Consider the following 144,179-nt stretch of genomic DNA (forward strand, 5'->3'; position numbering starts at 1 on the left):
CTGGAGGAGACCAAAATGTCTTAATTTGTATTAGACAAACGCAAATGAAATACATTATGATTTTTATTTAAGCAAATCTATTTAGAATTTATTTATTATGAATTTATTTAAAAAAAAATTATATAGATTATAGATATAGATTATATAGATAAAAAAGTAAATACTTTATCGCACAATTGTTTTTAAAATGTAAAAAATATATAAAATAAATTCAAGATTCAAATTAACGCTTAAAAAAAAAATTAATAAATAAATAAAAGAATGCCAGACTTGATATAAAAACACGAATAAAACAAAAAAAATCTGGTTTAAAAAGCCAAATCAGGACGAGGCTCACGGGGGAAAAACATCAGAGATCTTGGATGCGATCAAAAACTCTTTTGAGCCAAGTTTCTCTAAAATACAGCAGGACGGCCTCCGCTGCACGGCTGACACGTCAGGATGGATTGCGAAGGAAGTGCAGAAGTACAAACGGAGCTTTCAAAATTATAATGCAGTCTACAGCTGGACAGGAAATAAAACTATACACTGCATATAAAAGCGGCTTAACGCGAAGGAATGTTAATGCAAAAACACTTAATAGGATAATGTCATACGAATATAAGTTTAGTTAGTTATTAAATGCTATCGTGTTTTGGGTAGCCATATTAACCTCCTAAGACCTGAGCTTTGGTTTGGCTTGCATTTTAGATTTCTTCCAGTTATTTGGGGTTAGGAAGAACCAATAATTATAATAACCTATATTTTCTTTGAACATGAAGCTCTTCTAGGAAAAACAATGATGTCACTTATGTGGACACTCGGTCTGTATCTACAGACAACAATAAAGACACCATTGTGCACAATGTCCACGTATGTGGACACCCAGGTCGTAGGAGGTTCAACTGCACATTTTGGCAAACAAAATGCTTCACGGCGCAAAATCGGTCACTGGTGCGGCCAGGATCTGCTGTAAATTGTGAATCCGTGATGAGTGTTTTGATATGTCACATGTGTACGTTCCAGCTCCAGCTAGAAAAGCTACCAAGTGGAAACATTAACATGTTACACGGTAAAACAATGCAATATCAATTATTCTAGACTGTATGGACAAAAGTCTCAGGACACCAGACATTTCCAGCCATATGTGGCTCTACCCCAAACTGCTACCACAAAGTAGTAGGCGCACAATTGTACAGGACGTCTCCAGATGTGGTTGCATGAAATTTTCCTTTCAAGACCCGAACCTGTTCCAGCATGACGATGCCCAAAGCCAGCTCCATGAAGATATGCTTTACGTGGGTTGGAGTGAAAGATCTTCTGCTATCGAACACACAAATGTGAATGCTGACTGCACCCCAGGCCTCCTCACCTCACCTACATCAGTACCTGACTCTACTAACACCTGTATGGCTAAATGAATCTCACACACACCTCCACAAAATCTAGTGGAACATCTTCCCAGAAGAGTGGAGCTTATTAGAACAGCAAATGAGGCCTACATGTGGAATGGGATGCTCAAGAAGGAGCACATGCAGATCTTATGATCAGGTTCCCACAAACTTCTATCCATATAGTGCACATCGTTTAGAAGATGGCAAATATCGCTATGCATATTACTGCATAGTATGTGTGTGTGTGTGTGTGTGTGTGTGTGTGTGTGTGGAGGTCGGAGAGCGAGATATGCTGTTGTGGCACAAGTCCTTGCCAAACAACATTAAATGGCAAATCAATCCACACATTTTTGATCAGGTTTAGAAAAACAGCAATTTCCCTTCACTTTTACATGCTATTAAAACCAGCGTATGCCAACGCTAACGCTACCTCGCTGACCCCCTACAGTCCTACAATTCAACTTCTCCCATCTTGATTTCTCAGGCTTAGACAAATAAAAGCTGAGGCACAAAAACAATCTGGGATTTACCTGAGTCAGCTAATGAATATTAATAAGCAGCAATGGACTGGTCATGAATATTCATGACTGGGGTGCAAGCGAAAACCCAGGAACACTTGGGATTGTTTTATTTGGACTGAAAAATAAAATAAAAATGCTTGTAGGTACTTTAGTTCTACTTTAGTAACTTTTCACTCATTACATTCTTTTTTGTACACAAACATCTGTACTTTCTAACATTTTTAAACCATACTCGTTACTTGAGTTTTAATCTATTTTTTGACATAATATATTATAATATAATATATCAATATATTTTCTTCTCATTGCACCATTTTCAGTACATCAACCTATTTGTCATTGTGCGGCTTTGACAAGTGACCGCTGGTGTATCATTTCCTGTCTGTCACACCACAGACGTAGACTAGTTTAGGAAGCTCACAATGAGCAGTCAGAAGGCAGTAAGAAGTCTGGGGTTAACGTGAATGAGACAGAGGAAGTCAGCGATGTAAACATTCCTCATCACATGATCATCATCATTGTGTTCTATGTGGTGGATGTTCAGCCTGGATATATTCTTTAGGTAACAACATTCGAAATTCTGTATTAATATATTATTATGAGGTGAGGTTCCGTCACCAGCGTGACACTAAAACGGGTCATGATAATCACTACTTTTTACTGAAGTGCATATCAGAGCCCAAAATTATTTACTTTAACTTGGGTGAAAAAGTGCAGTCAGAACTTCACCTCTTACCAGAGTCTTTTAAAACATCAGTATCTTCTTCAACTTCTAGTTGAGTGAAGGATGTAGGATACAAAAGTTTAGGAACTTTTCTACTTGTGGTTCTTAGCCAAAAAAAAATCACCACACAGTTGGAGGCACGCATTTGTATGAAAGGCCTCTGGTAGCTTTTTTCCTTCACTTCAACTAGGAGACCCAAACCTGTGCACAAAGCCAGCTCCATGGAGATCTGGTATCCATAGATTGGCGGGGAAGATCTAAAGTGGCCTGCTATAGAGCTCCGACCTCAACCTTATTAAACATAATGAATTGGAACACTGACTTCCTCCCATTTCTCATCACCTTAACTACATCAGGACCTGAATTTTACTAATGCCCTTGTGGTTAAATGAATTTCGCACAAAGCTTCACAAAATCTAGTGGAACATCTACACTACTTTGTCCATATAATGTACATCATGAACAGGTCGTTCAGCACATCGTCCGTTGTATGACTGCGTACTGATATCTGTGTCACCGAGTTGAGATGAACGTTTGAACTTGAGCAATCTTAAGCAGGTGCATTACACTGCTAATAAATCACCTTGACTCAATAAACTGTGGGGCACGGTGACGGACACCTCAGTCGTGTCTGATGGTGTAATATCGCTCGGGGCCTGGGCTCCGTTCCAGCGCTTTCTGAAGAAAAACGACAGCGCGTTGGACTTTAGCCATGAGAAACTTTGGTCACTGGCACGTCTCATGTGAATTCTAACCTCAGCACAAAGCAGGAAGGAGATGTCGCAGGGGCAATGAGTCATTTCGCGACAGGTTTTGATAGCTTGTGTGTTTAGTATTATTGAGAAATAAAAAGCAGGGAAGCGTTTAGTCGGAATTTGATAAATGGTGGGTGTTGCTGCTTTAGCAGAATTTGGGCTGTTTCTATGCAGCAAACAAGGTAACGGTTAGGAAACATTTAGGTTACATTTATGTTAGGACATATTTTAGGTGTATGCCAGGGGACAGGTTAGATTACAGTTAGGTTATGTTAAGGTTACGGTTACATTTAGGGTTACAGTTACAGTTCCGTTTAAATTGTTACACTTTACATTTGGGTTAGTTACAGTTACATTTGAATTACATTCAGGTAATGTTTGGGTTAGGGTATGTGTAGGTATTGATTTGTTTGGGTTAGGTTTTAGTTAAATTTGAGTTACATTTACATTTGAGTTGTAGCTGCATTTAAGTTTAATTACAGTACCATTTAAACTAAATTACAGTTACATTTGAATTACATTTAGGTTGTGTTACATTTATGTTATGTTACATTTGGATTATGTTACATTTAGGTATTAGTTTGTTTAGGTTAGGTTTTAGTTACATTTGAGTTGTAGCTGCATTTAAGTTTAATTACAGTACCATTTGAACTAAGTTAAGATACATTTGAATTACATTTAGGTTATGTTATATATAGTCTACTTAAATTTAGATTACAGTTACATTTGGGTTACATTCAGATAATTGAACTCAAATATATCTTGACCCAAAGATTATGTTTAGGTTTCAGTTACAACACTTGGTTTAGGTTGTCTTTAGTTTGGGCTATAATAAGGTCAAGGTTACATTAAAGTTGAGTTAGGCTGAATTTAGGACACATTTGGTTGACGTTCAGGTTACATTAGGGTGAGATTGTGTTTGGTTTAGGGTACATTAAGGTTAAGGCGAAACTCGCTGTCTAAAGTGTCACTTAAATGCAGGAGTCATGGGGTCCATACATCAGCTGAGATAAAATTGAAGAGAAAGAAAAGTCAAAACAACTACAGAATTACAGAAAAAGAATCAACATGTGGTGACAAGGCAAAGACATTCAGCAAGTCAGCACACCTCGTCATGCTAATATATGCTCCACCCAGAAGTCTTTCCTGTGGTGGAAAAGCACTGATTGAAACGAAAGGTGATAAATGGTCTGAAGGTGAGCATATCAAACAATCGGAAAGCTGAGATCCAATCTAAAACTACAAACAAGAGATTTTGTCTGTCACGACAGTGTAACCAAAACATGAAGCCGTTCCCCTGCTGTACTTGACAGACTGCAATGATCTCAGTGAAGGCAGTGTGCTTAATGGAGAATGCGAAACCTGTCTATTCTCAGCGTGGCTACATTTAGAGGCTGAACAAATTCTAAATCAGACTACAAGCTCCACTTGGCCCAACTTACTCTGTTCTGAAGGACCTCCTGATCAACACACTAATTGAGCACCTGCAGGTGTACGAGGAGGGGTTCCTACTGGCAAAAAGAAAAGTAGTTAAAAAATTTCCTCATTTCATTCGTTCCTTTGTTTTATAAATAAATATTAAAAACCAAGAGATCACGTGCTCATATTTCTAAACGTCGCCGGGACTCGTTCAGACAAGCCGTATTTAAATAAACGAGGTGCATGCTGCTCTGATCCTTTAATTATCCTTAATACAGTTCAGCAACAAAAACCTCCATCAAGAAAAGAATCTTATGTGGCATTTACATCTGCCCATAATATTCATATGCGATTTGAACGTTATATTAGTCCCCATTTGCTGTTTAATAACCTTGGAAGAAGTTACTCTCGGGTTTATGGAGATTGGTGTGAGATCCATTCAGCCACAAGGGTGTTAGTAAAGTCAGGTACTGATGTAGGTGAGAAGGTGAGGAGGCCTGGGGTGCAGCTTTAACATTCTTCATGTTCAATAGGGTGAGTTCTGAATGCTACAGCAGGAGATCTAGGGTAAGTTGTAAAGCATTCTAAAGCATATCTTCATAGAGCTGGGCTTGTGCACCATGCTGGAACAGGTTTGGGTCTCCTGGCTCAAATGAAGGTAAAAGTTCATGCTACAGCATCCACAGATGTCTTACACAATGTCTTAAACAGTTTTGGGACGAGCCACATATAGTTGGAAAAGTTCCAAACATGGGTAGGACTGCAAACCAGATAAATTATTCCCTGCAGCACCTATTTGGATCCTTTGTTCAAAAAGTTTTGCAACTCAATTTCCTTAAAAACAACTTTCTACAAAGCGTTTATAAAGGAGCACATACCATTGTCAAGTTGTTGGGGCTCTGTGCCGACTTGACCGAGCTTGTCGGCTCGGCAGCCCCAGAGCAAGCACAAGCACACGATCCACAACGCTGGTGCTTCGCTGAAATCCATAGCGAGACTTCTGACTCGATCTGCAGAGAAGAAATATATGACTATATTATCACTACGTTCTGAGAGAAGGAATTAAACACTCATGTCATGTGGTTGTAGGAAAACTATTAATGCTTTAATACTTCATTCCTCTTATACCTCTGCATTCAATTCCATATTTATGAATATATTAACTTAAGGGAGGGACAAAAGGGGGCGTGGCCAGACACTACTGCGAAAACTAAACCCATTTAGTGCATTTACTTGCCATATAGTAGATAAAAAAAAAAAAAGTGAATGTACTTTTTGGTGTTTTCTTTATGTTTTAGTTTGAAATGATCCACTAAAAAAAAAAAATAAATAAATAAATAAATAAATAAATAAAAAAAAACTTTGCCCGAGTGGCTGAAGAAAAAAAAAAAAATAAATAAAATCTGAGTTGCGATAAAATTAACGCGTAATTGCACGATAAAAAAATCTGAAATAGGCAAACTTCTTTTTTAAAGCGGCAGAAACATGCTTCCATATGAATCTTCTCTTCACCCCACGTTGTATTCTCCCTTTTTCTCACCTGTCCAAAGCTTTCCAGACTTTAACAGGTGGTGCGTCATTAATTATGGTCCGTGTGGAAACACAGTGCTCCGTGAGTAGTTAAATGAACTAAACAAGGCGATTAGCCTCGATGGATTGTTTTTTTATTAAAATTACTCAAGGAATCACTTCAGGGAGGAATTTAGTTTTAAATTGCAGTGTGTTTTTATTATACAGTGGTCTTTTTATGGTTTTTGAGAGACACATGCATGTTCCTTTTGTTTTTATGCGACAAACGTATTAATGTAACAATTGAAAGTTTCGATTTGACCAAATTTGCCGTGCCTCCCTTAAAACTTACCAGACGTTCTTCACTAGTTGGAGATTTCTTAGGATTTAGATGTGGTGACTGAGCAGGTCATTCCTTCATAGATACACTCCAGACAACTGTTTGCTCTCTAAATAACGTTTACCAAGCATGGCTCTACGCTTCCAGACGGAATTGCATGGTGTACAGAATTGCAAGTATGGAATGGTAGCCATGTTGGTTCACTTTCCTGAATAAGTCTCCAGCTTTCCCTGCTCCAAAACAACCCCAAATCATTAGGCTTCCACCTCCATGTTTGACTGTAGGGGTGAGGCAGACTGCTAAAAGCTTCTTTCCTGTTCTCTGTCTTACACAAGTTCTTCACTTAGAGCCAAAAATGTCAGGACTCATCTGCCAACAGAATCTTCCTATTCTCAGACTTATTCACTGGCCAATTCTTCTTGCCTTTTACTCAGATTGTTGCATAAAAAAAAAAGGAACATCGACATGTCTCAGACACAATAAGAGACTTCGCGTTTCCACTATTCAGCACATCCAAACCATGGGGTGTATTTATTTTTGGGGTAAATTGTGTTGAAAAATGTTATAAAGGCATTCATTTAATTGAGGTCAGAGATTTTTGTTACATTTCAATATTATTTAGTTAATATACAGAGTATGTTACATAATGGTATATTTGATATAAAAAAAATTATACCTAAAAAATGCATCTTACGTCTCTCACGGCAGCATGCTGATTTACTTATTAGACCACAACGTGTGTTATATCCATTTAGATTTACAGTTAACGATGGAAAACCATTTTCACTATTGTGATTATAGAAAATCATTCAACGTTTATTCAAAAGCTAACATTGTTTAGGGCCTTTGGATGAAAAAAAAAATTAGATGGAAAAAAGAAGTCACAATATTGTCAATAAATAAATAAATAACACTTTCAGAATCGTATCGTTTTAATCGTGATCATATCGTTATGTATCGCAATACGATACTTTGGTCGAATCGCACACCTCTTTCTCTTGTAATTGAAGTCATCAGTATGAGTGCAAGATTTTTTACACATAAAACATTAAGCTTTATATTTTTATTGTACAAATGTTATTTTTTCTCAAATTTATTTTTTTTAAATATATTTTATGTAAACAGCACAGCCACCTGTGAGGTGATTCAGCTAATAAAATTAGCATAGCTCAATGTGCTGCTATTTCTTCAGTTAATGCCAATTCCTTCGGTGCCATTCGGGAAATCTTGTTTATTATACATTTATTTTAAAATATAAATAAAATGCACATCGGTTTTTGCTCATATCTGATGAGAACAGTGACGCACTCTGTAACATATCACGACATTTTAACGTTAAGCTAGCTATGATAATATATGGGGGGGGGGTATAGACGGACGGCCGCCATGACAGAACGTCGGGTTGCCGGATTGTGCAGGTTTTTAGCATTCTCAAAATATGGACAATAAATCTGTGAAATTAAATTGACTGAACGTTTTACGTCTCTACATGGATTGTAACGCAACAGGGTTTTGTCCAAGCACCACCTTAGTAAGAAATATACAAGTATTTAATAGTAAGAACGTCGTACAAAAAATTAGCATTGAACCCGTGACAGGTAGGGTTTATACGGTGTAATCTGGCAACCCTGTATTTCAGCGTTGTTTTTAAATCAAAAAGCCGTTAATTGAATATTTGACGGTTAGATGTAGATGAAGTGCAGCGTCCCGTCATAACACGGAGAGCAAACCGGGAAAATAATGCTAAAATTAGATATTTAGGCGATAAAAATCGGTGAAAAAGGAGAAAAAGTTGACACCTTTACTTGTATTTTAATCATACAACGTGTCGTTATGGTCGTATTACGTGTTTTACCTCAGTCTGGCGTCGAGGTTCCTCACAGGTTCCTGCTCTGTCCTAATCCCAGGGAGAGTCCCGACCACAGCTCTCCATTGAGAGCCAGGGCAGAAGCAATGCTGACAGCCTGGAAGCTTGTTCTCCTCAATTAAAAAACAAACAAAAAAAAAAGAGACGCAGTTCCTGGTGTTTGTTTAAAACAAAACAAAAAAAGATCAGCTCAGGTGGTCTGGTCCTACAGATGATCTCTACTCAGATCTGTTCAGACCTGCATTGCAATGGATGCGTATGGAATGAGTGCCTGTGCACCAAACCAGCCAGAAGGTAAGTAATGGAGGGTTTGAACCCAACAAACTCCCAAATTTCACAGCACAGACGTTATTGGTTCTGTTCCCCAGCCTTGAATCCTCTAAAAAAGTCAGCCTGGACTGAAATCCAGGCTGTATCTGGTGTCTTCTGCCCTCACACTCGCCCCCGCTTCCTCACTCCACACTAGCACGCTTTACTGGAAGACTGCAGATAGGGTTGCCAGATCTTGCATTAGAAGAACCAGATGATTACAGGCTTAAAAAATGGCATCTAAAGCCATCACCTAGACTATATGTATTGGGTATAAAATCCTGTAGCTTGATTGACCAGTAAATGAATAGAACACACCTTTTTCGAGCAGGTGTGCAGGTATATGGAAAACAGATTCATGATAATTATAGAAGTCTTCTATAAGAAAGCCAGTGGTGCCACTGTGGTGAAACGCCCTGAAGATTTGGACTGTAGTTAATGTCAGAAGTGTGCTACACTGACTCTGGACTTCAGTTCGCATCTGATCACCATCACTGCAAACCTCAACATTGTTTATCTGTAATAAATGGACATTCGGTGAATCAGACATTCAGGATGGGATCCTTCTGAGTCTGGTTCCTCTCAAGGTTTCTTCCTTATGCTGTTTTTCTTTCCGCAGTCGCCACCAGCTCACTCAGGGACAAACTTACACATATAACAAACAAAACCATATGAGGAACCAGAGGAACCGGGATTTTTATGGAAATCATCATCAACACCAAATGTCCATTCATTACAGGTCCATCCAATGTTTGAGTGCAAAAACTGTTGTAGCAGATGATACTAATTACAGTCTAAATCCATCTTTATGGTTCTTCAGTTGAAACTCCCACAGGAACTTCATGGATCTTTAGGCTTTTGTGGAGAGTATTCTCAGGAGCACTGCATTGTCTCCAGTTGAAGAGAACCCCATCCAAAGGTAGGGCGTCAGGAGAAACCATTCAGGTCCGCAAAGACGGAATGGACAGGATGGTTGGTATCTCAGGAGAATGTCTAGCTAGATACCGTAGTATTCCACACAGTAAGATTTTATAGCATTCTTATAGCAATTACTTCTGTAGCATTTAGCAGATGTGACTTCCAAAAGTGGCTTGAAGTCTCCATCATTACCTACATTCTGACTCGCTACATCACAGGCTGTAAAAGTAAGACAATGTGGTTAGAAACGCAATTTATTACTTTTAATATTTTTTTTTTTAAATAGGAGAAGAAGTCTCTTCCGCTCCTTAAAAGCAAACACAGAGAGAACAAGGAGGAACTTCTTCCTGCAGACCGTTCGTGTGTCTAAACCAGGAAACACCCAGGAACCAGTACCTGGACTTCTCTCTCCATCTCACTTTTCCTTCACTGCACAACTGTTTTTGCACTTTTTATATGAACACTTTAACTCTGGACTTTCAGCACAGTGTCACTTTATGCCACATTATACTGCACATGGACATTTTAAGAACACAAATCCCTTTCTGTCAATTCATATATATATAATATATTATACCTTAACCTTATTCTCATACTTTTAGTTATACTATACTTATACTTTATACTTTGTATGTTTACAGGTAGAACAGTCCCAAAAAGCATTTCACTGCATGTCTGAACTCTGTATGAATGTGTATGTGACCAATACGATTTAAATTTAATTGAATTTGATTGAATTCGATTTAAATTTGATTAAATTTGATTTAAATTTGATTGAATTCGATTTAAATTTGATTGAATTCGATTTAAATTTGATTGAATTCGATTTAAATTTGATTGACTCAACCAGTTGGACATCAAGTAGAAGTTCGTTTCACCACTTAGGTGCCAGAACATAGGAGTCTTGAAGCAGGTCTTGCTTGTATGCTTAGAGATGGTGGAACAAGTCAAATGCTGGTTGAGGAACAGAGGGTGCTGAGTGCTGTGACAGAACCAAAGTCTGTTTTGTTTTTGTTTTTTGTTTGTTTCTTCACTGGCAAACCACAAGGGACCCGATTGGATTTGCTCATGCATTTATGAATGTTGAGTAATAGATGACAGGGTTTGAGTTGGCTCCTTCAGTCAATTTTTGAATTCTTAGTTATCTGAAGTCACATTCATGGACAATGTTCATGACGCAGGAACACACCCTGGATGTCATGCTGGTCCGTCACAGGCCTCTACGAACACATCTAGGGGAAATATCAGAACCAGGCCATCTACAGTCATGCTTTTGGGAGGTGGGAAGCATCTAGAGATCCCAAAGGACGCTAATAGAGACAATGGGAAGAGGGTCAAACATGAATGAAAACACTAGTATTTAGTCATATCCACCAGATTAAAGTGACTTGTAATGTTATTTACAAAATGTATTTAATTTGATTTTATAAACTAAAACTACTTAGTCATTATAAGTGGATTAAACAATAAAAAAAAAATCACCTTGTTCAAGATGGATTATTATTTATATAAATATTATTTATATTTCTCATTCGATTTTAAACATAGACCCGAGTTTTATGTGATAAAAAAACTAATTTAAGTAATCTGAAGAAGAATTAACTGATTTAAAACAAATATATTTAAAAAAGAAAGAAAGAATAACACCAGCTAAATAAAAGTTGGACTCGTTTTGTGTAAATTCAGTAGACCTGGCAACACCGACTGCAGCGGTCTCTTTACGCTTCTTTTCTAACCCCACCCCCTAGTTGTGATTGGATTGTAGCGGCCGGATTACTTGATCATGATTGGCTAGTCGTTGATACTGTCTGATTGGACGAGTGCTGATGTGTATGAAGCGCCACCCAAAGTGCGGGTTAGAAGTAAAACTCCTGCACATCGTGTGTTGGACTGCAGGGCAGAAGTTTAGTGTGAAATGCTGCCATCTGCTGGACAGGTGATAAAATGACAACAGGATTTCAGGTTTCCTAAAAAAGAGTATTGATCATAAAAATGATTTAAATATTTCTAATTTATAAATAGAAGTATGTCTGGGGAACTGAATATACAATATATGGCCAGAAGTTTTGGGATACCTAAGCATAAGATTGGCTTCTTTCTGAACATCTAATTCCACATTTAGTCCACACTTGCTGTTGCAATAAGCTCCACTCTTCTGGGAAGATATGCCACTGGATTTTGTGTAAGATTCATTCAGCCACAATGGTATTAGTATGATCAGGTAATTCATCTCAAAGGTGTTCAATAGGGTTGATGGTCAGATAGCAGGAGATCATCCACTCCAACCCATGTAGCTTCATGGAGCGAGCTTTGGTTCAACAGGTTCGGGTTCAAGTACAGAGAACGTTTCATGCTACTTCATCCAAAGACATCTATATCATTGTTTAGCTCTGTGTGGTAACAGGTTGGGGAAAGAAGCACACATGGCTGGAAGGGTCGGGTGTCCGAATCGTGTCGTATCATTTGTCTTGGTGCTCCAGGTAACACGCAGTTGAGCTCATTTCATTCACTGAATTTCAGGTACTTTTTTTTTTTTCCCCAAAACTGTGTAAAATGTATAAGAATAGATTTAAAAAAATAGTAGGAGGTTAATAAATGTCCACTAAAAACACATACATACACACATACATTGTTTTGTTCTTTCTATTTTAGCGTAATTTGCTGAACCATGTTCAGGATGTGTGCTAATATCCTGAATATGACACAACAAACACCCCCCCCCACACACACACACACACACACACACACACACACACACACACACACCTCCTCCTTCCTTCGATACACAGTTAAAACCACATGAGCATCATTTACAGCTACAATCCAGCTCTTTTTCAGCTCTTTTTCTAACCAGTAAACACACACAACATGCTCCTTGTGCTCTCACCAGACACTGTAGACAGTCACTAATAATTTCTTTTGCCCTACTTATCTTTGCACCAGTTATTTTGCAATCGGGTTCACGCACATTCAGAGACTTAAAAAAAAAAAAAAAAAAAGAAAAAATCCTTGTGAGACAGAACGCTTCCTCAAAAACGACCTCGTTACTCAGTTCACCACAAGGTTTCTGTTTAGAAGACACAAGTGAATGTAGCTGACATGGCTGTATAGCAGCGTGGGTGAGAAGGAGTACATTTACCATCCGAGGATTGGATCCCGCACTGATAAAACGCAGTACGCTAGAGATACAAGGACCACCGTGCACTGGGGTATGTTCCAGCTCTCAGACATTACTTATTATATACGTGTAGATGTCATTATATTGTATTCATTCCATTTTAGCTTTACGTAGAGCTGAGGAAGGATGAACGAGGGCCAGGAGTGGGGTGAGAATCAAAAAAATGACATGTATTTATCTCCTAATTGATTTTATTTTATTTTTATGATGTCAAATGACCAAAACTTTGCAAGCAGAAGCCACTTATATGTTTGCATGTCAAAAAATACTTTTTTTTCCCCCTGCAGTTTATTAAACCTTCAAAGAATAAACATTGTCATTATTTCACTGTTGAACACATTTAACAACAAATCCAAGCAGCGTATCATAAACGCAAGAACGATAACAATAACCGTTCTTGCGTTTCTGATACACAACCTGGATTTGTTGTTAAATGTGTTTACGTGGGCATGTTGCCAGACGTTTAGAGGCACTGTTTTTATTGTTTCATGGATTGAAATTTTAAAGAATCAGCTGTTTGGACATCAAGTTAAAAGTTCCTTCCACCACCTTGGTGCCAGAACCGAGAGTCTGGAAGCATGTCTTCCTTGTACACTGAGAGATGGTGTGACCAGTATGCAGTGGTTGAGGTCTGGAGGGAGTGTGGTTCAGTGTGGGGGTGAGATAAGTGCTGCGAGGTAGCAGTGTGCTGATCTGTTTTTGGCTTTGTAGGCAAGCATCAGGGTTACAGATCTGATGTGGGCAGCTACAGGAAGCCGGTGGAGGGAGTGGAGCAGTGGGTGGTGTTTGTGTGAAGCTACGGTAGGAAGGTTAAAAAACAAGCCATGCAGCTGCATTCTGTTTCAGTTGCAGAAAGCTTTTAGAAGCAGAGCAGGAAAGAATAGGCAAAATATCTGATCAGAATCCATCAGTGTTTTCATTCAACATTCTGGCGTTACTCTGAGAAGGTTATATGGGTTAGTATGTGTGTTTCAAAAGCAACATTACTTAACATCTGCACACATCTTCTGCTTGCAATCTTCTATCTTCCACCTTGCCTCACCCTGCCCTGTCCTGCACAATGTTTTACTAGATGGTCTGCGATCTCAGAATATGTCTTAGTTAATGTCATTTATCATCACAAACTGCTGCAGAGTGGATTAGAATTTCTAATTAGGAATGGATGTTTGCTCTAATTTTAGATTGTGGACTTTAGGGCATTGATCAGATGAATTAATGACCTATATATTTTTTTTAAATAATACAATTAAAAGTGATTTCCTCTCACAAACCCTGAACCTCTAACTATAAACACTGGCCTTTTTCAGGTGTCTGAAGCAGCTGGATCAAAATGCAAAGCATTAAGTGTGTGGTGGTTGGAGATGGAGCTGTAGGAAAGACCTGCCTTTTGATATCCTACACCACCAACGCATTTCCCAAGGAGTACATCCCCACCGTGTTTGACAACTACAGCTCGGAGATCACAGTGCAGTCCAACCCCTACTGTCTGAATCTATGGGACACGGCGGGTCAGGAAGCGTACGACCGTCTGCGCACCATATCGTACCCGCAGACCAACGTCTTCATCGTCTGCTTCTCTATCTCCAGCATGACCTCTTTTGAGAACATCAAGCTAAAGTGGTATCCTGAGGTATCGAAACACTGCCCCAATGTACCCATTCTGCTGGTAGGAACCAAAAAAGATCACAGACAAGATCCGGAAATTTTGCAAAAATTAAAGGAACAGAAACAGAGTCTGGTCACTCAGCAGCAGGGAAAAGCGCTGGCTGAAGAAATCAGGGCTGTTGAGTACCTCGAGTGCTCAGCTCTCAACCAAGATGGGGTGAAGGAGGTATTCATAAAGGCAGTCGAAGCCTTTCTGAACCCAAAGCCCGTGCGTAGAAAGATCTGCGTGTTTTTATAAACATTTTATTGGAGTATTTTTTGGGTTTTTTTTACTGAAGAGGGTTTAAGACTTTCTAAAAACCTGAGCTCCTGTATTTTAAAGTACTTCCCATTTATTAAAATAGTGTGAATAATTAGATTAGAAGAGGAAGTGTTTAAAATAGTCTCAAGGTTTATATATATATATTAGGGGTGTAACGATACACAAAATTCACATTTCGGTAAGTACATCGGTTTTTAAGTCAGGATTCGGTACAATTTCGGTAGGGGGGGGGGGGTGCAAAACATAAAATTGCTTGTCATTTTCTATTAACACAATTTATTGTTATTAATACTTGTGATCATCATTTGTACAGTTTACATTTAAAATGTCTAATAAAATGCCCGCTTGGTTTAATAATATATAAATTAATATTTATAAAAAAAAAAAAAGAATAAATAAAATTACTGCAGTACACTTTTTTTTATTAAATTGACTAATTAATCAATGCCACAAATTAAACAAATGAAAAAATAAAAAAATTTAAATAGTTTACATTTGGGTAATACAGTGTGTGTGTGTGTGTGTGTGTGTGTGTGTGTGTGTGTGTGTGTGTGTGTTATATTTATTATTAATTTTTCTAAAGATATGATCTACTTTTTTACTGTTATACTTATTTCAGTAAACTTTAACAAATGTCTTCATTCCTTCCATCCTTCATTCATTTATTTACTCCCTTTGATATGTGACATTGTCAGGATTTTCTCCTTTTAAGAGAAATTTTCAAAGCTGTACATTAAACGCTAAAGAATCCATAGTGCTAGCGTTAGCCGTTAACCAGGAAGTGGCGCTAGCGCTATTGATTCTTTAGCGTTTTCATGCATGTGCCGTACGGAGTGAGCAGCCACAGTGACACTGCGCTAACTCTAGTCTCGTTGTTGTGTATGTTTTCAAGTTTAAAAATCATTTTTTATGAAAAAGCACAAAGTGTAAGGCAAAGACTAAACAAACTTGCGGTCCGCCACTTAATACATTCCTAAGGAAACTATGTCTCGATAAGATTTCGGTACGAATATTTGTACCTTTACACCCTTAATATATATATATATATATATATATATATATATATATATATATATATATATATACATATACATACATACATACATATATAAAGATATATGTTAAAGTATTAAAGCAGATTTCAAAGATTTTTTTCATGAACATAAAGATTTGTGAATGTGTGAATTCTGGCTCTGAAAGTTCCTCAGCTACATCTCTCCAGTTCATCATTGTGATAAACTAGACATGTGCATTGGGCTTTATTTCTCTAAATCTCACACACGGAGTCATTATTATTATTTTAACTGGTTGAATTTCCCCAAAATAATACACTAATATAAAAACACCACAACCCTGAGCAGAGAGTTACTAAGAATGCAAACAAAAAGGTTTTGTCACACAGGCTTTAAGTATGACGAGATCCCAGCCTTCACGCGTTTCTCTATTCTCGAATGCCCTGTGCACACAACTGACAAGCTTTTCTCTTTCTAAGAAAAACTGTCTTATGTCCTATGACCATGTCCCGTGATTTGTAACAAAACACGCAGAAAATTAGTCACTGCTGAATTTTTGGATTTTGTTGCTGAATCATTGGAAGAATGGATGTAAATAGTTTGTTAGTCATCAGCTGTGGTGCTGTTGGAGTGTCCAGTATCTGCAGTAGCTCTCATGATTGTGTGTAATACGTCTTCACCTGAAAAGTGCATTTTATCATGTCACAAACGTGTCGAAATACATGACTTCTGTGTAATCGCTTTAGACTCTATATGGAGTACTGGGACACATGAAATTTTTGTCCATATGCGTTTCTTCTCTAAACAGTTACGCCAAGTTTGGTGGCACACAATTGTATAGAATGTCCTTGAAAGAAAAGAAGAAAAAAAAGAAGAACTGTGCTTCATACTAGTCACATGTACATTCAAGAACAGTGAAACTCTTTCATCGCATATCCCAGTGATGTTAGGAAGCTGGGGTAAGAGCGCAGGGTGAGCAATGATACAGCGCCCCCTGGAGCACTGAGGGTTAAGGGCTTTGCTCAAAAGCGCCAAAGTGGCAGCTTGGCGATACCAGGGTTTAAAACCCAACCGTATTATCAGTAACCCAGAGCCTTAACCACTGAGCTACCCCTCCCCCAGGATGTGGTGGCATGAAATATTTCCTTTACTTCAAATAGGAAAAACCAAACCTGTTCCACCACAACGGCACCCCCGTGCACAAAGACCGCTCCATAAAGATCTTGAATCGCCTGCTATAGAGCTCTGAACGCTGACTGCACCCCAGGCCTCCTCACCCCAACTACATCAGTACCTACATTTTCTAACACCATTGTGGCTGAATGAATTTCACACAAATCTCCACAAGCAAACTCCAAAAATCTCAAGAAAATAAAAATGTAAAAATCACAGGGTTCTTGTTCAAAAGTCTGGTCAAGTCGGCTTTCATGGTCATTCCAACCCTAGAGATTACAGCACGTATCGAAACCTTGCAACTTCACCCAAAACCGGAGTGTTACGTACATAAAAACAACAAAAACCAACACAAGTTCACACAGAATTCTTTGAATGCTGATTCAGTTGTTTTCAGACACAATGCCTAAAATGGAGAACTTAACATGTCATACCTCATTGCCAAAGCATAGGGTAGAGATTCAGACTGATATGAAAGAGGAACTCGGTTGAGTCTTCTGATCACTGGAAATGAATAAGCTAGTTTCTCTTACCGCAAAAAGCTGACTACAAGGCGAGAGCACGGAAAAAGAAAAAACCTTTAACCATTAAGAAGCCTCACAGGAAGACAGTTTTTATATATATATATATATATATATATATATATATAGTTATATAATACTAAATATGAAAGTAATAACGGCTCTATTTTGAATTCGTAAAAAGAAAACTACAAAATTGTTTCGATCAGAAATGGCGTGCGACAATATACTTTATATCAATGAAATGTATTATCATTTATAATCAGGAAATTTAGTACAATGGTACCAAAACCTGGTACCTATGAGATCCCAGTCTGGATACACTCATTAGATCCTCTTTACTCTGCAATTTCTAGGAAAGTGCACTAAATAAATACTATTACCTCAGAAACATGTATGAAAATAGTGATCACTGTTTGAATCATTAACATAACACATGGTAAGAGTTTGCTAGTCATCGTGATTCCGAGACATTAACAATAATATTTGTGGAAAAAATAAAAAACGCTTACATTTTAGGCTTCCTGGAAAGATTTATTTTATTATTATTGAATTTTTTATGGAAAAAAAAAAAATTACAATTTAATATTTGACCTTACTGGCAAAGTCGCTCCAAAATTAATCCAATCAATTAATAATTATAGTTTAAAAATGTAATTATTATTTTTGTAATAAAATTATAGTTTTAAATGAATAGATAAAATCATGTAGAACCCATTTTTGTTAACCCTTATGAAGTTATTAATTTTATTTTATCATAAGGTTCCAGTGATAATTTCTTGATTAAGGAGTCACACAATCAGACATTACACACAACCTCTGCTCCTGAAAGCCGTACAGAAATTAAATCATGGATTAATAAAATAAACATACATAAAATAATGTTATTTCTGAGAAATGCAGTGAAATTCAGAAATGTGGTCAACCTCATGTTACCTGGCACTACAGAATACACTATATTGACAAAGGTTTTGGGACATCTGACCTTTCCAGCCATGTGTGTTTCTTTGCCACACCGTTAGCACAAAGTTCTAAGCGCACAATTGTACAGGATGTCTATACAAAGGATGTCTTCAAAAAGCACAATTTTGTCTGTAAAGTGTACATCGGGTTAATATAATTAACAGGTTTGTGAGGTAATATCATGAGATTAACCTCACAGTTTTGAAAAGCAGTGGACATTTCAATTTTTTTCTTTTTTAAACATGAACTTAATCTACTCAGAACCACAATTTTATCCATTTAAACATTGCTGATTCTCTGTTAATATTTTTACTATTAGGTACTACGAGTCCAGTAAATTAAAAGAGCGTCATACATGAAGTGTAAAATTATCTTTTCTCTGTAAAAATCCACGATCTGTGAGGTTTTTAAGTTTCTTTTAGAAATATTAGGTGCCACACATGGAATCCACAAGTGGTTCTGACTGCTGAGCAGAAGTTTGAGAGGCCCTTAACCCTCATCTGCTAAATGTATGTATGAGATAATTGTAGGCCTGTTATGTAAAGGTATCTCACAATATTAAGGTCCTTTTTCAAAGCCCACAGAAGTGGCAGCTTAGTGGTGACAAGATTTAAAATTGAAACCTTCTGATCAACATCTTAACCACCATCACCTTCCACTTCACAACATTACAAATGTTGAGTTTGCAGATCTTTAAATACTCACACCTTTTTACACCTCTTTACAAAGTGCTGGTCCTGGTTACCTCACTGACATTAGTGTCAAGCGCTCAAACTCTTTTTCATTTCTTATCCATTTTTATTGTTGCATAGTCAAGAATCTTTGTTGATCACCTGACTCGACTACATCTGTGAGCCTGTTTGGCTTCATGGCCTTGTGCTTATGGAATTTAGCAAATCTAACTCTGAATTTTTAGACCCTTAATCACCAGGATATTATCCACTGATAATATCCAAACTCTGCTTTGTTCTTTCAGAATAAAATAAAAAATGCTAGTGTTGCAATGGTTGTTTAGAGACCAGTTTCTCTTCCTTTTTCTCAAATCAAACTGAGACTGAGGCGATCTGTTAGTCTTAGTAGTATCAAGTGTGTGTGTGTGTGTGTGTGTGTGTGTGTGTGTGAGAGAGAGAGAGAGAGAGAGAGAGAGAGAGAGAGAGTGTACTCCCGCCTAGTGGCCACAGCTTTGCATTACACCTTGAGCTTTAACTTCAATCTATTACATAAAGGTCATTTATCAATTCTATACATTTATTTGACACACTGATTGATATGGAATTTAACCACAAAAAGGTACACTGTCCACTGACAAAAACACCAGACTTTACCACCCATATGTGCTTCTTCTGCAAACTGTTGCCACAAAGTTGGAGGCACAAAATTATATGTCTTTAAAAGGAGTAGCATGAAATATTCCCTTCACATTAACTAAGAGATCCAAATCTGTTCCAGCATAGAAGTGACCATGTGCACAAAGCTAGCTCCATGAAGATATGCTTTCCATGGGTTGGAAGATGTAGGAGGTCCTGATTGTCCTGCTATAGGGCCTATGAACCCCATTGTATACTTTTGGATGAATGTGAATGCTGAAACGCTCCGTCCTCTACATCTACATTTTTCAAACCAACCACCCTTACCACATCCATCAACAACCTCCTTGGTCTCCCTCTTTTTTTATTCTTCCTGGCAGCTCCATCCTCAGTCGGCCTGTCCATCACCACTGCAAACAGGAAAGGGCTCAGAGCCGATCTTTGGTTCAATACAACCTCCACCTTCAACCAGCCTGTCATTCCTACTGCACACTTCACTGCTGTCACACTGTCCTCATACATGTCCTGCACCACCCTCACATACTTCTCTGACACACCTGACTTCCTTATACAATACCACAACTCCTCTCTCCACCCTGTCGTACGCTTTCTCTAAATCCACAAACACACAATGCAATTCCTTCTGACCTTCTCTATACTTCTCCATCAACATTCTTAAAGCAAATAAGGCATCTGTGGTGCTCTTCCTCGGTATGAAACCATACTGTTGCTCACAGATTGTCACCTCTTCTCTCAGCCTGACTTCCACTACTCTTTCCCATAACTTCATGGTGTGACTGAACTTTATTCCCCTGTAGTTACTGCAGGTCTGCACATCTCCCTTATTCTTAAGAACTAGTACCAGCAAACTCTTTCTCCGTTCCTCAGGCATCCTCTCACCTTCCAGAATCTGGTTAAACATTTTTTGCCATCGCTCAGAAACATCTCCATGCTTCTACTGGTATGTCATCTGGTCCAACCAACTTTCCACTCTTCATCTCCTTAATAGCTACTCTCACTACCTCCTTAATAATCCTATCCACTTCCTGCTTCAACATCTCCACTTCATCCAACCTTCTAGCTCTTTAATTTTCCTCATTCATCAGCTGCTTAAAATACTCCCTCCATCTTCTCAACACACTCTCTTCACTAGTCAACGCACTTTCATCTTCATTCTTTATTGCTCTAACTTGCAGCACATCCTTCCCAGCTCGGTCCCTCTGCCTGGACAAACAGTAGAACATTTCTGGATGGTGTTTCTGTCTCAGTGTGTACAGCAGTCAAAGACCTTGGTGTAATTTTTGACACTAGTCTTTCCTTTGAGGCTCGTTTAAATGACATTGTGGGGATCACTTTTTTCACCTTAGAAATATTGCAAATTAAAAATGTGATGACGTTACATGATGCAGAAAAACTAGTTCATGCTTTTGTTACATCGAGATTAGACTACTGTAATTATTTACTGTCTGGGTGTTTAAATAAGTGCATAAATAGGTTTCAGTTAGTCCAGAATGCAGTAGCAAGACTCCTCACTAGATTTAGAAAATATGACCACATCAGTCCTGTTTTAATCAGTCTATACTGCTCCCAATCAAATCTTGCATTGATTACAAAATACTACTAATGATGTATAAAGCACTTCACGGTCTCAACCTGCAGTATCTGAGTGAACTTCTGTAGCAATATGATCCCCATTCCTACTTAGACCAAAAGGTGCAGGCTATTAGTTGGTATGTGAAATAATGAAAACTGGTCTGGAGGGATCAGGGATGTAGAGTGTTGTGTGAACTGGGATATTTGTATGTTGTCGTCCCCTCACTCTCACGTTCACTCAGGTTTGTTAACAGTGGTGTGGCGGGTCGTCTCTTATCCCTGATATCCTTTATGTCTGTGTTACCTTCTGGCTCTTCCTTTTAGTTATGTCACCCCTCTTCTCTCTATCTCTCTCTCTCTCTCTCTCTCTCTCTCTCTCTCTCTCTCTCTCTCTCTCTCTCTCTCTCTCTCTCTGTCAAGATAAACATGCTCCTGAGATTCCAGTGACCAGTGTTTGTGCCCCTCTCCTCAAATCTTTCCGCTTTGTCCTGGCCTCTGGATGGTGTTCTCTTTGTTTGGATACCAGTCTGTGCAGCAGGGGATGGTTTTCATTAATGCCCAGAGGAGCCATGAAATGTAACACAGGAGCTTTGAGGATGAATTTGGACTGTACTTAATGTCAACAGTCTGATACACTGACACAGGACTATAGTTTGCATCTGATCACCATCACTGCACACCTCAACATCGTTTAACTGTAATAAATGGACATTCGTTGCAACCCAGATGAGGATGAGGTTCCCTCTTGAGTCTGGTTTCTCTCAAGGTCTCTTCCTTATGCCATCTCAGGGAGATTTTCTTTCCACGGTCGCCACCGGCTCGCTCATAAACATACACTTATAAAGAACATCTTATTAATTTTTATCATCGCATTAAAGCTGCTTTGAGACAATGTTCATTGTTAAAAGTGCTATACAAATAAAAATGAATTGAATTGTATTTTCTTTTGCTTTAGCCACATCCCTCTACACCTGCTGCCGCATCTCCTTGTACTCCTGCCTACTTTTCTCAACTCACTGCCAATCTCAATCCTGTTTCTCCAACCTCTTCTCCTTATGCTTTCTGCACTTCCTCATTCCACCACCACGTCTCTTTGTCTTCCTTTCTATTTCCAGATGTCAAACCAAGTACTTTTCTAGCTGTCTCCCTTATCACTTCTGCAGTAGTGTCCCAATAATCCAGCACTTCTTCATCACCACCGAGCCCCTGTCTGAACTCTTCCCTGAACCTTACACTACAGCCTTCCTCCATCAGTTTCCACCATCTTATTTTTTCAGTTGTCAGTCTCCTCCTCTTCTTCACCTCTAAAACCATCCTACAGTCTAGCTACACTGTCTCCCGCCAAACACCTTACAGTCTCCAATCTACTTCAGGTTGCATCTCCTACATAAAACATAGTCCACCTGTGTGCGTCTTCCTCCACTCTCATACGTCACCCTATGATTCTTCTTAAAATAAGTGTTCACCACTGCCATTTCCATCCTTTTAGCAAAATCTACCACCATTTGCCCTTCCACATTTCTCTCCCATCACCTCCTCATCACCTTTGTTCCCTTCACCAACATGCCCATTGAAGTCTGCCCCCAATCACTAATATTTAATTCCAGGTTCACCTTCTACCACTTAATCTAACTCAGTCCAGAATTTTTCCTTCTCCTCCATCTCACAACCCACTTGTGAAGCATAGGCACTAATTACATTAATCATGTTTATCACCCTATCAGAAACTCTTATCTCCTAAACTACACTCTTACTGTACTCTTCCTTCAGAATCACTCCTACACCATTTCTCTTTCCATCCACACCATTATAGAACAGTTTAAACCCATCTCTAATGTTCCTGGCCTTACTTCCTTTCCACTTGATCTCCTGAACACACAACATATCTACCTTTCTCCTCTCCATCATATCAGCTATCTCTCTCCCTTTATGTCAGCCTGCTTGAGCACTTCCGGCATTGCCACCTCCACTCCTGAGGAACCGCCCCCTTGCAACCGGCTATGAGATAATGGCCTCTAAATTGCAAACACATATAAGGATGCCAAAAACCTCTAATCTGTGCCAGATTGTCTTAAAGGCTTGCCCTGATTACACTCCAGCGTATTCTCTGAAATATTTAAACCTCAGTTACTGAACTGTTTCCGCCGTGCTTCTCACCTCCGGCCTCCCTACTGCACCTGTTTTCACCCAGCCCTTGCTCCACCCACCGGCACCTCAGCTATGTGTGAACCTCAGCTCACGCTGCCAGCACGATTTTCAGGTGACCCAGACTCCTGCCGTTCTTTCACTATGCAGTGCGATCTGATTTTCAGTATGCAGCCCTCTGAATTTGGTACGGAGTGCTCTAAAGTGGCCTACGTCATTTCCCTCCTGTCAGGTCGAGCCCTAAGGTGGGCCACCGTGGAGAGGGAAAGCCAATCGAGCATTTTCTGCCAATCTCCATGCCGAGATGCCGCCCACTCCCTGATCTCAGCCACACAGATACATCACTCTGTGGCCGAATTTGCGGCTGACTTCCACACCCATGCCATTGACAGCTTATGGGATCACATGGCACTTTATGACACTTTCCTACAGGGCCTCTCCCCTGCCGTTAAGGACAAACTTGCCGCTCGTTATCCACTCCAGGATATGGATTCTTTGATCTCCATGGCTACACGCATCGATCAGCTTATAAGCGAGCTAAGAGTGCACTGGCTTGTGCAACCCTAATGGCTCGGTTAAGCAAATTATATATAACCCAACAAAATCACTTCATCTGCATTAAAGTCTGACCTGACCATTAATGAAACCATTAAAGTCCAGGTCCAAAATAAGAATGTATCTTTTACAAATACAGGTGCAAACAAACACTCTCACCATCTATTCTTATGTGATGCTGATATACATACAATGTCAGAAATGCGGGTGAGTGGAAAGACCCAAATGCAAGATGCCACAGGTGTAAGATAAAAAACTAATTAATAAAGAGGCAGGGGGTGAATCACAGGGCAAAGAACCCAAAATCCAAAAGCCAAAACCGAAAAAAACAGTCTTCGATCCAAATACCGGGAAAACAGGGTGATGCAGGGAAGACAAAAATCAGAAGAGAAAAAAACAGTCCAAATATCCAAGAGCCAGCAAACAGAACAACAAAGAGGCAAGGCAAAAACCTGTTCAGAGTTCAAACCAGAACAAGGGAGGCAGAGCAGAACAGGGATCAGGAACAGGAACCAGAACAGGCTCATTCAGTTCATTATTGCTCATTATTGGAAAAATAATCAATCCAACGATTGTAGTATCAGGGTATCAGGCTGCAACATACCAATATGTGTGTGTATATATATATATATATATATATATATATATATATATATATATATATATATATATATATATATATATATATATATACACCAATATGCTTTACTTTTAGGATTGTTTTTGTGCAGGTAATGATAGGAGCTTGAAAAACACCTGTACAATTTCCACTTAAGGTCATGCCTTGGTCATTACTTTGTTTCCCTGCTTTGCTATGGATTTCACAACTCCATCCTGCTCTATTGAGAATGTTGCTCCACCACCCTATGCAGCCGTGGTGGCTTAGTGAATAGGCCCCAACCATCTCTGCTCCCGGGGCATTGTCTCGTCTAGTACTGAGATAGAGTACAGTGATGTCCATGTAGCAGCAATTGCATGCATGTAAGAAATGCCCTTAGCTTAGTGATGATCTGCAACATGTGCATCATTTTGCATTTAGTCTGTTTCATGTGTGTGCATGGCATTTATGTACTCCCATCTTTTTTTAAATTGGGCCCTGCAGAGAACTTTACCGGATAAAGAACCTCACTAATAGGAACCAAAATTTCATGCAAAACAAGGCAAGGCATATTACATTATTTGATTGTCATTTTTTAAATTATATTATTGTAGTTATTTCAAATAGATATGCATGCACATCATCCTATTTAAATTACCTTTTCCCCCCACAGGCCACTTTTAGTTTTAAAGCTTAGAGATTTGCTCATACTGTCCCTTGTAACCTAGTTCACAACTGGGAGTTAAAAAAAAGGAGAAACACCTGAGCTGTGGGATTTAGCTGCAAATATTTTAGGTCACTGTGAAGATACCTGTGTGGTAACATTATACATCATCAACTCAGAGGTGTTCGGTTTGTGGGTTTTGTGATGCTGTAGCACATTTACTGAAGTCGTTTTTACTCCAGGTAAAAAGAAAGTCATAGCTGTTATAAAACAGAACAATTATTTTTCTATATTAAATGTGCTAACCATTATTTTGTTATATTATTTCCCAGGTTTAAAAGCTGCAATGGCCGAAAACCCATCTCTTCGTTACAATTTAACACGTTCCACAGCAATTCTGACCATGGAACCACTGGGCATACCACCATCCATAATGTTAGCCTTATTCATTTTTGCCATCATCACATATTGTCTAATTTTGCTTTTCCATTCTATGCTACTTGTGACTATTTCTGCAAAAAGGAATCTGCACGAGCCGATGTACATACTGCTGTTTAATTTGTCCTTATGTGACCTAATGGGAGCTACAGGTTTTTACCCTCAGCTGCTTTGCAGTATATTATTACAGAGTAGAGAAATCTCCTACCCTGCTTGTGTCTTACAAGGCATTCTTCTCCACCTCTATGGAACCGGATCTCTTTTATTTCTCACTGTTATGTCTTATGACCGATACATTGCTATTTGCGAACCTTTGAGATACCACAGTCTGATGACTCGAGGTACCTTGGTGAAATCTATATGCTTGGTCTGGGCCATCGATTTTGTTATGATCGGAGCTTTATTTGTGCTCACGCTGAGCAAAGAGATCTGCAGGACCAATATAGTAGACACGTACTGTAATAATCCGTCCTTAATGAAGCTAATCTGTGATGATGTGAGCGTGGTTAACATCTATGGCCTGTTTATTATCGCTCTCGTTCAAGGCTTTTCTGTGATGATGGTATCAATAACATACATAAAAATCTTGATAACGTGTCTTTCTACCAAACAGGCTAAATCTATAAGTAAGGCGATGCAAACGTGCGGGACACATTTAGTGGTTTTTCTGACTTTTGAGGTGAACATATTCTTACTGCTGGTTTCTCACAGGTTAGAAGCAGTATCTCCACATTTACGAAGAGCCTGCGGTGTCGCGATTGCTATTATTCCCCCGATTTTTAATCCTTTGATTTATGGGTTGAAAACAAAAGAAATACGTCAGACAGTGTTCAGGTTCTTACAGGAAAAGGTATCCTCAAGCTAACAGGAAACAATCCTAAAATAGTTTTTATGAATGTACTTCCTACTCTGAAATTATGATTAAAAGTAATAAAATATATTCGATTTTTTATATATATATATATATATATATATATATATATATATATATATATATATATATATATATATATTTCTGAATAGATTTAGCAGTATTTCTAGCTGACTGTTTAAATGTATGTACAAATATAAAACCAATTGTTATATTGACTGTAATAGGTTGCACAAATTGTCACGAGTCTCATCCCGTACATTAAAGCATGTGCTTAATGGAAGACTCTGAATTCTCAGATTCACGTGAATATATTTTATATTTTTATTTTATATTTGACATCAGTAAATGGTTTTCATTGCAAAAAAAAAAACCTAACACTAAAAAATAAGATTTAACAATGATAGATGATGTTTGGACCTTGCTGTTTTATTATATGAATGAAACACACTTCATGAGAGGCATGCTGAGCTGAAGCTTTGAAACCGATATGCTGCAATAAAAACTGGCCGTCTAAATAGTTTGCAAGTGTGCTGCAGGTATATACATATTTATCAAACTAAATACAGTTTATGAAGGAAGATTAGAATTTGCAATCACTTACTCCTGTTCTGTGCTCTTATAAATATCAGTATTAATAGTATAGTTATTATAGTTATTAGTTATGCTTAATTTCTTCATTAATATAATTTTTCACACAGATTTAACCCGATTTATTTGACTTTACAGGCGATAAGGTGCATTGTGTTGGTGGGTTTTAGAAAAAAAAAACAGACTACATGTCTAAAACAGTATGTATGAACTGTATGTATGAACTGTATGACTGTATGTATGAACTGTATGTATGAACTGTTGCATAATAGAGCACTTATGAGTTGAATGCACTTCTGTTGTAGGTACACAAACTGACTTCCATATCAACAACTAGCAAGCAGTAAAACTGAAATATCGCATGAACCAGTAAATAAACACTATTTTAATTTATTGGGTTTTTTTTATTATTATTATTATAAGCTGAAATGTTTTGTACATTTACTTAATTATTTGGAAGATTAAATCACACAGAATATTTTTATCCAATATTATGTTTCTGTACTGACTCATACAGTGGATAAAATGGGTTTTGTGTTGTAAGTCTATAATGTGATTTGGTTTGTTTGTGCTTTTTTACTCAATATTTTAACTCTTTCCTACACATGACAATGAAGGATTCGATCATATAATTGGAAATAAAGAGGCTAAATAAATAAGCAGGCATGTTCTGTAGTAAAGCATTTAATCCGTCACCTGCCCTTGAAAAAAAAGGCTTTTACTCGTCACATATAATTACAGCAATTGTAAAATTACTTCTTTGCATATCCCAGCGTGTAACAGGAGCAGAATCAAATGTTCGGCCATGATACCATGCCGCAGACAGAGATATGAGCCTTAATTATGAGCACAACACTGACAGCTTGGCAGTGCTGGAGCTTGAACCCCTAACCATCCCATCAGTGGCCAACCATTGAGCTACCTTTTCCCATACTGTATCATAGCTGACCTTGAACCAGGGTTTGAGGTGGCTCTCATCTAGCCTTAATAATGCATTACATAGAAAGTAGCTAGATTTAGTTTCGCCTGCTTTGTAAATCAATTTTATAAAATTGGCCTGATATGCCAGGGATGCTCTTTGGACCTTCTGCTAACAGTCCAGAGAAAAGTGCAGTCAACAAACACAAAAGTGTCACAGATCCTACATGAACACTAGACAAGGAAAATGAGCAGCCACCCAAACTGTCAGAAACGGGCAGGGACAGGGGTGTGACTGGAGTAAAAGTAGAGATATTCATGTTTTATAAGACTAGTAAAAGTTGAAGTACTGACTATACTTTATTACTCAAGTTTAAGTTAAGAAGTTTGTGCTCTAAAGTACTTAAGTAAAAAGTAGCATTAGTGTCACGCTGGCAACAGGACGTCATGTCATATTAATATATCAATATATTGTCAATCGATTAAAATATTTTATCGCAACTTAATCGCATATATATATATATATATATATATATATATATATATATATATATATATATATATATATATATACATTAACAAAGTATTTGTACTACGTTACTTCCCACCTCTGGGAATGGCAAACAGAGCAATAAAAAGCACAAACCAAAAAACAAGTCCAAAGTTCAAACCAGTAACAAGACAGGAACCAGAGCAGATGGAATAGACTCAAGTCTCAAGAAGGTCAAGAATAATCTCAGGGACTCGCCAAGATGGTAAAATAATCTGGCCCAGAGTAAATGTCTTTGGTACGATGGTGTATTAGGGCCAATATGGGATATAAAAAAATAACTGGAAGGAGATGGGCAGGAAATATCTAAATTTAAAACTTAAAAGTCAAAAATATTAAGAAAAAAAAAAACTCCCAAAGTTACGAGAAATAAACAAGATTTTGGTGTTTGAATTAAAAAATTTGTGGGGGGTTTTTCTATCAAAAAATAAAAATGCATATGTACTTTGCAAGGTTGGTCAGACGTCACTTGTTTTGCATTATGCCTGGAGTGGAAGATCTAATAAAACTTTACTTTTGCCTTGGATTTAGCAACAAGGAAATACTATTTTAGCCCACAATTTAGTTTCCAAGAAAATTTATAGCCACAAGAAACAACAATTTCCTGCAACAGACTCAGTCACTCCTCTACACATGTCCAAAACATCTCAATCTCTCCTCCCTCACCTTGTCTCCAAAACATCCTACATGCACTGTCCCTCTAATAAACTCATTTCTAATCCTGTCCATCGTCGTCACTTCCAACAAAAACCTCAACATCTTTAGCTCTGCTACCTCCAGCTCCACCTCCTGTCTTTTACTCAATGCCACTGTCTCTAAACTGTACAAAATCTCAGGTCTCACCACAGTCCTATAAACTTTCCCTTTTACTCTCACAGATTAGATTAGGTTAGATTCACCTTTATTGTCATTACACATGTACAAGTACAAGGCAACGAAATGCAAATACTCATAAATCACTTCTGCTATCACTCTTCTCCACCCACTCCACCCTGCCTGCACTCTTTTCTTCACTTCTCTAACACACTCTCCATTACATTGCACTGTTGACCCCAGGTACCTGAACTCCTCCACCTTCTCCACCTCTTCTCCCTGTAACCACACCCCTCCACTGCCCTCCCTCTCATTCACACACATGTACTCTGTCTTACACTGACTGACTTTCATTCCCAGCATGTATCTCCACCTCTCCAGGCTCTTCTCAACCTGCTCCCTACTCTCACCACAAATCACAATATCATCCACGAACATCATAGTCCATGGAGACTCCTGTCTGACCTTGTCTGTCAACCTGTCCATCATCATTGCAAACAGAAAGGGTTTAGAGCCGATCCTTGATGCAGTCCAACCTTCACCTTTAACCAGCCTGTCGTTCCTACTGCACACTTCACTGCTGTCCCACTGTCCTCATACATGTCCTGAACCACCCTCACATACTTCTCTGACACAGCTGACTTCCTCATACAATACCACAACTCCTCTCTTCACCCTGTATTGCGCTTTCACTGAATTCACAAACACACAATGCAACTCCTTCTGACCTTCTCTATACTTCTGAATCAACATCCTCAAGGCAAATAATGCATCTGTGGTTCTCTTTTTTGGCATGAAATCCTACTGTTGCTCACAGATGGTCACCTTTTCTCTCAGCCTGGCTTCCACTACTCTTTCCCATAACTTCATGGTGTGACTGATCAACTTTATTCCACATCTCCCTTATTCTTAAAGATTTGTACCAGCACACTCCTTCTCCATTCCTCAGGCATCCTCTCACCTTCCAAAATCTTGTTGAACAATCTGGTTAAAAACTCCACTGCCATCTTTCCTAAACATCTCCACGCTTCTACTGATATGTCATCTGGTCCTACCAGCTTTCCACTCTTCATCCTCTTAATCGCTGCTCTCACTTCCTCCTTACAAATCCTATGCACTTCCTGCTTCACCATCTCCACATCATCCAACCTTCTCTAGCTCTCATTGTCCTCATTCATCAGCTGCTCAAAATACTCCCTTCATCCTCTGAACACACTCTCCTCACTAGTCAACACATTTCCAGCTCCATCCTTTATTGTACTAACTTGCAGCACATCCCAGCTCGGTTCCTCTGCCGGGCCAATCTGTACAAATCCTTTTCTCCTTCCTTAGTGTCCAACTTCTCATACAGCTCCTCATATGCCTTTTCCTTGCCACATCCCTCTTCCCCTGCTGCCGCATCTCCTCGTACTCCTGCCTACTTTGCTCATCACTCTGTCGATCTCAATTCTGTTTCTCCAACCTCTTTCTCCTTATGCTCTCCGGCACTTCCTCATTCCACCACATCTCTTTGTCTTCCTTTTTATTTTCAGATGTCACACCAAGTACCTTTCTAGCTGTCCCCCTTATCACTTCTGCAGTAGTTGCCCAATAATCCAGCACCTCTTCACCACCACCGAGCCTCTGTCTGACCTCTTCCCTAAATCTCACACTACAGTCTTCCTCCTTCAGTTTCTGCCATCTTATTCTTCTTTCAGTCTTCACGCTCCTCTTCTTCTTCTTCACCTCCAAAACCATCCTACAGACCACCATCCGATGCCGTCTAGCTACACTGTCCCCTACCAACACCTTACAGTCTCCGATCTCCTTCAGGTTGCATCTCCTACATAGAACATTGTCCACCTGTGTGAAACTTCCTTCACTCTTATAAGTCACCCTCTGCTCCTTCTTCTTCCTAAAATACGTATTCACCACTGCCATTTTCATCCTTTTAGCAAAATCTACCACAATTTCCCTTCCACATTCCTCTCCTTAAGGCCATACCTACCCATCACCACCTAATTACCTCTGTTCCCATTCACCAACATGCCCATTAAAGTCTGCCCCAATCACCAATCGTTCATTCCCAGGTACACCTTGGAAAATGGAGGAAAAATAAATTGGAGGTATTTAGAATTGCGTATAAAGACAGTATGCTCAGCTACAGACAGGCTCTAAAAGCTGCTAGAGCTGAACGCCTGAGCAAACTCATAGAAAACAACAATAACAATCTTTTCTTTTTTTTACTGTACTAGAAAAGGTTCTTTTCTAGTACAGTAGCTAAATTAACAACAAATCACGTATCTGAACAATGTGTTCCATCACAGTTTAGTAGTGAGGATTTTATGAATTTCTTGACTGAAAAATTTATAGTATTAGAAAAACTATTGTGGAGGTTCAACATCTGACAGCGTCTAATAATCCAATCGTATATAAAACTTCACAAATACACTGCTTTACATGTACAGGACAGGAAGGGCTATATAATGTTATTACCGAAGCCAAATCAACAACATGTCTGTTAGATCCTATTCCTACTAAACTACTGAAAGAAGTGTTACATACAGCTAGTGAGCCTTTTCTGAATATTATTAACTCCTCACTATTTTTAGGTCACGTCCCTAAACCCCTCAAGTTAGCAGTTATTAGGTCCCTAAAAAGATACAAGATGGCGGCGTGGCAGTAGCTCGCAGCGGCCGCTCCGGACCCAAAATGGTGCTACTTTCACTTTGTAGCCCACCTTACGCAACACTTGGACATCGGAGCGACCTCGGCGTGCTTCGAGAACCAGGCCTCCAGACCTCGCGGTTGCCTGCGGCAGATGGACGGAGGGCGAATCGAAAGCGCTGCACGAGGAAGCGGAAACGCGAAAAGCGAGCCATCTCTACTGCTGGCAAATGTCTGCTCCCTGGACAATAAATAGGACTACATCAGACTCCAACAAGCTACTGGGCGTGAGTACAGACACTGCTGCGTCTCTGTGTTCACTGAGAAGTGGCTGAGCGACAGAGTTCCTGTTAGGCGAGGTACGGAGGCGGAAGCCGGAGTAACGGCAAACATAAACTTTATTCAGCAAAAGGCAGAGCCAACACAAAATACCCGTGCAGATCGGTATAATCCGGCAAACGGCAGTTCAATGATAACATCCACGGTGCGTTAAGGAGGAAGTCAAGTCAAGTCAAGTCAAGTGGCTTTTATTGTCATTTTTACTATACACAGTGGTACACAGTACACAGTAAAAACGAAACAACGTTCCTCCGGAACCCTGGTGCTACACAAAAACAACAAAACAACATAAAGTGCATCGAGTGCAGCCTGGTGCAAACAGTGCAAACAAAAGAACAGTACAGACAGACAGAGTGCAGACAGACAACACAAGACAAGACAAAAGACAAAACCAAGTATAGCGCCGACTAGTAAACCTACTGTATACTTACATATACAGTACTGTGTGAGGTGAATGTAAGAACTATACCCAGGAGAAAATACAAACAGAAAGAGCAATGTAGTGCAAAAACAGCAGCAAGGAGGTGCAAAGACAGCATGTAAACATTATACTGTAGTATAAAAGGTGCAAAAACAGCATGTAAACATTGTACTGAATATAAACATTGTACTGAATATAGTATAAATAATAATAAATATATAAATGGTGATGGAGTGGATCGAGATGAGTGATGAATGTGTTTAGTCCAGGTTGTACAGTTCAGTTCAGTAACAGTAACACACAGTGAGTGTGTGTGTGTGTGCGTGTGTAAGTGAGTGTGTGTGAGTGTGTGTGAGTTCTGTTCAGTTCTGTGTGTTGAGAAGCCTGATGGCTTGTGGGAAGAAACTGTTACACAGTCTTGTTGTTGCGGCCGAATGCTTGAACCGTTTTCCTGATGGTAGGAGGGTGAAGTATGCGTGTGACGGTGTGTGTGATCGTCCACAATGCTGTGTGCTGCGGATGCAGCGTGTGGTGTAAATGTCCATGATAGAGGGAGAGACTCCGATGATCTTCTCAGCTGTCCTCACTATCCTCTGTAGGGTCTTGCGATCCGAGACGGTGCAATTCCCAAACCAGGCAGTGATGCAGCTGCTCAAAGTGCGGCACGGGGAAAGCGACGGGGAAGCGTCGGTAGTCCGAGGTGCTCTGGGGAAGGCAAACGCGGCCGTGGAGTGAGCGAGGAGTCCGGGAGAAGAAGGCATGTAGCGGGAGAAGCATAAACGCGAATACACACCACCATGAACCTACCCTGGAGCCCTGGAGTGGAGCGACACCCTCGGCGGAGACCGGAGGCGGAGAGACGACCCCCCTGGAGACCTGGAGTGGAGCGACGCCCTCGGTGGAGACTGAAGGTGGAGAGACGACCCCCACAGAGACCAGGAGCGGAGCGACGACCTCTGCGGAGACTGAAGGCAGAGAGACGCCATCCACGGAGCTCTGGAGCAGGCTGACACCCTCGGTGGAGACTGGAGGCGGAGAGATACCCACAGCGGAGACCAGAGGTGGAGTGCTGCCCTCAGCGGAGACCGGGAACAGAGCCACGCCCTCAGCGAAAACCGGCAGCTGAGCGACTTCCCCTGCGGTGGTCTGGAGCTGAGAGGCGGTAACCCTGGAGACCTGAAAAGGCATGATGTCCCTGGCGGCAACCTGGAACGGATCGACGTTACCCAGGAAGGTCAGGAACGGGACCTCATCACCCACGGGGACCTGGAGTGGAGAGACAACCTTGGTGACTACCGGAAGCAGGGCAGAGCTCTCGACGGGCTTACCGGCTGGAAGGCCCTCTGGATGGAGCCCGGAGATGGAGCGATGCCCTTGACGGACCACAGAGGCTGAGTGATGACCTCGGCAGGGTTCATCGGTGTGACTTCACCCTCCAGGGAGCTCAGGAGCGACCTGTCTTCGTCCAGGGAGCTTGGAGGCAGGATGTCACCGTGAGAGGGGTCCTGAGGTGAGCCGTCACCGAGGGAGGAGCTCATGAGCAAGATGTCACCGTGGGAGGAGCTCAGGAGTGGGACGTCACCGTGGGAGACTGTGGGGCGAGCCGTCGCCTGCGGATGAAGCCCGGGGCAGCGGTTCGACATCCCTTTCGCAGTCCCGGAACTGAGGTGAGTGCTCTGGGGACCCCTTGGGAAAAGAGGAGGTCTGTGATGTAGCTTCGCCTTCAGAGTGCTCGTGGGGCGAGCCGTTACTTCTTGGGAGACTGTGGGGCGAGCCGTCGCCTTTGGATGAAGCCAGGGATGAAGCAGTCTCGGGGCTGAGTGGAGAGCTCTGGGGAACGAGAGGTGGCATTGCCTTCAGGGAGACTGTGGGGCGAACTGTCGCCTTCGGTGGAACCCGGGGGCAACGGGACGACTTCTTTCGCAGTCTCGGAGGTGAGTTGTGTGCTCCGGGATCCCATTGGATGAAGAGGTATTCTCGGGGATGCGTTGGCGTGGAACCGGGCTCTCCTTGGGACGCTGGCGCGGAACCGAGTTCCTCTTGAGACCCTGGAACGGAGCTGAGCTTTCCCGGGAGTCCTGGGACGGAACCGAGCTCTCCTTGGGAATCAGGAGCGAAGAGGAGCTCACGTCAGGGACCGGGAGCGGAGCCGAGCTCTCATCAGGGACCTGGAGCGGAACGGAGCTCTCTTCAGGGACCTGGAGCGGAACGGAGCTCTCTTCGGAGACCTGGAGCGAGGCGGAGATCTCCGGGAAATCCTGGGACGGAGCCAAGCTCTCTTGGAGGTCCTGGAACGGAGCCGAGCATTCACGGAGGTCCTGGGGCCAAACGGAGCTCTCCTCGGGACATGGGAACGGAGAGGAGCTCTCCATGGACACCTGGAATGAAGCTGGACCAACCCGAAGGTTTTGGAGCAGAATGGAGAGCTCCTGGAGGTCCTGGAATGAAATGGAGCCAGCCTGGATTTCCTGGAGCAAGGCGGAGATCCCTTGGAGGACCTTCGGCGGAGCGGAGCTATCCTGGAGGGCCTGGAGCAGCGCGGTGACCTCCTGGAAACTCTGATGAGGAATGGCGTTCTCAGAAGCAGGGGAGAGGAGATGGAAATCAGCCGTGGTTATCCCGAGTTCCCTGGTGAGAAGCTGGAGGAACCGGGCGCATGAGCTGACTTTGCCCTCAGTCGTGCTCCACAGCTCTCTGGCAAGGGAGAGAGATTCCTCAGTCAGAAGAGACATGTGGAGGGCGATTTTCGCTTCTTCTGTGGGATAACTGGCTGGGTTCAACTCCACGTATTTTTTTTTTTGTCCGTAAATTCCTTTTCAATGGTCCGTTATTCTGTTAGGCGAGGTACAGAGGCGGAAGCCGTAGTTACGGCAAACATAAACTTTATTCAGCAAAAAGCAGAGCCAGCGGCAGTTCAATGATAACATCCACGGTGCGTTGAGGAGGAAGCGCGGCACGGGGAAAGCGACGGGGAAGCGTCGGTAGTCCGAGGTGCGCTGGGGAAGGCAAACGCGGCCGTGGAGTGAGCGAGGAGTCCGGGAGAAGAAGGCATGTAGCGGGAGAAGCATAAACACAACACACACCACCATGAACCTACTCGACCACGCATGAACGTACAATAACGGACAGGGAGTGTGGGTGAGTGAGCGGTTTATATGGAGGCTGGGAATGAGTAGATAACGCGCTTCAGCTGTGCATGATTTGCGCTGCGAGCTTGGGAGCGCGGAGGCAATGACAGCCTCTGAAGGAGGCGTGGCAGGTGGATTCCTGACAGTTCCGGACGCCGCTGTTCAGCTGGACGGACTAGCTGCGTTCTGTGCCGACAAAATGTTGAAGTGCCACAGTCGCCATGACTTGCTCATCAGGGATAAATACACACCATTCACCTTAACTGTTAACTGTTGACAAGCTTCCGGTGACGTAGCTTCCTGTGTTTGACTTGTTTGCCGCGAGTTCCGTGTTTGTATTTGTTTGTTTGTGTTTTTCTCTTTTAATAATCCTAAATTGTTTCTGTCTTCCTGACTTGTGACTGTAGTCAGTTAAACTCGACTACCACTATATCTTCTCTCACTTTATCATATTTGTGCATCTTAACTCTGTTCGTGATTATAAGCACTATGCCGGCTGTGTGTCTGACTTTGAGCACAGGTCAGGACTCATTCGATTTGCAAACGGTGGCGTTGGAGATGGAGGTTTTGGAGAAACAGATTCGCGAGCTGCATCAAAAGCATGCCCGGCTGCGAGAGCGGAAAGCGGCGCTGGAAACATCCCGGGCGGACGCGCACTCGTCCCAGGTAAATTCCCGGGTTGAACCCAACGCTCCCAGCACCTACAACTCCGGCAAAGGTGCAACACGAACCCTGGATGCGGCAGCGGCGGAAGAGACAAGCCAAGCCCCGGTCGAAGACGTCTCCCCCACCACCACTACGGGCCTTCGAGATCTCGACCGAGAACCGCTTCACCCCTCTCCGCGAGCCGGAACACGACACTGTGATTCTCGGAGATTCCATCGTCGGCATGTCCGCGCTACCGGAGCTAAAGGTAAGGTGCACACTCGCTGTTTTCCTGGTGCTCGTGTTCTTGATGTCGCTGCGCAGGTACCCGCGATCCTGAAGGAGAACTTCGGAGCGGTTGTTCTTCATGCCGGAACGAACGACACCAGGCTGAGGCAAACAGAGATCTTAAAGAGGGATTTCAGGATCCTGGTGGAGACAGTACGCAGCACATCACCCACAACGAGGATCATAGTGTCAGGACCTCTTCCCACTTACCAGCGAGGGGCTGAGAAGTTTAGTAGACTTTTAGCTCTAAATGAATGGTTACAGTCATGGTGTCGAGAACATAAACTTCTCTTTGTTAATAACTGGAACTGTTTCTGGGGCGTCCTAGGTTCTTCCGCCCTGATGGCCTGCACCCCAGCAGAGTTGGAGCAGCAGTGCTATCAGATAACATCTCTAGGATACTTCACACCATCTGACTGGTAAGACATCAGGAAATCTTCGACAATGAGAACACGCATACTACAGACCAAATAGTTACAAGTTCACACAGCCCAGTTTATAGAAACCGTATCTATTCCTCGTGTAGTAAAACCAAGAATTAAATACACAAGATCCAGAAACAATCTCATTGCAGTTAAAACTGAAAAATGCCAGATAAGCAAACACCAAAAAGTTCTAAAGTTTGGTCTTTTAAACATTAGATCACTTGCACCCAAAGCACTGATTGTAAATGAGATGATCACAGAGAATAATCTCGATGCACTCTGTCTCACTGAGACCTGGATTAAACCAGGTGATTATATGGGTCTAAGCAGTCGACACCGTCAGGATATGTTTATAAGCATGAGCCCCGTCAGACTGGTCGTGGGGGGGTGTAGGAACCATTTATACTGCCTCTCTTAATGTTAGTCAGATGTTAGGATTCAGCTTTAAATCATTTGAAGTGCTCGTTCTTCAAGTTGTACTTTCAGACAGACATAGAAAACTCGCTCTGGTCACCGTGTACAGTCCCCAGGGCCCTACGCTGATTTTCTTCAAGAGTTTGCTTGTTTTCTTTCAGACCTCTTGATCAATTTTGATAAAGTGCTGCTTGTAGGAGATTTTAATATTCATGTAGATGATGTAAACGATGCTCTAGGATTATCATTTGTTGACCTATTAAACTCTTTTGGGGTTAAACAAAACGTCACCAGACCAACTCATCGCTTTAACCACACATTAGACTTAATAATATCCCACGGAGCAGACGTCACTGATATAGATATTTTACCTCAGAGTGATGACATCACAGACCATTACCTCATACTGTACACACTACCGGTAGAGCAGATTAGCCATGTTGCACCACGCTATCGACTTGGTAGGACTATTGTTCCAACCACTAAGGACAGATTCATAAATAACCTGCCTGATTTATCTCAATTTCTCACTAAACCCATAACTACTAATGATCTTGATGAAATGACTAACAACATAGACCTTATCCTCACTAGCACATTAGACACCGTTGCTCCCATCCGGTTAAAAAAGGTTAGAGAACAAACACCTGCATCTTGGTATAATAGTCATACGCATGCCCTCAAGAGAACAGCCCGTAATCTGGAGAGAAAATGGAAGAAAACTAAATTGGAGGTATTTAGAATTGCGTATAAAGACAGTATGCTCAGCTACAGACAGGCGCTAAAAGCTGCTAGAGCTGAACACCTGAGCAAACTCATAGAAAACAACAAAAACAATCCCAGGTTCCTTTTCAGTACTGTAGCTAAACTAACTACAAATCAGGGCTCTGAAAATTGTGTTCCATCACAGTTTAGTAGTGAGGACTTTATGAATTTCTTCACTGAAAAAATAGATAACATTAGAAAAACAATTGTGGCAGTTCAACCTCTGACACCATCTCCTGAGACAGTGTTACCTTCAACTCCACAACTCCACTGTTTTACATGTATAGGACAGGAAGAGCTGTATAATGTTATTGCCAAAGCTAAATCGACAACATGTCAGTTAGATCCAATTCCTACTAAATTACTGAAGGAAGTGTTATATACAACTGGTGAACCTCTTCTGAATATTATTAACTCTTCACTATCGTATCCCTCAAGTTAGCAGTTATTAAGCCCCTCATTAAAAAACCTAATCTGGATCCAAACACGCTATCGAATTATAGACCAATTTCAAATCTCCCATTTATGTCTAAGATTTTAGAAAAGATTGTCGCTGCCCAGTTATGTTCCTACCTGCAAGAAAACAATATCTTTGAAGAATTTCAGTCAGGTTTTAGGCCCCATCATAGCACAGAAACTGCTCTAGTTAAAATCACTAATGACCTGTTTTTAGCTTCAGACCAAGGCTTCATCTCGCTGTTGGTTTTACTAGATCTTAGTGCTGCATTCAACACTATAGACCATGATCTCCTCCTAGATCGCTTACAAAATTACATCGGCATTCAAGGACAGGCATTAAGCTGGTTTAAATCCTACCTGTCCGATCGTTACCATTTCGTAGATTTAAATGGAGAGCTATCCAGGCTAATGCAAGTAAATTATGGCGTGCCGCAAGGTTCAGTTCTAGGACCCCTGCTCTTCACAATATACATCCTTCCGTTAGGAAATATTATTAGAAGGACTAGAATAGACTACTGTAATGCATTACTAGGTGGATGTCCTGCGTCATTAATAAACAAACTTCAGTTAGTCCAGAATGCAGCAGCCAGAGTTCTTACAAGATCAAGAAAATATGATCACATAACCCCAATCCTATCGTCCCTACATTGGCTTCCTGTTAAGTTTCGAATAGATTACAAACTATTACTTCTCACTTATAAAGCACTAAATGATTTGGCTCCCAGGTATCTATCCAGCCTTTTAACACGCTACAATCCGCCACGCTCCCTGAGATCTCAAAACTCTGGGCTTCTAGTTGTTCGTAGAATAGAAAAGTCCACTAAAGGTGGTAGAGCATTTTCACATTTAGCTCCTAAACTCTGGAATAGTCTTCCTGACAGTGTCCGGGGCTCAGACACACTCTCCCAGTTTAAGTGTAGATTAAAAACATATCTTTTTAGCAAAGAATACACATAACACACATCACATATCATAACCTTGTGCTCCAGAACATCTGATCACATGCACATTATCAACTTGTGCTGTTAATATCATGAACAGCAGCTACGCTAATTCCTCTCCACTGCTTCTCTTTCTCTCCCCATCCCGAGACACCCTGAGGTTTGGCCAGCTCCAGTCACCTCCCACCTCGTGATGATTACGGACCTTTGAAGAAGTAGATGCCGAACTCGCCAACATCCCGAACCATCTAGAGACGTTCCAGTGCCATTTGGATCCCGCTACATGTGTGGAGTTTTAACATTGGACCTCCTGGAGTGTTTAAAGGCTCTGGCATGGAGAAGCTGATGCTGGATCTGTGGTGACCACAAATGCTGAGCTCATAAAACTCGGAGCTACTAACCATATAGACTGTTTAAGACTGCAGAAAGAACAACACTTATAATCTTATACTCCAGTAATCATGTTAGTTCTCACTGTCCAGTGTTCTGTATTTTTGAAAGATTTATGATCAAACTCTTGATGTCACCCAGATGAGGATGGGTTCCCCTTTTGAGTCTGGTTCCTCTCAAGGTTTCTTCCTCATAACATCTAAGGGAGTTTTTCCTTGCCACAGTCGCCACGGCTTGTCATCAGGGACAAATTCACACCATTCACCATCACTGTTGATTTGTGTAAAGCTGCTTTGAGACAATGTCTGTTGTAAAAAGCGCTATACAAATAAACTTGACTTAACTTCTGTAAAGCTGCTTTGAGACAATGTCTGTTGTTAAAAGCTCTATATAAATAAACTTGACTTGACTTGATCTGACACCTTCTACCATTTCATCTAACTCACGCCAGAATTTTTCCTTTTCCTCCATCTCACCCACTTGTGGAGTACAGTGGAACCTCGGGTTACGAGATTAATTGGTTCCATCACTTTACTCTTAACCTGAAAAGCTCGTATCCCGATACAAATTTTCCCAGGCTTTTTTGTTGGCGGCATGGTGATAGGAATACGTACAGTATTTAAAGTTCAGTAATTCCACACTGTTAGAGCGACGAGCGGATGTGTATGTGCTGCACGAGAGCGCAGCGAGAGCACATGGCGATACGTAAAAAAACTAACCTGCCTGCGATTTTTCCGTGCGCAACGCTTGTATCCTAAAAAAATTCTCGTAACTAGAGGCAACATTTTTTATGAATTGCGACTCTTAACCTGAATTTTACGTATCCAGGGGCGCTCGTAACCCGAGGTTCCACTGTATAAGCCATTTATCATCACCCCTTCAACTTCCAGCTTCATGTTCATCAACCTATCAGAAACTGTCCTCGCCTCCACTACACTCTTACTGTACTCAAAATCACCCCTACACCAATTCTCTTTCCATCCACACCATGATAGAGCAGTTTAAACCCACCTCCAATGCTTCTGGTTTTACTCTCTTTCCACTTGGTCTCCTGAACAACATATTTACCTTTCTCCTCTCCACCATATCTGCTCCCTCTGGGTCATAGTACCCACATTTAAAGTATCCACTCTAACCTCCACTCTCCTACAGTTCTCCTTTTTCTGCTGTCTCTGTAGATGTCTTTCTCCTCTTCTTCTCCTCCTTCGGCCAACAGTGGCCCAATTTTCACCGGTACCCCGTTGGCTAACGATACCTGTGGCGGTTGTTGGTAACCCAGGCCTCGACCGATCCGGTTTAAAATTCTTATTTGTGATCCGCATGTTTAATTTGGCACGTTTGACGCTGGATGCCCTTCCTAATGTAACCCTCCACATTTCTCTGGGCTTGTGACCGGCACTAAGAGTGCACTGACTTGTGCAACACTAATGCCTGGGTTATTTTTTCTATAGGTCACTGTAAGCTGCAAAGTTTAGAGGATTCCTCACAAACTCACAGACTTATGTAACCTACAGTTAACAACTGAGATTTGAAAAACAATAGACCTGTGGGATAAAGTTAACAGAGATTTGAGTATTTAAGGTCTCTGGGTGGATGTCTGAGTGATGATAATAAACACACATGTCTCAGGTGTGTTCATTTTGTAGGCTTTATAATGCTGAGGCACTTTAAAAGAATTGGTCATCAGTATACTTAGTCTTATCAGCTTAGTCAAGGTAAGAAAGAATCACAGCAGTAAAAGTCTGTCTGTGTAAAACTCTTGACCAAAATTTTATTCTATCCAGATTTGCATTTACAATGATATCAAATTTAACACGTTTTATGACTGTTCTGACCTTGGAGTCATTGGACATATCACCATCCATTGCTTTTTCAATATTCATTATTGCCATCATCACATATTGTCTAATTTTGCTCTTCCATTCTACGCTACTTGTGACTATTGCTGCAAAAGGAATCTGCACGAGCCGATGTACATACTGCTGTTTAATTTGTCCTTATGTGACCTAATGGGAGCTACAGGTTTTTACCCTCAGCTGCTTTGCAGTATATTGTCACAGAGAAGAGAAATCTCCTACCCTGCTTGTGCCTTACAAGGCATTCTTCTCCACCTCTATGGAACCGGATCTCTTTTATTTCTCACTGTTATGGCTTATGACAGGTTCATTGCCATTTGCATGCCTTTGAGATACCACAGTCTGATGACCAGGGGTATCCTGGTGAAACTCATTTGTATGGTCTGGTCCCTCAGTTTTTCTATTATTGGGATTTTATTTGTGCTCACATTAAGCAAAGAGATCTGCAGGACCAATATAGTGTACATGTTTTGTAATAATCCGTCATTAATGTCAATAAGCTGTGAGGATATGAGAGCGGTTAACTACTATGGCTTGTTTACTATAGCTCTGGTACAAGGCTCTTCCATACTGATCGTATCATTAACGTATATCAAAATCTTAATCATCTGTCTTTCTTCAAAAGAAAAACAATCTATAAGTAAGGCGATACACACATGTGGGACGCATTTAGTTGTTTTTCTGATTTTTGAAATCAACACATTCCTACCACTGATTACCTACAGGTTTGAATCCGTCTCTCCATCGTTACAAAGGGCCTGTGGTGTGTCGATTGTTATTTTTCCTCCGATTCTTAACCCTCTGATTTACGGGCTTAAAACAAGAGAAATTCGCCAAACAATTTTTATATTCCTCCAAAGAAAGATTTCTTCTATTTAACAGGAAACAGGAGAAAGAAATTAGGTATCGATGCTGTCATTATCAGAAACTAGGACTTTACGGGCCTGAGTAATTTCTGCTGTTATAAATATGAGTATTAATGCAATATACAGTAACTATTGGAGAATTATTTTTTAATACTGCAACAAATGTATGTGATTAATGGACAATTATTTGATTATGTCACTGGCTACATTTTTATTAATTTATTAATTTTTTTTCATCATTTGTAAAACATGCATATACGATTGAGCTAATATTTAATAAAATGTTTGTAAATTATTTGCATGTTGTTCCACTATACCGCGTTCATAAGCTGAATACATGTCTTTCCTATAAACACCCAAACTGTGGCTTTATCTACTAGTCATCTAATAAGAAATGTGCCTGTAAATGTTACAAACCTGAGTCAATTAAAAGAATGTGTTCTGTTCAAATCTGATGAGATACTTTTGAACATTTTGACTGTACGCACAAAAAGCTGCACGGAAACTTTTATTTAGAGTAAGAACATGTCTTTTACCTCCAGTTTAGGAAAATACATTGTGTTGGGCCACTGAGACTCAGAAAAATCACATGAATAGGTACATTTTAAAAAAACGAATTAAGAATTGCTCATGTTGTGTTAAAATTTGACATTATTATTATTATTATTATTATTATTATTATTATTATTATTTTGTTATGTAACCTTTAACCTATATTTTAACCTATAGTATAAATTAGATTTAACGGCACTAATTTTGTGAACGCACGATTAATGCAGAACAATTTTTTTTATATATTATATTTATATATAAATATATTTTTTTAAATATATAAATGAATAAATATAAAAGGGGTGAAATTAAAACCTTCAACGCTAACACAAACTTATTCACAACGTCCTTTTTTACTCAGATATAATAAACAAAAAGAATAAACTCCACTGAAAAAAATGTTTTAATCACTAAACATTTGTTTTACCGATGCGCCTCAAATCAAACACCATCCGTGTGGAAACACAGCAAAAGTCCCGTTTGTGTCCTCATGATTTACGTAATTTAAAGCACCATAGTTACTTATAGTTATACTTATGGTGATATGCTCTAATATTTTGTCTTTGTGCTCAATGTTGAGTTTAGTTCACTAATAATAAACATAAATTTGAATAAAGTATTCATATGTGTCCATGCCCATGTTGATTAGAGTATAAAAAACTTGAAAAGTGCTAGTTTAAGGTACATTTAGTACTAATAATAATGTGCAATTAAGTTGGCTCATGACAATCATGCGATTAATTGTGATTAAATATTAAATCTTAATAAATATAAAATAATAAATATAAAATAATATATATAATAAATACAATATATAATAATAAAAAATATATAATAAATATTAAATCGATTGATAGCCTTAATATAATTACATAAAATCAGTGGTTCGATTCACAAATTGTAATTTATCTGTGCTGTTAGTTAATTATTTCAATGAAAATTAAATCCAGAATATTGCATCCAATATTTTATGACTATGCTTCTGTACTGAACCACACAATGGATAAAGGGAGTTCTGTATTGTAAACTTACTGTTCTTTATTGTAAATTCTGTGATGTAGTTTGTTTGGTAACTTTGTAACAAAAATATGCATATGTGCAGATTTACTTAAGACTAAGAGGCAGGAGACATAATAACTATATTTTATACAATATTTCAACTCTTATTTTACATGATGAAACTGTCACATAATTTGAAAAACAAGCTTCAATAAACATTCAGACAGCTAATATAGTAAAGCATGTAATTCAGGTGGTGGTCTAGTGGTTAATTATATTAATTTTTAAATACCCTGTTCATCACTGTCCCTTAAGGTAGGTCTTTAACCCTCAACTGCCTCAACAATGCCATATTATAGCCAACCTTGTACTAGTGTTTGAGTTGACTCTCCTTAACCTTATTTGTACATGACAAAGTACCCATTGCCATATGAATCAACCCCATGAAATTGACCCAATGTGACACAGATGCTATTCTGAACTGCTGCCGGAATTTCTTATAAAGAAATGTGTATCACAATCAACAAAAATTGACTTTTTTAACAATAGACCTCAGTCTGTAACATAGGACAATCACATGCCCTTAACCCACATGCTGAACACCAGAGTCCCTCAGGGCTGTGTGCTGAGCTCTCTGATTTATTCCCTGTTATCTCATGACTGTGGTTGCCTGCATATCTTCACCATCTTCAACAAATATGCAGATCACACTGCAGTGGTCGGTCAGATCATACATCAATGATGAATCAACATACAGGGGGAAAATTCAAAAGCCTTGCTGCTAATCTAAATTGAGCTTTTTGCAGTGATATACCATCTCATCTGGTTTGCACTTAGTGGACAGGACAATGACCCAAAAAATGAGTGAGCTTTTTGTTCAAGAAGGAGAGCAAAGGAGTTTTAAATTATTTATTTGGCTTGTTTTGAGGTCTGCATGCCAACGTTCTTGGTGATGGGTGACTGGTTGTGCATTAGCTAGATCAGTGTACATGTAGTACATATTTGTAGGGGAAAAAACATTTGTTTTAGGAGATACAGTATGAGATGTGGCTGAGGAGCGAGCATGTAGTCTACAAAGTGTAGGGGTTTGCCTAACTTTCTCTCTGACTTTCCCACTTAACTTCCCTCCTGAGGAAACAATCTACAACCACCCTCTGAAATATATAAGACCTGCTGGAATGAACCTTGCACTGACTCCAAACAAGCTTCCATGGCATCTCCTATAATGTCTTGTTTTGGTCTGTTTTTAAGGCCAATCAAAACCGTACATGAACTTTTGTTTGCATTGTTTGAAAAGTACAATTTTACATGGATTAGCAATTAATTCATCATTATCATCATGATTATTATCATTACAATGAACTTAGCATTTATGTTATCTATGCCATAGGATCCAGGCCAGCCTTGAAATCCACTACATCAGGGGTCCCAAAACTACAGCCCCTCCCCCACACACTCTCACCGCTGCGGTCTGGGTTCGATCCCTGTTCAGGGAACCAACCCCAGCCACTCTTGCCAGTCCCAAGCCCGGATAAATGGGGAGGGTTGCGTTAGAAAGGGCATCCAGCGTAAAAACATGTGCCAAATCATGATCCGCTGTGGCGCCCCCTAACGGGAGAAGCCGAACGAAAAAATTTTACTCATGTCATATCTCTATATGATAATAAAGGGGTGCTTTCAAACGAACATTTTCCATAGTTATTAATAAAGGGTGAAGCACCGGTTTCTGGAACTATCAGCAATCAGCAAAAAACCATACCAATAGTTTTTCCGGCTACTGATTTGCTGTCATTATCAGAGCAACCTCTAGAGGCAAATCACTGACACCATGTGCTGTTTGTTTTTACAGAGAGCACTATATTATATTTGTTACTTTATTATTTATTAATTATCTAATTATACTTATTATTATACTTTCTTTCGGCTTCTCCCGTTAGGGGTCGCCACAGCGGATCCTCCGCACGTTTGATTTGGCACATGTTTTACGCTGGATGCCCTTCCTAACGCAACCCTCACCAATTTATCCGGGCTTGGGACCGGCACTGAGAATGGCTGGGGATGGTTCCCTGATCGAACCTGGGTCGCAGCGGTGAGAGCGCTGCATCTTAACCACTAGACCACCAGGGGACCATCTAATTATACTTATTAATAACTATATTTATATATTTTTTTCCTTTAGCACATTTTCATTATTCAGTACTGTGTTTAAATTTTTTTAAATAAAGTTCAGTACTATTTTACATTAAGTGTTATGTTTGTTTTTTATCCAGTATCCATTTTAAAAACTGTATACATGTTTAAATACAGTGTCTCTTAAAAGTTATGTTTATATGTCTGTACGGTGCAGAACATAATAATAAACTGATCTAGCATTGGGAGGCATGATAAATACATTTTAAATAATAATATATATTATACAAAATGAGACAAATACAAAATTTAACAACCCAATCATTGGGAACTCAATGCCCAGTGTAATCAATGACAGTGTGTGGAAACTATAATACTTAGTTGTTGGTAAAATACCCATCTGATGAAAGATAAACATATTTAAAAGGTTTTAGTTCAATTAAAGTCCACAAGCATGCTGGGTGTGATCGCACACGTAGTGCAGAAATCTTTCCATCACATGTGATGGGGAAAATAACTATGTTTCATATATGGCTATATTTGTGTTAATCAACCAACACATATAAAGTAATTATGTGGCAATGTTATAAGGTCAAATTTTGTAAAACAAACAATTACCCTTGCAGCATTCCAGCACCAATGTACACAGAAGAAGTGGTTACATAATTGCCCATATAGTTACTGCAACAGTATGCAACTACATAATATTTTCCATAATCTTAATATAGACATGCATATTATCCACATTATACATTTTCATTGCTTTCTTTCCTCATAGGCTACTGTTAGCTGCAAAGCTCAGACAATTCCTCACAAACTCACAGTCCCATGTATCCTAGTGTTAACAACTGAGCTTTGAAAAACAATTGACCTGAGGGATAAACGCAACAGAGATTCAAATATTTTAGGTCTCAGGGTGGCCTGAGTGATGATAACAAATCACGCCTTAGTTGTGTTTATCTTGTAGGCTTTATAACGCGGAGGCACTTTCACAGAATTAGTCAATATACTTAGTCTTATGAGTTATAAGTCCAGGAGTAAATCATCACTGAAGAGAAGAAAAACACCTGTTATAAATTTCTGACTCAAATTTTGCTTTTTTTTTATCTTTCACTTTCAATGGAGAGAAGCATGTTTTTTACAAGTTCAAATTCCACACGTTTTATGACTATTCTGACCTTGGAGTCATTGGACATGCCACCATCCGGTGCTTTTTTCGTATTCATTTTTGCCATCATCACATACTGTTTCATTTTGTTTCTTCACTCTGTTTTACTTGTGACTATTGCTGCAAAAAAGAATCTGCACGAGCCGATGTACATACTGCTCTTTAATTTGTCCATATTTGACATTACTGCATCCACAGCTTTCTACCCTCAGTTGGTTTGTAGTATATTGTCTCAGAGTAGAGAAATATCCTACTCTGCTTGTGCTTTGCAAGGCATTCTGTTTCACATCTGTGGCAGTGGATCTCTTTTAATTCTCACTGTTATGGCTTATGACAGGTACATTGCCATTTGCATGCCTTTGAGATACCACAGTCTGATGACCAGGGATACCTTGGTGAAACTCATTTGTATGGTCTGGTCCATCAGTTTTTCTATTATTGGGATTTTATTTGTGCTCACATTAAGCAAAGAGATCTGCAGGACCAATATAGTGGATGTGTACTGTAATAATCCGTCTTTAATGAAGCTAAGCTGTGAGGATATGAGAGCGGTTAACTACTACGGCTTGTTTACTATAGCTCTGGTACAAGGCTCTTCCATTCTGATTGTATCGTTAACGTATATCAAAATCCTAATCATCTGTCTTTCTACAAAACAGGGAAACACTACAAGTAAGGCGATACAAACCTGTGGGACGCATTTAGTTGTTTTTCTGAGTTTTGAAATCAACACATTCCTAATGCTGATTTCTCACAGGTTTGAATCCATATCTCCACACTTACGGAGGGCCTGCGGTGTTTCAGTTGTCATCATTTCTCCAATTCTTAATCCTCTGATTTACGGGATGAAAACAAAGGAAATTAGACAAACAATTTTTAAGTTTTTAAAAAGAAAGATTTAATTGGGGGCAGAAAACTGAACTAAAGCATAAACCTTTTGTTTTCTCAGTTTATGTTGTCATTACCTGAAACAATGCACTGATTGGAATATATGATTATTTATTTTCTAACTTCAATCTACTTCAGTAACTCAGTAAAAAAAAGCCAGTACAAAGGTTTAAATTAAATGCCAAATTTGCATTTTCATAAAACGTAGTATCTTTCAGTAGCAAATGTATCCGAGATCTACAAGTATAATAATTAATATTTAAACCAGGAATTATAAACTGCTCAATTAATCTCTCTATACTGCTATTATAATCATCAGTATTATCACAGCATGGCTATTAACATTGCAGCGCACCGATGTGATGAACTGCTCATTATTTGATTGACGGGTCGGTCATTGGCAACTTTAATCCATAATTTTTTCCTCATCTTGTAAATGTCACAAAATATATGCCCATAAGGTTGCCCATGTATTTAATTAAAATATATGTTGGCTGTTTTAATATAAATCTCTTACAAGCTGAAAACATGCCAAAATGTGGCTTTTAAAAGTAATCCCATAAACCGTATGCCTGTACAAAATGCAGTAGATATTCAACCATTTTACATTGTTTGTGTTCTGTTGATATTGTGAAATATTGTCCCAGTGATGTGTATTGATAATTTTACTGAATTCTGAAAACTAATTTAATTGTACATTCGATTTAGTCACTTTAGAAACACCTTTTATTCAGAGTAAAAACATACCTTTTTCCTCCAGTCTATGCTTTTGTACATTGTAATTTAGTTCATGTGAAGTCATGAAAATACATTATGTTAGATAAGATTGAAGTATATTACCTTATTAAGAAAGATATTAACCAGATTTAAACTATTTGGTGAATTTCATCAATGACTGATGAATTTAATCACATTCTCAAATTCTATCAATCACATCTTCCTTTAACGTGTAGTGATAAAATATACAAAATAGAACAGAAAAGAAAGATTTTAACATTGAATCAACTTCATTCAAGAAATTTAACCTTCTCTATCTATCTACACTATCTTTTTTTGCTATAAAAACAAATATTTATTATTATCTTGCATGCAATTTTTGCTTCATTTTAATTCATTCATAATATAAATTTGTATTGTATTGTAAATTTAGAAGCCTGAATTACAAAGCAGAAAAACATATATCAAGACAATCTTGTGTGTAAAATATTAGAAATCAGCTAGCAAAGATTTATGCATTAGGATCATGTCCAGTTACAACCAGGCCAGCCTTGAAATCCACTACATCAGGGGTCTCAAAACTACAGCCCCTCCCCCACACACTCTCACCGCTGCGGCCTGGGTTCGATCCCCGGTCAGGGAACCAACCCCAGCCACTCTTGCCAGTCCCAAGCCCGGATAAATGGAGAGGGTTGCGTTAGGAATGGCATCCAGCGTAAAAACGTGTGCTAAATCAAACATGCGGATGATCCGCTGTGGCGACCCCTAATGGGAGAAGCCGAAAGAACATTTTTTCCTCATGTCATATCTCTATATGATAATAAAGGAGTGCTTTTAAACGAACATTTTCCATAGTTATTAATAAAGGTTGAAGCACCGGTTTCTGGAACTATCGGCTATCAGCAAAAAAAAAACATACCAATAGTTTTTCCGGATACTGATTTGCTGTCATTATAAGAGCAACCTCTAGAGGCGAATCACTGACACCATGTGCTGTTTGTTTTTACAGAGAGAGCACTATATTATATTTGTTACTTTATTATTTATTAATTATCCAATTATACTTATTAATAACTATATTTATATTTTTTCCTTTAGCACATTTTCATTATTCAGTACTGTGTTTACATTTTTTTAAATAAAGTTCAGTACTATTTTACATTAAGAGTTATGTTTGTTTTTTATCCAGTATCCATTTAAAAACTGTATACATGTTTAAATACAGTGTCTCTTAAAAATTGATGTTTATATGTCTGTACGGTGCAGAACCTAATAATAAACTGATCTAGCATTGGGAGGCATGATAAATACATTTTAAATAATAATATATATTATACAAAATGAGACAAATACAAAATTTAAAACCAATACCCAACAACCCAATCATTGGAAACTCAATGCCCAGTGTAATCAATGACAGTGTGTGTAAACTATAATACTTAACTGTTGGTAAAATACCCATCTAATAAAAGATAAACATATTTAAAAGGTTTTAGTTCAACTTAAGTCCATACTTGGAAAAGTCCACAAACATGCTGGGTGTGATCGCACACGTAGTGCAGAAATCTTTCCATCACATGTGATGGGGAAAATAACTATGTTTCATATATGGCTATATTTGTGTTAATCAACCAACACATATAAAGTAATTATGTGGCAATGTTATAAGGTCAAATTTTGTAAAACAAACAATTACCCTTGCAGCATTCCAGCACCAATGTACACAGAAGCAGTGGTTACATAATTGCCCATATAGTTACTGCAACAGTATGCAACTACATAATATTTTCCATAATCTTAATATAGACATGCATATTATCCACATTATACATTTTCATTGCTTTCTTTCCTCATAGGCTACTGTTAGCTGCAAAGCTCAGACAATTCCTCACAAACTCACAGTCCCATGTATCCTAGTGTTAACAACTGAGCTTTGAAAAACAATTGACCTGAGGGATAAACGCAACAGAGATTCAAATATTTTAGGTCTCAGGGTGGCCTGAGTGATGATAACAAATCACGCCTTAGTTGTGTTTATCTTGTAGGCTTTATAACGCTGAGGCACTTTCACAGAATTAGTCAATATACTTAGTCTTATGAGTTATAAGTCCAGGAGTAAATCATCACTGAAGAGAAGAAAAACACCTGTGATAAATTTCTGACTCAAATTTTGCTTTTTTTTTATCTTTCACTTCCAATGGAGAGAAGCATGTTTTTTACAAGTTCAAATTCCACACGTTTTATGACTATTCTGACCTTGGAGTCATTGGACATGCCACCATCCGGTGCTTTTTTCGTATTCATTTTTGCCATCATCACATACTGTTTTACTTTGTTTCTTCACTCTGTTTTACTTGTGACTATTGCTGCAAAAAAGAATCTGCATGAGCCGATGTACATACTGCTCTTTAATTTGTCCATATTTGACATTATTGCAGCTACAGCTTTCTACCCTCAGTTGGTTTGTAGTATATTGTCTCAGAGTAGAGAAATATCCTACTCTGCTTGTGCTTTGCAAGGCATTCTTCTTCACATCTGTGGCAGTGGATCTCTTTTATTTCTCACTGTTATGGCTTATGACAGGTACATTGCCATTTGCATGCCTTTGAGATACCACAGTCTGATGACCAGGGGTACCTTGGTGAAACTCATTTGTATGGTCTGGTCCATCAGTTTTTCTATTATTGGGATTTTATTTGTGCTCACATTAGGCAAAGAGATCTGCAGGACCAATATAGTGGATGTGTACTGTAATAATCCGTCTTTAATGAAGCTAAGCTGTGAGGATATGAGAGCGGTTAACTACTACGGCTTGTTTACTATAGCTCTGGTACAAGGCTCTTCCATACTGATCGTATCGTTAACGTATATCAAAATCCTAATAACCTGCCTTTCTACAAAACAGGGAAACACTACAAGTAAGGCGATACAAACCTGTGGGACGCATTTAGTTGTTTTTCTGAGTTTTGAAATCAACACATTCCTAATGCTGATTTCTCACAGGTTTGAATCCATATCTCCACACTTACGGAGGGCCTGCGGTGTTTCAGTTGTCATCTTTTCTCCAATTCTAAATCCTCTGATTTACGGGATGAAAACAAAGGAAATTAGACAAACAATTTTTAAGTTTTTAAAAAGAAAGATTTAATTGGGGGCAGAAAACTGAACTAAAGCATAAACCTTTTGTTTTCTCAGTTTATGTTGTCATTACCTGAAACAATGCACTGATTGGAATATATGATTATTTATTTTCTAACTTCAATCTACTTCAGTAACTCAGTAAAAAAAAGCCAGTACAAAGGTTTATATTAAATCCCAAATGTGCATTTTCATAAAACGTAGTATCTTTCAGTAGCAAATGCATCTGAGATCTACAAGTATAATAATTAATATTTAAACCAGGAATTATAAACTGCTCAATTAATCTCTCTATACTGCTATTATAATCATCAGTATTATCACAGCATGGCTATTAACATTGCAGCGCACCGATGTGATGAACTGCTCATTATTTGATTGACGGGTCGGTCATTGGCAACTTTAATCCATAATTTTTTCCTCATCTTGTAAATGTCACAAAATATATGCCCATAAGGTTGCCCATGTATTTAATTAAAATATATGTTGGCTGTTTTAATATAAATCTCTTACAAGCTGAAAACATGCCAAAATGTGGCTTTTAAAAGTAATCCCATAAACCGTATGCCTGTACAAAATGCAGTAGATATTCAACCATTTTACATTGTTTGTGTTCTGTTGATATTGTGAAATATTGTCCCAGTGATGTGTATTGATAATTTTACTGAATTCTGAAAACTAATTTAATTGTACATTCGATTTAGTCACTTTAGAAACACCTTTTATTCAGAGTAAAAACATACCTTTTTCCTCCAGTCTATGCTTTTGTACATTGTAATTTAGTTCATGTGAAGTCATGAAAATACATTATGTTAGATAAGATTGAAGTATATTACCTTATTAAGAAAGATATTAACCAGATTTAAACTATTTGGTGAATTTCATCAATGACTGATGAATTTAATCACATTCTCAAATTCTATCAATCACATCTTCCTTTAACGTGTAGTGATAAAATATACAAAATGGAACAGAAAAGAAAGATTTTAACATTGAATCACCTTCATTCATGAAATTGAACCTTCTCTATCTATCTACACTATCTTTTTTTGCTATAAAAAAAAATATTTATTATTATCTTGCATGCAATTTTTGCTTCATTTTAATTCATTCATAATATAAATTTGTATTGTATTGTAAATTTAGAAGCCTGAATTCCAAAGCAGAAAAACATATATAAAGACAATCTTGTGTATAAAATATTAGAAATCAGCTAGCAAAGATTTATGCATTAAGATTCATAAATTATCTACTTTATTACATTTAAAAACCTAATCACTTGCAATGTCTTGCCTTACATAAAGATCTACACATGACCTTAAGTCCTTTGTATACAGAGTGTTTAAATACTTATGTAGTGGTCTCCATCTTCTGCAACATAACTGTCTGCTGTTGTTCAGTATGTAAAAATTAAGATTAAATGTAATATTAAACCAATTATATGTTGATCTCTTTGTGTCGTTCTGCATTTCATTACAAATCATTATAAATATCACTGGCCCTTCAGATTGGTCCTAAACAATCAGTAATGTACTGACAATGCTATGCCTGGTTGCATGCCATAATCTCTAGCCTGGCCACTAAATAATAAAATAAATTATAATTTTAATATCATTTGAAAAAAAAAGCACCCAGAAATAGTGTACCAGAGGTAGATGTTTTGCAAGCAATTGGTGGACAGCTAAAGAGGTTCTCCCTGGACAATAAAGTCTACATCTGACTCCAGCACACTACATGACCTTAGTTTAGAGACTGGTGCATCTTTTGTTTATCTTTGCATTTCTGGATGCCTTTTAGCTAAACAAGCTAGCTATGTGTAGAAATGTAGCTCTAAGCAGTAAGCCTCTTGACAAGGCAGCATTTGATGGTAACTTCACCACCTTGGAGGGGTGCACGTCATCAGTGACCAGCTACTTCAGCAAGTGCATTGACGATCAAAGACTCCACCTTTAGTTCAGGCAACATAGCAGACCTAAAAACAGCAAGGGCCAAATTATCCCAGGCCATCAGAGAGGCATAGCATGCACAGACACTTCAAGGATGGTGGCAAAACATGGTGCATGTGGCAGGGCATCCAAGCCATCACCATTTACAGAACATCACCTGCTTATCCCAGTAACAGTGTCCTTCAGGGTGCACTAAACAGTTTCTATGCTTGGTTTAAAGAGGAAACAATGTGGCATCAAAGAAGACCAACTCTTCTCCCAACAACTAGTTGATTTGACTACTGATGATGTAAGGGAAGCAGAGTCAACCAACATATATTTGGAACTGACAACATTTTTTAGCAGAGTGCTTAGAGAATATGTGCAAACCATCTGGCAGATCTAACATCTTCCTGTGCTGTAACACTATTCCAATGTGTTTCAAGGCCATCACCTTTGTCCTATTGTATTCACATCCAACATGAAACACACCAATGATGCCCACCACACTTTATCTGGCCCTTACCCTCCTGGATAAATAGAACACCTATGTTCAAAAGCTGTTCATAGGCTTCAGCTAAACATTCAACAACACCATTTTTTAGCAGATTTCACAAATGATAAAAAACCCTTGGGGGTCTTATCTGCAAGGTGATTGTCAATGGTGAAAGGAAGACATTACATTTGTTCAACAGTCAGAGAACCCTACCTGGTCCCACACCACCAGCTCCATAAACAAAAAATTCTCTAATTCCTGTAAAACAAAGGCCCAGCTCCCACCACCCATCTTCACCATGTTCTTCAAAGAGACTTAAAGAAGATTTATGATCAAACTCTTGATGTCACCCAAATGAGGATGGGTTCCCCTTTTGAGTCTGGTTCCTCTCAAGGTTTCTTCCTCATAACATCTAAGGGAGTTTTTCCTTGCCAAAGGCTTGTTAATCAGGGATAAATGCACACCATTCACCTTAACTGTTGATTTCAGTGAAGCTGCTTTGAGACTATGTCTGTTGTGAAAAGCACTATACAAATAAACTTGACTTGACTTGACTTGACTATCAAGAGCTTCCTGAGCAACTGCATCACTGCTTAATTTAGAAATTGGCACTGTCTCTGATCTCAAGACCCTGCAGTGGATAGTGAGGACAGCTGAGAATTTCAGGCTTCATCATGGATATTTTCATGTACATCTGTAAAGACACCAGATTGTGTAACAGTTTCTTTCCTAGAAGCCATCAGACTCATGTAGTCCTGTGTATAGATTTGTGTGTTCTAGTTAGTTTATTGTCATCTGGTGTTAATGTATGTTGTTATATGTAGCACTTTGTTTTGGAGGAATAAGGCCAGGAGCTTGATTAACAGCTCTACCAAACTGCCACTGCAGTGCCTCTAAGTTGTAACATACAAATGGGATAATTGTTAATCACTCTGGATAAGGACATATTTCAAACAGCATAAATGTAAATGTAAAAGTGTGTTGACTTGTCACTTTTGTCATATGGGCTGATTGTCAGGGCGTATAGATGGGACCCAAATGCAGTATGCAATCTTAGAAGTTTCTGCCAAAGGTCATCTTACTGATTGACCATGCAGTGTTGCATGTACTGTTCACGTTCTGATAACCCTATCCTGTTGGTCACTGATAAAAGATGGAGCACCTTGGTGCAATCAGAGACCAGGTAGATATCGCCGAGTGGTGTAGGCCTATTGGCAGACTGGATACCTGGACCCCACAAGTGCCATAACACTCTATAGAGAGTGTCTAATGTCTCCTTCATGGGGGTTACTTAGAAGTGCACTACTTCAGGAAGCTTGCAATGCAACTACCGAGTGGAGAATGTTAAAGGTGAAATTAAAAATACTACCTATAACAATTTTTCCAGAACAAACATCATTCCAGAAGAAAATCAAGAATGCCACATCATTCAATTAGATTTCTGCCAAATGATGATCTAATTAGATAAAAAAAAAAATAGAATTAAAATAATTCTCCATTCTATGCTTTCTAATTGCATTTTTAAATAATCACATTATATTCCAGTCATAATCATTTTTTTATACTATAATCCATTGTTAGGTGCAAAGCTCCAAGGATTGCTCACACACCCACAAGCCAACTGTATGTAACCTAGCATTAACACCTGGGGTTTGAAATAAACATTTGACCTCTGAGGTAAAGTTAACAAATATTCTAGGTCTCTGGGTGGATAATGGAGTAGTGAAATAAGCATCATCACCTCATAGTTTGTATCATGATGCTCTGGCACTGTCCCTCAATTAGTAGTCAGCATTAATTTATTCGAGTTTGTTAGTTTGTTCCTGGTAAGAGAACATAGTTGTACTAAAACAAATTATTTTGCCCATGTTAAATGTGGTGACTTGTATTTTGTTATATGTATTATTTTTTTCCCAGGTGTTGAAGTGACAATGGATGGAGGCACATATTTTACTGATTCAAATTTAACACGTTTTATGACTGTTCTGACCTTGGAGTCATTGGACATATCACCATCCATTGCTTTTTTAATATTCATTTTTACCATCATCACATATTGTCTAATTTTGCTCTTCCATTCTACGCTACTTGTGACTATTGCTGCAAAAAGGAATCTGCACGAGCCGATGTACATACTGCTGTTTAATTTGTCCTTATGTGACCTAATGGGAGCTACAGGTTTTTACCCACAGCTGCTTTGCAGTATATTGTCACAGAGAAGAGAAATCTCCTACCCTGCTTGCTCCTTACAAGGCATTCTTCTCCACCTCTATGGAACCGGATCTCTTTTATTTCTCACTGTTATGGCTTATGACAGGTACATTGCGATTTGCATGCCTTTGCGATACCACAGTCTGATGACCAGGGATACCTTGGTCAAACTCATTTGTATGGTCTGGTCCCTCAGTTTTTCTATTATTGGGATTTTATTTGTGCTCACATTAAGCAAAGAGATCTGCAGGACCAATATAGTGGATGTGTACTGTAATAATCCGTCTTTAATGAAGCTAAGCTGTGAGGATATGAGAGTTGTTAACTACTACGGCTTGTTTACTATAGCTCTGGTACAAGGCTCTTCTATTCTGATTGTATCATTAACGTATATCAAAATCCTAATAACCTGCCTTTCTACAAAACAGGGAAACACTACAAGTAAGGCGATACAAACCTGTGGGACGCATTTAGTTGTTTTTCTGAGTTTTGAAATTAACTCATTCTTACTACTGATTTCTCACAGGTTTGAATCCGTATCTCCACACTTACGGAGGGCCTGCGGTGTTTCAGTTGTCATCTTTTCTCCAATTCTTAACCCTCTGATTTACGGGTTGAAAACAAGGGAAATTCGACAAACAATTTTTAAGTTTTTTCAAAGAAAGATTTCATTGGGAGCAGAAAACTGAACTAAAGCATAAACCAATTGTTTTCTCAGTTTATGTTGTCATTACCTGAAACGATGATTGGAATATATGATTAATTATTTTCTAACTTTAATTTACTTCAGTAACTCAGTAAAAAAAAAGCCAGTACAAAGGTTTATATAAAATATATATATATATATATATATATATATATATATATATATATATATATATATATATATATATATATATAATAAATCCCAAATTAGCATCTTTCAGTAGCAAATGTATCCGAGATCTACAAGTATAAGAATTAATATTTAAACCAGGAATTTTAAACTGCTCAAATAATCTCTCTATACTGCTATTATAATCATCAGTATTAACCCAGCATGGCTATTAACCGATGTGATGAACTGCCCATTATTTGACTGACGGGTCGGTCTTTGTCAACTTCATTTCTTTCAATAATTTTTTCTTTATCTTGTAAATATCACAAAATATATGCCCATAAGGTTGCCCATGTATGTAATTGAAATATATGTTGGCTGTTTCAATATAAAGATCTCATGAGCTGAAAACATGCAAAAATGTGGCTCATAAACCATATGCCTGTATAAAATGCAGTAGATATTCAACCATTTTACATTGTTTGTGTTCTGTTGATATTGTGAAATATTGTCCCAGTGATGTTAATTGATAATTTTACTGTATTCTCAAAACTAATTTAATTGTACATTCGATTTAGTCACTTTAGAAACACCTTTTATTCAGAGTAAAACATACCTTTTTCCTCCAGTCTATGCTTTTGTACATTGTAATTTAGTTTATGTAAAGTCATGAAAATACATTATGTTAGATTAGATTGAATTTTATTACCTTATTAAGAGAGACCAGATTTTAACTACTTGGTGAATTTCAACAATGACTGATGAATTTAATCACATTCTCAAATTCTATCAATCACATCTTCCCTTAACGTGTAGTGATAAAATATACAAAATGGAACAGAAAAGAAAAATTTTAACGTTGAATCAACTTCATTCAAGAAATTGAACCTTCTCTATCTATCTACACTATCTTTTTTTGCTATAAAAACAAATATTTATTATTATCTTGCATGCAATTATTGCTTCATTTTAATTCATTCATAATATAAATTTGTATTGTGATTTTAGAAGCCTAAATTCGAAAACAGAAACACATATATCAAGAATATCAAGACAATCCTGTGTATAAAACATTAGAAATCAGCTAGCAAAATTTATATATTAAGATTTATAAATGATCTACTTTATTACATTTACAAACCTAATCACTTGCAATGTCTTGCCTTACATAAAAATCTACACATGACCTTAAGTCCTTAGTATACAGATTATGTAAATACTTATGTAGTGGTCTCCATCTTCTGCACCATAACTGTCTGCTCTTGTTCAGGATGTAAACATTACGATTAAATGTACGATTAAACCAATAATATTTTCAAGATCTTTTTGTGTCGTTCTGCATTTCATTACACATCATTATAAATATCACTGGCCCTTGAGGTCAAGTCAAGTTTATTTCTATAGCGCTTTTCACAACAGACATTGTCTCAAAGCAGCTTTACAGAAATCAACAGTTAAGGTGAATGGTGTGCATTTATCCCTGATGAGCAGCCGTGATGACTTTGGCAAGGAAAAACTCTTTTAGATGTTATGAGGAAGAAACCTTGAGAGGAACCAGGCTCAAAAGGTTCTAGTTCCCTGAGGGAACAAGACGCTGCGTCGCAACGCTATGGGAACACCCCTGCGTCACCACACTCTGAATCACGTGTGTAATCTGACCAATAGGCGTTGGGATGTGACGTCATCGGCGGGCGACGTCACGTAAACAGGAAGCTACAAATGGCTGCGAGATGGACAAGACGCTGGCTCCTGCGAGAGAAGGTAAGCGCCGCAGGGACAAAGGGAGTGTGGCACGGCGACGCAGCGTCTCGTTCCCTCGGGGAACTAGAGTTACGGTCGTAACCTAGAGGCGTTCCCCTTCGGGAACTTGAGCTGCGTCGTAGCGCTATGGGAACGAGTGTCCAATCATGCCACACTAACCAGACCCTGCCTAGAGAGTGAGGGCCTTGGCACCTGCACGTAGGACAGAGGAGCCCAGGGTGGCTCTGAGGTCAAGGTCAAGGTTTGACAAAGGTCAGCAGGGTGGACTAACCGCAGCATCACAGATGTCTTGAAGTGACACTCCAGCGGACCAGGCCGTAGAGGCCGCCACACTCTGGGTGGAGTGAGTTTGGACCCTGAGCAGTGCCGGGAGGCCAGAGGACTCGTGAGCCAACACAATTGCATTCACTACTCATCTGCTCAAAGTCTGCTTATTGGCCAGGAAACCTTTCCTGTTAGGAAGCAGCTGCTCCGACTTCCTCCATGGACTCGTCCTGGTGGCACTGGACACAGTCGGTTCTGTCACTCCTGTTCCTGGGCTGTGAATGGAGGAGTGCAGAATGCCTGTAACACGACATGGTCATGAGGGAGCTGAAGGCACCTTAGGTACGTACCCAGGTTTAGGATAGAGAAACACTCTGGCCATGCCAGGGGCAAACTTCAGGCAAGACGGGGCCATGGACAGAACCTGCAGATCCCCAATCCTCTTCAGTGAGGAAATCGCCAAGAGGAAGGTGGTCTTAATAGACAGAAACCTAAGGGCCACTTCGGCCAATGGCTTTAAGGGGGGCTCTGATAGATCCGCCAGCACAACTGCCAGATCCCAGACAGGCACTCTGGGTCGTGTCCCGGGCCTCAGCCTCCGGTTGCCGTGGAGTAAACGTGTCACCAGTGGGTGCCTACCTAGCGACTGCCCTACAGGCGGGGTGATATATGCCGTGATGGCGGACGCGTAAACCTTCAGGGTCGAAAGGGTTAACCCTGCGGCAAACTGTTACTGTAAGAACTCCAGAACCGAACCGATCGGGCAGTTAACTGGTTCCAGGCCATGGTGCTCGCACCACGATGTAAATAGTCGCCATCATGCGCGTACAACCTCCTCGTGGATGGAGCTCTGGAGTGGAGAAGGGTCTCTACTACCTCGGTTGAGAGACCAGCTACTATGAACTGTGCCCCCTCAGGGCCACAGCCACAGCCTCCACAACTCCGGGCAGGGGGTTAACCAGGGTTCCGCCCACCTGCGAGAGAAGATCCCTCCTGGGAGGAAGTTTTTCTCACAGAGGGCAGTCGAGTAGGGACACCAGATCCGCAAACCATGGTTTGCACGGCCATCGAGGTGCTACCATGCGGAGACGGACTCCATCCCGGTGAACTCTCTCCAAAACTCCAGGGGAAGTGCGATCGGGGGAAAGGCGTACAGGCGTAGCCTCGGCCACGACTGTACCATGGCATCCAGACCTGAGAGACAGGGAACCAGAGGGGACAGTGTGAGGTCTCCTGGGTCACAAAAAGATCTACCTGGGCTCTGTAAAACCTCCGCCATATGAGCTCCACCACAACGGGGTGGAGACGCCATTCCCCAGGCCTCGGGCCCCTGCCTCGACAGGGCTTCTGCTCTGACATTCAACCATCCTGGGATGTAAATGACCCTCAAAGAGAGGAGCCTGTCCCGAGACCACAAGAGGACCGCTTGCGCCAGCATTGCGCCAGCATTGTCCATGCAGATACATGGCGATCTCTCAGGTCTGGGAGAAAGTGTTTTAACCCCAAAAACACTGCCATCATCTCCAGGCAATTTATGTGCCATGAGAGACGTGGGTCGCCCCACAGACCCTGGGCGGAGTGGCCACTCACGTCCATCACGTGACGACACGGAGTCCCCAAATCGGGGCCTCATGACAGAAACGTTCGGTCTTTCCAAACATCCAAGGCTCGAAGGGCATGCCGCGAGATCTTGATAGTACGATACGGGTTCCCCCTGAGGGAGAACCCCCTGCCCCGGAGCCACCACTGGAGGGGCCTCATGTGCAGGAGGCCGAGTGGGATTACGCTGGACGCTGCTGCCATGAGACCCAGCAGCCTCTGGAACTGCTTCACAGTGAGTTGCTGGCCTTCCCACACTCTCCTGACAGCAGTGAGGATGACTTCGACCCGAGCAGGCGACAACCGTGCCTGCATCCTGGTCGAGTCCCACACCATGCTCAAAAAGGTGGTTCTTTGGAGAAAGCACGCTTTTGCTGGCGTTTAGTCGAAACCCAAGCACCTTCATGCAGGCGAGGATGACATCTCGATGCCACATCCCCTGGCGCTCCGAATGAGCCAGAATCAAACAATCATCGATGTAATTTAAAATACGGATGCCCTGGAGTCGCAGCGGGGTCAGTGCTGCGTCGACGCATTTCATGAAGGTGCGGGGCGCGAGTTCTAGGCCGAAGATCTATTCAGATCTATTGTGACCAACCAGTCCCCGGACCTGAGCTGAGTCACGACCTCCTTGAGGGTGAGCATCCTGAACCTAAGCCTCCTGAGAGAATGGTTCAAGGAGTGAAGATCTAGAATGGGATGCAACCTGCCATCCTTCTTCGGAACGACAAAGTACGGGCTATAGAAGCCTGACTCTCAAACCTAGGGGGGGACCACCTCGATGGCCCCTTTACCCAGGAGTGTGCGCAATTCTTGTTCCAGGACCAGAGCCTGCTCGGGTCCCACCAGGGTGGGACACATCCCGTTGAAACGAGGAGGAGAGGACGCGAACTGAATCATGTAATGGTCTTCTATAGTCTGCAGGACCCACCAGGAGACTTCTGGCAGGACTTCCCAAGCTGTCCGAAAGTTCCTCAGGGGAACCTGTCTCTCGGGGCTGTCCTCTGAACAACTCAGAGCAGCTGGGGTGGAGCCATGCAGCTGATGACACCTCGTGAGAGGCAGCGGAACCCCCCATCCACTACGAACCTTCGGGTGAAAAGATGGGGAGTGAACCGCTGGAGGGAAGCTGCGCCCTAAAGCACACCTTGTGGCAGGGCTGACAGACTGGCCTCCATGACCCGAACGGCCGGAGCAGCGTACTGCGGCCGTTGACACCTCCTGAGAGGCGGCAGTTCTCCCCCATCCGTACCAAGACTTTGGTCAGAAGTGGAGGAAGATGCCTGCTGGAGGGAGGCCGTGCTCTGAAGCACATCCTGTGGCAGAGCCAACGGCCTGGCCTCCTGGTGGTGCAGGGGAGGGACGGGCACTGTAGCATGAGGTGTACACTGTCCCCCCGACTTAAGGATCTATGCACCACAGCCCGTTTGTTGGAGGCAAGGGTGACCCTCAGGTCATCCTGCTCTTTCTTCTCTTTCCTAGGCCTCTGTTTCTGAGCTTCGCGGTGCCCGGAAGGACCGGACTGGGGCTGCCGCCAACCAGCCCCACGAGATTGGCGAGGGAGGTACTACTGAAACGCAACCGACTGCTTTTTAGACTCCTGGAATTTGTTTACGACCGCCATCACAGCGTCGCCAAACAGTCCAGGCGGAGCCATCAGTGCGTTCAAAAGCACAGCTCGATCCTTGTCTGGGAGGTCAGACAAGGTGAGCCACAGATGCCTCTCTGTGGCTACCAGGGCCGCCATGGACCGACCAACGGCCCGCGCTGTGTGCTTCATGGCCCGAAGGGTTAAGTCGGCAGCGTGAAGCAACTCCTTAATATCAGCGGTCCCGGAGCTAAGTACTTTATCCAAATCATGTAGCAGGTCAGCCTGGCATGCCTGCAACACACCCATGGTGGTGTAGCACGTAGCGGCTTAGTAGGGAACACCGGAGCCTTCAGTGATGATGCTACGCTAGGGGAGAGATAGCTGGCTAGCGTCTCTTCCACACGTGGCATCGCCCCATAGCCGCATGCCTTAGCCCCAACTACGTTCGCGTAGAGTGATGAGAAAAAGTACGCGCTGAGTATGGGGTTTCCCAGGATCTGGACACCTCGGTGTGCAGATCGGGAAAAAACGGCAGGCCCCGGCGCCACAGTGGAAGTGACACAGGACGCAGAAAACACTCATCCAGCTTACTGGGTGCACGCTGTTTCTGCTGCTCCACCAGCCAAGGTAGATACAGCTTAGCTACAGCTCGTGTCACGACCTCGAGGAGCTCCTCGTACAGCACAGGCTGTGAGGAATCCACGGGTTCGCTAGCATCCATCAGCTCTCCTTCCTCGGAGGGAGAGACATGTAATGCCGCGCTGCTCGCTCCGGGAGAAGAAGCAACCATCGGGCCTGCTTCTCCGAGAGAGCAGGAGCTCGATTCAGCAGACGAGGCTGAAGAGGACTCATCCGACTCCAACGTCGCTGCTATATCAGCCTGCGAGCCCCACGAGTGCCGGCGCCGCTTTGCCTCAGCAAGAGCGGGACTGGAGCAGCGAGGGAGAGAGCTCTTTTTGAAGAACGCTCTCCAGGAGCGAAGCGTGCACATAGCCAGGTGGCTACAATGCGAGCAATCGACTCCCTCGAGAGCCGATTGTGCATGCTCAACTCCTAGGCAAACAACACACCGATCATGCGAATCCTTTCCGGTAATAAAACGCGGACACGGATGAACACACTTACGGTAATTCTGTCTGCCAGCCATCACTCAATCAGAAAAACACAGCGAAACAGCGCTTACCTGAACGAGCAGAAGCTAGCGTCTTGTCCATCTCGCAGCCATTTGTAGTTTCCTGTTTACATGACGTCGCCACACCGATGACGTCACGTCCCAAAGCCTATTGGTCAAATTACACACGTGGTTCAGAGCGCGGTCACGCAGAGGCGTTCCCATAGCATTACGACGCAGCTCGAGTTCCCGAAGGGGAACAAGAGTTTTATCATAAATCTTTCAACAATACAGAACACTGGAGAGAGAGAACTAACATGAGCACTAAAGTGTAAGATTATAAGTAATGTTCTTTCTACAGTCTTATACAGTCTTTATGGTTATAAAACTAGAAACTACTGAGCAACTCATAAAATAGCTCAACATTTGTGATCATCACAGATCCAACACCAGCTTCTCCATGCCAGAGCCTTTAACATTCCAGGAGGTCCAATGTTAAAACTCCACACATGTAGTGGGATCCAATTGGCACTGGTACGTCTCTAGATAGTTCGGGATGTTTGCGAGTTTGGCGTCTACGTCTTTAAAGGTTCATAATATTCATGAGGTGGGACGTGACTGGAGCTGGCCAAACCTCAGGATGCCTCGGGATGGGGAGAGAAAGAGAAGCAGTGGAGAGAAATTAGTGTAGCTGCTGTTCATGATATTAACAGCACAAGTTGATAATGTGCATGGGATTAGATGTTCTGGAGCACAGGGTTATGATGTGAGACGTATGTTATGTATAGGCTTTGATTAAAAGATACGTTTTTAATCTGCACTTAAACTGGGAGTGTGTCTGAACCCCCGAACACTGTCAGGAAGACAGGTCCTAAACAATCAGTAATGTACTGACATTGCTATGTCTGGTTGCATGCCATAATCCCCAGCCTGGCCACTAAATAATAAAATAAAATAAATCATTTTAATATAATGTGAAAAAAGCACCCAAAAATAGTGTACCATAGGTAGATGTTTTGCAAGCAATTGGTGGACAGCTGAAGGGGTTCTCACTGGACAATAAAGACTACATCTGACACTACATGACCTTAGTTTAGAGACTGTTGCATCTTTTTGTTTATATTTGCATTTCTGGATGCCTTACAGCTAAACAAGCTAGCTGTGTACAGAAATGTAGTTCTAAGCAGTAAGCCTCTTGACAGTGGCTGCATCTGATGGTGACTTTATCAACTTGGAGGAGTGCACATTTACATTTACATTTGTGACATTTAGCAGACACCCTTATCCAGAGCGAAGTACAAAAGTGCTTTGAGTCTCTAGTAACGAATAAATCTACACTGGTATGCAAGATTACAAATTTAATATAAATATAAAGTCAGTTCCCCCTGACCAGGTGCTCTGCCTAACCACAGCTGAAGTGAGGAAAACTCTATGCAGAGTTAACCCACGGAAGTCTGCTGGACCAGACAACATTCATGGCAGAGTGTTCAGGAAATGTGTACAACAGCTAGCGGATGTCTTCACCGAGATATTCATCTCCCTGAGCAGCGCCACTGTTCCTACGTGCCTCAAGACAACGACCATCATTCCTGTGCCGAAGAAGTCTTCTGTCTCCTGCCTCAATGACTATCGTCCCGTTGCACTCACACCCATTGTGAGGAAGTGTTTCGAGAGGCTCGTCATCAGACACATCAATACCCAGCTTCCACCGCCACTGGACCCCATGCAGATCGCATATCGTCCAGACCACTCCACGGACGATGTCATCTGCACAACCCTCCATCTGGCCCTCAACCACCTAGACAACAAGGACTCATATGTAAGGATGCTATTCATAGACTTCAGCTCAGCATTTAATACGATTGTCCCTCAGCAACTGATTGAGAAGTTGAGCCTACAAAGCCTGAACTCCTCCCTCTGTAACTGGATCCTGGACTTCCTGTCTGGGAGACCTCATTCAGTCCGGATCGGAAACAGGTGTGGAGCCAACAACCTGACTCTGAACGTCGACAAAACTAAAGAGATGGTTGTTGACTTCAGGAGAACACAGAGCGACTATTCTCCACTGATCATCGATGGTTCCTCAGTGGAGATCGTCAAGAGCACCAAATTCCTTGGTGTTCACTTGGCGGATAACCTCACCTGGTCACTCAACACCAGCTCCATCACCAAAAAAGCCCAGCAGCATCTTTACTTTCTGAGAAGGCTGAGGAAAGCCCATCTCCCTCCCCCCATCCTGACCACCTTCTACAGAGGGACCATTGAGAGCATCCTGAGCAGCTGCATTACTGCCTGGTTTGGGAATTGCACCGTCTCGGATCGCAAGACCCTACAGAGGATAGTGAGGATGGCTGAGAAGATCATCGGAGTCTCTCTCCCCTCTATCATGGACATTTACACCACACGCTGCATCCGCAAAGCAAACAGCATTGTGGACGACCCCACACACCGTCACACACACTTTTCACATTCGGGCCGCCACAACCACACTGTGCAATAGTTTCTTTCCTCAAGCTATCAGGCTACTCAACAAAGAACTGAACTGAACTCTCTCACACACACACACACACACACACACACACACACAACTGTGTGACTGATCTGTACAAACCGGACTCAACACACATCATACACACTAGGGAGGCAGAGCAGAACCTAAAAACATATCAGACCTAAAAACAGCAAGGGCTAAATTATCGCTGAACATTCAACAACACCATTTCTCAGCAGATTTCACCAATGATCAAAAACCATGGGCGGTCTTATCTGCAAGGTGATTGTCAATGGTGAAAGGAAGACATTACATTTCTTTAACAGTCAGAGAACCCTACCTGGTCCCACACCACCAGCCCCATAAACAAAAAAGTCTCTAATTCCTGTTAAACAAAGGCCCAGCTCCCACCACCCATCCTCACCATGTTCTTCAAAGAGACTATCAAAAGCTTCCTAAGCAACTGCATCACTGCTTAATTTAGGAATTGGCACTGTCTCTGATCTCAAGACCCTGCAGTGGATAGTGACGACAGCTGACAATTTCAGGCTCCATCATGGATATTTTCACGCACATGCTACATCTGTAAAGACACCAAATTGACCAGATTGTGTAACAGTTTCTTTCCTAGAAGCCATCATAAGGCCTGGAGTTCGATTAACAGCTCTACCAAACTGCCAGTGCTGTGCCTCTAACTCTCAACTGCTGAGTTGTAACATACAAATGGGATAACTGTAAATCACTCTGGATAAGGACATCTTTCAAACGGCATAAATGTATATGTAAAAGTGTGTTGACTGTGTTGGGCTGGGTTTCAGGGCACATAGTAGATGGGACCAAAATGCAGTACGCAATCTGAGAAATATTAGTCATTCTCTTTAAAGAGTATAGCAGGGAAAAGACAGCAGTTCAAACAGTTAAATAATAACAGTTTTAAGACAGCCAAAACACAGAGCAAAAACACAGTCTAAAACAACAGTTCAAAAGTCCAAATACCTACAAACAGATTAAGGGAGTGCAGGCAGAATCCAAATCCAGTAGAACAATGAGGTCTGGTGGGGAAGAAGTGAGAATGGCATTCTTAAATAGTGGTGAAAAATTGGCGACATCCTAGAAACGTTAGCCGCTAAATAAACCCAGAAGTGCTTGATACTCACTGGTATCACTTCTCTCCTTTTTTCTATATGTTATCGATATTATTCCCAGGACACTCAGCGTATGTTAATGACACCTAGCACCACAAATCTACCGCTGCTTGGCCCTTGAGCAAAGCCCTTAACCCTCAACTTCTTACTTGTGTAAATAACTTCAGTCCTTCTGGATAAGTGCATCTGCCAAATACTATAAATATAAATGTCCAAATGGCTCAGTATTGATGACGTAATAAAACACTGCCAAGTTTCTAAAGTTTCTGCCAAAGGTCATCTTACTGACTGACCATGCAGTGTTGCATGTACTGTGCAGGTTCTACAACGATAATAAGATAAATAATTGGTTTGATCAGACCAGTTGATCAGATAAAGATTAGATCAGGATCTGATAACCCCATCCTGTTGGTTACTGATAAAAGATGGAGCACCTTGGTGCAATCAGAGACCAGGTGGATATAGCCGAGTGGTGTAGGCCTATTGGCAGACTGGATACCTGGACCCTACAAGTGCCATAACACTCTATAGAGAGTGTCTAATGTCTGCTTCATGTGGTTTACTTAGAAGTGCATTACTTCAGGAAGCTTGCAATGCAGCTACCGAGTAGAGAATGTTAAAGGTGAGGTTTAAAAATACTTATAAAAAATTTTCAGAACAAACATCATTCCAGAAGAAAATCAAGAATACCAGATCATTCAATTACTTTTCTGCCAAATGATAATCATATCAGATTCAAACAAAAATATAGAATTTAAATAATTCTCCATTCCATGCTTTCTAATTGCATTTCTAAATAATCACATTATATTCCCGTCATAATCATTTTTTTATACTATAATCCATTGTTAGGTGCAAAACTCCAAGGATTGCTCACACACCCACAATTCAACTGTATGTAACCTAGCATTAACACCTGGGGTTTGAAATAAACATTTGACCTCTGAGGTAAAGTTAACAAATATTCTAGGTCTCTGGGTGGATAATGGAGTAGTGAAATAAGCATCATCACCTCATAGTTTGTATCATGATGCTCTGGCACTGTCCCTGAATTAGTAGTCAGCATTAATTGCCTTGAGTTTGTTAGTTTGTTCCTGGTAAGAGAACATAGTTGTACTGAAACAAATTATTTTACCCATGTTAAATGTGGTGACTTGTATTTTGTTATATGTATTATTTTTTTCCCAGGTCTTGAAGTGACAATGGATGGAGGCACATATTTTACTGATTCGAATTTAACACGTTTTATGACTTTTCTGACCTTCGAGTCATTGGACATATCACCATCCATTGCTTTTTTAATATTCATTTTTACCATCATCACATATTGTCTAATTTTGCTCTTCCATTCTACGCTACTTGTGACTATTGCTGCAAAAAGGAATCTGCACGAGCCGATGTACATACTGCTGTTTAATTTGTCCTTATGTGACCTAATGGGAGCTACAGGTTTTTACTCTCAGCTGCTTTGCAGTATATTGTCACAGAGAAGAGAAATCTCCTACCCTGCTTGTGTCTTACAAGGCATCGTAATTCACCTCTATGGAATGGGATCTCTTTTAATTCTCACTGTTATGGCTTATGACAGGTACATTGCCATTTGCATGCCTTTGAGATACCACAGTTTGATGACCAGAGATACCTGGTCAAACTCATTTGTATGGTCTGGTGCATAAGTTTGTCTATTATTGGGATTTTATTTGTGCTCACATTAAGCAAAGAGATCTGCAGGACCAATATAGTGGATGTGTACTGTAATAATCCGTCTTTAATGAAGCTAAGCTGTGAGGATATGAGAGCGGTTAACTACTACGGCTTGTTTACTATAGCTCTGGTACAAGGCTCTTCCATTCTGATTGTATCGTTAACGTATATCAAAATCCTAATCATCTGTCTTTCTTCAAAAGAAAAACAATCTATTAGTAAGGCGATGCAAACCTGTGGGACGCATTTAGTTGTTTTTCTGTGTTTTGAAATCAACACATTCCTAATGCTGATTTCTCACAGGTTTGAATCCATATCTCCACACTTACGGAGGGCTTTTGGTGTTTCAGTTGTAGTCTTTCCCCCGATTCTTAATCCTCTGATTTACGGGTTGAAAACAAGGGAAATTCGACAAACAATTTTTAAGTTCTTACCAAGAAAGGTTTTTTCTATCTAACACTTACCAAAAAAAAAAAAACCACTGTAATGCACCAAATCAATTCAAGGCTCCTAATATAAAACCTGCACTGAAATTATTCATTGATATTCCATTTAAATATATGAATGCTATATTGAAATGTTATTCCTAATATTGAACAAGATTTCTTTTATGGTCAAATAAAAGTAAATTAGTCTATTAAACAAACATAATGGTAAGTGGGCTGATGAGCTGTTAGCAGACTTGCTAAATTGTCTTAAAACCTGGAATCTTAACTATGATGTTCAGTCATCTAAAGTAAATATTTTGTCCTGTTATGATTTATGATAAGTATTATAAATTTGACTTTGGTTATAGTGCACCCTATTCATATTATATACCGTGGAGGGTTTACTCAACAACCATGAAGGTGGATTTAGACAGTAATAAATATAAACAGTCTGCTACAATTGCTTACCGAAGTCTCCATCAGTGAACAATTGATAACCTCAACAGTAATTAACTATAATGAATAGAAATCTGGTGTTGAGGATGTTTCCTTTTAAGTCTGGTTGCTCTTAAGGTTTCTTCCTTAGACCATCTCAGGGAGTTTTCCTTCACCAAAGTTGCTGATGTTTTGCCCCAGTAGGTATAAACTTATTAAGACTATTGTATGACTATAAAACTGTATAGTCCAAATCTGTTTAATTCTGTAAAGTTGCTTCGGGGAAATTTCGATTGTTAAATAGAACTGAACTGGATTAGCGACAGCAAAAACAAGGAATGTTATTTTACAGTACTATTCTCAATAAATGACTGTTAATAAGCAGCAAAAAAAATTATTTTGGCATAATGTATCTGAATATAATGATGAATCTGAAAATAAAATAAACAACTTTGTTATTATTTTAATTGGAAAGTTTAAGACATTTTAAACTGCTGAAAGTAGGAGAGACATACTTTATTATTATAAGTTTACACTGAAAATAACATATACAAGTATTTAGTCATTTGTAAGAATGTTTTTTCTTCACTATTCTAACATAGCTCAGGCCAGGTATGCGCTCTAACAGAAGTGGCAATTGTATATATTGTATGCATGAATAGTTAAAAGATTTAAAGTATATTGTGTCTATAAATACTTGTATGTATGAATGTGCTGAACCTGGGTACGTCCAATATATTGTATTTAATACACACACACACACACACACACACACACACACACACACACACGCACACACACACACACTAGTTTGTCCATGCGACACCTTTTGTATCACTTGAATTATATTACTTTCTATGAAGAATCTGATTATAGCAACATAAATCTATTTTAATTCTGATTTTCGCATTAAAACTCAGTGTTTTGTACTAAAACCCACAATGCATTATGGAAATTGGCCAGAGTTTGCTCAACAAGCAAGGGTTATTGATCAGAAGATTGGGGGATCAAAACCTTGCACTGCCAAGCTCCTATTATTGGACCCATGAGCTCCAGGGGTGTCATATCCTGGCTGAACCTCCACTCTAATCCGGGCTTTCTAACAAACTGGGAAATGTGATGTAATGCATGTGTGATAAATTCACCACTGTTCACCACATACCAGACACTATATGGACAACAGAGATGGCAAAAGTACACACAGTACTATAATTCACTGCACTCAGTAGAAGTACAGATACTCATGTTGTAAAAGACTGCACTTTTTCCCTCAAGTTAAAGTCAAGAGGTTTGAGCTCTGACATGTTCTTCAGTAAAAAGTAGTGATTATTACTAGCTGTTTTAGTGTCACACTGTAACTGGACCTCACATGATATTAATATGTTAATACTATTGCTTTAAAGGGATTAAAATATTTAATCGTGATTAATTAAATAATTGTGATGCGTTAACTCGTGATTAATCACAAATTAATCGCACATTTTTATCTGTTTTTATTGTACCTTCAATTAACACTTTTCAAGTTTTTAATGAACTTAATTCTAACAGACATTATAAATATATAAATTTCACTTAAAATCTCTCCCTTTGTTATTAATTATTTTATATTTATTTAATTATTTTACACCCTGGAAATGAATCGTTTATAATTAAAAGATATTAAAGTATCTAGAGTTTAATGTTTATCTATTTATTTATTTATTTGTGGTTGTTTTAATTGTTAAATATGGTACGTGGCTCCTTCAAGAATTATGATACGGTTCCGGTTGCTTTTCCTCAGTCCGCGGCTGAGAAAAGATCAATGCTGAAATTGTCTGGAAAGGCCATGTTTAGCAATTAAAAAAAGATTTTTTTTTCGGTGAACTTTATTCTTTTTTTATATCTAAGTGAATAAATGTGTGTTGCATTTTGATAATGTTCAAAGGGAAATGCGAGCTGCATTAATCATGAGTTAATAAAATTAGAGAAGTTCAAATGAATTTGCCCTAACGTGTTATTAACGCGTTCCTTTTAACAGCCCTAATTAATACTAAATAGTTGTCAATTTTATTATTTGATATATTTCTATACCATATAGAACAGAAGCAGAGAAAAGATGATGATGATCATGTGATCAGTCATGTTTACATCACTGACGCCCTCTGTCTTATCCACATTAACCCCAGACTTCTTACTGCCTTCTGCCTGCTCATTGTGAGCATCATAAACTACCGTAATTTCCCAACTATAAAGCGCACCCAAATATAAGCTGCACCCACTTTAGAAAGACTTTTATTTTGAAGATAAATAAGCCGCACCTGCCAATAAGCCGCAGGTGTCTACACTAATAAACTTTACACAGGCTTCAACGAAAGACAGTGTCTGTTACACAGTGTAACGGGTGAAATATGTTGTGGCTCCTTTAAGAGCAGAGTGGTATTTTGGGAATAGCCTGTTTCCACATTTTTCCGGTATTACTGCATGTGTGCAAGGCCGAGTAATATGTCCTTATTATTTTCTGATGCTCATTTCTAAGTTTCTTTGACTAAACCGTAACGCTGTTGCCAAGAAAAATAAAAAAGCACGAGTTTTGGAAACCTGTCTGATTTCTGTTGTAACTGGAGTTAGCGAGCTCTCCCATGACCCTGATACAACGCGTTACAACGACTTGTATCTAAACAGTAACCTACCAAGAAAGTCATTGTTCACTGTCTTCCTCCTTCCTTTCACAACTATTTCTCTCGAGTGTTTTTCTTTTGGCATCGTTGTGCGTTTAAAAATCACCATCGGTGAATCTTTTCTCCCGATGCCGTGCAGCTCAGAACACAGGTGAAGTGTGTTTTCATGCCCGGTTGTTTTCAGCGTGACAAATGATACACATTTCCTGTAGACAGTCCGAGTGAGCGGCAGGTCAAACGTCAGAGGAACATCATCCATATTTTTGATGTGCTGCGGCCCGATTCAGCGGGAGCGTGATTTAATATAAAGAGTTTCATTGGTTCACCTAAAAAATCCATATATGAGCCGCTTCGTTGTTTAAGCCGCGGGGTTCAAAACATGGGAAAAAAGTAGCGGCTTATAGTCCAGAAAATACGGTAGTCTACGTCTGTGGTGTGTCAGAGACAGGAAATAATACACCAGTGGTAGATTGTAAAAGCCACACAAGAAATAGGTTAATGTGCTGAAAACGCATTAAGAAGAAAATATATTATCATGTCAACAAATAGATTAAAGCTAAAGTAACGAGTCTGGTTTGTAAATATAAGAAGTAGAAAGTACAGAAATTTGTGTATAAAATATAATGAGTAAAAGTAAAAAGTTGTCCAAAAAATAAATATTAAAGTACCGATGCCAGAAAAATAACGAACTTCGTTACTTCCCATCTCTGATGAACAAAAGTATTGTACACACTTTTCCAGCCATAAGTGGTTCCTATAAAGTTGAAGGCAGGCAGTTTTACAGGATGTCTTTAGATGTTGTTAAAACTGGAGACCCAAACCTGTTCCAGCATGACAATGACACTGTGTACAAAGCCAGTTCCATAAAGATATGCTATATATATTTATATTTATATATATATATATATATATATATATATATATATATATATATATATATATATATATATATGTTTACATTCATCCCAAAGGTGTTCACTAGTTTTTATTTCACTGCCATAGCAATCAAATTTACCTTTTTTTTCATTTCATCATTACACTTTTTTACAGTGCAAAATTATGAGGAATTAAACTATAATTTAATTGTTGATAAGTGAAAAACTTTGATGAAACGAGTTGGTTGTATTGCAAAAAAAGGGACTCATGCACCACTTATACACTGTCCAACTGCCTTTCTGCACGTATACCCAGAGGTGATTTCTTCTACCACATTCTGTGGTTAGCACCAGACAGAAGACGAGACAAACAGCAAAACGAACAGTGGAAAATAAGATCGAGAGCACAAGTTAATGGGGTCATGTTTAGGTCCCACATTTGCTACAGGAACATACATACATACATACACACAGTGTTGGGCAGTAACGCGTTACTGTAACGCAGTTATGTTTGACAGTAACTAATACTGTAACGTGTTACTTTTTAAATAAAGTATCTCCGTTACCGTTACCGTATGGTGCGTTACCCGCTACTTTATTAAATGAATTAATTTTGGCTGAAGTGTAGACTACAGTCTAACCTGCTTACAGCAGCGTCGCATTGTAGGATTGGTGGATGAAAGTGGCTTCTGCATCATAAAAGCTGTTGTGTTGAGCTCTTAAAAATTTTCCTTTTACAGCTTAAGTATGAAAACTATCAACAATGTAGAACAGAACACCGGGCTTGTCAAGGCATGGAGTTTCTGGAGGATCTTCAACAGATTGGAGTTGCTGTTTATCGCAGTAGATACGAGCTTCGAACCAGAAAGACACAGCTTACATTTGACTAAAAAGTTTTTGTCTTTATGTTCAACTAAAGTGAAATAATGAGCATATTTCCACTTTGCGAAACTCGTCTTGCTCTCGCCTCGACTCGCCATTACTGCCGCACAGACCTGAATAAACGGAGACACGTCCACAGTGCGTCTTCTTCGTGTTTACAGTGGTTAGTTAACTAATTCTTAGTAACTAGCACAACACTGGGAACATACATACATACATACATACATACATACATACATGAGTTGATGATTAAAGGCAATGCAAATAAGTGATGAATTTGTTATGGCACCAATCAGATCAGAAATTCAATTAGGCCGTGTCGGTCTTTCGCCTCTGCTCCCATGATGCTGGGTCTTAATGGTCTTAATTATGTGTCCATTTTGTGTTCCACCACTCCTAAGGGTGTTTTTGTGCCTTTTGTGATAATACCTAATTTACCTTATTTAGGTATTTTTAAGGAATGAACTAAAAAATACTGGAATATAATTCATATTTAACATCAAAAAAGAAAGGTGAATATAATTGTAAAGTGTTTGTGATGATGCATAGGTTAGGATTAAATACACCTCACTCATTCAGGTTATGTGTAATACTTTTTATAAATACTGCAAAAATATATTTTTTCAAAGAAAAATCCAGGAAGCTAACAACAGTCTTGGAAGAATTGCGTGACAAACTTGTTTTTCTTCAGACATGCTGACATTGTAGATACTGTATTTTTACTTTTTTGTTTGTAATGACTTCCATCTCAGACATAAACAGTAACATATCCCAAAGGCGTTATTAGCAACAGTGTTTATTAGTGCAACCAGCCACATAATCATGGGAAAAGGTCTCACAGGATTAATTACTGTGTACAAGTGGCAGGATATCATTAGCTGAATCCCCTTTACATTTAATTAATGAAAGGATTGGTGTTCAGAGACACTGTGGCCTAATTCTGTGTCCAGAGGTGTGGCAATGTTTTGATGTGAGAATGAGAGAACAACAATAAACTCAATAATCCTCTACCTTCAAGATAGTAAGATCCATGAAGATATGCTTTGCATAGTTTGGAGTGAAAGCTTTTGAGTTGCCAGCTATTGAAGACCTTTGGTATGAATTAGAATGCTGACTGCACTCCAGGCCTGCTCACCTCACCTACATCAGTATCTGACATTTCCAACCATATGTGGTTCTTCTCCACACTTTTTGTTTCTCCACACCATTGTAAAGGATATAATTTTCCATTCACTTGAACTAGGAGACCCAAAACTGTTCCAGCATGAAGATGCCCCTGTGCACAAAGCCAGCCCATTGAAGATATGCTTTCCATTATTGAGAGTGAAGGATCTCCTGCTATAAAGCTCTAACCTGTCTTTACTAACAGGCTGAATGAATCTCATACAAATCTCCAACAGCACATTCTAAAATCTAGTGAAACATCTCTCCAGAAGAGCTGATTAGAGCTTATTATACCAGCAAATGGAGAATAAATAAGGATCGGAAAGCAAATAACAATTAGATGGTCATGTGTCCACAAATATTTCTCTATATCAATGTAGCAATAAAGATTTTGCCCTTGCAAAACAAATTTTTAATGGCATTTAAAACAAACGAAAAATCAATTGCTAAAGATCGGTTTTTCCTACATTCTTTGTTCTCTTTCATTTATTGATCCATTCCTTTTTGCTTCACTCACAATTCAGACTCCTGTAGCACCAGCTCCTCATGGATGATCCCAGGATATTCCCTGAACATCTGTGAGATACATTTTCTCCAGAAAGTGCTTGTTTTACTTATATCTAAATGTTTATTAAGCTGCTTTACTGTAATGCCTATTAATAAAAGTGCTATAGAAATAAAAGTTATTGATTTGGTCAGCCACAGGGTACAATAGGAATAAGACCAGTAACTTAGCAGAAGAAGCGGATTTTAATCAGCAGTACACAAAACCCAAAGCACGTGATTATAAGTTCATTTTTAACGTCATAGACATTCTTATTCAAAATCAACAAGGGCTCAGAGATATATAATCTAAAACACTCTCTTTCTAACATGACAAATCCTTCTACCTTAGTGGTAAAGCAAACAAAAATTTGCCCTAGAAAAATAACACTTCATCATGGCTTTCAACCTTCTGAACCAGGGGTGTTTCATCTTTTCCACAAAGGGACAGTGTGGATTCAAGTTTTTCGTTCCAACCAAGCAAGTCCACACCAAATTCAACCTGTTTAAATCAAATGATTTTCATTTTCAATAACTATCAGGTGATCGGTTGATTGATTGGAATGAAAACCTGCACCCAAATCGGCCCTTTGTGGAATAGACTGGACACCTCTGGTCTTAAGAAACCAGTAAGAGATACAATTAAAGAACAAATGAAAGAGTTAAAAAATATGTAAGTTCTTACTGGTCCGACTGAAACTCCATCTCCAACTCCATCTGACTTTCCAGATACACAAAAAACCTACTTAATTACAGAAACAAATTACGATGTTACTTTCCACCACTGATTAAACGTTGACGCCCAAACAGTTGGATATCAGTGACCAGTTTATTTAACACACAGGGTTTTGGTCACGTACAGCAGATCAACTGGACATCTGGGAAAATGCCACATTTTTCTTCAGTCTGTTGACATTTAGTAAAGTGCAACTCTGTAATACACACTGATCTGGAGATCTTGTATAACCTGGGGTCGTTTTCAGCTCTGAGATCGGTCAGGGTCAGGAATACAGAGCTCTGCTCAAATGTCTTATCGTATATTTTAGTCAATGTGCATTTTGTGTAGTATTACAGATTTACTGTCCTTTGAAAATATCAACATACAGCCATTATTGTCAAAATAACTGGCAACAAAAGTGAGTACACCCTCAGTAATAACAGCTATATGTCCTGTATCATCTGATCACATGCACATTATCAACTTGTGCTGTTATTATCATGAACAGCAGCTACGCTAATTCCTCTCCACTGCTTCTCTTTCTCTCCCCATCCCAAGGCATCCTGAGGTTTGGCCAGCTCCAATCACGTCCCACCTCATGAAGATTATGGACCTTTGAAGAAGTAGATGCCAAACTCACAAACATCCCGAACCATCTAGAGATGTTCAGTGCCAGTTGGATCCCACTGCATGTGTGGAGTTTGGACACTGGACCTCCTGGAGTGTTTAAAGGCTCTGGCATGGAAAAGCTGGTGCTGGATCTGTGATGATCACAAATGTTGAGCTCAGTAGCTCCTAGTTTTATAACCATAACGACTGTATAAGACTGTAGAAAGAACATTTACTTATAATCTTATACTCCAGTGCTCATGTTAGTTCTCACTCTCCAGTGTTCTGTATTGTTGAAAGATTTATGATCACACTCTTGATGTCACCCAAATGAGGATGGGTTCCCCTTTTGAGTCTGGTTCCTCTCAAGGTTTCTTCCTCATAACATCTAAGGCAGTGTTAGATGACAAGTTTTGACATGTTCACATAGGGTGTACTTACTTTTGTTGAGAGTTACGTATTTAGACATTAATGTCTGAGTTCTTTTCAGAGGACAGTAAATATGTACTGTATACAAACTGCACATTGATACTCTAAAATATATCTAAGTTTCAATAGTATTGTCCCTTGAGAAGATACTAAAATGATTGCTGAAATGTTAGGGGTGCACTCACTTTTGTGAGATACTGTGCAGTCATCCTGTGAGCTTCTTATGACAATGAGATGTGAGAGTTTTTCACTTGACCTCAATTTGATTGACCTGCTTTACATTTACTAAAGTCAGAAAAACCCACAACTGATGATGGCTGAAGGTCTGGCAAGACATCGCAAACTCAATTATATTACTCATATTATTTTATTTCGAATTCATTAAAGTGGAATACAGAGTTATTTCCTAAATACATGGTCTTGAGCAGTGGTGGACAGTAACGAAGTAAATGTAATGTATGTCGCATATCACAGTACTTTTGATACTTAAATAAATTTGAAGACAAAAACTTCAAGTGAAAGTTTAAAGGGACACGTTTACGGTTTACTGGAGATTTACTGAGAGTATCTCTACTTCATCCACCACTGTCTGTTTCCATGTGACTTTCCATTTATAAAGGATTATATAGGCAAAGGATTCTTTAAGGGTTGTCCAAGGATTAAAAACGTGCATGTAGCACGTTTTGGGGACAAAGCGAGGGAGGCGAGATTGAGATGGTTTGGAAGGAGGAAAAGAGGAAGACCAAGAAGGAGGTTTATGGATGTGGTGAGGGAAGACATGCAGGTAGTTAGTGTGACAGAGGCAGATGTAGAGGACAGAGGGGTTATGGAGACGGATGATTGCTGTGGCGCCCCCTAATGGAAGAAGCTGAAAGAAGAAGAAGAAGATTCTTTAAGGGTTGTCTTTATAGACACAGGTTTACAAGTTTCTCCTAAAATTCTACATTGGCAAACTGTTTCACAGTTGTAGAGTTCTAGCTGGAAACTTCCACCAGAATAGATTCAGACAAGAGAAGAACATCCCATTGTTCAGACTCAACTTAATTTTTTTGCTACAAAATTGATACCTCATGGACTGGAAGGTGTGCAGAATTAAGAAGTGGTGCTGAGGGAAGTTCACACTTGTAGGACTAAGGCCTAGTTAAAACTCCAGTAGGATTTGGACTGACCCTCTTTCTTGTTCCATTCACAAGAGATCAACTACTAGGCTGTTTCCAGAACACATGTTCACACTGGTCACAGAGAACCCCCTGTCCTGCACAGTTCTGTTTTTTTCTACTCTAACAGACCAATTTCTGTGAGCTGATTACCTGAATCAGGCGTGTTTGGAGCAGATAAGCCTAAGGGCCTTACTCAAGGGCCCAGCAGCATCAGCATGGCAATGCTGAAGCTTGAACCCCCAACCTTATGATGAGTGACCCAGAACCACCACTGCCTATATGTTGTTAGAATAAGCGCCATTCTTCTGGGAAGGCTTTACTCTAGATCGCTCACAGTCTGGACTGATTACGTTCCATGGGGTTGAGGAGATCAGGGATGTGTGCACGACCCTCACGTTCTTCCACGCCAACCTTCACACACCACGTCTTCATGAAGCTCGTTTTGTGCACAGGAACGTCATCATGCTGAAACAGCGTCTGAACCTGTATTTTTTTATTCTTATCTTATTATTTCTATTTTTGTTAATGACATTGATTTAGTTTTTAGTTACTAACCCTAGATATTTATTTTTTTACATTATAATGAGAATGTCTATATATTTATAGTACTATATAAAGATTAGAAAGCTTTTATTTAATATTTTTCTTACTTATATTCCTATTGAATTTTTAGCTATGAAAATAACCCAAATTTTTTTTTCACTTTTATATTTGTAATAATTTTATTATATTACTCTTTCTGTTACTGCTCTGGTTTACTGCATTTATATGTATTTATATATATATATATATATATATATATATATATATATATATATATATATATATATAATGTAAATTTTATATCAATAAATAAAAAAATAAAGCTATAATTTTATATTTTTTACTTGTTTATTATATTATCCTTGACATTTTAGATACAAGAATAACCCCAAAAGTAACTCAGTACTTTTATTTATATTTGCAATATTCATTATTACTCATATTTTTGTTCATGCCCTTATTTTATTAATTATTTAAAATCTTTTATAATACTTGCTATTGATGTTTTAAAGCACACTGAGAGTCTATATATATATAAAATGTAAATGTCTATATTAATAAAGATGATTATGACTTATTGTTATTATTATAAAGCTAAATATTATTTAGCATTTTAAAAAATAAAAATAATTTTTATAGAAATGTTATCTATAAAAATAACTCAAAAAAATAACCTAGTACTTTTATTATATTATTATTGTAATATTTCATATAATTAGTATCGATTCCAGTGAAGGGAAAGTTACACTCTAGAGCGTACCGAGGTGTTTAATTCTACAACTTGGTGGCAACAGTTGAGGAAGAACCACATACTGTAGATGGTCCTGTACTGGTCTGGGGTGCACATACTTTTCCCCAAATAGTCTGTAATGGAATACAGAATGTTTGAAAAAAATTGAGAAGCTCATTTCCAGTTTCTCGAGACTAAAATGAATGAAGATGAATCCTCAGCGGTGAAGTGGTCATCAAACTTGTTCTTTTATATTCATAACACCTGATCGTGAAAAACAGAGGAACAAAGTCTTTCATGCTATGAGGTGTGTGAAGAGTCAGGAGGAGGGGTGTGTGTGTACTCCTCAGGGGTCTGTGTGTCTTTTTGGTGTTCAGCCAACATCTCGGTTAACTTCATGGCCAGAACAGGATTGTGGGTCTCTGCTGCCACCTGGTGATCAAAAAACAGAATTAGTCTTGATTTTCCACAAGCCTGGTCTCTTCTTCCTTCTTCTTCATGAGCCTCTTTCTTTCTTCCTTCCTTTCCTTCTTTCTGTCAGTGCTTTTAAAATAGTCAAAAAGTAATTTTATTTATTTATTATTATTCGTGTTAAAGACAGGCTGGTGCAGGAAAGAGCGTTTACAGCTCCTACAATGTGAGAACTTGTTCTGCAGATGTTCCACCATGCTAAAAGTAACCCCAAGTGGATAAAACATCTAAAACAACTTACAGCACAGTAAAATTCATCAGCATTGATGGGATGCTATGGTCGGAGTCGACCATGATACAGCACCACTGGATTACAGTGGGGTTAAGGGCCTTGATCAAAGGGCCCAAAAAATGGCAACTTGTCAAAACCAGGGCTTGAACCCCTGCTGACCTTTTGATCAGTAATCTAAAGACTTAACCACTGAGCTAACCACTCCCCAAAGTGGTACCATAAAGGTCCCAAATCATTCGGACCACCAAGACCAGACTGTATAAAACTGATATGTATAACTGCAGTCTAGGGCTAGGCGATATATCGATATATTATCCCCATCGTGAAAAATGATTAGGCGATACTTTTTTGTGAGATATCGCCCAGCACTACTTCAGTATGATATAATGCATAATATACGTGTGTAATTCTGATTCATAAAAGCAACTCACAGCTGGTCTACCAGCTCGCCTCCTGAGCACAACACCATCTGCAAGAAGAGCCTTTGCTGTTTCCTCGAGAAGCATCTCTGGCTTCAGATCTCCTCGGCTCTCCAGTTCACTGTACTTCTCCACAAACCTGAGCAAACACACATCAGTCATATCCTGGTAAATTGAAGATGTAAAATACAATATGTAGGCAAAAGTATGACTTTTCCAACCCTCTGGTCGAACATCTACCCAGAGGCGTGGAGGTTCTTAGAAAAGGAAATCGAGTAAATCTAAAGCTCAGGTGTCATCGTACCTCTGGCAGGTCGACACAAAGCCGGTTTTTGTGAGATCGAAAGCTTTAGGTCCGTTTCCGTACATCTGGTAGAACTTTCTATAGAGAAGAAAAGAGCACAACCTTCATTCAAGTCAATTCCTCCTGTTTTTTATCGCCAAACTAAAAAAAAAAAAAAAGCTCTGGGAATTTACGCTCGTATTTCATCCTCCTTGTAAAAGATTTCCGGGACGTTCTCCTCGGTTTTTGGTCGCACGCGTCTCACCGGTTTCACGTACACAGGGTCTCTCTTCGGAGGAAACGCCGCGTAGACGTCAAACCAAACAGGCTTGTTGGACTCTTTGACCACTCCAGAGCGCATCAGATCTCGAACCCTGGACAAAGTAACAGAAAAAGGTGAGGAACGTTTGAAGGAAATCTAGTGGAACATCTTCCCAGAAGAGTGAAGGATATTAGAACAGGCACTAAATGTGTGCACACTAACCGGTGCTACTTTTTAATACTGATACCGCGATACTAAAAAAATCGTGACGGTGATCAAACCGTAACCATATCAAACCGCAACACCTCTCTATGCACAAGCACTGGTTTTGCTCTGATACAAATGTTTATGTAATATTTTAAGTTCACGAAGTCACAATAATCAGTTTTATCATCAACAATCAACAATAAAATGATAAACAATTCACAGCAAGTACAAAAAAATAATAATATAACCCAAATACGCACCGAGTAAAAACAGTCCCGACCTTTTCAACTCGGCTACCAGCCATCGTGTATATTAAATATAAATATATATTTATATATTCAGAGAAATCAGAATAAACTATCAGGGGTCATGAGAAACGCGTGTCTCCTCGGTTTATTGGAGGTTAATATTTCCCACCCGCATTCTGGAAATCCCGCCTCCTACACACGGATTGGCTTGCAGTGCCCCCAGTCCTGAGTTCTGATTGGTCACTCGTTGACGCTTACTCATAGTTCAAAAAGATAGTGCCGAGTCTTGTGAGAAATTAGCCAATCAGCAAAAAGAAGGCGGGGCTTTCCAAACTGTAGTGGTGTAAAAAGAACGTGGATTACAAGCGGCATAACAGAGCGTTACTTCCTGTTCTTACGGCGGCTTATTGTGAACAAAAAGTATGGTTTAAAAAAAAATAAAAATTGTATTCCTAGCAATGCATTTGTATAAATATACATATTATAAATTATGTTTATTTCTATATACTAAAGTTGAAAATATCAATTATATGTCATATGTGTGTGTGTGTGTGTGTGTGTGTGTGTGTGTGTGTGTGTGTGTGTGTGTGTGTGTGTGTGCATTTTTCTCTCCAGACCTGCATGATTCTTCTTGATACCCATCTTCTGGATGGAGATCCCATCATTTAGAAACCATAATGAATAGACATTCGGTGTTGAAGATGAGGATGGATTCCCTTCTCAGTCTGGTTTCTTGTTAAGGTCCCTTTGTAGTTTTCCCCCTCACCATTGTCACCTTTGACCACCCACAAAACTCATTAAAAGGCAGTGCTCACACAGAAACCGAAGAAATGGCCACTTCTTCTTCTTCTTCTTCTTTCGGCTGCTCCCATTAGGGGCGCCACAGCGGATCATCCGTCTCCATACCCCCCTGTCCTCTACATCTGCCTCTTTCACACCTACTACCTGCATGTCTTCATTCACCACATCCATAAACCTCCTCCTTGGTCTTCCTCTTTTCCTCCTACCTGGTGGCTCCATCCTCAGCATTCTCCTACTGATATACCCCATGTCCCTCCTCTGCACATGTCCAAATCATCTCAATCTCACCTCCTCACCTTGTCTCCCTCTAATAAACTCATTTCTAATCCTGTCCATCCTCATCACTCCCAACGAACATCTCAACATCTTCAGCTCTGCTACCTCCAGCTCCACCTCCTGTCTTTTACTCAATGCCACTGTCTCTAAACCATACAACATCTCAGGTCTCACCACAGTCCTATAAACTTTCCCTTTCACTCGCACAGATACTCTTCTATCACAAATCACTCCTGTTATCACTCTTCTCCACCCACTCCACCCTGCCTGCACTCTTTTCTTCACTTCTCTAACACACTCTCCATTACTGCACTGTTGACCCCAAATGAACTAAATGCAGAATGGCCTAATTCTTTTATAGGGTGTCATTTGTCATAATTTATTGCCCAGTCTGAGAACAATTGTATGAAATTTGGTGTGTGTATTCGATACTGAATTGACAGTGGATTCGATGCATAAAATTGTTTAACCAGTTTAAAGCCCATCACTCGAATATTTATGAATCAATTGATTCATATCCTGCTTATAGAAAATGTAGAGCACATCAGGTTCTTTCCATCGGTTTATTTCTTTGTTTGTTTATACAGTACATATATGCAGAATAATCAGTTGAAAACCAAAATAATAGACATTTCAATTTCCAAACTTTTTTTTTTAAATTAAAGACACATTTACAAAATGTATACATAGAAATAGTCATGAGTTTAGCGACACCAAAGGATCCAAAACAAGGATTACATTTTACGAAAGTGATTATATTAATATTACATTATTAAAGAAAAAAAAAAGAAATGACTGACTTTTTTTAATGATTGAATTGAAGAATTGGCGAATGAATGATTATAATTGAATATTCAAACACCAATACATGTGATTCCCGATGCTGGAATCAAATGACAATATGTTACACGTACAATATGTATTACTGATCACAATTCGTGACTTTTGGATCTCTGATGCTGAAGCGAACTCATGGTGATAGACCTGGACATCTCCTCGGTTGCAGAACTAGGCCCCGAAGATATCCTCATGATACCTCTTTTCAGCCTAAAACCAAAGGATGATCATTACTGTACATATACAAGCAAATGATCTTCATATCATAAAGACTAGCCAGGAAATCAAATCATTGGATTGGTGATGTTCTCTCACCTTCAATTGGTCCAAAATTCTCCAGCCTGTGTTAATGTTATACCCAGATGGTTAACCAGGATCTCCTTTATAGCATGCGCAACATCCCGGGCCATTTTCATGCTCCCACACACATACACATGTCCAGCGCTCTGGTTCAAGACCGAATGAACCTCTTCGCTAAGCTGCTTTTTCAGAACGTCTTGAACATATACCTAGGCAAAAAAAAAAAGAGAAGGTTATGGCAACCATGCACCATGAAACAACCTCAATTACTACGACGAAGCTGCCAAATAGTCCAGACATTGTAGTATCTGGACCCTTGTTTCTCAGATTTATTTTTAACTCTCAGAACTTACTTCAACTTCATTAGATCGAAAGGTTGAGGAGCTGCTTATCAATTAGAAGCATTATACTAGACTTAAAAACAATCATCTTGTCCTATGAGAAGAGGTTTGTGTTAATTATATTTTCCACCCAATGGAATTGAGCAGTACCTTGGGGCAACCAGGCTGGCGAGAGTACGCTGGCGTGACGCTTTCAGAGTGCCGTTTTCTTTCATTTCGCACGTTTCCTCTTTATAAAGATGATCCGTCTCTGCACCACGGCATCCAAACACCAGCATCATCCCACTCTTTTGCAACCCTGCAAAAACAGGTGAACGTTGATCGCATTGATCTTCAAGGTTGCTAAAACAATCAGGATTGAGCATATCGCAGATTTCCAGATGTCCAGGAGTGGATTTGGGCGTACCTGTCTTTTTCATTTCATGGAATTGTTGCTGCCAGAAGCTGCGGAATGGAGCGATGCCACTTCCTGCTCCGATTAGGATGGTCGGAGTGCTGGGGTCTGGTGGAAGGTGGAATCCGGCAGATCTGGAATCATAAGCATTACGCTATAAACCACTTTCATGCCAGAATTGGTTCCCAAAGATCCCAACTGATTATAATCAAAATCAGAATGCTTGCAGTTGCTCAAAGTACAATAAAAATGGAGATTAGGATAAAATACTTCAGAGTACTCCCTCTTTTCACAGATCTACAGTCTTCATTTCATTTATTAAATAATGTGGTCTCTATTTGCATAAAAACAAAAACAACCCATTCGGTTGCATACCCATGAATAAAGCAGGGAACTGTCTGTCCTTCTTTGAGAGTGTTGAGCCATGTGGTGCAGACACCTTGATGTAGAGGACCCTTTCCATCTAAGAGGAACCAATAAAGGATGTTAAAAATGTTTCACAACATACATTATTTATGTAAGCTTCATATCCAGTAGCACCGATCTACTCATGTTGTGCATGAAGATTAATACCTTGGGTGCGATAATTGACAACAGACATGGTGAGGTGAAGCTCATGAGGGTAGAGATCAGGGGAGGAACTGACAGAGTATAGGCGTGGCTTCAGTAGGGGTAGCTGGCTAAGAAGGAAGGCTGGGGAGACCTCCAAGGAAGGAAACTCCTCCAGAACCTCCATGAAGTTGGGCGTGCGGAATGCTTTCCATTCAGAGTAAGATTTGGAATCCTACAAAAAAGTGTGTTAAGGTTTAAATTAGTTTCCAAAAGCGAAGAATTTGTGAATCAAGAATGCTTTCGAAACATACCGATGCCAATGCAAGCAAGCGCTGGTGGTCATTTTCCTTCTTGGTCAATTGTGAAAGCTTACGTAGGAAGCTTTGAGAAGGTGGTGTGGTGATGTCCAGGAGGAATGTCAGAGCCTGGGTTAGAGAGCAGGCTGGGATACGGGAATCTGTCTGCCATTCTTCACCACCTACAAGACACCACAATCAAAAACAAAAAAGATTTGATTCTCAAATCTTTGGCCATTTTAGGCATTTCGGATGCTAATTCTGTATCTAGTTAGCATAGATATGTTTACTAGCCTTGTTTGTAAGTTACCTTGTATGGTCACGAGTCAATTGGTGATCATTATTATTCAAGGATTTTAATATGATGACATTTAATAAAAGTAATATAAGTTTGGTAGAACGTTTACCTGGACCAGACTCAGACAGGTATTCCAGTCGAACACTCTTGTTGGTCGTAGGAGCATTGGGGAGGTGCTTCAGAATGCCCATCACCAGCTCCTGTGAATTCCCTGGGAAAATGCCCACATGGTCACCTGCAGCATACTTTAAGACCTCTTCCTTCCCACTATCCACTTCCAGCTCGACCAGCAAAGTCGAGCGGCTGAAAACAGAAACGTCAAGAAATGTCAAAAAAACCTGCACAAAATGGCATAGCAAGGTTTGGAGGATGTCGAGTAAGTTGATTAAGAGCAGACCTTGACTCAGCGCTCTGGAGATTCTTTCTTTTCTTCAGCTTCATGGGAAACACAGTTTTTGAGTGTAGCCCTGAAAGAGCTGAAAGAACCACAGATGTAGACTGTTCAGGACCATAATTGGTGTTCATTACACAAATATTTATTTTTATACATGTATATATGGTTTAACTGATAGACAAGTACCTGAGATGTGGTCTAGGGTGCTGCTGTCAGGTTGCACCCGGTGTTTCAGAGCATCCCAGGTCTCTGTTAGGTGTTCAGTCCCTGAAAGCTGCCCCTTAACACCAAATTCCTCACATGCAGCCTACAGAATAAGAATAAAATCGTAAAAAAAAGATGAATGTTGGTGTACTACGTAAACGTTTTACCGTTAAAGGTAGCCTGTGTCCTATCAAACCTTAAATACGTTGCAAGCCCAGGCGGAGAAAGCCTCTTCCTGTCCATTAAGCTCATCTCCTTCTCCCATGGAAGTCACACGTTTGGCTCCCAAGTCTGCGAACTTATCGTCCACGGTGTGGGCAAAAGCACAAAACTGAGAGTACATGCGAGAGCCAAGGCCAAACACACAGTACCTGTGCAATAAAAAAAATTGTAAGCTTCTGTTCTTAATTAGCTCATAAATGGTAAATTAGGTTAAGCAGATAGCCTCAGGACTTACCTCATGTTGTTTTGCAGATTATTCAAATTCATGAGTTGCTTCTTGAAACTCTGGAAAATAAGATGTGCATTTAAGATCTTGCGTACATCTGCCGTTTCTTTTACTCTCTAATGCATTATAAAGGTAACAGCTAACACATTATTTCTTCATAAAACAGGAAGGACATTTAAAACTGTTTCTAATCATTAAACCACCCAAATACATGCATACAGTATACTGGTGCATACCTCTCCATTTCCTGGAGGGTCTCCATTGCCAAAAGTGCTGGTGACCACCATCATAAGACGTTCGTTCTTAAGATCCTGGAAACTGTAGTCCTCCATGCAAAGTATCTAGATCAGTAAAACATAAGTGTACCTATATGAGTTGAGTGTTTCTTGTACAGATAAACAATATTAAATCAGCTTCATTGAAAGAAAGGACCTGAAAGGTTGGGGTTGGGTTTCTTACCCTGGTATTGAAGGCACAGCTGAGCATTGCCTTGAGCTTTTTGGCGAAGGTCTGTGATTTTCCGGTTTCAGTAGCGTAGAGGATGGTGCAAGAGACTCGCTTTTTCAAGGCAGACTGCATGAGTATTTGAGAGAAGACCACTGCCCTGAAGAATCAGAATTATAATTTACATCATTAAATCATTTGTAGAGTGAGCATCGACAATCAACAGCTTGAGCTTAACTTACTTTGTAAGTGCTTTGAAGCTGATTCTTTTGCGTTTCTTTAGTCCTTTTGTCTTGTCTTTCCAGACGTATGTTAACCATGGATCAGGCTACAAACGACAACAATAGCAACAGCAAATAAACATGAGGAAACTGAATATGCCGTATATACTGATATTTTCGCTCTGTCTGCTATAATGAGAATACGATATTTTATTCTATAATGTTTTAGCAACATACAATGATTGCTCTGATAATTCTGGACCTTTCAGAGTTTAGTGAAATGCATAATATTGAGGATTTAATGCACCTGGCGTGAGGTGTAGTTAGCCTCAAATAAAGCTGTGTCTTAGTTCCTTAATATGAATATATGCATTAAAAAAAGATCTGGCAACCTCGGATACATTTCTTTTGGACTTCACTAACTCTGAATATGGATCTTGTGCCATCAAAATAATGATTAATGTTCTGGTAGAAGGTGCAGAGAGAGAGTTCTACCTGGTAGTAGTAGAAGGGGGACAGGATGTAGCTGATCATCTCCTGGTGGAACACAGGGGTCAGAGAACCGGACATGGGAGGCACCAGCCAGATCCAGTCAGCAGGACAGCCACCACGCAGGCGTAATTCAGTCTCCATGTGCTTCATGAAGGACTCGGCAGCGGAGTGGTGGTCCATAATGGTCACCTTGTTTTTCTGCAACACAAGACAGGGAGGAACTTAGACCTCCTACATATTATAAAAAACTATTTCCTCTGTGTACATAATGGTCAAGAGCTTTGTACCTGAAAACTGTGAATCACAGCAACATTGACGGCAACCAGAGCCTGGTCCTTCCACAGTGATGACAGCTTGTGTGTATCTAAACCCATACAGCGTCCAACTTTCTGTAGAAAAAGCATTACAAACAGATTTTAGTTTAATCCTCTTCTAAACTTCTGGATCGTCCCATTTTAAGTGAACTGGGTTTACCTCCAGCATGTTGTAGCGCTGAGAATCGCAGAAGTCCCTCACACCAATCTCAGTGCCCATGTACCAGCCATTAAAGGGGCATGCTGTGAACTCAAGACCACCGATCTCCAACAACATGTTGGACACTGCAGGCAGTGTGTACCATTTCAGGTTCAAGTCTTTGAACCATTCATACCTGTGTGAAAAAAAAAAAAAAAAACGTTTTAACGCATGGCCAGTCTATCTATTATAAATATATATATATATATATATATATATATATATATATATATATATATATATATATATATATACACAATCTATTATATATACACATGCCACTTACTGTGGGTGCTCCATTTCAACCTCCAGTATCAACTCTGGGGGGAGTTCAAACATTTCAGGATCTTCTCCATTGGCTTGCACGATCAGTGGCAGAACATCAAAGGAGTTGTACTTTGGGGTCCATCCAAGTTGGACACAAATCTATTCGAAAGGCAGAGGTCAGACACTTCAGAAAGCACAATGACACAATTATGGTGCACAAATTATGCATTATTGATATATATATAAACCGGAGTGTGACTTGGATACCTCAGTGAACTCCACATTAGCAGGGTCGCCTATAACACTCCCATCTTCCATCTGATAGCCAGCGTATCTGATGAGCTGACTGTTCCAAACACGGAAATCATGCTGGCCATCGGTTCTTTGAGGGAACACAGTGATTGCTGATCTTTAAAAAAAAAAAAAAAAAAATCATAGGTTTATATCAGTGTAATAAGGTGCACATAATACAAGAATATGTGATATATAGAATTTAATAACAAATATTGTATATATTTATATATATATATATATATATATATATATATATATATATATATATATATATATATATATATATATATATATTATATTATAAAAAAAGAACATTCTGGGACATGCTGTTTTAGGAAAATAATTATATAGTGATTATAATTAACCTCGTGGTGAATCTACTGTATATGACCGTCCCATGCTAGCATGACAGGGTTTTTTTTTTATTGCATTATAAATGTACCTTAAATTGCCTCCATTTGTTGCAAACTTGATGTGAGAACACAAGAACTGGAACATTTCTTTCGCGGTCCTGCATTTGCGTGCATCGAACATCTGGAAAGAGCCATATCTCACATTCAGTTTTGTCCTTTTCAGTTCTTTATCTTGAAGTTTATCAACACAAATGACGGTTTGAGATCTTAAGAATAAAAATATCTGACCTGCAAATTGGACCACTGGATCCTGCCGATGCACCTGGGCGCATTCCTCCAAGCTTGTTTGGCTCCAAATGCAAGTTCCTCTCCTGTGAGCTGATAAGTACCGGTGGCATCAATCTCACAGGCCACCTCATTAACACGAGCCAGATGCTCTTCGATTTTGGACCTATAAAGAAATAGCACCGGATCAAAAACAGGACTCATCTTAATTTGTTTTATTTATTTATTAACAAATGCTAGTGGAGGACACGCACGTTTTGAAGGACTTGTAGTACTGGTTGATGAAGTCGATAGCCTGGATGAGGAGCTCGTTAGTGTTAGGTGGGGAAGACGGAACCGAGCGCATTAAGGTCTTTGGGTTCATTAAGGAGCCTTCACACATTTTCGGCTTGCAGATCTGATTCTGTGAACAAGTGAGAGTGAAAATGCAGTAGTTTATTTCTAACGAAATTTGATGGAATAAATATTTATGTATTCCATCTACGACATGTAAAATCACCTGTCACTCATTTATACATTATGTAGATTAGATTAATGTAGATTAGACTGTCTATATGTCTATATACAAACTTTTATATGTCTAATGTAGATTATACATCATATACATATATGCATCATGTAGATTAGATTTGGGTGGATTAGACAAACAGTGTAGACGTAAATCTATTAAAAAAAAAATCACCTGTCTTTCATTTATACATTATGCAGATTAGATTTATGTAGATTAGACTGTCTATATGTCTATATACAAACTTTTTATATGTCTAATGTAGATTATACATCATATACATTTACACATTATGTAGATTAGATTTAGGTAGATTAGACAAACAGTGTAGACATGTAAATCTATAAAAAAATCACCTGTCTTTTATTTATACATTATGCAGATTAGAGTTATGTAAATTAGACAAAGTGTGTAGACATATACATCTACGAACATATATATATATATATATATATATATATATATATATATATATATATATATATATATATAAAATCACCTGTCATTCATTTTATACATTATGTAAAATTATGTTTATGTAGATTAGATGAAAATTATAGATGGAAATTCATAATTGTTTTTAAGAATATTATTATTTATTAGACATTACAAACATTATATTTACTTTATATTTTTTTAGTGCTTGAACCAAAAACGAATGCATTGATTTTCCCTCATGGAAGCACTCACCTTGACAGCTCGGTGGAAAAGTGTGTCTTGGTGGCTGGAACCACTCTGAAAGTTTTTCATATGAACTGACATCGGACATCGGCTGATCCGGCTTTCCCGAACCTGTAGAAGAAAAATAAACATTCTGTTATGCTTAACAATATTCTTCTTCTTCTTCTTCTTCTTCTTCTTCTTCTTCTTCTTCTTCTTCTTCTTATTATTATTATTATTAATGGTAGTAGTAGAAATTTTAATGATCATAATTCTGTAAATTGTATATGCAATTTTATATATATATATATATATATATATATATATATATATATATATATATATATATATATATATATATATATATAAATAAATAAATAATACAAATATAAATACATATAAATCTATATAATATTAAATACATACAAATAAACAATTTGATCTTTTAATTTAAATTTTTTATCTTTTACATTTTTTTCAATCTTTTATATTTAAATTTTACCTGATTGTACATCATATTTGAGCTTATTGGACTTTACTTGCCTTATTTGTCTGGGTCAGCGGGAGCTCCTTCTTGCTTTCGTGAATAATCTTTCCCATTTTTTCTTAAATAAAAGCTTCTTTTCTTGACTTGAAATATAAACTCTGTGATAATACATAAAAACGTCTGTGTTAATGAAGTATATATATAAATAATTTACTTCTATGGTTTATATCTGTTAATACAATTAACTTCTTACCTTACAGTTCTTCTCTTCTTCTCGTTCTACTAGTGGTAGATGATGTACAAGCTGTGGCAAGTGCACACCTAATTCAAAACATTTGAACGAGCTTCTCTTTTATAGTCTTCAGCTGCTTCATGTTTCGGGGCAGGACACGTTGTGTCTAGAGCCAGTGGGCAGGGCCGTGTTCTAATCAACCAGCATGTCAACAAACTTTTTCAACACTGAGATATTTGCTTTTTTTTTCCTTGTGGGAAATAAATGAGTTCTATTTATAGATTTGCTTGTAGAATTATAGCTTTTTAAAACAGAAAAGGAAAAAAAAATCACGTATTAGTTCCTTTTTTTTTTTTTTTTCCTGGTGGCCCTCATGGTGACACCAGGTTGAGTGTAGATCAGCTCAGATGCTCAGATTAAAGGTCCTTCAAGGTGATCTCTTGACAGACAAAATTCTGACACCAGTATATCCTGGGTCTGGTTTTAGGTGAGAACTTTGTCCATCTGAAGCATGTCTGATATGGCTTCAAGTTCAGTGGAGTTAGACTGACCTGTTCTAGAACATCTAAAATCCTTTAAACTGGAGTTATTATCATTTGGAAACATTTGTTTCTTTTTTGCTGAGATGTATCAAGAAGGAGCTTGAGGTTTTGTGGGTAATTTTAAAGATCTGAATGTCTGTTGAAGCAAAAGGTTCTCAACTTCACATTCGCACGTACTCTAAGATATTAATCAGAGCAGAAGGTTGATGCGATCAGACGATAAACAGATTTTCTGACGCAGAAATTTGATAAAAAACTATAGCTGAAATGGTTGATACACCTGATTATATTTCTACAGAAGAAACAGTAGCACTCACTCACCATTTCCTAACCTTCCTGCTCCAGGATAGAGCATCAAGATGACCCAAGTTGAACCCTAACCAGCTTGGACATAAAAAAATATTCTTTTGCATTTAATTGTAATTATTAAACTATTATCCAACAGCTGATTACCTCAACATTGATGGAGCTATAATAAAAGTTTACCAAGATAAGGATAGGTTCCTCTTTTGCGTCTGGTTTCTCTGAAGGTTTCTTCCTCATACCATCTCAGGGAGTTTATTTTGAGTGATGAGAACTATGGCTCACTCATTAGGGAATGTATGGGGATTTATATTCACAACCTATTGAATTATGTAAAGCTGCTTTGCGCCAATGTGCTTCCTGAATAGAATTTTTACGAGGCTGTAAAGTATTAATGTGATAAATATCGGCTTTAATTTCTATATATCACCGCTCTAGAAAACATCAGATGTATATGAATTAATTGGGGTCATTCTAATTTATTTTTTCACCCAACAGGAAAGGTTTTCTCAGTTTTTCCAAAAATATAGTCCTAAAACAATAAAAGTTTGCTTTGTGGTTCATTGGTTACGTTTTTTTTTTTTTTTTTTTTGCTTTATTAACGTGAAGCGAAAAAAAAAAGAGGCCGGAATACAAAAAACAAAACAAATTCAAATACAAAACAAAAACAAATCCTTTCTGTTCTAAATATGAATAAATAGGAAATACAATACATTATTTCATAGGCAACAATAACTGCTAATAATGCTAATAAATTAAATTATATATATATATATATATATATATATATATATATATATATATATATATATATATATATATAATAATAATAATATATATATATATATATATATATATATATATATATATATATATATATATATATATATATATAATTATAAAATTATATGATATAAAATTATATTAATTTATATGATATTTAGTTAAATTATATTTAAAATGATAAGTTGTCACTTTTAGGAAATATGTGAATTTTTGTTTTGGAGTTACTGGAAAAACGAAATTGACATGGCGATAAGAATCCATTGTTACATTATTATGATAAAGACAATGAGAAAAAAACAGCTTGGTAGAAGTGGGATTTAAACTCCATTTTTATCATCCACCATCCTCACCACTGAGCTACACTTTCCCGATATAAATTCTGATCTTGTTTACATAACAACAGATTAAAGCAGAAATCTACTGTACAGAAAAACGTTAGAAGAAGCCTCAGGCAAAAGGAAGCATTACTCAGTCAGACCTGCTTGAATGAACTTCCTTCTCTTTGTAAATGATCTTCTATTCTCGTTAGTTTTTTTTTTTCCCTCCTCGTGTTCATGTTTTGTTTTTGTCAAGGCTTTCTGCATTCTTGACAGCTAATGAATGGAAAGGAAAAGAGTTTAACCAGAAAGGTGTGCTGTTAGATATACATTACCGTGATCCAGGTTTGGTGCAGGATTAGCAATGTTATGTAATTAATAATTGACTTAATGTGTTGTGCATGTGTAACAGGATTAGTTAAAAAAAAAAAAAAAAAAAAAAAAAAAATATATATATATATATATATATATATATATATATATATATATATATATATATATATATATATATATATATATATAATTAATTTTTTTTCTAATTAAAAAAAAATATATATATATAATTTTTAAAATATAGATTTTATTTAATTTTAAATATTTTTTATTTAACATATTGATTTATTTAATTGCCAATATTGTTTTTTCATTTTAAATATTGATTTTCTTATTTTAAATATTTATTATTTTAGTTATCGATTTATTTTATTTGAAATATTGATTTGAAATATTTTTGATCCTCATTCTTTTTTCTCATTAATCGACACTCAAAGTTAACAGAAAATGATAATAACAAAGTGAAAACAGAATTCTAGAAATGCCTGTACATTTTTACAAACCGAGCTTCCACGTGTACATGCGTTTTCAGACCCTTTGCTGCAAGGCACAGATCTGGAGAAGGCTTTAAAACGTTTCTGCTGTACTGAAGAGCACAGTGGCCTCGATAATTCTCAAGTGGAAGAAGTGTGAAACAACCAGGACTCTTCTAAGAGCTGGTCATCCAGCCAAACTGAGTAATCTAATGAGGAGGGCCTTAGAAAGAGAAATGACCAAGAACCTGATGGTCAGTCTGACTGAGTTCCCAAGATCCTGTTTGGAGATAGAACAAAGTTCCAGAAGGACAACCATCTCTGCAGCATTCCACCGATCTGGGCTTTATAATATATATATAAATATATATTAAATTTTTTTTAAGAACCTTACCTATGTTTTTACAAGGCAAACTACATTCACATCATCATTTAGGAGATACGCACCAAAGATACTGAAAGCGTGGCTTAGGTTGTTCCACCTCAGTGAAAAAGAAAGGTATTGTTTTGTTTCCAGAGTTTCCTTTAAAGAAAGCATGTGTTTTCATACAAGAGTTTATGAGAAAAGTTTGCTATTTTTTTTAGTAAATGAAAAAACCAGTATAATCGTTATAACGCGGACGACGATAATGAAATCTTTAATGCATCACTAATAATATACCCAACTCAAGCTAACTAATAGGGTTATCTAATATTTCTTATGGCATTTACCAGCTCACGTTTGGTTTGTGGGAGAATTTTTTTTTAATCTACATACTCAAACCCCCACCCAAAAAAAAAAAATCACCAGCTGGCATCTCAGCTCATTTCAACCTCCGTTGATGGAGATTATGAATAGTCTTATTGTTCAACAACAAGAAAACTTCTGGTATAAAATGTCATTTAAATCTGTTTCTCTTCCATGAGGGATTCCCCATACTGTGTTCAAAACAGCCCTGCTCTTTAAAACAGATATTAAGAACTGACGGAGAAATATGCACAGACCCTGTTCGTCACAGCCTGCGTCTCAATGCAACAGGAGATTGCTTCATGTTTGTTCCCAGCTTCAAGATGTCTGCGTTGATAATAATAAAGAATGCTCTCATTTTTGTTTCCTCCTTTCATATTTTTTACTGTCATTCTGTCATATCGTTTTCAGTCCTGGGAGACAGAAATGACACAGAAATACACAAACTAGGCCTAGTAAACATTCATTTTCACAGACTGTAGTGAACAAAGGACATTATTGAGCTATGATCATGACTCACAATCATAACTAGGTACATTCGACAGATACGTTGCTTTAATTATAGACATAGTTGTTTTTATAGTGTAATACGTTTTATTATTATTATTATTATTATTATTATTATTAAATATAAGCATACATATCAGAGATCGTATGTGCAATAGAAAATCTATAATTTTTGTGAGCAAAACTAATTATATCCATAAAACGGGCCCAAAAACCCCCAAAACCAAAAAAATTCAAAAATGTATTCATTCAATCATCGAGCAAAGTTAGTTTTTTGTCCAAAAATTACATCTAAGTTTTAAAAAATTTACCAATCAATAAAACAAATTTTTTTTCTAGTTCCATTTTTTATTATAAACTGTGGTATCTGTAATTGGACACCAAATAAATAAATAAAAAAATAAAAAAAGAATAAAATAAAACAATATATATATATATATATATATATATATATATATATATATATATATATATATATATATATATATATATATATTTATATCACGGCTGTCAAAATTAACTCGTTAATAACACATTTATTTAAAAAAGCAATCATTTTATTAACGTGTGATTAATTCAGCGCACATTTCTGTTGGACCTTTTTAAGAATAGAAGAAAAAGAATAGCCTTTATTTGTCACAAAAACATTATAGCACAGTGAAATTCTGTCTTCACATATCAGAACGCAGGATCAGCCATGAAACAGAGCACAGAGGGTTAAGGGCCTTGCTCAAGGGCCCAAGAGTGGCAGCTTGGCGATACCAGGGCTTAAATCCCCGACCTTCCGATCAGTAACCCTACGCCTTAACCACTGAGCTTCCACTCCCCTCTACCACTTTTATTAACAATATTAATAAATACATTTAACAATGTAACACACATCCGATGGTCCTTCTTTTCTCAGATATAAAATAATAAACCCCATTAAAAAGTATTGTTTAATTACTAAACATTTGTTTCACTGATGTGCCAAGTCTCAAATCAAGCACCAAAATCCGGCAATTAAAACCGTCCGTGTGGAAACATAGGAAAGTTACCGTTTAGTGTCCTGATGATTTACATCATTTAAAACACCATCATTACTTTAAAACATTTCCACGAATTTTTTGTCTTGAGTTCGGTTTCACTAATAATAAAAATACATTGGACCTCCTGGAGTGTTTAAAGGCTCTGGCATGGAGAAGCTGTTGCTGGATCTGTGATGATCACAAATGTTGAGCTCAGTAGCTCCTACTTTTATACCAAAGACTGTAGAAAGAACATTTATTTATAATCTTATACTCCAGTACTCATGTTAGTTCTCACTCTCCAGTGTTCTGTACTGTTGAAAGATTTATGATCAAACTCTTGATGTCACCCAGATGAGGATGAGGTTCCCCTTTTGAGTCTGGTTCCTCTCAAGGTTTCTTCCTCATAACATCTAAGGGAGTTTTTCCTTGCCACAGTCGCCACGGCTGCTCATCAGGGATAAACACACACCATTCACCTTCACTGTTGGTTTCTGTAAAGCTGCTTTGAGACAATGTCTGTTGTGAAAAGCGCTATACAAATAAACTTGACTTGACATTTGCATTAAGCATCTATATTTGTTCATGTTGATTAAAGTATTAAAAACTTGAAAAGTATTAATTAATGGTACATTTAAAACAGATACAAATGAAGGAGATTCTCTGTTTTAAAATGTAACTAATGGCTTGAAATGATAACTCTGCATGGACATTTGAGACTTTTATAACGTGGACACTGTATACAAGCTGATTAAACAATCACGTTGCGTTATCAGATGTTTAACGATACCCGATAGGAAGCAGGAAATCCCACTGACGAGACGAAATGGTGTGATATCTTTCATTTAAATCGGTAAAACGAGGAGAACTGATCTTTTCTTAGAAAGTGGCTTTGGTGTGTGAAACACAATAGATTGACTATCAGGTATTAATTATAAAACACTTCCTCTTCATGAAGCGTTTGTGAAAGAAAGCTCTGCTGTTTATCTGAATCGTTTCGAATACAATTACACTATATGGACACTATATGGGGACTAAATGCAGAATAATAAATATATATACAGTGGTACCCCGCTTATCGACCTTTTCGCTTAGCGAACGGTTTTCGACCAAAATTTGCGCCCGCTGAACGACCAAATGCCCACTTAGCGACCTTTTTTAACTCTGACCCACGTGGAGCGAGGGAAAGGATCTTCCCAGTCTCACCTCAGCCTTCATGGAGAGAGCATCTATCGTAAATTAAAGTTCGGTTTGTGAACAATATAGTGTTATTTAGCGGTCAATATAATATAACAACAATTTAGTGCATGTATATTGTACATTCGCTCTTTGACCTTTTCGCATTTTGACTGGTTTTAAGGAACAGATTAAGGTCGATAAGTGGGGTGCCACTGTATATATATATATGAAAAACCTATGAATCTTATGGTCAGATGTCCACAAATGTTTGCTCGTTAAGAAATTAGAAATGTGTATATTTTCGAGATGAAGTAACATTTTTAAACGCTTTCATTGAAGGATAATTAAAAGGAAATCTGCCCTCTTCTGGGTAAAACTGTGTAGTCAGATAGTTTATTAATCATTGGAGTAAATAGGTGAAGAAGATTACAGATTGCAAACACTTTAAAGTGTTAAAAGGTTGTTCAGTGTTGGCCATATTCAGAGTCCTTACTAGTCTGAAAATGTAGTCACTTTGTGGATAATTCAGTTGCAGAACAACAAGAGCAGTGAAGAGAACTTAACACAGATGACACTTTAATTTAGTTTCTTTTATTTAGGTACAGGAGGTGAGGTGAGGAGGCGCAGTCCGTGTTCACACTCATCCCAAAAGTGTTCAACAGGGTTAAGGTCAAAGCTCTATAGCAGGAGATCTTCCACTCTAAACTCATGTACTGATGCTTTGTGCACAGGGGCGCTGTCATGCTGGAACAGCTTTGGGTCTCCTGGTTCAAGTGAAGGCAAAAGTCTTGGGTAGAACCCTCTATGGCAAGAAATGTTGGGTGTCCTGGTATCGTTATAGTGTATATATTTAGTATATAAATCATTTAAAGTGATGCAAATTTTGTCTGGAAAAAAAACAAACTCTTTATGAAGAAAAATTGACAATGTGAAAAAGCTACATAGAGACTAATAAAAACATATGCTGCATCTGAACACTAAATTATTTACTATACTGTAAACAAAGATTTTTTTTCTAACAAGCTGCTGCATGTGGAGTATACACACACACACACACACACACACACACACACACACACACACACACACACACACTATATATACAGTATATATATAGTGTGTGTATATATATATATATATATATATATATATATATATATATATATATATATATATATATATATAGTTGAAACCAGATATTTACATACATTTATTTCTTTACTGTCATACATTAAATCAGAGTAAACTTTTTCTGTTTTAAATCAATAAATATTAACATATTTGTTAAATGTCAGAATCGAGCAAGGGAGAATTTTTATGTATTTTTATTATCACTTTCATCAAAGTCTATACATACACTAAGTATATCGTGACTTTAAACAAAAAAAAATGGACAATGACTCCAAGCATACCTCCAAATTAGTTACAAAGTGGCTTAAGGACAACAAAGTCAAGGTACTAGAGTGGCCATCACAAAGCCCTGATCTTAATCCCATAGAAAATTTGTGGGCAGCACTGAAAAGGCGAGTGCGAGCAAGAAGGCCTACAAACCTGACCCAGTTACACCAGTTCAGTCAAGAGGAGTGGGCCAAAATTCCAGCAAACTATTGTAGAAAGCTTGTAGAAGGATACCCAAAATGTTTGGCTCAAGTGAAACAGTTTCGGGGCAATTCCACCAAATACTAATGAAGTGTATGTATACATCTGACTTTGATGAAAGTGATAATAAAAATACCTAAAAATTCTCCCTCGCTCGATTCTGACATTTAACAAATGCAAAAAATATGTTAATATTTATTGATTTAAAACAGAAAAAGTTTACTCTGATTTAATATATGACAGAAAAGAAAAAATGTTGTTGTGTTTTTTTCTGAAGTATATGTAAATATCTGGTTTCAAATGTATATATATATAAATAAAATAACAAGCTGCTACATTTTTTTTATAACAAGCTGCTACACTTACACTCATTTTCTTTTAAAAGGCTCAATATGTAGCAGCTTGTTATAAAAAAAAAAATATATATATATATATATATATATATATATATATATATATATATATATAATCTTTGTAATGTTGTGGTAATACAATCTCAATTACTACTAACGCTGACAACTTTTTGAAAAAGAATTTTAGAAAAAAGTATTTTCTATAGTTAAAATAAAAACATCCATTGACTAGTATTTCCGCCTGTGAGAAAAAAAAAAAAAAAAAACGGTTAATTGATTAGAGAACACTAAAGAGACCCAGATTGATTATTAATATGACAAAAAAGTTATTTCTGTGAGTTATATCTGAGTGAAATTTAAGATGCATTTTATTACTCCACAAATGAATCTATTTTTATTATTTATATTTATTATATAGGAACAGTGAAATTAAAAAAAAAGAGACTAAATTGCTTTAATTAAAAATAATAAATAAATCAATAACCACATCCAAAAGCAGCTCTAGAAACCTGTGCACTTTCTCCCTTTTACCATTTTTCCTTTAGTCATTGTCACGATACAAGCAAACGACAATATTTCAGTTCAGCAGTTCAGTTTTCAATACAACATGCTGAATAATAGAATGTGTGTGCGTGGGTGTTTGTTTTCTTGGAAGAAGGTGTTGCCACTAATGAGAAGAACATATCTTTCATTTAAATCAAAAGGCAGACCCATGGAAAGTATGCAGAAACATTACGGTTTCGTCATTGTTCAGACTGTCATTCACAATAAGATGACAGATTTGCGATGAGATACAAAGAAAGAAAAGAAAAGATGAAAGAATTGCACATGTACTCACACAAACATACGTCCTCAGGCCATGCAATGGTGCCTCAAGAATGTGGATGTTGCTTCATTTCTTTTAAAATGTTAGCATTTCACACTTTCTTTTGAATCTCTAGGTTCATGTGAAGGAAAAATTGTTACCACTATTTTTCCTTTACAGGAACTTAGAGATTCAGTGCTATAAAGTTTTAAACCCTATTGAACACCTTTGGGATGGATTTTTCACCTGAATGAATCTCACACAAATCTCCATGAAATCTAGTGGAACGTCTTCCCAGAAGTGTGAAGGTTATTATAACTGCAAAATTCAATGTAGGATGTTCAAAAAGCATTTACAAATATTATATATAATCCATATAGTGTATCTTAACTATTGCATAGCATAACCTTTTCCCAAAACAAGCCAAAACCTGATATTACTTTCTGTTTACATTTATACATTAAATAAAGTTTAATTAATTATTTATTACTTACTGTTTTTTTTTTTTAGTAGATCTAATAACCAAATTCTAGATCCTGATTGGACAGAATTTTTTTTTTTTTTAACACCAACCCAAACAATTGTGTCTTGCTGCCAATCTTGTATATATTAATACACTGGTTTTAATATGTTGTCATTTCTACAGTAACTTGTCTGCTGAATGGAATTCTGTCAATTCAATTTAATCCTGAATTGGATCTGAAGGTCATGAGTTCAAATCCCTGTCGCTCCTGGGCCCCTGATCGGGCCCTTAACCCCCATACAGTAGCTTCTCAGTATGAATAAGAAGTCACTGTGGATAAGGGCGCCATCCAAATGCCATAAATGTAATATTAAAATAAATCGACTATAACGAGAAGTTTATCCGGATGTTCTGAAAGGAGTTTTCAATGTCAGTCAAGCTAAACAAGGGTTTTAAGACTTAGGACTTTTAGGACTTTTCCGATTTCTCTGGAACACGACAAGCTGCGTTTTATTGATTTTTATTGATGGAGAAAAACAAGATTCTACGAGGCAACATGGAACTGTAAATGAATGCATTGTTGCCTTATTGCTGGAGGACTAGAAGACCTCAATATTTGCTGATATATATACAGAAACAAACAAGAACTCATCCACACACTCAATGACAGCATGAATGCATGCTTTGGGAATGAGAACCTGTAGGTATCTTCATCTCCAGCACAGCACAGCACAGCTATTTAAATTTTAGCTTATAGTTTCAGATCGTCTCTCATTGCTACTAAACAAGTATAGAGAAGGGATAGAGAAAAGGGAATAAAAGACAAACAATGAGACACTTGAAGCTGCTCATGTGGGGCTGGAACAGGTTCAAGAATTCACATTTTAGGTGAACAACAGAAGCCAGACGGAGATATTTGGTAACAGGAAAAGACACAGCCTTGCCTCACATTGGAAAATTTGAAGTTGTGTCATGTCATGTGAAAGGAGTTCTAAATACAGCTCGTATTATCTGGTTCGTGAGCAGATCCTTTCTTTCTCCACACACTATAGTCAAAGTTATTCTTGACTCCAGAACTTTTTTGTGGCTGAATTTCAATCTGGGTTTCTGCTGATGAATGATTTGCATCTTGTGGTATGGTCTCTATATATTTTTCACAGGTTTTTTTTAAGCTGCCAACACGATTCCATCATCAACTCTTTTACTTGGCTGGCATGCTTGATGGTTGGTTATTAGCATGCCAGTGCTTTCTTTCTTTTCAGAGAATTCAAAATGTCAATCTTATTTTTTCTTAGCTTTAAAATGACTTGTTTATTTCCCATAGACAGCTTTCTGGTCTCCATATTACCATCATCAAATGTTTTGCTTGGTTGCTATGCTCAATGTCAGTGATTTCTTTCTTTCTAGTAAGTTAAAACATCTACATTTCTTTCTTCTAAGCTTTTTCTCATGTTGGTCTACATGTCGATTGCTTCATATTAAACCCAGGTCTCAATCCAAGAGTGACAATCAAATTGTTAAAACAATCAATCACAGTGCACACCAAGACACATCAGGACACCAGGAACCATCTAAAAGTGCAGGTTTTTTTAAGCTGCCAAAATGATTCCATCATCAACCCTTATTCTTGGCTGACATGCTTAATGGTTGGTTATTAACATGCCAGCAGTTTCTTGCTTTCCAGGAAATTCAAAACGTCATTTTTTTTCTCTGCTTCAAAACGACTTGCTTTTCTCCCATTGACTGGTCACTGGTCTCCATGCTGGTAGTTTTAAAATGAACTCAGGTCTCAAACCATGATTAGACATTAAGCATCAATGGCTAAAACAAGAAAATCGGAAAGGTCACACCAGGACAACATCTATCAGTCAACAAATATTTTCTGATCACCTAAAAAAATGGGTGTGAACAAAAAATAGGTGCTTTGTGCCAACTAGGACACTAGGACACATAAGCAAAATATCAGGAAATCTAAATTAAAACTCTGGTCTATCATTTCAAATTCAAACCCAAATGTTTTGCTCATACATTTTTCCCAGCCCACAACAAGCTTTGCAAAATATAATAGGAGTCCAAGAGACACGTGCGAATTAAACACGTTGTTAGTCTTTGAATATTGTAGATCGTCAACCGTTAATATTAGGCCAAGCGTTGAAGAGTTGGTACAGCACTCTGTGGAACAAAAATAACGTTTCTACAGGACAAAGGTGCTACATAGAAAAAAATGCTGCATCTAAATCGCTGATTCATTTACTCCTTAACTAATCCCTATATAGTGCATGGAAGTGGAGTTTACTATACAGGAAGAAGGAAATTAAAATGAGTAAACAAATTTGGACATTTCAGACGAGGGATGTTGTGGACAATTTGGTCACAAATATTACACCTACTCTGTATTAACATCTGCGGTGTGGTGTAAAAAAATGGACATTATTGTAACTGTAATGTCTATTCACCATTATGTTTATTATATAAAATATAAACATTTTGACATTTTTGGAAAACTGTAAAAACAGAATAAAAAAATCGACAAGAATGAACAAATAGGTCAATATCCATTATATACAGGACATTTTCAGGGGTTTCCTGTCAGTGTCCTCGAGCTGACGCCAGACATAAACGACATTAAAATCTTATCGGTTGCGCCAATTTTCTCATTTCGGTTTTGGCAAAACTTTCCCTGAGTTGAAGATATTCTTTTGCATGTCATGTTGAAGTATGAGGAAATAGTCCTTTAGTGAGTGTACATCGAATGTACACTCAAAATAAGAGTGCATTGTGGGAACAGAGCGTAAAAACAACGTTTTTTTATTTAGAAATTTGATCCACCAAATGGCCGAAAAAATGGGGTGAGTATGATTAACAAAAAGGTGCAAAATAAGCGTTCTGGGCACATAACCCAGAGGTCGATGGATAGAAATTATCCTCTGTTACAGACTTTCCCTTTAGAAGTGGTAGATAGTGGTTAAGGCTTCTCTGGGTAACTGATCAGAAGCCCCAGAATCACCAAGCTGTCATTGTTGGACCTTTAAACAAGGCCCTTTACCTTCTCTACTGCAGGGGTGCTGTATCATGGTTGTAAGGGCAAAGGCATTGTTCATATACGAGGTGGTATCAAAAAGACCAGCTCATCAAAAGTTTCACAAAATCTGGAGAAATCTCTGTGCTAAAATCAATATCAGATGCCCTGATCTTCGGGCATTCTGGCGGCACTGTATTTAAAACAGTCATGATTCTGTAATAGAAATTACTGCATGGGGTCATTAATACCTTCAGAAATCATCTGTGAACACAGTGTGAGATGTCGTCCACAAATGCATGTTCAATCTCTTTCATGCAAAGAAGAAGGTATGCTTGAACATACCTCAGAAACGCCACCTTCCTCTTAGGACCAAAGCTCATTAAAATGTAAAATGGGGAAATTGTTCTGTGGTCAAATGAATCAAAATTTGAATTACTTTTTGGAAACCATGGGCATCATGTCCTCTGGACAAAACAGTAGAGGGCAATCTGGCTTGTTATCAGCACTCATTTTAAAAAGCTGCATCTCTGATGGTATCTGAGTGCATTAGTGCCTGTGGAATGGCCTTGTATATTTCACCAAGACAGTGCTAACTGCACACTGCATCTATTACAATAGCATGACTTTATATTGGAAAAGTCAAGGTGCTAAACTGGCCTGCCTGCAATCTAGATCTTTCAGTATTTAAAAACATTTGGTGCATCATGAAATGAAAAATACAACAAAGGACACCCAGAACAATTAGGACTAAAGCAGCTGATATCAATTAGTACTGATAGGGGGCAGGGTTTCTCTCTCAATACTGACAGATTTCAGGTGATCTTCTGGCTTTCTATGTCATTTCACTTTATTTATTATGACTCAACTTGTATACTTAAATGTTCTGATTTCTTTGTATGGATTCAATATTTGGTTTGATAACTACATCTGGTGTAAATTTTGTGTCAATAGCCCACTTAGAAATCCCCTTACTGATAAAATGCTGATGTGTCAAATACGTATTTTCCTAGCTGTATGGGAGAACATTCCTCTCCCAGAACTTTAGTCTTCTCAGTTCCAAGATCTACACAGACAAAAGACATGCTGCTAAACAGTAGTAATCCTGACCCTGTCCCAACTTTATGAGACCTGTTGCAGCCATCAAATTCAAAATGACCTCATTTCTTCCTTAAAATTGAATATACGTATATTCTCAGTTTCAATATTTGATTCCATTTTTTTCTTAGCTTCTAAATGTAATGTTGGTTTAACCTATTCCACAAGAAATGAGGTCTTCAGAGGTAAACAGAGTTCAGACCAAGAATAGGCATTCAGAGATATTAACTGTTGAAACAATACATTTTTCAGGACACACCTGGAGAACACGAAAAAGCTTTCAGTCACGTTTTACATACAGGTTTTGTGTGTCTGTTTCCCGCAATGTTTCTGTCATCATCTGCTGTTTAATTAATTGAACTAAGATGTTTGATGCCAATTGTTTGGGTAATTTTGAGTTTCCCTCTTGTCTTAGCTTCAGAATAACCTGTGGTCCTTCAAATTGAACCCGAGTGTCAAATCAAAATTCTATTTTTTAGAGCTTTTATCTGTCGAAAAACATGTGATCTAAAGGGACACACCTGGCCGACAACTAATACAAATTTTTTTGATCATGTCAGAAAAATGGGTGTGTTCAACCAAATGGTGACATGTTCCATATCTAGATAACATAAATTTCAGGTGATTAAAAGTAATTTACTGATCTGTCATCTCATATTTATCTTTCAATGTCAAACTCAAATGTCCCTTTAACCACAGCGAACAAAAACAAACAGGTTGTCATGTAATCGAGGAAACCACATGCTCGCAAAAAAAACGTGAGGAACCACGTCTTCGCAAAAGCAACAACTAAACACTTTTATGGGTTTTTATTAGTCCTTAAATATCAGAAATTGTGGGGCATTGAAATATCTAATATCTGACTATTATTAATTGTAAACCAATCGGTGAATTGGAAAACCTTCACCCCTGGTGGTTATTGGTGATGTTGTTGACTGTTGTTTTAAGTCTCAGCGCTCACGTTTTTGCCATCATCTGCCCTTGTTGTGCTTCGCTGCCCTATTTGTTGTCTGCCAGGGAAACCTATGTGCCAAAGAAGACACCAGTGGTTTCCCAATTAGATTTTTTGGGGTTTTTTTTGCTCTAAACAATTTTTCTTCTTTTCTCAGATAAAAAATAAATAAATCAAATATTGTGGGTCATGTATGGAAGCCCATTGGCTAATTGCGACTTTTTTTCTCACAAATACCAAATTATTCTGCCAATTCCGACTTTATTTCTGTCAATTTGGACTTTATTTAAGCCAATTTCTTACTTTATTTTTCACAATTCCGACTTTATTTCTTGTAATTCTTACTTCTCTGCTGATTCTGACAAGACCAAGACCGAACCTTGAACTATCACCTTTACTCCCGCTTTAATGCAAAACTGACTGGATCTGTTCAGGTACAGGATCGCAATCAGGGATGTATCTCCGCATCATGAAGCATTGTCAGTGATACGATACATTAAATATACATAATGAAGCAGCTACCAAAGCGATGCGATACGATTCATCCCTATTATGATGCAGTATGATCCGATTTCAATTCGATTCAACACAATTTGATTGGATGCGATACGATGTAATGGAAAAAAATACGACGCTATGCAATTCAGTATGGTACATATAGTTCACTTTTATTTCTTTTGTTTTTTTAGACAGATAGAAAACTGTAAATCACTGACGTATGGCCCTTTTACAAACAGGCCTTTGTTTTTACCGATGTAAATATGTTAAAAACGGTGCATCGCAATACAAATAAAACAATGTTTGCATCACATTGTTAACTTTAATGCAGATGCACCAATGCAAGTCTGTGAATCTTACCATCCCTAATATAAAAATATGCTAAATGTTTGGAAGCATGAGCAGATTTTTACTTTCTTTACACGTCAAAAAAACTGGCCTTTTAAAGCTTACTGGTTGTTGGGAAAAAAAAACTCTAACAAGACACACTGACACAGCCAGGCAACACCGTCCAGTCACTTTTTGATCACCTGAAAGATCAGTGCGATAAACAGAAAAACGGTGCTGTGAGCCAAGTAGCGCATCTAGATAAGCATACATATCAAAACTGGAAATTCTGATCATCTCATATTCACCTTTTGAACTCTCAGCCTTTCATGCGTTCGAGAAAGCACATGCTGCAAACAGGTGGTTGCGAAAAACTTCAGCGCGTCACTGATTATAAACTTATACGATGCCTTGCAAACTGATTCGGACCCCTGACCAATGTATCTCATCTTACCGAGTTACTAAGAGTGCAATTGAAATTAAATTCTGTTTATTTTATTTTGGAACAGAAGTATTCAGTCACTGTGATGTGAAAGTTGCCAGGTTACACTGATAAAAGAACTTAATGAGGACCTTTTATATTTACCTGTGCATTATTTAACTTGCTATAACAGTTTATTGATAAAACCCACAATATTGAAAGATCAACGGTCAAACTGTGAATATGAAGAAAAATCAAGACCAAACAGCCTTTTAGAAAGTTTATGGACAGAGTACAAATAATATCCCTATGTTTCTGAGAACAGTTGGATCAATGATCAGGAGATAGAAGCTAAACCCCAGCGTTCAGGCAACTCAGCGCCATAACAAGGAGATTTTTGCCAAATGCGACTTTGTTTCTCGCGATTCTGACTTTTTTTTCTTGCAATTTTGACTGTTTCTTGTTATTCAGATGTTTTTCTTGCAATTCTGAAATTTCTTTTGCCAGCGTCACCCCTCTGTAGTGCTAGAAAGCTTTACAAATCAAAAAAAAAATTTAATTAGGCTACAATTAATAGATTGACCTGTGAAACAATGAATTAAATTGTAGAGGACTATTTTAGGCGTGACTCCACAAACCGCCCTGTGCCGTACATATTGTAGCCGTAGCTCCTGTCTGTTATGTACACGCACTGCATTGTAACATTAAAGCGGGAGAAGTAATAGCTCAAGATACGTCTTGGTTGTTAGAAGAGAACTCAGAATTGGCAAAAATAAAGTCGGAATTGCGAGAAATAAAGTCGAAATTGGCAGAAATAAAGTCGGAATTGCGAGAAATAAAGTCGAATTTGCGAAAAAATAAAGTCGAATTTGCGAAAAAATAAAGTCAGAATTTGCGAGAAATAAAGTCGGAATTTCAAAAAATTCTGTAATTAGGCAAACTTTTTTTTCAAGTTGTCCTGTTCAGAGCTATTCGTTGTTGGAAAAACTCCATCTGACAAGGCACATCTAGCCAACGCTTGTCACACGTGCTGAAATTTCTTATAATTCGTAAAATGGTGTGTTCAACCAAACAGCACCGAGTGCCAAGTAGGACATGTATATCATTCCGTATTCATCCTTTGATCCTAACCACAAATGTCATCTTCAGCAATTTTTTTCCTGGCCACACCAAACCTCTTTAGGGTTAATAAAAAAAAAGTTCATCATGCAATTTTTTTTTTCTTTTACATTTTCTATTATTAATCTTCAAATATCATAGACAGCAATTCATCAATACACAATATGTGAACAAAATTGTTAACACCTGACCATAAGATCTTGATGTGCTTTTTAACAATCCCATATTTAGTCTTCATTTGCTGTTATAATAGCCTTCACTCTTCTGTGAAGATGTTCCTCTAGGTGATGTGAAGAGACCTGGGGTGCAATCAGCATTCATTCCCCCAAAGCTATACAGTATAAGAGATCTTTATCAGGTCATTTAATATCTTCAATATCTTGTTGCTGGATACTTTTGTTTAGTGATGCAGTGGGGATGGTCAGTACTTAAAATGTTGGACTCCTGTTTGGAATATTTTGAGTTCAAATCCCAACACTACAACTTCAAATTACTGGGCCCTTAATAAATGAGATAGATGTAAGCCACTCTGAACATCTACACATAAGGGCGTCATTGTAAATGGCACCAAATGTCTTATGTGTAAATGCACTGATTCTGAGGACAAAGCTATTGTTTAGCTAAACTTCACATAATGCAATTATTACAACTACTAAATCAATTAATTACTGAATTATTCAGTCTGCTGTTACATTTAAAGACTGTAAGATTTAATATTTCATAAAAGGCCAGCTAGGTGTGTTGATTTCTTCTGTCACACACACCTCCCGACACACTGTCAACACCATGCTGACTAGCGTCTTTGATGCCCTGGGGTTTTCCTCCTCCTGAACAATGTGAGCATTCAGTCATGACATTAACACTGCGTTCTTCACTCTGCCAGCTGGACACTTAAGAACCACCGATCCAGCCAGACGCTTGGCATCGGAATCCTGGGAATGACCACTGACCTATTCCAACACATCAAAAGCATGCCTACGTGTGGGTTTGCACGGCTCAACACCAAACGGGTTCCTATATACATAATAACAAAGAACGATATAATAGCCTTGTAATGCACTTTGGGTCCACTAACGAGAGTTATAGAACTAGACCAGGTGATATTCTTCTTAAATCTACATCTTATATTATTAGATTCTGTCACGAGTTAAATAGTTGGTGTAGGTGAAATAGTAAAATAAATATATATATATATGTGTGTGTGTGTGTGTGTGTGTGTGTGTGTGTGTGAATGAAAACATGAGTCTTTAATTTTGACAGTATAAAGTAGTACACAGTGGTATTTCAAACCAAAAATATTTTTAGTTTTGGTATTTTCAGGATCAGTAGTATTAATAGAAGCAGTAGTAGAATTAATAATATTGTTAGTAGTATTAAAATTAGGATTAGTAAGAGTAGTAGTAGTTGTAGTATTAGTCGTAAAAATAGTATTTGTGGTAGTATTGATTGTAATAGAAGTAGCTGTAGTATTAGTACTAACATTAATAGAAGCAGTTATATTATTAGAATTAATAATAGTAGTTGTAGTATTGGTGGTCTCATCAGACAGACAGACAGACAGACAGACAGACAGACAGACGGATAGATCTTTGTTGTCATTGCATAGTACTAATAAAAGTAGTTGAAATATTAAGAGTAGTAGAAGTAGTAATATTTGTATTAGTAGTGATATTGGTAGTGTAAATATGAGTAAAGGTTGTTGTAGTAGATTATGTTAGTGTAAGTGTTTATGTAAAAATAAGACTTTTAGTTTGATATTATTTCAAAGCCAAAACGAACACAGGAAGTAGTTCAGGAACCCAAACACACCGTTTCTGTTTGTATAAAGTGCTATCAGGGAGCAGACGCTGCAGTCGGGGGGTCGGTATACAGGGAGCAGACGCTGCAGTCGGGGGTCGGTATACAGGGAGCAGACGCTGCAGTCGGGGGTCGGTATACAGGTAGCAGACGTTGCAGTCGGGGGTCGGTACAGGGAGCAGACGCTGCAGTCGGGGGTCGGTATACAGGGAGCAGACGCTGCAGTCGGGGGGTCGGTATACAGGGAGCAGACGTTGCAGTCGGGGGTCGGTAAACAGGGAGCAGACGCTGCAGTCGGGGGGTCGGTACAGGAAGCAGACGCTGCAGTCGGGGGGTCGGTACAGGAAGCAGACGCTGCAGTCAGGGAGTAACGGTGAGAATGACCCCACTTCCGGGAGCTGAGCTGGTGCGGACCCCGCTGCAATTGTACCGCTACTTGCTGCGCTGCTGCAAACTGCTGCCCAGTGCGGCCGTGCAGACCCACTACCGTCACACCGTCCGACAGGTACCGAACTCCTCATACTGACACCACCCCTACCGCAACCACGTGGGCCATCCAGAGACACGCGCACAACACTTACAACAAACCACGTGCATAGTCTGCACATTTTCTCACATTGGGCTTGTTATGGTTGCTGTTTACGGCTGCAAAGTTTTCTAGAGTGAAATGTGAGGACATGTGTCTAAAAGCTTGGGCCGAAATTTGTTTTGCAACAGGACAATGATCCCAAGCTGAAGCAGGACAGCTACAAAACAATGGCTGTAAATAAAACACAGACAGGTGCAATTAAATGACGTTCAGCCAAGCTGAAATAGTCGCAGGAAGATGACGTCAGAAACGACGTTGCATGCTTTTTCAATTAATACATTATTATATTTACATGGCAGATTTTTTGAGGACGTTTTTGGGAGGTAGGAGGAAACCAGAGAACCGCAGGGAGAACATGCAAAACTGGATTCCCAGAAGCACAGTTTCACCAACCAAGTAGTGATGCATCTAGAAAATAATTCAGATATTTAGTTAATATAAGTGCTCATTGTGGCTGGAGGACATCATGACATCACAGAATAGTTTGCAGGAACATAGTTAATTTTCTAACAGATTGCATTGTTGTCTACAGAGTTACAACAGCCACGCAGATGAGGACGACCCTGACCGAATCCGTGCGATCGTCCAGAGAGCGATTTCTGACGCTGACTGGATCTTAAACAAGGTGAATCAAATAAATCGAAATCAAAAGAGACGTAAGGCAAAGGAAAACATTGTAAAGCCTCTGGAATGTGACTTATAGTGCAATATTTTATAGAAAAGAAAAAAAACTTGGTAAGGTTTTGTTGATTCTGATTGGTCATTGGTTAAATTTCTATGACATACAAACAGTAGCAGTGCATTCCAAACTTTTCTTCATCGTATCATCCTGGTGTTGATTATTCTCCTATAACAGCATCTGATTTCGATGCAGAAGTGTATTAATCGTTCTCCGTTTTTTTTTCCACAGTATATCAAAAAGACAGGATCTCCAGGTCAGGACGCAACAGCGCAAAACAACTCCGATCGAAACTGATGCTACTCTGCTTTAAAGCTCATAGAAAGCACATGTAATTGTGCTTCTAAGGCAACATTTTGCACATAAAAAGCAGTTAATACTTTCTGAACTACTGTATGTGTGTATGTGGATATTTTGTACAGACTGTTTAGTGGAACCATTAGCTCGCTGGAGGACCTCCATCGCATCTTGTTAATACTGTGTATATTAAATTGCACTGTATATGATGAATATATAATAAAACATCTTACTAAATAAATATATGGTGCATTTTTTTCCACATTTGAACACAAACGTTTTCATCCTGTAAATAATATATATAAAGTAGTAATATATATATTTTTTTAAGCAGTTTGTCACATTGCATATGAATTCATTTTCTTCTCAGACTAATGACTATCTTGGTCTAAGTGCTTTATTAAACATAGAACATAGTCATTGAATTTTATGGTTTTACACATCAGGACAAAAATCATCTGGTCTTGGAATTAGTTAAATACAACCTCAATTGAACAACAATACATGACATGACGTATATATCTCATTACTAAGTACACCTTTATTGCTTCAATAGGAATGAAGACACTAACTAGCAGCCAGATGCTGCTAATTATATACCTTTGATTATATATATATATATATATATATATATATATATGTATATGTGTGTGTGGCACCTCTATAGAACCCAAAATCTTAGCAGTTTGCTGGTCGAGAGCATTCAGGTGTGTTAACTCAATGCCGAGGAGGAAAGACATCAGCAAGTAACTTAGAGAAGCAACTGTTGCTGCCCATCAGTGTGGGAATTGTTATTTAAAATGTAATTTCATGGAAAACATTCAAGACAGTTGGCAATCATCTCATGAGTGAGCGTCCCAGCAAATATTTACCGCAAGGTCAGAATGCTCAAGGAAATTAAAAAGAAAACGAAAAAAAAGCAGGAGATACATCTCAGATTCTACAGGCCTCAGTTAGCATGTTAAATGTGAAAGTTTATGACGGTACAATTAAAAAAAGACTGATTAAGTATTATTTGTTTGAAATGGTTAGCAGGAGGAAGCTTTTGTTACTTTTAAAAAACATGGCAGCTTGGATTAGGTTTACAAAGTTGCATGTGAGTAAGACATTTGGAATGATGTCATTCAGACTGTTGAAACAAAAAAGTAAGATGTTTTTTCACAGCGCCACGTTTGGTGGAAACAAAAAACCCCCCACCATATCGACCACAAACACCTTATACCACCTTTAAAGCATGGTGATAAATGGGGTAATGATTTTGGATTGTTGTGCTCATTATGGCTCCTGGGTATGGCTGCAAAGTCTCCTAGAGTCAAATATGAGGCCATCTGTCCAAAAGCTTGGGCCGAAATTGGTTTTGCAGCAGGACAATGATCCCAAGCACAACCAGGAAATCTACAAATGGATGGATGGATGGAGTTTAGTAGTGTGATGGTGGATGGAAAAAAGCCAGCCCTGAACCTGCTGGTTCTTGTGCTCCTGTATCTCCTTTTTGATGGAAGGCGGTTAAACAGTTTGTGACTGGGATGTGAAGAGTCCTTGATAACGTTGTGAGCTCTGCACAGATATCTGCTGTGGTGCAGGTGTTCAATGGCAGGTTGGGTGCCAGTGATGCGTTGGGCAGTTTTGCAGGGCTTTATGTTCACAAACACTGGAACATCCATACCATACAGAGCTGTTTTGGTGCCAGGACAGATCCTCAGAGATGTGAACTCCAAAGAACTTAAAGATGGAGGCCCCTTTACCTCAATTGCATTGATGAAGACTGCTGTTAGATTTCCAACAGTCCACAATAAGCTCTTTAGTCTTCATGGCATTGAGGGTCAGGTTGTTGGTGGCACACCCTGCTGTCAGGTTTTGGATCTCTTCCCTGTAGGTGTCATTGCATACCTGGTGAATATGCTGAAGTTATGCAAAGCACATTAATGGGTAAACAGTGAGTAGAGTAGTGGGCTCAGAACACAACCCTGTGGTATGCCAGTGTCCAAATGAGGGTTGAGGATGCCTGTTTGCCCAACCTAACAGACTGAGGTCTGTTGGTGAGAAAGTCAAGAATCCATTTGCAAGTGGAGGTGCAAATACCCAGGTCACTAAGCTTAGTGATCAGTACAGTGGGGAGGACTGTATTGAATGCAGAACTAAAGTCAATGAACAGCATTCTGATACATGTGTTGGTTTTTATCCAGGTAGGTGAGGGCTGAATGACGAGCTGTGGAAACTTCATCCTCTGTCAACCTGTTTGGGTGATAGGAAAACTGGTGTGGGTCCAGTGTAAGTGGTAGTCCCACAGTGAGGTGATTCAGAACCAGTTTCTCAAAGCACTGCACCAGTTGCCCAGCGCATGCTCTGAGGACACGTCTCAGTATGGTGTCCAGACCAGCTTCCTTACTTGCATCCACTCTGCTAAATGCTAAATAGACGTCCGTTGTTGAGAGTGACAGTGGACTGTGAGCAGTAGAGGAGCTTAGGCACTGGTTTGATGCTCTGTTGTAGTCCTCTGCATTGCCAGATTTTAAAAACAGCATCTCTTGCTTTAAGCAGGAGACAGACCTTAGAGTTCGTCCACGGCTTCTGATTAGGAAAGCATTTCACGTGTTTGATGGTAGTGGCATTCTCAAAGCACGTGTTGATATGGTCCAAAACGGATGAAGTGTAGATGTCCAGGTCTGTGTGAGAGTCCAGTGTGGCGTGTGAGGCGAACATGTTCCAGTCAGTATCCTGAAGCTGTTGCTTCCTGAATCCTGATCAGACTGACCCAAATGGTGGAGGGGAATGGCTGTGTATGCCTCAGGTATGTTTGTGTATACCTGATACAGTGTATTGTCCCCTCTGGTAGAGCAGGAGACATTCAGAATCAAGGTGTTGCTATTGCCAAGTCAACCTGAATACAATGTGGCAGGACCTTAAGACATTCAAGGTGTTTCGTAATAATACAAAACCTGCCACATTGTTCCATTTCCTTTAAATTATTATTATAATTTGAATAATTGTGTTAGGGAATAATGCAAATATTTTAAATAACCTACCATTCAGTGTAGCTCTCAGCCCCTTTCCCACCTCTCCCCATGAGCTTGACATCTCAAGAGCTTGGCATTTCTTTTCGGTCCCTTCTGCCCCAATCTCAAGCAGGTGCAGCATATAAAAGGGGCTGAAAAAAACACAATATGCTCACAGCGCTGCACACCGATGGTCAGCTGGCGTCTAAAATATAAGGTGAAACAAAGGTTGCATTATAAATTTGTTTAACTCCAGCTGATTATAGTCACCAGAAGAAGAGGAACAGAAGACGACGATAAAGAAGACGAAGAAGGTATTATTGTCAATTATTAAAAAAAATAATAATATTAAAAATTGGACATTTGAATTTAGTTATTACACTTTTACTCACTACTGTACGATAGACACCACAGGGCAAAATTATGGGAAAGAAACTTAAAAGAAAGGAGCTCCAACAACCTCAACCTAATAAGGTCAGAAAGCTGCGGTAGATTTTTGCACATGTGACAATTGAACAGTTAAATCGACACAAATTTAATTAAAAATATGTCAAAAATAATGCAACTTATGAATAGGATATAAATGTTATTAGCAGGCAAACAGGAGCGACCGGAGTCCTGTAGAGCTCCATGTACACAATCTGCAAACTGGCTCCCGATACCAAGACACGCTTTATCACAGAGCCATCAAGGTGAGTCCGAATCTATCTAAAGCTTTAAAATATGAAAAAATGTCTGTTTGAGACACCGTAAGATCGGTATGTGTTTTCTGCACCTCTCATTCCACACTTACTCTTCATTTGCTGTTATAATAACCCCTACTCTTCTGGGAAAATGTTTTAGATTTTAAAGTGTGCTTGTACAGATTTGTGTGAGATTCGTTCAGCCACAAGGGTGTTAGTAAAGTCAGGTGCTGATGGAGGTGGGAAGGTGATGAGGCCTGGGGGTGCAGTCAGCATTCACAATTATCATGTTTAATAGTGTTGAGTTCAGAGCTCTATAGCAGGAGATCTTCCACTCCAACCCATGTAAATCATATCTACATGGAGCTGGCTTTTTATATTTTTAACAACCCAAAGGTTTTAAAGGTTTGCATAAGTTAAATGATTATTCTATACTATTTTGGCATGCTTTTAGCAGTTTATGCCATAGCATGCATCCTAAACACCTCAATCAATTCAAACTTTTGCCATTCTCCTGATCTGTGAGCGTTGTGTTTGAAATTCCAGGGTCTGTGCTGCAAGCCGAAAGTGTGCGAGGGCTCCGTATTGAATCCAAAGTCTCTAACTCGCCCTCCTCCCGCTTCCCCTCCTTCAACCAATAAGCTCATCGCACAGGCAATCGACTTCATTAACGAGTACCACAAATCCTTTAAAAGGTAAGCATTATCAGTTCGTATATTTACATCTATGCTTTGTTTAACATTGCTGCCAAGCTGAGGATGTTCTGCCTGATTGTTTTATTTTCAATCACACAACTCTGGGAGAAAATTGGCCATTAGATTACATTTAATAGCTGCTTGGATCATTTATATCTTGAAAGCATGATCTGGGCGACAAGCCTAACTGCAGCTCGTTTGTATTCATCATTTAACCCAGCTCTAAAATAGACGAGCATTTGGCCCGGGTTAATGAGGTTGCTCAAGAGATTGATGTCACCGGATCTTATCAGCTCACTACTGAAGAGCTGGCGTTTGGAGCCAGGCAGGCTTGGAGGAATGCACCCAGGTGCATTGGCAGGATCCAATGGTCCAATTTGCAGGTCTGACACTTTTGAAGCTCCTACTGAACAATCAGGCTGATGGCCATTTTCTTATGAGAAAATTTGCTTCACTCCAGGTGTTTGATGCACGGGAATGCAGAACAGCAAAGGACATGTTCCAGTTTCTGTGTGCTCATCTTCAATTTGCTTCTAATGGAGGAAACCTAAGGTATGCAGGTTACGGTGATATTATTATTAGTGTTTTTTTATATATATAATAGCTACAAATAAACCTCAACATCTTAAGGTTGAGGTCAGAGCTCTATAGAAGGCCACTGAAGAACTTCCACCCCACCCCATTGGCACTACATCTTCAAAAAGCTGACTTTTTTTTAAAAAGGCCATTGTCATGCTGGAACAGGTTTGGGTCTTCTAGCTCAAGTGAAGGGAAAATTCCATGCCACTGCACCAAAGGCATCCTATACAACTGTGTGCCTTCATCTTCTCCATCTTTATAGTAACAGTTTGGGAAGGTATGGCTAAAAAAGTCAGGTGTCCCAATATTTTTTTAAATTAAGTGTATGTTCTGGATCATAAGCAGATCCTTTCCTTCTCCACACATTGTTTGAGCTTAATATCTGTTTCAAAACTTTGTGACTTTCTATCTGGCCTTCTGATTACAAATGCTGATGGGTATGGCCTTGTGGTATGGCCTTTATATTTCTGCTCTCAAACTGAACAATGGATTGTGATACCTTCACCCCTGATTGGTGGACATTGTCGGTGATGTCACTGATGTTGCTTTTGGTTATTTTTTTTACATTTCTTACAATGTTTCTAGGCAGACATGTTCAGTGATGGTCTGTTAGTACACCAGCAGTTTTTGTCTTGTTGAGGACATTCCATTCCATGTTATATAGGATATTCCCAATGTTTTCGCTATGTCTCTGATTAGCTTTCCTTCTTTTTCAACTGCATGTTGTACAGCCCTCTGGTTTTCATGTTGGTTTATCCAGCATTGGTTTATCCAACATTTGCAGTCTTTACAAGTCAAAACCAGAGTTTAAATCAATTGCTGAAACAATCAATCTAACAGGAAAAAAACAGGGCACTTAACACTTAAACACCTGTTACATACAGGTTTATTTACTTAGCTTCCACCATGAGTGAAAAAAAAAAGAAAGCCTCATAACCTACATTTGTCTCAGCTGATACTCTCTGACCAATCAGATTTGAGAATGAACCCATGCTGTGTATACAGAAACTGTTATTATTTTACAGGTCAGCTATTACCGTGTTTCCTCAAAGAACAGACAGACAGCATGATTTCCGAGTTTGGAACAGTCAACTCATTCGATACGCTGGCTATCAGATGGAGGACGGACATATTATAGGAGACCCCGCTAACGTCGAATTCACCGAGGTATCCACGAGTCACACACTAAACTCTTTTCGATCTGAGTTAAATTACTGCTTGTTAAATAAAAATAAAAATGCCTTTTAACAGATTTGTGTCCAACTTGGATGGACACCAAAGTACGGGCCCTTTGATGTTCTGCCACTGCTCCTGCAGGCCAACGGAGAAGATCCTGAGCTGTACGAAATTCCAGCAGAGTTGATACTGGAGGTTCAAATAGAGCATCCAAGGTAAGCAATTAACACCTTATAAACCTTTCATGGTTTCCATAATAGCTCTAACTTGCTTCTAAACAAGAGGATTTGGGGTTAAATAGATTGGTTTAATATTATGTTAGTATTTAAAAAGCTTGATATGAAAGACCAAGCCAGAATTTTTAAACAAAGCCTGCAGTACCGTGCATAATATAGATATAAATATAATTTTAAAAAGCACCATGATTCTATACTGTTGTGCTGAAGGTTTCTTGCGTTGCTTGCTTTCAACTTAATGTTGGAAATCCATGAAAATCCAGGCTCTGAAAACACAAACGTTCCCAGTCATTCTTGTGCTTCTGAAGAGCCTGCTGTAGCAGAAACGTTAAATCAACAAATCCTTGAAACATAAAGATCAGGGATAAGTGGAACATGCCATTTGCACTTAATTACACCACCCAATTGCCCCATTCATTCATGAGAACATAACAAAATTACCCTAATACCACGTTAGCTTTCTTGGGAACCAGTGAAGTGCTGAGTGCTAGAGCCTACAAGACTCAGCTATCAACAATAACAAAGTGTGACCAAAATGCTTCTAGTAAATTCCATCCAGTCAATGGCCATCTTAGTAACGTTCTTGGACATTCCTTTGCTGTCAGACAAGACCCACAAAGCTTTGCATAATTATTCCCCCTGTTTGAACGACATATTTTGTAGTGTTGCTTCTAGGAACTGAAATAGACTTTCTTGGGAATACATCGATCAGCATAACATTGTGACCACCTGCCGAATATTGGTCTTCTTTGCTGCCAAAACAGTCGTAACCCGTGGATCATTAACATAATAAACTTCTTCAGCAATTTGAGTTACAGGAGCTCGTCTGTTAGCTCGGACCACACGGACCAGCCTTCACTCCCCACATGCATCAAATTTCACTAGTGTTCCTTCCTTGGAGCACTTTTGATAGATTCTAAGTCTCTATTTGTTCTTATAATTTCCTCCACTCTTCTGGGAAGATGTTCCACAAAATTTTGGAGTGTGTTTAAAGATATGTGTTCATCAGCCACAAGAGTGTTACTAAAGGCAGGCACTGATGTAGGTGAGGAGACCTGGGGTGCAGTCAGCGTTCACATTCTTCTCAAAGGTGTTCAGTAGGGATGAGATCAGAGATCTATAGCAGGCCACTCAAGATCTTTCTCTCCAAAGCATGTAAAGCAGATCTTCAAGAAGCTCACTTTGTGCACAGGGACATTGCAAGGGCTTCCAAGTTCAATGAAATGACAAATGTAATGGCAGTACATCCAAAGACATCCTATACAATTTTGTGCCTTCATATTTTGTGGTCACAATTTGGGGAAGAACCACATATGGTTGAAAAAGTCGGGTGTCCGAATACTTTTGCTCTTATAGTGTATGAAATTTGATATACTTGGTTCAATACTGATTGATGCCTTTTTTCATCCAGGTATGAATGGTTTAAAGACTTGAACCTGAGATGGTATGCTGTACCTGCAGTGTCCAACATGTTGCTGGAGATCGGGGGTCTTGAGTTCACAGCATGCCCCTTTAATGGCTGGTACATGGGCACTGAGATTGGTGTGAGGGACTTCTGCGATTCTCAGCGCTACAACATGCTGGAGGTGAACCCAGTTCACTTAGTATGGGACGATCCAGAAGTTTAGATAAGGATTAAACTAAAATCTGTTTGTAATGCTTTTTTCTACAGAAAGTTGGACGCTGTATGGGTTTAGATACACACAAGCTGTCATCACTGTGGAAGGATGAGGCTCTGGTTGCCGTCAATGTTGCTGTGATTCACAGTTTTCAGGTACAAAGCTCTTGACCATTATGTACACAAAAGAAAGCCTTTTTATAATTTTATAATGTCTAAGTTCCTCCCTGTCTTGTGTTGCAGAAAAACAAGGTGACAATCACAGACCACCATTCTGCCACCGAGTCCTTCATGAAGCACATGGAGACTGAATTACGCCTTCGTGGTGGCTGTCCTGCTGACTGGATCTGGCTGGTGCCTCCCATGTCTGGTTCTCTGACCCCTGTGTTCCACCAGGAGATGATCAGCTACATCCTGTCCCCCTTCTACTACTACCAGGTACAAAGATGAACGTCATTATTTAAGAAAACTTGTGGGTTAACATTATAACAAACAACAGACGCATCAATTTTCTGCAAATTTCAACAATCTTCTTTAATCTTCTTCATAAAGTTCACAGGTCTTGTGATGGTCATTATCTTTTTTTTTCCTTCAAAGCCTGATCCTTGGTTAACGCATGTATGGAAGGATGAAAAGAAACAACTGAAGAAGCAAAGAAAATTAAGCTTCAAAGGTCTGATAAGGTGAATGCTCTTCATCCACCATATCTATGTCCACATGCCAATATCTAAAGTCATCAGTTATTCGCTTTAATTGAATGTTTGCAAGTCATTATTGTGCATTCTCTCGGTCCAGGGCAGCGGTTTTCTCTCAAATACTGATGAAATCTGTGTTAGTAAAGAGAGTCCCCTGCACCATTCTCTACGCTACGGAAACAGGAAGATCACAGACCTTTGCCAAAAAGCTCAAATCAATGCTCAGTTGTGCATTTAACCCCAGGGTAAAAGATTCATACCTTCAAAGGACGGATATGAAAATGGCCTGTAGACATGATGTGATGTGGACATTTCTTTTCTTGTATGTTTGGGTTACAGCTACTCTGCATGGAGGACTATAATTTCCTGGACCTTGAGAAAGAGTGTCTCGTAATGGTGGTGGCCAGCACATTCGGTAGTGGGGACTCCCCAGGAAATGGACAGGTATGGACTCCGGATAAACGCTGGCGAGAACATCTGAATATCTTCATGTCTATGTATGTATGAACATGCCATGACCTATGAGAAAATCCCATGACCCATGAGGCTTGCGTCCTTGAATACAGGTAGTCTCAGAGTTACGATGGTTTGACATGATTTTTCGATCTTACGATGGCGATATGAAAACATAAAAAAATTACAATTTTCACGCCACGTTTTAATCTTCATACTACATGTTGGAATGCTGCAAGGATGTAGGTACGCATCTTCCTCCTTTTTTGTGTGTTTTGGTTTTCCAAAGCCCAATCTAGCTCGTAGCTTTTTCCTGTGTCAGTGCGTTCGGCTTTGCCCTCCATTCGCAAACTGCCGCTTGTCCACAAGCCTACGGCCACAAACTTATATACTGTAAAGTTTATACATTACGGTACTGTACATTTATTTTTTTTGCTAAATTATGTACTGTATTTTTTAAATTACAGGGGACGACCTGAAAACTGTTTAACCAGAAATGTTTTAAAAGATGGTCACTGCACTGTAGGTACCAAACTAGGGCCCATCATAGCATTGAAAAAAGTTGCACTGGGGCACCCAGGTCAGGGCAGAACAGACCTCTCAGAATATAACATCATTTAATAGTACCCATGGGGGCCTGTCCATTGATAATAATGATAATGTCCATCACTCTTGACACTGGACCAGATGTATCAGCTGTTAGTGTAAAGATTGGATGATCATCCCAAATGCTGCAGCTTACACACTGGCAACTTAAAAAAACACCCTGTTGGTGTTGTATAATTGTACATAAAATGTCTAATTATTAAACCAAAGATGAGACGATTCCACAACTTTGCAGGATAGGAATCCTGAAGCACTCACCATAGTTTGGTCAGAGTTTGACCAAAGTTGCAAAGCATATGGCTCTATATTTCCCACATACATATCCCAGAGATGTTAGGAAGCTGGGGTCAGAGCTCAGGGTCAGACATGATACAGCATCCCTAGAGCACAGAGGGTAAAAGGCCTTGCTCAAGAGCCCTAAGAGTAGTAGTTTGGAAATAATTGGGCTTGAACCCCTAACCTTATGATCAGTAATCCAGCTTTAACTACTGAGCTTCAAAATAGATCACAAAAATATCATGCTCATGTGTTTGAGAAGGTATTCAGATGATTCTCACTGAGCATCTTTTTTTTTTATGACTTTCAATACCACATATACAATGTATATTAAAAACTGTATTCCCTTTTTTTGAAGATATTCAAGAAGCACCTTTTCAGCACAAAAAAACTCAAAAACAAATTCCGGTTTGTATTCTCTGACACTTGTTAAAAGGATTTTTCCCCCCATGATCTGGATAGTGGTTTAATCTCATTCTATTACACAGGTACAGTGTTTTTGGCCTTGGCTCCCGCATGTACCCGCAGTTTTGTGCGTTTGCCCATGCTGTGGATGAAAAGCTTGCGGAATTGGGCGCCAAACGAGTGACTTCAATAGGAGAAGGAGATGAGCTCAACGGGCAGGAAGAGGCCTTCTCCATCTGGGCTTGCACCATGTTCAAGGTTCAGTAGTCACCTTAAATAAACAGGAAATCACATTAACTACTAATTGATTGTGGTTCATAAAAATCGTGGAACTTTTGTAGGCTGCATGTGAGGAGTTTGGGATTGAGAGTCCTGTCTTATGGGCAGAGCATCTAAAAGACAGCTGGGACCCACTAAGACACCGGGTGCAGCCTGACAGCAGCTCCTTTGAACGCATAAGAGGTATCATGTATCATTTCTAAAAGTTCTCACTGGTGGTTACAGTAGGAAAAAATATTATTCTAAAGTTTAAGATGTCTGTTTGTTGCCTTTTTGCCCAGCTCTTTCTGCACTCCACTCTAAGACGGTGTTCAACATGAAGCTAAAGAAAAGAAAGAATCTACAAAGTTCACGATCAAGGTTGACTTAGCAAACTTAGACCCCTCCAACTGCAGTAAAAGGCTATGGAGGTCCTAAGATGCATTATAATATATTTTTCTTTCTTGCTCTCTCGTGATCACGACTTAATGTTTCGGTGATCTTGAAATAACAAAAGTTGTTTTCTCGTTTTTAAGTCAATTTGCTTGTGATCTCAACATAACAAGGTTTTCTCGTGATCACGACTTAATTTTTGCCTGATCTAGACATAACAAGAGTTGTTTTCTAGTTATCATTACTTCATTTTCTCGTGATCTCAATATAACAAAAATGTTTTTTTCCGTGATCCAGACATAAATAGTTTTTTTTTTCATTAGCACAAAGTTGTTTTCTAGTTATCATAACTTCATTTTCTTGTGATCTAGACATAACAAAAGTGGTTTTCTCGTTATCGTAACTTTCTCAATATCTTAAACTAAAAAAAAGTTGTTTACTCATTATTTACATCGACATTCACATTTAGCAGACGCCCTTGTCCGGAGCGACGTAGAAAAGTGACATAAAACATTTGTTTTCTTGTATCACAACTTTATTTTTTTCCTGATCTGGACATAACAAGAGTTGTTGTCTCGTGATCTTGAAATAACAATTTGTTTTCTCGTGATCTCGACATAACAAAAGTTGCTTTGTTCGTGATCCAGATATAAAAAGAGTAGTTTTTTCATTAGGCAGCTTTATGTTCTTGTGATCTCGACATAAAAGTTGTTTTCTTGAGATCACAAATTAATATTTCCGTGCTCTTGGCTTAACAAACATTGTTTTCTCGTGATTGCGACACTTGAGAAGGAGGCAGTCATGTCTGCAACTTTATTATCGAAGACAATACACAGCGACCCTGAGTCATGATCACGAGATTACTGAAAATTCAGTTGTGATCACAAAAAAAACAAGAAAAAAAAAAATATTATAATGCATGGCCTCTTAGGACTCCACAAAATGGTGCATCAATTTGAACGTATTTTTTCTTATGCGTTGTCATGTGCCATTGTTTTCAGCTGCTGTACTTTACTGGTTGAACTGGAAGTTGGGGATAACAAAAAAGAGGCTTTGGACTATGCTCCAGGTGACCATGTAGGTGTTTTTCCTGGGAATTCCCCTGAACTGGTGAGGGAGATTCTGAAGCGCCTCCCTAATGCCCCTCCCACCAATCAGAGCATCCAACTTGAATACCTACCTGAGACCTGCTCTGGTAATGGTCACTATTAATCTAAATTACATTACCAACTTATTATTGATTAAAAAATTCTCCTGTATGATTTCTCCTTCCTTGTTCGGCAGCAAGCGCAAAATGGAAAACAGATTCACGAATCCCAGCATGCCCTCTTGCCAAGGCTTTTACATACCTCTTGGACATTACCACCCCACCTTCTCAAAGCTTCTTGCACAAGCTTTCACTGATGGCTAAACAGGAGGAGGACCGGCAACGCCTGATGACTCTTGCAAGGGTAACTTAAACCCTGAAACGCTCCCAATGAAATAATCATTAAAACTAAATCTACAGCAGTTTAAGTTGTTCAGAGGGAACTAAGTTTTCCCTCAAAATGTTACAAAGTTGGAGGCACACAGTGATATTGAATGTCTTTTGATGTGGTAGCATGAAATTTTCCCTTCATTGGAACTTGGAGAGCAAAACCTGATTCAGCATGACAATGCCCCATGTTTTAAAACGGCTGGAGTAGAAGATCTAAAGTGGTCCTCACACATCTCCACAAGCACACTACACAGTCTAGTGGAGATTCTGAAACTGATAAAGCTAACAATTTGAAAAACAGTTGACCTGTCAAAGTATGCATTAATTGCAGGGTTTGACAATTAATTTTCTCAAATTGCTATCACTTTTTTAAACGAAGACTTAAATGAGAGTGAGTCCTTGAGAAAAAGTAACTTTTTTTGCATTTTTATTACTTATTGCACCTTTCTGCAGGACTTCAAGTGCTACTCAGAATGGAAAGCATTTAGTATGCCCAATTTCCTGGAGGTTCTCGAAGAGTTTCATTCCCTGGAGCTTTCTGCAGCCTTCCTCCTCAGCCAGCTACCTCTCCTAAAGCCCCGCCTCTACTCTGTCAGCTCCTCCCCAGACCTCCACCCTCACGAGCTGCACCTCACCGTGTCAGTGGTCAACTACCGTACACAGGGTAAAGGAAGCACAATGCCACAATAAAGAAACCCCTTTCATGGCATCAGTAATGCATTCTTACAAGATTCTGTGGCATGAAAAGGATAAAATTCTGAACTTTTGAAGCTTTCTGTTTTTAATTCCAGATGAAAAGGTCCTCTGCATCATGGTGTCTGCAGCACATGGCTTAACGCTCTCAAAGAGGGCCAACTGGTTCCCTGCTTTATTCACAGGTGCTCAGACTTTTTCCATGCCTTTTTGTGTAAACAGTTATGATGTGTTTTCTAGTGTTTCTTTATTGGTCTGCTTTAGATCCAGCAGGTTCCACCTTCCACCAGATCCAAGTTCTCCTACTATGCTGATTGGAGCAGGCAGTGGTATTGCACCTTTCAGGAGTTTCTGGCAACAGCGCTTCCATGACATGAAAACAACAGGTACTGCCTGATCCACATTTAGAGAAGGCAATTGGCTGGAAGAGAATTCAAGTTTATTAGTTAACCATTGTACCAGATGTGTAATAGGGTGTGTACATTTTGTCTGAAAGGCCTGAAGGGCATTCCAATGACGCTGGTATTTGGATGTCATGCAGTGGACATGGATCATCTTTATAAAGATGAGGCTTTGGACATGAGAGTAAATGGCACGCTAAAAAGCATCATTCCAGCATACTCCTGCCAGGCTGGGCTCCCCAAAGTATATCTCACTTCTTACCACTAAGAACTTACTAAAAACTGAACCCATTTTTACTAATAACACTTTCACTCAAACTATTCACTGGCACCTGTTTTAAACGTTCCTTTATTAAGCATTATCATTAATAAAACATTTTTTTGGGCCCCAGGTGTATGTTCAAGATGTCTTGAAGAAGCAGCTTAGTGAAGAGGTTTGGCAGGTCTTGTACCAGAGCACTGGACATCTTTATGTATGTGGTGGCATGAGCATGGCTCGAGATGTTGCACACACTATACAGGAGATCCTGGGTAATCGTTTGGGCATAACCCTCATCCAAGCTGGGGAATATCTGGATCAATTAAAGGTGCAGCAGGACACATCTTCTCTTGGTTATCCACCAGCCTTTTTCAATGTGTTTCATTTCCTAGATTTTTAGATTCGATTCAGATTTGGTCACATCAGCTACACTGTATTGTCAAAGGTTTTTGGACACCTGACCATAATATACGTATAGGCTTTTTGAACATTCAAATTCCACATTTGGTCCACTTAAAGAACCAAACCTTTTCCAGCATGACCATGGTTCTTTACACAAAGGCAGCTCCATGAAGATATGCTTTTCATGGGTTGGGGTGGACGATTTATTGATGTTTTAATGATTTATAATCACAATCTTGATGTCACCCTAATAAGGATGGGTTCCATTTTGAGTCTAGTTCTTCTTAAGGTTTCTTCCTCAAACCATCTAAGGGAGTTTTTCCTTGCTACAGTCACCCCAAGATCTTGCTGGCCTGCTATAGAGTGCTCACTTCGACCTCATTGTACACCTTTGGGATAAACTAGAGCACTGACAGCACTCCAGGCTTCCTCATCTCACCTACATTAGTACTTTACTAAATACCCTTGTGGCTGAATAAATCTCACACAAATCTCCAAAAGTACACTTCAAATTCTAGTGAAACATCTTCACAGAAGAGTTAAGATCATAAAAGCAACTAAATGTTGAATGGGATGTTTAAAAACCACAAACGAATATTGTGGTCTGATGTACACAAACTTCTGTCCATATGGTGTCCTGCTAATATTTAAACTGTCCTGTCTTCTTCTAACTCTTGGCCTTAATGCTATTCATTGTCTCCTAAAGAATACGAATGGATGTTCGTTCTTATTACAATGATATTACTTAAATATAACAGCGTCTTTTGTTGCCTTTTTCTTATATTGTTCTAATCCTCCAGTATAAAATGCTAAGTAACATGTGTTCTGTTTTGAGGTTGAGAACAGGTACCATGAGGAAATATTCGGAGACTAACACAGCTTCAACGTCAACATTCTAAAACTCGCCCTCTGAAGAACAGGAGCTACGGAATATTTAACAAAATACTGCAATGTTAACATACCTGTATTTCCAAACTTGTCTTTAGAGCGGTTGGGGAAAAAAAAACGATTTAATGATGTTTAATATATATTTAGCCTTGTCATTTGTGGACCAAGTGCTGATTTTCTCAATTAGCTAAAATTGAAGCGGTAGCTCAGTCTATGAGTGTTGGAATTCTAATCAGAAGGTCATGAGTTTGAATCCCAGCACCACCAAGCTGTCAATTTGGGGCTTTTGAGCTAAATCCTTAACCCATAACTCCTCAGCTGTATAAATTAGATCATTGTAAGGGCATTAGTCAAAAATACATTAAATGTAAATTGTTTTTATGTTAAGAACTCAGAACATTTCTATGATTGCTTTGCTTTTGGATCCAGTTAAATACATTTCTTATATTATGACAGCGATTTTACACCAGAAGGTGCTGGGATTTACAGTACCAAACCTTTTGTTTTGTTTGCAATCAAAACTCAAACCCCACTAGTAACTTTACTGAAATTTATGGCATTTCACAGACATGTTTATCCAGAGTGGCTTGCAATTATTTATACAAATGAGCAAGTTAGGGGCCTTGTTCAAGGGGCCCAGTACAGGCAGCTTGGCTGTGAAGGGGTTTCAACAACCTTCTGAGAAAAAGTCTTCCAACTTTTGACCAATAATCAAATACATGCAATGTGAGGAAAGATGTAGCCTAGAGGAGCATATATAAACAGAGAACACTGCGCAACAGCAGCAGCAAACAAACAAACAAACAAACAAACATTAGTTTAGCCTTAGTTTAGTGACATCTCTCCAAAGGTGGGAATCACATGATGCTGTTTTTTAAAAATCTTCTCTCACACATACACACAGTAAAATAGATTTTTGTCTGTACTTGTTTATGTATTATTATTATTATTAGTAGTAGTAGTAGTAGTAGTAGTAGTAATACTAGTACTAGTGGCATAGCAGTTGCAGCTAAAGGAATTCCCACTTCCCAAACCTTTTGTTAGTCCTGCCGTCTTTTCCTATTAATCTTCTTACTGTTTTTCTCTGAAACCTCTGGAAACTGGCATTTGCTTAATTTGACTTAGAATATTCTAGGAAACTATTACTATTATGTATGCAAATGAAATAAAAAATCAAAAGCCATGCGTGTCTAGTAAATTTACATACACTCTACATTAAAATAAATATTTAGTTTGATTTTTTTAAAATATGAGTAACTTTACAGCCTGTCTGCATTTAATGACTTTAATTCTACTGGTCATGATGTCATAAGGTAATAGTGTAAAAACATAAACAAATAAAGTATTATTTTTTTTTTTTAACAGAGCTAATTTTGTAACTTTTTGGCACCACCTCCTATGTGGATCTGAGGTCAGTGAAACATTGTGTGAGTCTTCACAGTGCTACTCTATTATTTTGATAATATAATGATGGATAATAACATAGAATTATGACATTTTTACATACCACAAACAAATTCTTCAGTCACAGCACCAAGCAGTTCATCTAGCTATGTGGATTAGAGGTCACTAAACCATTGTGTTTTAAAGTGCGTTGCTGTACTAAGTGGAACTAACGTAGGTGGTGGCACAAAAATGTTCATGACAAAGGTCATGAAAGGTCATGGAGGTGCTTTCGCAACGATTTTACATACACACCCATGCAATGCCCTGCACATAATTATAATAGTTTATAAACATCCTACTATATGAGTACTGATTTATTGCCCAATAATTGCACAAAGGTGAACAGATTCAGGTCGATTCGGCCGTCTAGACTGGTAGAAAAACTGCCCAGATCTGAAAACAAGATTCACTGGTACCAGAACCATAAAAGTAAAAGTGAATAGGAAAGGAAAGAAAAGGAAAGGAAGAGCTAATGATCCTAAGCACACCACATTAATCTGTCCAACATGGAGGAGATACAGAGTGAATGATATTATAATTGTGTAACTGTGTAATAGGACCTGATTATAAATATATTTTATATGTTTCGGAGTAGATTTTTTTTTCTGCAAAAGCTTCAAACTATGGTCTATTAGAGAAACTGTGATTAGTCAGTACACCTCATCACCTCAACAATGATGGAACTGTAAAATGATTGACATTCGGTTCCACCCAGATAAGGATTTGTTCCTATTTGAGTCTGGTTTACAGACTAGTGGTGGATAGTTAGGAAGTAAAACTGTACTTAAGTAGTTTTTTCATGTATCTGTACTTTACTGAAGTATTTCCTTTTGCTGAAACTTTCACTGTAACTTCACTACATTTTGAAGTGAAATATTTTACTTTGCCCACCACTGATGGTTCCTCTCAAGGTTTCTTAATCACACCATTCAAGGGAGTTTTTTCTGCCACAGTCACCACTGATTTGACCATTAAGGGTAAACTTATAATAAACAAACTTATAGGTACTGAACTTTACTCTGACTTTATAACCTATTTATCTCTGTAAAGCTGCTTTGGCACAATGTCAGTTGTTAAGTGTGTTGTACAAATAAAGCTAAATTGAATTGAATTGAAATGAATTGAACTGAATTGAATGTGTTGTTTGTGGTAGTTGGCTTAGAAATTATTTAGGAGTTTTTTGATGCACATTACATAGAAAAAGTCACAAAACTGTAAAATGTAGTGTGCTTCAAACAATACAATAAAAAAAAATCTATATACAAATGAGGACAGCTCAGTATTTATGTATTTCTTCATGTCTCTGAGCAATTACATCCCTTGTCCAGTATAAGTCAGGACTGTAAGTCAGTAAAACGAATTGAGAGAAAAATCTAATTCAAAGAAGAGTTTAAAACTTAGATTGTATAACTGAGAAACAGAAAGTAAATCTATTGAGTTATATAATGATGAGCAATATCTCATTCCTTTACTTTTCTGATGTAGGGTTTAAAGGAAGTAGTTAGAAGTTTAAAAGAAATGGCTCTAGCCTTCCTTATGTAATGTTATGTTATGTAAATGTTTTTCAGACTAATATATCTTGACCTATTTTTTTCTTTTATTTTTTTTTCACATGCCTTCGTCTTTATTCTTTTTTTTGCTTGGTAGACACAGGGATATATAATTTTTCTGTTCATGACTGATATTACATGCATGTGAACAGCAAATAAGTCGTGATAAAAAAGAAAACAAATTGTGCAACGTTGATCGTTGAGGTCCATATGAAATACCCTGAGATTAATTTTTTTTTAATTTGGCATATTAAAATGACATTCTATACAACGAATTTAACACAAATATAACAAGGCAGGATTTTAAATGTAATAATGCATTCATAAAATGTAGAAACCGTGTATACATTAGTATACACACTATATGGACAAAAGAATCGGGATGCCTGACTTTTCCAGCCATTTGTGGTTCTACCCCAGTTTATTAGTCAAAAGTTGGTGGCACACAGTTGTATAGGATGTTTTAAGCATAATGTAGCATTAAATATTTTTCTTCACATGAACTTGGAGAGCCAAACCTATTTCAGCATGACAATGCCCCTGTACAAAAAGACAGCTCCATGAAAATCTTTCATGATTTACATGGGTTGGAAGTGTGTGGAAGATCTTGAAAATGGGAACCAGGCCCTTTCACCTCACCTGCATAAATATCTGACTGTACTAACACCCTTGTGGCTGAATGAGTGATGGGTGGATCATGGTAAGAACAAAGGTAGATGAAGTGATGCATCAGTCATGTGAAGTGCCTAACATAGAATTTTGTGGGGGCAGTGTTATGATTTGAGGTTGCTTCAGTTGGTCAGGTCCAGATTTAGCAATGTTATGTGTATAATAAATTACTGAATGGCCAGGTTTTTCCATCAATTAATGTTTTTCTTCCCTGGTGTCATGGGCATATTCCAAGATCACAATGCCAGGTTTGGCCTTAAATTGTGAATGAGTGGATCTGGGAGCATGGGACATCAAACATGGACCGGCCACCACAAAGTCCAGACCTTAACCCTATTGAGAATCTTTAGGATGTCCTGAGGAAGACTTTATGGAGTGGTTGGACTCTTAAGTCATCAATACAAGCTTTTGGCAAGAATTTAATGCAATTCTGGACACAAATAAATTGTGACATTGTATAAGAGTATCAAAATAACAAATGCATTCCAAAATTAAAGCCATAGAGGTACAACTAAATATAAGTGTTTGTGTGTAGGCAATGGTTTTTCTACAAACTTTTAACACAAAGATAGAGGCACACAATTGTAACAGATGTCATTTTTTAGAATAGTCAAACCTATTCCAAAAAGCCATTTCTATGAAGATATGCTTTATATTGGGTTGGAATCATTCGTGAATCAGGCCGCACCACATCACAAATATGGATACGGTTCCTCTGCTGTTTGACCTGCCGCTCACTTGGACTGGCAACAGAAATGCGAATCATTCATCACGCTGAAAACAACCGGGCATGACCGGTGGTGATTTTTAAACTCACGACAATGCCAAAAGATAAACTCCCGAGAGAAAAGATAAACTCCCGAGAGAAATTGTTGTGAAAGGAAGGAGGAAGACGGTGAATAATGACTTTCTTGGTAGGCTACTGTTTAGATACAAGTCGTGTAACAGACACTGTCTTTCATTAAAGCCTGTGTAAAGTTCATTAGTTTCAGTGTAGACGTCTGAAACCACCTGCGGCTTCAGTGTAGACGTCTGAAACCAGGGTTAGGGTTAGGGTTAGAGCGGCTTATAGACAGGTGCGGCTTATTTATGTTCAAAATAAAAATCTTTGTAAAATTCAGTGGGTGCGGCTTATATTTGGTGCGTTTTATAGTCCGGAAATTACGGTAGTCTGACATAGAATTTCAGTTGTATCAATCCTAATCATAGTCTTAATTGAATCAGTCTGGGAGAGACAGCAAGCCATCAAGGACCATCTCTAACCAAAAGGTGTCTGAGACCATGATTATCATTTAAACAATACCCTCTCCTGGCCAGTTGTTCCTTCACCCAGCCAGTTGTTCCTTCATGCATATCCTACATCTAATTTACATTTAAAGGATAACTCCGGTCTATACTTCAAAGGGAAGAACAATATAAAATATCTGGGCAGAGTTTGCTCTGGGTTCTTTCTGACTCCGATGAACTCAAAGTGCTTTTTTGTCCTCATCATTTTTTTCTTACACAGGTGTTGGATTGATCAATGGGTTCATGTAAGTTTGGGGCAAAAAAAACAAATACAACGCAAAATACAAGATGGGTAAACTAGAAAAGTATGGTTTGGGTGCAGTAGTTTTCTAGGCATTGTTGCATTAATAGAAAGCGTAACGTAGTAACGCTGTGCAACATCTACATTCTCGTCTACTGGTTCAAACTTATTATTTGATTTGTTACATAATAATAATTATTTGATTTATTATAACCTATAATCACAACACACTGTAAATTCTATCTTTACTAAAAGCATTCTGCCATAATGCGGCAAATCACAAGGAACGTGTGCAGAATGTGCGACAGGCGGGTTCTAAGAGTTTAGGGTAAAAACAAAAAGGAAAAAGTACACAAATGAATGTAAAACATATTGCATTGATTAAATTGGCACAAATTCAACCGATTACATAAAATGAACGGAAAAATCTAATTCATTCACTCCGAACTGGGGCTGAAACAGCCAGGAGATGAGTCTGCTTTGGGTCACTTTTTGGAGACTGAGGAGGAGGCTTGTGGAGGGTAAACTGAAATTAGCCATAGCCTCCAATTTGCTATCAGCAGCATCTCTATAGACACATGCAGCACTATGCTTGTTTAAAGGTTTAAAAAAACATATTACACATGTAAAGTTGCAACGGCAGTTGAATAAAGTGTGATAAAATGTATTGTCTGCATTTGTTAGCTACTGCACAACAATCACAAAGAGAGAAAAGTGGAACTAAAAAATAAGCCAGTATGGAGCTAATGTTTGTAAGCGTGTCAAACGGAATGTAATGTGCGTTAGAGTGGAAAAACTATTCTGTGCTGTTGGGGTGGGGCTTTGGTTAGGGGTGGGGATTTGGTTAGGGGCGGGGCTTTGGTAGGAGTGCTGCAGTCTGATCTTTGTTCATTGGCTGTAGGCTGCCACCCTTAGAAATCATGCTGGGTTTTTCTATGTAATTTTTCTCTTTGTCTAAAATACTAAAATCAAACTTTGATTGTGTGGGCAAGATGCAAATTCGGTTGAGCTAAACTTATTTAAGCTGACACTGAAGCTGATGCTGGCCTGCTATAATTTTGTTCCTTATAAGTTTATCCCTAATGAGCAAGCCAATGGCAATTGTGGTAAAAATAAAAATTTAAAACGTCCCTGAGATGGAATGAGGAAGAAACCTGGAGAGGAACCAGACTCAAAAGGGAACCCATCCTCATTTGGGTGTAACCGAATGTCCATTCATTACAGTTCCATTATTGTTGATGTGTACTGACTCATTACAGTTTCTCTACTAGACCATAGTTCGAAGCTCTTGCAGAAAACAAAATCTACTCAGAAACACATGAAATATATTTATAATCAGGTCCATTAGCTTTAACACAGTTACACAATTTTCATATAATTCACTCTGCATACCTTCCATGTTTCAGATTGTCCAGAATAATCCAGATTAATGTGGTGTACTTTGGATCATTAGCCCTTCCTTTTCTTCTCCATCCTCTTATAATCGATGAGTAGACTCTTTGTCTATGACTCTTTGTCTACTCATTGTTCTGGTACCCGTGACCTGAGAACTGGGCAGCATTTTCTACCAGTCTAGATGGCAGAATCACCCTGAATCTGTTGACCTTTGTGCTATTACTGGAAAAAGTAGGATGTTTATAAACTATTATAACTATGTGCAGGTCATTACATGGGTGTGTATGTAAAAATCATTGTGAAAGCACCTCCATGACTTTTTAATGACCTTCATCATAATTTGAAACACCTTTAGGTTGCATTCACGTTAGTTCCTCCAGTACAGCAACGCACTTAAAAATGGTCAGAAAACAAAATTATAGATTGGTGAAACCAGATGCAATGGTTTTAGTGACCTCTAATCCACATAGTTAGATGGTGACTTGGTGGCTTGGTGCTGTGACTGAAGAATTACTGTTTGTGGTCTCTATATTTTGATTATTACTAGTTATTTATGTATTTAAAAGCATTTCTTCTTGGACCTTTAATGCCAAAAACCCATTTCTTGGCAGGAACCTGCTGTGGCACATTGCTGCACCCATTCCTCGTGAATTGTGGCACGAAATTATCTAATGAATGGATTGCTTTCTGTTGGAGAGGTAATTTACCAACAGCGAATTATGGTACAATGCTACATAAGGCTTTCTATTAATGCAATTATGCCTAGAACATTACTGCAATATATTTACAGCCTGAATAATGCAAGTGTTTTACCTGCCTTGGTCTGTTTTAATTAGGTGTTTCGTATTTATGATGGAAGTTTCATATAAGAAAGTCACGATCTTCTTTATTGCAGATCTTGTTCCAAAACAATAAAACTAAAATCTTGGCTTAAGTTTATTTTGTATTTAAATCTTTAATATCTTTAAGCACATTTGACAGTTCTTTTGGTCTAAACCTGCAAATGAGAACCTGGAGAATTAAATACATTAAATGCAAACAGAGCAGTGAAGGTCCTGACATTTTTGCTAAATCAAATGTAGAACTTCACAGGTTCACAGGTGTGCCTTGTCAAGAGTACATTGACATTATTTGCCTTCTTAATGTGCTTTAAACCATCAGTTGTTTTGTGCAGAGGAAAGGGTGAATACAGATTCAATAACCCATTTAGTGCTACTACAACTACTGTACAAATCCATACACTCAGTTGAGTTAAGAGAAAAGAGTCAATCAATACTTTAAGAAATGAAGGTCAGTTAATCCATAAAATCTCAAGAAATATTATTGTATACCCAAGTGCAGTCTCCAAAACCATCAAACGCTATGATTAACAGGTTCTTATGAGGAGCGTCACAGAAAGACCAATCACTACCTCTCCTGCAAGGGATACGTTTATCAGAATTACCAGCGTCTGAAACCACAATTTACATAAATGCTTCTTAGAGTTCAAATGGAAAACATATTTTAACATCCACTGTTCAGAGGAAACTGTGAGAGTCAGACCTTCATGGTAATAATTTGTTCAACAACTGGACAATGAACCCTAACATATCTATAAGTTCAGTTTCAAAGGGAAGGATAGGCAGCCAACAAGCACTTAACACCTCTGGGAACTCTGCAAGATTGTTGGTAAAGGATTGCAGGTGATTTCTTCATAAGGCTGACTGAGAGAATGCAAAGTTGTCAAAATGATTTTGTTGATATCGCTTAACGCAAATGCATTTTAACGGCACTAATTTTTTTAACATGAGATTAACGCATTGTACATTTTCTGATTGACCTTGGCCTACCCTTTAGTTGGAGAAATGGAGATGCAGCCATAGACAGTAAAGGATGAAGCAGCAAACTTTTTACAGCCTTACATGTTTTACATGTTACAGCCTTATTCCAAAATAGATTAAATTAATTATGTTCCTCAGATTCTACAAACAGTACCCCATAATGACAACAGAAAGAAGTGTGTTTAAAGTCTTTGCACATTTATTGAAAATATAAATAAAAAGAAAATATACATATGTATCCACAGCCTTTGCTCAATACTTTGTAAAAGCACCTTTGGCCTTTGTTCTTTTTGAGTAGGATGCTACAAACATGTCACACCTATTTTTGGGCAGTTTCTCCTATTCTTCTTTGCAGAACCTCTCAAGCTCAATCAGGTTGAATGGGGGGCGTCGTTGCACAGCAATTTTCAGATGTCTCCAGAGACGTTCAATCGGGTTCAAGTCTGGGCTCTGGCCCAGAAGGACATTCATAGAGTCCTGTAGCCACTCCTTTGTTATCTTGGCTGTGTGCTGAGGGTTGTTGTCCTGTTGATGAACTTTGGACCCAGTCTGAGGTCCAGAGTGCTCTGGAGCAGGTTTTTATCAAGGATGTCTCTGTATATTGCTGCATTCCTCTTTCCCTCAATCCTAACTCGTCTCCCAGTCCCTGCTGCTGAAAAACATCCCTACAGCATGATGCTGCCACCACCATGCTTCACTGTAGGGATGGTATTGGCCAGGTGATGGCATTTAGGCCAAAAAGTTCAATCATTGTTTCTCATGGTCAGAGTCCTTTGGGTGCCTTTTGGCAAACTCCAGGTTCAATTATGAACTACCTTTGAAAGCTACCGTTACAGGCAAGATTTACAACTTGTATGAAGAGGAGAAAGCTAAAGTTGAGGAGACATTGAGACAGACAAACACAGTTGTGCTTACCGGAGACTAATGGACTTCCCTCAATAACCATAGGTACCTGGGGGTCACAGCACTTTAAACTTGGCACACTGGAAACTTCAGTTGCATGATTTGAACGTTATGAAGACAGACGAGAGGCACTATGCTGATGTTTGCACTGAGCACTTTCTGTAAGTTGCCAGACAGTGGAACATTACAACTAAAATGATTACACTGACCACTGATAATGCATAACATGATTGCAGGGGCCAAGCAGCTCCCGTTCGAGCATCTCTTGCATTGCACACAGCCTCCACTGAGCTACCACAGTTTTGCTCCAAAACAGCCCGTTTGACAGCACCTGGGCAGGAAGGTAGTGGGCAAACGCAGCCGAGCTCGAACAGCAGCAAGTTGCACATCTTGAAAATAGGCAATCACACAGGAGGTGTCAACTATACTGAACAAAATTATAAATGCAACACTTTTGTTTTTGCCCCCATTTTCTCATGAGCTGAACTCTGAGATCTAAGACTTTTTCTACGTACACAAAAGGCCTATTTCTCTTAAATATTGTTCACAAATCTGTAAATCTGTGTTAGTAAGCACTTCTTCTTTGCTGAGAGAATCATCCACCTCACAGGTGTTTCAGATCAAGATGCTGATTAGACATCGTGATTATTGCACAGGTGTGTCTCAGGCTGGCCAAAATAAAAGGCCACTCTAAAATGTGCAGTTTTACTGTATTGGGGGTCCATGGGGGTCAGATAACCAGTCAGTTTTAACATTTAGGGGGCTGGGGGGGTCAGAAAACCAGTCAGTATCACCATTTGCCTCACACATTTTGCCCTGTACAGTGAAAACCGGGATTTATCCATGAAGAAAGCACACCTCTCCAAAGTGCCAGATGCCATCGAACGTGAGCATTTGCCCACTCAAGTCGGTTACGACGGCAAACTGCAGTCAGGTCGAGACTCTAGTGAGGACGACGAGCATGCAGATGAGCTTCCCTGAGATGCTTTTTGACAGTTTGAGCAGAAATTCTTTGGTTATGGAAAACGATTGGTGCAACAGCTGTCTGGGTGGCTGGTCTCAGACAATCTTGGAGGTGAAGATGCTGTATGTGGAGGTCCTGGGCTGGTGTGGTTACTCGTGGTCTGCGGTCGTGAGGCCGGTTGGATGCACTGCCAAATTCTCTGAAATGCCTTTGGAGACGGATTACGTTAGAGAAATGAACATTCAATTCACGGGCAACAGCTCTGGTAAACATTCCTGCAGTCAGCATGCTAATTGCACGTTCCATCAAAACTTGCGACATCTGTGGCATTGTGCTGTGTGATAAAACTGTACATTTTAGAGTGGCCTTTTATTGTGTCCAGCCTAAAGCACACCTGTGCAATAATCATGCTGTCTAATCAGCATCCTGATCTACCACACCTGTGAGGTGGATGATTCTCTCACGCAAAGGAGAAGTGCTCACTAACACAGATTTAGACAGATTTGTAAACAATATTTGAGAGAAATAGGTCTTTTCTGTACATAGAAAAAGTCTTAGATCTTTGAGTTCAGCTCATGGGAAAATGGGGGCAAAAACAAAAGTGTTGCGTTTAGAATTTTGTTCAGTGTGGATGGAAGAGCAACCTGAAAATGATAAAGCGTGTTTAAAGAAATCAAGAACCATTAAGAGATGCACTGGCCCTACATGTAAGCAACATCAACATGCCAACAGCAGCTGAAACAGCACCTGACACTGAAGAGGTTGGAGACTATGCTGGAACCCTGCATTTAATTTATTGATACTCTCATTTATTACGTTTTTTAGTCACAATAAGCAGAGGTGGGCAGTATTTATGATACATCTATTTCAAATATGCATTGCAAATATTAAATAGGATTTTGTCATTTGTATTTGAGAGGGTTGATAAAAATGGCTTCATATTTATATATTTAAAAAAATGCGGCCTCTGATTGGTGCCTACTCAGTATTTTGCCCAGACTTGTTGAGATCAGAACAGAAAATTGATCCATATGGAAGAAGGTGGTGAAGGTAAGAAACCTGCAGGCTGCCTGCTTTCAAATAGGCATCCAATGTTCGATAAATAAATGTTTGATTGCTAAAGTGTATCCTTATTAAGTAGCTGTTTAGTAGGATCATGATTTTGAACACCATTGCATAAATGACTGCCTGATACATAATACAGGTGCATCTCAATGAATTAGAATATCATTAAAAAGTTGATTTATTTTAGTAATTCAATACAAAAAGTGAAACTGGTATATTGTATAGATTCATCACACACACACACACACACTGATATATTTCAATTGTTTATTTCTTTTAATTTTGATGATTTTGGCTTACAGCTAATAAAAACCCAAAATTCAGTGTCTCCGAAAATTCGAATATTACTTAAGACCAATAAAAAATAAAAATAAATAAAGAAATGTTGGACTACTGAACATGTACAGAACTTAATACTCAGTCAGTGATCCCTTTGCATGAATTACTGCAGCAATGCGGCATGTCATGGAGGCGATCGGTCTGTGACACTGCTGATTGCTGTGGTATGGAAGCCCAGGTTGCTCTGATAGCGCCCTTCAGCTGTAGTTGGGTCTGGTGTCTTACCATATGGTCCTCTTTACAATACTCCATAGATTCTCTCTGGGTTTAGTTTGGGAGAGTTTGCTTGCCAATCAACACATGGATACCATGTACCATAAACCAGGTATTAGTACTTTTGGCAGTGTGGGCAGGTGCCAACTCCTGTTGGGAATTGAAATTAGCATATCTATAAAGTTGGTCAGCAGAGGGAAACATGAAATGCTCTAAAGCTTCCTGGTAGATGGCTGTGTTGACCTTGGACCTGATAAAACACAGTGGACCAACACCAACAGATGACATGAATCCCCAAACCACCGCTTACTGTGCAAACTTTACACTGGACCATAAGCAACTTGGATTCTGTGCTTCTCCTTTCTTCTTCTTCTTTCAGACTCTGCGACTTTGATTTGTAAATGAAATACAAAATTTTCTTTTATCTGAAAAAAACGACTTTGGCCCACTGAGCAACAGTCCAGTCCTTTTTGTCCTTTGCCCAGGTAAGACACCTCTGATGTTGTCTCTGGGTAAGAAGTGGTTTGACACAAGGAATGCATCAGTTGTAGCCCATTGAGACGTCTGTATGTGGAGGCACTTGAAGCAGTGACTCCAGCTGCAGTCCACTTTTTGTAAATCTCCCCAAATTATTGAATGGGCTTTGTTTCACCTTTTTCTACCACATTATTTCCTTCCATTCAACTTTCCATTAATGTCCTTGGATACATCTATGTGCTTGGATACGCTAGCTTTTTTAGCTATGACCTTTTGTCATCCATAAACCTCCTCCTTGGTCTTCCACTTTTCCTCCATCCTGGTGGCTCCATCTTCAGCATTCTCCTACCGATATACCCCATGTCCCTCCTCTGCACATGTCCAAACCATCTCAATCTCACCTTCCTCACCTTGTCTCCATAACGTCCTACATGCGCTGTCCCTCTAATAAACTCATTTCTTATCCTGTCCATCCTCGTCACTCCCAACGAAAACCTCAACATCTTCAGTTCTGCTACCTCCAGCTCCACCTCCTGTCTTCTAGTCACCTGACTTTCTCATACAATACCACAACTCCTTTCTCCACCCCGTCATACGCTTTCTCTAAATCCACAAACACACAATGCAACTTCTTCTGACCTTCTCTATACTTCTCCATCAACATTCTCAAAGCAAATAATGCGTCTGTGGTGCTCTTCCTCAGCATGAACCCATACTGTCGCTCACAGATGGTCACCTCTTCTCTCAGCCTGGCTTCCACTACTCTTTCCCATAACTTCATGGTGTGACTGATCAACTTGATTCCCCTGTGGTTACTGCAGGTCTGCACATCTCCCTTATGCTTAAAGATCAGTACCAGCACACTCCTTCTCCATTCCTCAGGCATCTTCGCACCTTCCAGAATCTTGTTAGACAATCTTTGTTAAAACTCCACTGCATCTCTCCTAAACATCTCTATGCTTCTAATGGTATGTCATCTGGTCCAACCGACTTTCCACTCTTCATCCTCTTAATCGCTTTCTTCATCCTCGTAAGTGCTCTCAATTCATCCTCTTAAGTGCTCTCACTTCATCCTCTTAAGTGCTCTCACTTCCTCCTTACTAATCCTATCCACTTCCTGCTTTACCAACTCCACATCATTTCTGATTCGTGAGCCGATATTTGATTTGGCACTTTTTATGCTGTATGCCCTTCATAACACAACCCTCCCCATGTATCCGAGTGCACTGACTTGTGCAACCCTAATGGTTGAGTCAAATATTTGATCTGTTTATATTTAACTACATTAGTATTTAAGTGGTTGCATGTGTCAGATTTATTGCGTGACCCCGCCAAAGAAAAGCTGTTGCTATCAAACATTACTTAATAACCTGCGTCAGTGTATAATGGTAAAGGAACAGATTAAACAGACCAATTGATAGAAGGTTTGTGAAGAAATTTCATGCTCCCTTGTAAAAGTACAGGTAGTCCTCTAGTTACGATGGAGATACGTCACGACGACCCCATCGTAAGTCAAAAATATCATAAGTCCAAGATGGTACCATGACTGTGACAGTCTTTCCTGCTTCAGGCTGATTTATAATTGTAATTTTTTGCTCTAAACTGATGGCTTTCCTCTTCTTTTTTTCGCTAGCAGCGGGAGACTGTTGCGTGAAATTGTTCATATTTCAAAAGTTTTTTGTCGTATCGCTATCGTCATCGTAAGCGAAAAATTATAAATTGAACCTTTTGTATTAAAAAAATACAAAGTTGTATCAGTTTATTTTGATACATGGTGTGGCTGCTGTATTTCATATTTAATTTTAATACACTTAAAGTTAAGGTATTTGGTATTTTATTTTCAAATACACTTTTGATATATCTTTACCCAATCCTTTGTGTGTGTGTGTGTGTGTGTGTGTGTGTGTGTGTGTTTGTTTCCTGCTCAGTTGTGCTGCCAGCATTGTTTTATCTATCACGTGTGATGGAGGTCTCAGAAGACCCAGCAAACATGATTAAGTCAAGAATTAACAAACGGAAGGAAAAAACATTATATGGCTGAGGGTTGCAGCAGCACTGGAGGGTTAACCTCAGATTTCTGAGCAGGGCTGACCAAGCTGAGATGTGGAGTTCAGTCTGTGCCTTGTTCTGGGAGAGGGGGGCAGGGGCTTTCACACATAGATAATTAATTGACCGCTAAACCATGTAAAAAGAGATCATGTCTCATGTCTGTGCCAGAGTCTTCATCTGATGATGAAAAGGTCTGTACAAGGCAGAGGACTCTATTGGACCAGAGGACTGTCTCCTGCAGTGGTGGTCCAAACATCAAGGAGCACACAGTGAGATGGCCAACCCTGCACCCAGACACTTAGCAACACCTGCCATATCTATACCTTGTAAAAGATTGTTTTTACTGCCAGGGCATGTTGTTCAGAAAAAACGAGCTGCCCTGTCATCTGAAAATGTAAACAGGCTTGTCTGTTTGAGCAACTGGTTCAGTGCAAAGAAAGAGAATTAGGGGGGGACATGTTCAGAAGAAGTGAGGTGTAAACAGGATTGATTGCGCAATGCAAAGAAAGAGAAGTAATTGGGAACCTGGTATTTCTATGTTCTTTTTTCTAATTGATATGAACTAGTTTTCGGAAAAACTTCTATGACCTTTGAAACATGTCTAGACTTCATGCTTTGGTTTCACTAATAATAAACATACATTTGCATAAAGCATCCATATTCGTCCATGCGCATGTTGATTACAGGATTAAAAAAACGTGAAAAGGTATTAATTAAAATTTTATTCAGAACAGATAAAAATGTGCGATTATGTTGCGATTAATTTCAAATTAACTCATAAAAACCATGCGATTAAATATTTTAATCAATTGACAACCAAAATATATATATAGAAAAATATAATTAAAAGAAAGAGTCAAAAATTGATTGTATTAGAAACAGGAAGAAAATATATTGCATTTATTTATTTATTTATTTTGTGATCAGAAAAGATAGATCTTTTGTGATAGATCTTAGAAGTTGTTTTGGAAAGTTTCCGGATCAGAGAACAGTTTCCTTAAAGGTTCTGGATTTCTAGAAAGCACAAAGTACTAACAATATGCAGCATCTACAGACTCACTCTACTGGTTCAAGCGTATTTGTTTTAATTACAGCAATATTTTAGTGTCATAACACACTGTTGATGATAAACTATATACCTGATAGAAAGCATTCCAGTCATTTCCTGCCACACTACAGCCAAGCACGAGAACTGGGTGGAGCAGCATGCCGAAGCAATTCCATGAGACGGATTTGTGTCCAGGTTTAAAAAAATAAATAAATAATAATAATAGTATGCTATTAAATAAATAATTAATGAGTCATGATCAAAATTTAGAGATCGATCAACTGCTGAAATAAGAAATG

The 144,179-nt window shown here is 38.9% G+C and overlaps 10 protein-coding genes and 2 pseudogenes across 17 annotated transcripts in view; 9 read left to right on the forward strand and 3 right to left on the reverse strand.

Annotated features, from left to right (window-relative positions):
* stim1a (stromal interaction molecule 1a) overlaps window positions 1-9,007 on the reverse strand; it is a 44,466-nt gene extending 35,459 nt beyond the window's left edge. For 2 of the 6 annotated variants that reach the window (XM_046862289.1, XM_046862290.1), the window contains exons 1-2: window positions 8,497-9,005; window positions 5,671-5,802 (exon numbers count right to left, since the gene is read on the reverse strand). In XM_046862289.1, the coding sequence (XP_046718245.1) occupies window positions 5,671-5,782 (112 nt within the window). In that variant the 5' untranslated portion in view covers window positions 5,783-5,802; window positions 8,497-9,005. Of the gene's footprint in view, window positions 1-5,670; window positions 5,803-8,496 lie in introns of all 6 variants that reach the window. The other 4 variants (XM_046862291.1, XM_046862292.1, XM_046862288.1 and 1 more) reach the window with 3 other exon arrangements.
* Window positions 9,008-12,522: 3,515 nt separating this feature from the next.
* rhoga (ras homolog family member Ga) lies at window positions 12,523-15,071 on the forward strand. Of its 3 annotated transcripts, none has more exons than XM_046862297.1 (3): window positions 12,523-12,944; window positions 13,018-13,083; window positions 14,221-15,071. In XM_046862297.1, the coding sequence occupies exon 3, from the start codon at window positions 14,244-14,246 to the stop codon at window positions 14,814-14,816; it is 573 nt and encodes a 190-aa protein (XP_046718253.1). In that variant the 5' UTR covers window positions 12,523-12,944; window positions 13,018-13,083; window positions 14,221-14,243; the 3' UTR covers window positions 14,817-15,071. The 3 variants fall into 3 exon arrangements, with proteins under 3 accessions (XP_046718253.1, XP_046718252.1, XP_046718251.1); XM_046862296.1 differs by having other exon boundaries at window positions 13,018-13,061; XM_046862295.1 differs by lacking the exon at window positions 13,018-13,083 and having other exon boundaries at window positions 12,534-12,944.
* Window positions 15,072-25,718: 10,647 nt separating this feature from the next.
* Window positions 25,719-26,675, forward strand: LOC124394323 (olfactory receptor 51I2-like). Its single transcript, XM_046862463.1, has one exon. It carries the CDS (start codon window positions 25,719-25,721, stop codon window positions 26,673-26,675), a length of 957 nt encoding a protein of 318 aa, XP_046718419.1.
* A 15,560-nt stretch (window positions 26,676-42,235) lies between these two features.
* Window positions 42,236-43,149, forward strand: LOC124394324 (annotated as a pseudogene).
* A 4,832-nt stretch (window positions 43,150-47,981) lies between these two features.
* On the forward strand, window positions 47,982-48,887 carry LOC124394325 (olfactory receptor 52B2-like). The gene has a single exon (XM_046862465.1). The coding sequence runs from the start codon at window positions 47,982-47,984 to the stop codon at window positions 48,885-48,887; it is 906 nt and encodes a 301-aa protein (XP_046718421.1).
* A 2,945-nt stretch (window positions 48,888-51,832) lies between these two features.
* LOC124394326 (olfactory receptor 52B2-like) lies at window positions 51,833-52,738 on the forward strand. Its single transcript, XM_046862466.1, has one exon. It carries the CDS (start codon window positions 51,833-51,835, stop codon window positions 52,736-52,738), a length of 906 nt encoding a protein of 301 aa, XP_046718422.1.
* Window positions 52,739-57,080: 4,342 nt separating this feature from the next.
* LOC124394327 (olfactory receptor 52B2-like) lies at window positions 57,081-58,049 on the forward strand. Its single transcript, XM_046862467.1, has one exon. It carries the CDS (start codon window positions 57,081-57,083, stop codon window positions 58,047-58,049), a length of 969 nt encoding a protein of 322 aa, XP_046718423.1.
* An 11,337-nt stretch (window positions 58,050-69,386) lies between these two features.
* On the forward strand, window positions 69,387-70,300 carry LOC124394328 (annotated as a pseudogene).
* Window positions 70,301-81,240: 10,940 nt separating this feature from the next.
* On the reverse strand, window positions 81,241-83,311 carry mrps23 (mitochondrial ribosomal protein S23). The gene is made up of 5 exons (XM_046863139.1): window positions 83,151-83,311; window positions 82,616-82,795; window positions 82,443-82,520; window positions 82,151-82,277; window positions 81,241-81,448 (listed from the first exon to the last, which is right to left on the reverse strand). The coding sequence occupies exons 1-5, from the start codon at window positions 83,192-83,194 to the stop codon at window positions 81,317-81,319; spliced, it is 561 nt and encodes a 186-aa protein (XP_046719095.1). The 5' UTR covers window positions 83,195-83,311; the 3' UTR covers window positions 81,241-81,316.
* Window positions 83,312-84,747: 1,436 nt separating this feature from the next.
* On the reverse strand, window positions 84,748-93,145 carry LOC124395094 (nitric oxide synthase, inducible-like). The gene is given in 28 exon segments (XM_046863699.1): window positions 84,748-85,262; window positions 85,368-85,384; window positions 85,387-85,561; window positions 85,844-85,884; window positions 85,887-85,991; window positions 86,100-86,221; window positions 86,463-86,550; window positions 86,661-86,871; window positions 86,951-87,117; window positions 87,343-87,536; window positions 87,631-87,709; window positions 87,814-87,934; window positions 88,028-88,202; window positions 88,289-88,338; window positions 88,516-88,620; window positions 88,739-88,883; window positions 88,966-89,051; window positions 89,440-89,634; window positions 89,724-89,825; window positions 89,911-90,085; window positions 90,236-90,375; window positions 90,484-90,625; window positions 90,953-91,044; window positions 91,152-91,314; window positions 91,403-91,551; window positions 92,347-92,448; window positions 92,860-92,961; window positions 93,057-93,145. Coding segments are annotated over 27 exon segments (3,237 nt in total). The 5' UTR covers window positions 92,917-92,961; window positions 93,057-93,145; the 3' UTR covers window positions 84,748-85,223.
* Window positions 93,146-111,654: 18,509 nt separating this feature from the next.
* On the forward strand, window positions 111,655-113,466 carry lyrm9 (LYR motif containing 9). Its single transcript, XM_046863591.1, has 3 exons — window positions 111,655-112,165; window positions 112,782-112,874; window positions 113,160-113,466. Exons 1-3 carry the CDS (start codon window positions 112,040-112,042, stop codon window positions 113,223-113,225), a joined length of 285 nt encoding a protein of 94 aa, XP_046719547.1. The 5' UTR covers window positions 111,655-112,039; the 3' UTR covers window positions 113,226-113,466.
* Window positions 113,467-116,644: 3,178 nt separating this feature from the next.
* LOC124395037 (nitric oxide synthase, inducible-like) lies at window positions 116,645-128,511 on the forward strand. Its single transcript, XM_046863590.1, has 25 exons — window positions 116,645-116,709; window positions 116,826-116,913; window positions 117,451-117,599; window positions 117,820-117,982; window positions 118,060-118,151; window positions 119,204-119,345; window positions 119,430-119,569; window positions 121,002-121,176; window positions 121,263-121,364; window positions 121,452-121,646; window positions 121,806-121,891; window positions 122,004-122,148; window positions 122,243-122,347; window positions 123,597-123,646; window positions 123,727-123,901; window positions 123,985-124,105; window positions 124,204-124,282; window positions 125,296-125,489; window positions 125,579-125,745; window positions 126,225-126,435; window positions 126,571-126,649; window positions 126,729-126,850; window positions 126,961-127,109; window positions 127,258-127,452; window positions 128,362-128,511. The coding sequence occupies exons 1-25, from the start codon at window positions 116,645-116,647 to the stop codon at window positions 128,398-128,400; spliced, it is 3,228 nt and encodes a 1,075-aa protein (XP_046719546.1). The 3' UTR covers window positions 128,401-128,511.
* The last annotated feature ends 15,668 nt before the right edge of the window (window positions 128,512-144,179 follow it).

Source organism: Silurus meridionalis, chromosome 12 (assembly GCF_014805685.1).
Source record: "Silurus meridionalis isolate SWU-2019-XX chromosome 12, ASM1480568v1, whole genome shotgun sequence".
Taxonomy (NCBI): Eukaryota; Metazoa; Chordata; class Actinopteri; order Siluriformes; family Siluridae; genus Silurus; species Silurus meridionalis.

What these genes read in the sequence shown, in the direction of transcription:
- rhoga (XM_046862297.1), top strand. Translation starts at nt 14,244, where the DNA reads ATGCAAAGCATTAAGTGTGTGGTGGTTGGAGATGGAGCTGTAGGAAAG.
- LOC124394326 (XM_046862466.1), top strand. Translation starts at nt 51,833, where the DNA reads ATGACTATTCTGACCTTGGAGTCATTGGACATGCCACCATCCGGTGCT.
- mrps23 (XM_046863139.1), bottom strand. Translation starts at nt 83,194, where the DNA reads ATGGCTGGTAGCCGAGTTGAAAAGGTCGGGACTGTTTTTACTCG. An exon ending in GTCGGGACTGTTTTTACTCG is followed by an intron (nt 82,796 to 83,150) that starts GTGCGTATTTGG and finishes TACTTTGTCCAG; the next exon opens with GGTTCGAGATCTGATGCGCT. An exon ending in TTTGTGTCGACCTGCCAGAG is followed by an intron (nt 82,278 to 82,442) that starts GTACGATGACAC and finishes GTGTTTGCTCAG; the next exon opens with GTTTGTGGAGAAGTACAGTG.
- LOC124394327 (XM_046862467.1), top strand. Translation starts at nt 57,081, where the DNA reads ATGGATGGAGGCACATATTTTACTGATTCAAATTTAACACGTTTTATG.
- lyrm9 (XM_046863591.1), top strand. Translation starts at nt 112,040, where the DNA reads ATGACCCCACTTCCGGGAGCTGAGCTGGTGCGGACCCCGCTGCAATTG. An exon ending in ACCGTCACACCGTCCGACAG is followed by an intron (nt 112,166 to 112,781) that starts GTACCGAACTCC and finishes TGTTGTCTACAG; the next exon opens with AGTTACAACAGCCACGCAGA. An exon ending in CTGACTGGATCTTAAACAAG is followed by an intron (nt 112,875 to 113,159) that starts GTGAATCAAATA and finishes TTTTTTCCACAG; the next exon opens with TATATCAAAAAGACAGGATC.
- LOC124394323 (XM_046862463.1), top strand. Translation starts at nt 25,719, where the DNA reads ATGGCCGAAAACCCATCTCTTCGTTACAATTTAACACGTTCCACAGCA.
- LOC124395037 (XM_046863590.1), top strand. Translation starts at nt 116,645, where the DNA reads ATGGGAAAGAAACTTAAAAGAAAGGAGCTCCAACAACCTCAACCTAAT. An exon ending in AGCGCTACAACATGCTGGAG is followed by an intron (nt 121,177 to 121,262) that starts GTGAACCCAGTT and finishes TTTTTTCTACAG; the next exon opens with AAAGTTGGACGCTGTATGGG. An exon ending in AATATCTGGATCAATTAAAG is followed by an intron (nt 127,453 to 128,361) that starts GTGCAGCAGGAC and finishes TTCTGTTTTGAG; the next exon opens with GTTGAGAACAGGTACCATGA.
- LOC124394325 (XM_046862465.1), top strand. Translation starts at nt 47,982, where the DNA reads ATGACTATTCTGACCTTGGAGTCATTGGACATGCCACCATCCGGTGCT.